At 44.6% G+C, this 144,179-nt stretch overlaps 1 protein-coding gene across 2 annotated transcripts; it reads left to right on the forward strand.

Moving 5' to 3' along the window:
- The first annotated feature begins 4,652 nt into the window (after positions 1–4,652).
- PHF2 (PHD finger protein 2) lies at positions 4,653–86,889 on the forward strand. Of its 2 annotated transcripts, XM_034066096.1 has the most exons (22): positions 4,653–5,164; positions 45,565–45,650; positions 50,575–50,689; positions 53,366–53,526; positions 56,093–56,234; positions 58,840–59,026; positions 59,264–59,426; positions 61,219–61,306; positions 61,938–62,044; positions 63,196–63,287; positions 64,586–64,675; positions 65,900–66,271; positions 67,094–67,213; positions 68,415–68,533; positions 69,185–69,363; positions 69,561–69,634; positions 71,391–71,548; positions 79,600–79,877; positions 81,595–81,690; positions 82,577–82,686; positions 83,881–84,142; positions 86,608–86,889. In XM_034066096.1, exons 1-22 carry the CDS (start codon positions 5,067–5,069, stop codon positions 86,694–86,696), a joined length of 3,186 nt encoding a protein of 1,061 aa, XP_033921987.1. In that variant the 5' UTR covers positions 4,653–5,066; the 3' UTR covers positions 86,697–86,889. The 2 variants fall into 2 exon arrangements, with proteins under 2 accessions (XP_033921987.1, XP_033921988.1); XM_034066097.1 differs by lacking the exon at positions 83,881–84,142.
- The last annotated feature ends 57,290 nt before the right edge of the window (positions 86,890–144,179 follow it).

Below are 144,179 nucleotides of genomic sequence, written 5' to 3' on the forward strand. Positions count from 1 at the left end.
AACCATCACCCAAGGAGCAGTGCAGGACCACAGGGAGCCCAAAACCGCACTGGCTTCTTCTCAGAGGAGCATCTGACTAGAGCTTTTTATGTCCCAGCTGCCCTTTGTTGTGTTCACCAAAATCCCTGTGGCATTAAGAGGGTTCAGCTCAGCAGAAACTGCATTGGAATTTTGGGTGATGCTTTGGAAACCTGGCTGTTTTCATGGAGATGCAGGTGGGACTTGAGGAAAGGTGATGAGGATTAAATTCTTCACAGATCACAGGGACTTGGTGTGATCAAAGCCCGTAAAACAAATGGGAGAGGAAACTGGGCACAGAATGTGGTGTGGATGAGCTGTGTTTTCCAAAGGGCCAACTTTGGCCTGTTCAATCAACTGCTAAGGGAAGTCCCATGGGAAAGGGTACTATGTGGTAAAGGGGCTCATGATAGTTGGTCAGCATTCAAGGACCACTTCTTCCAAGCTCAGGATCAGAGCGTCCCAATGAGTAGGAAATCAAGTAAGGGATCTAGAAGACCAGCGTGGTTAAACAAGGAGCTGCTGGGCAAACTCATGTGGAAAAAGAGAATCTATGGATTATGGAAAGAGGGCTGGCCACTTGGGAGGAATATAGGACAGTTGTTAGAGGATGCAGGGAGGCAATTAGGACAGCTAAGGCCTCCTTGGAACTTAATCTTGCTAGTCGGATTAAGGACAATAGAAAGGGCTTCTTTAAATACATAGCAAATAAAACTAACACAAGAGGCAATATAGGCCTACTGTTGAATGAGGTGGGGGCCCTAGAAACAGAGGATATAAAGAAGGCAGAAGTGCTGAATGCCTTATTTGCCTGTCTTTACTCCTGCAGACTCTCCCCCCAGGGGTCCCAGATTCCTATAGCCCCAGAAGGAGTCAGGACAAAGGAGGAGTTTGCTTTGGTAGATGAGGATTGGGTTAGGGATCAGCTATGCAATCTGGACATCTATAAATCGATGGGTCCGGATGGAATGCACCTACGGATGTTGAGGGAGCTGGTGGAGGTCATTGCTAGGCCACTCTCCATCATCTTTGGTAAATTGTGGGAAACGGGAGAGGTGCCTGAGGATTGGAAGATGGCAAATGTCACACCAGTCTATAAGAAGGGCAAGAAGGAGGACCCGGGTAATTATAGACCAGTCAGCCTTACCTCCGTCTCTGGAAAGGTGATGGAACAACTTATTCTTGACTCCATCTCTAGGCATATCAAGGATGAGGGGGTCATTAAGAACAGCCAACATGGTTTTATGAGGGGGAAGTCATGTTTGACCAACCTTATAGCCTTCTATGAGGAAGTGACTAGGTGGAGGGATGATGGTAGAGCTGTAGATGTGGTTTTTCTTGATTTCAGGAAGGCATTTGATACTGTCTCCCACAGCATCCTCATAGATAAGCTAAGCAAGTGTGGGCTTGAAGATCAGGTAGTGAGGTGGATCAAGAACTGGTTGAAGGGAAGAAGGCAGAGAGTTGTGGTCAATGGCACAGAATCTAGCTGGAGGTCTGTGACTAGTGGAGTCCCCCAGGGGTCGGTGCTGGCACCTGTGCTGTTTAATATATTCATCAACGACCTGGATGAGGGAACTGAGTGTACCCTCAGCAAGTTCGCTGATGACACTAAATTGGGAGGAGGGACTGACACACCAGAAGGCTGTGTTGCCATTCAGCGAGACCTGGACAGGCTGGAGAGTTGGGCGGGGAGAAACTTGATGAAATTCAACAAGAGCAAGTGTAGAGTCTTGCATCTGGGGAAGAACAACCCCATGTACCAGTACAGGCTGGGGGTTGACCTGCTGGAAAGGAGTGAAGGGGAAAGGGACCTGGGGGTCCTGGTGGATAGGAGGATGACCGTCAGCCAGCAATGTGCCCTTGTGGCCAAGAAGGAAAATGGCATCCTAGGGTGCATTAGAAAGGATGTGGTTAGTAGGGCAAGAGAGGTTCTCCTCCCCCTCTACTCTGCCTTAGTGAGGCTGCATCTGGAATATTGTGTCCAGTTCTGGGCCCCTCAGTTCAAGAAGGACAGGGAATTGCTTGAAAGAGTCCAGCGCAGAGCCACAAAGATGATGAAGGGAGTGGAACACCTCCCTTATGAGGAGAGGCTGAGGGAGCTGGGTCTCTTTAGCTTGGAGGAGACTGAGGGGTGACCTCATCAGTGTTTACAAATATGTAAAGGGTGGGTGTCAGGATGATGGAGCTAGGCTTTTTTCAGTGATATCCAGTGATAGGACAAGGGGCAATGGGTGTAAACTGGAGCATAGGAGGTTCCATGTGAACATCAGGAAGAACTTCTTTACTGTAAGAGTGGCAGAGCACTGGAACAGGTTGCCCAGGGGGGTTGTGGAGTCTCCTACATTGGAGATATTCAAGGCCCGCCTGGACAAGTTCCTGTGTGATGTACTCTAGGTTACCCTGCTCTTGCAGGGGGGTTGGAGTAGATGATCTTTTGAGGTCCCTTCCAACCCTTGGGATTCTGTGATTCTGTGTTAGGCTTGCAAGTGCTTCCATGTTCCTTGAAATACTGGTTTTATGAAGAGAAGGCAGTACCTCAGGTTGTGATTTGGTGCATTTTGGGTGTGCAGAAACACAAAGACGAATTTCCCCATGACTGTCCTGTACCAAAGGGCATCAAACCCACTGAAAGCTCTCTTTAAACCTGTGCTGAGAGGTGCTGGTAGATGGCATTGATGAGCAGTGAGTGGACTCTGTAATGGTGTGTCTAACTTCCATGATGGTTCCTAAGCCTTTCCTCCTCATCCTGTTTTACTCCCTAGACTTGCTCTTCAACTTGGTGGTTGAAGCTCAAAGCAATTAAAACCATACTAGATCAATTTAAACGTACAAGAGGTCTCATTTTGAGAGAGCAGATAGTAACACCGCTCAGCATGATGAAGAAAATAGGCCCCTTTGTGCATCCTGAGCCATTCAAAACAACTGAGTCACAGTGCGGAAAGCAGGGCTGTGATCTTCCTGCTGCACTACCACACCTTGAGCTATGCCAGAAATGTAATCTCCATCTCAGAAACACCCATGGTGAGCCAGAGCATGCCACTTCTGACACTGCTCCAAGCACAGCTCTGTGCTGACACTGGCTGGAAGTCACCTCTGTGGCAGGTCAATTAGGTGGGCAAGGGAAAGAATTTGGGCAGTCCCTCTCCAGTTGTCCAGACAGGTTCTGCCACACTGATGATGGCCTTCTCTCTATAGAAAATTATAGAACTGGTGTTATTTGTCCCCTGGAATTCCCCTTGTCCTCCACATGTGATTTCAGAGGACTTCTGCAGACTGATGAAAGAAGGAAGAGAAATGTCCATCTTTTTTTTTTTTTTTTTTTTTTTTGCTCTAAGATAAATAGGTTTCCAAATGAGATGGATTCAAGATGCTGAATCCATCATGGAATTAAAATCACATCTCAGTTAGGATTCCCTTTGTTTGTACTATGAAGGAAGCTATAGCACTTCTCAAGGAAGTGTGCCAGTGGATACTGAACACCCCTGGGACACCGGCCCCCTTAACACCCCACAGGACTATCACTTTAACCACCTTCAGCGTCTCACTGTTGAGGGGGACCGAGGTTCTGCATCCTCCATCTCAATGCAGAAGAACTTGAGGGTTCCTCTTTTTTCTGCTGCTGCTGCTGTGCCATCTCCATCTGAGAGGAAGCTGGTGTCTGTGGGGTTGGGGGTACCTGGATGTCTCCATGTCCCTTGCAGCACACAGGCAGTATCCTTGTGTTTTGGTCCTTCATAGGCATGAGGGATTTGGTTTTTTTACAAAGATTTATTTGTTTTACTTTGGACAAAGGCCTGTAGGGACAGAACAAGGGGAATGGCTTTAACCTGCCAGGGGAGAGATTAGCTTTTAGGCAGAAGCTCTTCCCTGTGAGGGTGCTGAGGCGCTGGCACAGGGTGCTCAGAGAAGCTGTGGCTGCCCCATCCCTGGCAGTGTTCAAGGCCAGGCTGAGCTGGATGGGTCTTGGAGCAAGCTGCTCCAGTGGAAGGTGTCCCTGACCATGGCAGGGGTTGGAACTGGATGAGCTTTAAGGTCCCTTCCAACCCAGACCATTCTGTGATGCTCTGATTTTCACCCCCTTAGGGCAGCAGCCCTCCTTGAAGCGGTGGAAGGGCTGCCACGGGCTGAGTAACTTTAACAGCAGCAATACAATTCTACCAACTAAAACGAAGGTCATTATTTTTATTTCTTAACTAAAATCAGCACCCGTGCACATTCGCAGGCCGGTGCCCGCCGTTACCACCGGGACCTCAGCCCCAGGCATTATTGCTGCCGGCGGGGCTGCACCATACTTACAGCTACTTTCCAGCGTCCCTGCCCCCGGTGCCTCGTCCTTCGAAGAGGGAGGGCTCCTGCGCTTCGCTTTTGCGGGTACAGGTTTGGTATCACCCCCGATAACGACCCTTGGAGTCCCCCCTCCGCCAGTCCCCATCCAGGGGGCAGAGCCGCGCCTGGTCCGCTCTCTTCATACACCACCGCTCCTCGGGGTAGAAACCCGCCCGGACGCCCCGAGCCCCCCGTGCCCCCGAGCCCCGTCCGCGGCGGAGGAAACGCGGCGGTGTTGGAAGCTGACGTAAGGACATTACGAGGCAAGGGCCACATTTCGGAGTGTTTATGAGGAGCTCGGTACTGTACTGTCACCAGGGGGCACGCCACGGAGCGCATTTCGCCAAACATTTTGAATAATAATCATTTAACAACAACAACAACAAAAAGCCCCGGTCCGGCCGGCGCTCGCGGAGCCGAAGGAGCCATGCAGCCAAACTTTGGGGAGCCCGGCGGCATTGTTGTTTTCCTGACAGCGCCCGCTCGCCCTTGAAGAGCCGTAACTGCATTATCGGATATTTTTTATCTCTTTATTTTGTTTTCTCCCCCTCCTCCCACTCTCCAGCCCCCCCTACCCCCCCTTCTTGTTCTTCCCTCCGCGCCCGGGCTCGGCGCCCTCGCCGGAGCTCGGCGGGAGCAGCAGCCGAGGCGGCCCCGCGCAGCAGCCGCCGCCAGCCCCGCTCCGCCGGGCGCCCCGCCGCGCTCGGGAGGGAGCTAACATGGCGACGGTGCCCGTCTATTGCATCTGTAGGCTGCCCTACGACGTAACCCGCTTCATGATCGAGTGCGACGCCTGCAAGGACTGGTTCCACGGCAGGTAACACAAAGGCATCGGGCCTTTCCCCCCGCGTCCGCCGCGCTCTCCGCCGCCCTTCGCCGCCGTTTCTCGCCGGGCAGCGCGGGGCGCGGAGCCGCCGCCGTGTGCAGTTTTCCAACAGGCCTTTTTGGAGAGCAGGAGCAGGAGGAGGAGCCACTGCCCGGCTCCCATCGCTCTCCCCCGCTGGAGATATTTTTTGTGTGTGTTTTGTCAATTTTGCGGGATTCCCCGCACAAAGCCCCCCCTCCCCCGTCCTCCCCCCCCATGCGCGGGGCTCCGGTGTCACCGGGGCGGGGGGAGGGGGGGGCATTGTGCGGGCTCGGGGAGGGGACGCTCCCACCGCCCCCCCGGGCAGTGGCACCGGGGCGCCAGGCTCTCGCAGCCGGTGTCCCGCAAGGGGCCCGGTGCGGGCCGGGAGGGCGGCGGGCGGGTTGTCAGCGGGCTCCGGCGCTGCGGGCCGGGCCGCGGGGAGGATTCCGGGCATCCCCCCCCCCGGTGCTCCGCGGCTCCCCGGGGTGGCGGGCGCGGGGCGGAGCGGGGGCAGCCGGGGTGTTTCCCCGCTGACAGGGCTTCCATCGCCGCCAGCCCTGCGGCTTAACCCTTGGCGGGGCGGGCCGAGGGCTGAGCGGAGCGCGGCGGGGCCCAGCTCCTGCGGAGGGGCGGCGGGCGAGGGGAAGCCGGGGCCGGGCGGGGCGAGCGCCTGCCCTGAGGCGAGGAGGGCCGGGCCGGGCAGACCCCGCGCGGCCAGAGCCCGCCCCGGAGCCCGGGCAGGGCACCCCCGACCCGCCGGCATCTCCGCCGCTCCCCGGCGGCCCTTCACGGGGGCGGCTGCCCCCGACCACCGCCGCCGGCCCTGCCCGCCGAGGCCGGGGCCTGCCGTAGCGGCGGCGGCCAAGTGGGATCCGGAGCGGGGCGGGCCGGGGCGAGGACTCTCCTTTTCGGCTCGTTTCTCCCCAGACCGCCCTCCGGATCGCCGGCGCGACAGACAATGGGCGTGCGGCCGCGCTGGAGTTGGGGCGGCCGGGCGCAACTTCAGAGCGCGGTTGTTACTATTGTCTTCCTCTGAGAAACGGGGAAGTTGGTGGCCGGCGAGCCAAGAACTTTAAAATACAACCAGCCTCCCGGGCAGCCTCTTGGGCACCGTCCTGCAGCGCGTCCCGGGCCGGAGGGGGTCCCCTTGGCCAGGGGAAGGTGAGGAGGAGGGCGGCCGGGCAGGGCTCCGGGCTGCTGGGGCGGAGAATGGCAGGTTACTGGCTCTGCGGCAGTTCTCCGTGAATGATGGAAAGTGCAAGAAGTGGAAATAAAATCCAGTAAACCACCTGGATGAGCACTTTTTATGACAGGTATTCAGGAAGGTGAAGCCGTAACTCTTTCATTGCAAGCGGCTCTGACAGTTGTTTCAAAATAGTTGATGGAGGTGAAGGCCAGAAGCAGTGTCTGCTGCCACTGCAGCACACAGATGCTGAGTAGGCCCTGGGTCAGCTGCAGATACTCCCCAAAACTACCCTTGCACCCCGAAAACCATTAAAAAACCTTTGCTGTGTCGCTAGGGTTGATTTTCTGCCAGCAAACTGTCTGCAAAATACTGAAATCAATAGTTCTATTGCCAGTGTTGGGTTCTCTATACATGTGGTTCTGGCTGCAAGGCTTAAAGCAATTGTGCTGGCCCATGTGTCAGTTAAGACTTGGGTGCAGATGAGAGGGTGAGGCTGATGTAGAGGCTGGAGAGAAGCTTCAAATGTGGCATGCTTGAAACTTGGAAAACTGAAGAATGTAAAAAAATAAAGATTTTAATGCAAAGTGGTGGCAGAGTGGGTTTGTGAAAGGAGGAACAGCAAAAGGAGTTAAGCTGCCTGTATATTCTGGTGAATTTTGATTAAAACAGATGAAAAGAGATCAGTTATAGCTGATCAAGAAAACGTTTCATGGGTATCTCAGGGGCAATAGCTTATATATGCACAAAGGTGTTTTATTTTGTGGTGTGCAGGGGCAGAACTGAGTTGTAGGTCTGTTGCAGAAGTTTGTCCCCTTTTTGCTTAGCTCACAGAAACATCCAGAGATTGATTCTAAAGAAAACTGAAGAGAAGGACACCTCTGACCGTGTCAGAACCTCAGATAATCATGTGGGAGAAGTTTGTGGAGTGATTGAGGAGAAAACACTGGATGTATGTCCCTAATTGCTTTTCTTGGTGTTCTGTGAACAAAGAAATATTCAACAAACAAATGTCAGGATTTAGTTGTGTAAAATCATCCTGTCCCTCTCTTAGACACTCAAAGTACTTGTAGTGTCAGTGTTTATATGGACACTGCTGCAACTAAACCCATGCAGGTTTGCAAGACTCATACTGTTAAGGAGGCTTGTCCAGTTTTTTAATCATTTAACCCTACTTGTGTTTCTTTTTAACATGACATACAGTGTGTGTTTCAGAATAAAAAGTATGATTTCTGTTCTGGGTGTATTCATGCTCCCTTTCTGACTGGGGTTTCCAGATATTTAAATAAATAGGTTTTATGGTTTTATTCACTTGGCAGCCACAGTGTCCTTGTGTCTGAAGTTGGGTCTCATCGCTGTGGCAACTTCAGCAGTCTGATAGTAAATGTTTATTCTAAAAAGAAATCAAATGTGTGTTAAATTTACTTATTGTGGGTTAGAAGGTGGAAACGGGAAGTTGGAGCCATTGCTTTTGGACTCGTGCTCTCCGGACCACTGCTAATGGTTTGATGACTACTGTTGCCTACAGTTTGGAGCTCACTGCTCTCTGCTGCTTCCCAGTACAGGTGCCAGAGGAATGGATTTGGGGCTCTTCTGGGCTTTTAGATATCACTGATTATTTTTATTACCATTTTCAGAGAATATTTCTCTTGCAAAATAGTGTTAGATCTTTCCATTCTATGATGCTAATCTTTCCATTCATGAGCTAATCCTGAGGAAGGTCTGAGTGGTCCATCCCTTCGTGGCTGGGGAGGTGTCACCGCAGAGTGCTCCCTGCTCTTGCCTGGTAGTTGCCATCATTGTGGTTGTGGGCCTGTATGCAGTGAAGTTGCTGCATTGGACCATTTGACTGGATTGATCCATACTCCTGAGGGATGGAGATAAGGCATCTGCATTGGTTTTGTAGGTCAGTGGACTTTGGTAGCCTTGCACACGTGGTGGTGTTGCTGGTCTATAAGAAGAAAGAGTAAAGAACCTGTCATTGCTGGCTCTGTCCTTTTCTTTCCAAAAGCTATGTGCATCCCTCTCTTACAACTCTATGTTGTAAAAACCCATCATCACAGAGCCTGGGACACTGTTCATGAAGCGTGTTGAGCTATGGAGCCACCAGCATGTTTGCAGAATGCTGGTTGTGACTTCTCCTTAAATTGAGTTTCATCATTTTGTGCTTCCCCATTGCCTGAGCAGCTCGAGACAAGCAGCTGCAAGCTCCGTCTGGAAAGGATGGAGATGATGCCTAAGAGCTCATCTCAGTCTCCCCTGTTCTGGCAGGTTAAAGCCATTCCCCTTGTCCTGTCCCTACAGGCCCTTGTCCCAAGCCCCTCTCCAGGTTTCCTGCAGCCCCTTTAGGCACAGGAGCTGCTCTCAGGTCTCCCCTTCAGGAGCCTTCTCTTGTCCAGGCTGCCCCAGCCCAGCTCTCTCAGCCTGGCTCCAGAGCAGAGCTGCTCCAGCCCTCGCAGCATCTCCATGGCCTCCTCTGGCCTCGCTCCAACAGCTCCATGTCCCTCTTGTGCTGCTGCCCCAGAGCTGGATCAGGGCTGCAGGGGGGGTCTCCACAGACAGAACCTGATGTTCAAGCAAGGCAAGTCCTTTTGTACACCTTTGTTCCACTAGAAATCTGTACCTGGTTACTCATTGCAGCTGTGAGTGAAAGAAAGTAAATTATTTTCTCTGCCATGGATATTCTGTTACCAGTTCTTACCACATGGACCTGTTGATGTAGGCTGGGATCAAACAATCACTTGCTAAATAAAGTAACAAGTATTTTTGTATTTGTTTTTCCACCCTATGCGTATTTAAACTCTGATACTTATTGTCCCAGGTGCAGCTGAAGTAAGTAACTTAGTAAAACTGCAAAAGTTTTACTTATCTGAAAGTATTTCATGCTGTTACCACAGCAGCATAAAATTACAATGTTCAAGGCCAGGTTGGACAGAGCCTTGGGTGCCATGGTTTAGTGTGAGGTGTCCCTGCACATGGTAGGGGGGTTGGAACTGGATGATCTTGAGGTCCTTACCAACCCAATCTATTCTATGATTCTATGATTCTGTTCTATGATGGGAGTTAATCCAGGTGCCTTGGTGCCCAGGATGATCTCTGTCTGGGTTAGGAAAAGCACTTGTCTGTTACACTGTAAAACTGTATGGGGAGATTCTGCCCTCCCACTGGAGCATTCAGCATTGTTCTGTTTAAAACAGGCCTGGTTTTGTATGGCAGCACTGAAGTCCTCTCTTTTCCATAGGCTAATCTTGAGCTGTGGCCGTATTTGTCAAAAAATTTAAGACAAGGATAATCCTAAAAATATGGTGCTGTTTGCCTTAGTGTTATCACAGCAGAGGGGGTTATGCAGGTTAACTGTACCATGCCCAGCGTGATTGTCTTTAGTGTGTGTGAGTTCGGACGGAAACACGGTGTGTAAGTTCTTCCAATAACCCAATATTTCAGATTATTCCATGTTTTCCTGAAGATTTATACTCAGGGATATATTGGAGGATTGCTCAGAGGACCTACCGTGGATGAGCCTTGCTAATACCTCTACTGGAACACTCTCCCTTCTGCTCTGTCCTAGCAGAAAGAGAAACCCGAGTTGGTTAGAACTGATTATGCAGATCCCACGAAGCGTGCCAGTTATCCTCGATAAAGTGTCCACAAGGACACTTCAGTGGGTATTGCTTGCCTTGGAGGGAACACAACCCAGACAAACCAAGACAAAGACATTTGTTTTTTCCTTTTTTTTTTTTAATATGAGTTGTGAGTGTGGAATGTGAAGATTTGAACTTAAGATAAAACTGCTAAAATGCTTCTTGTCTTCAGGTTGAAATCACTGCCATCTTAATCCTCCAGTAGCATATCATTATCTACACTATAAATTGTTCAGAGAACCTAAGAGGCTTTTTTCATTTTGAATCTATTTTATATCTTTTAAAGAGTTCTTTTTTAATGTCTGGGGCTGCAGAGAGGTAAAACCAGGGGGCACACATGTCCCAGAACTGATGCTGGATTTGTGGCCTCATACTGTTGTGTGGTCCCCCAGTGATGATTGACACCAACTTCCCAAGCACCAAGTCTGGTGGATGGTAAAGCAAGTTGGTTTTGCATGTGCCAGCCCTTGTGTTCCTTGTTCTTTGGCATGGCTAAATCAGCTTCTTGTCTTACCATTTTGCATCCATTTGTGCTCTGAGAAGGAGCTTGAGGTTCAGAATAGAAAATATGTCAGATTTTTAGTATGCCATTAAAACTTGAAGTTGACCTCAGAGAGTCTCCTGGGCCACTGCAGTATCAATCACAGCTGCAGGAATACTTTGCAAGTGTTTGTTAAAAGTATAGTCTCAATTTGGGTAGCAGATTTCTAAATACAAAGTTTTATCTGCAGTTGTGTCTGCAGAGAAAATAGGCTAAAGGGTTGAAAGCCTGTACTGGGTGAAGATTAAAAGGGCTGAATCTTAAAAAAAAACCAAAACAGAAGCTTGCATGGAAATTGAAGTTCACCCTTCACTTTTCCATGGTGATATTGTAAAGCTGACATCCCCAGGAAAAGCACTTGGCACAGTGCTCAATCCTGAATGGTAGGGTAGGCTCTGTGTTTAGGTATCCATAAAAAAAGTGTATCAGCTTCCCTATTTCTGAGTTTCCTGTCCACTTCTGAACCACTGCCCAAGTAGTGGACCGGTTTCCAATGGATGCCCATGCAGCACCTAGGTCTGCAAAGCTGGCTTCAAAGTCCAACAGACATCTCTCTTTTGATCAGTTCTCTTCTCTAGTACTGAGCATCACTCTTAGACACCTCTAGGTTAACAGTGTCTGGGTGTCTTCTATTTAAACTTTCTCCTTAGAACACCTCAAGGTTTCAGTTTGAAAAAGGGTTTAACTAAGACTTTGAGTCTAGTTGTGAAAAGAACTGATTACTCCAGTTTATGCAAATAGGAGTTTAAGTAGCATGAATGCTTAGCTGGCCTGAACGTGGAGGTTTTGATGTGTCAGCTCAGAAATCATGGAGTTATTCTCCAAATAAAAATATGCTTTAGAAAATACAACTTTAAGTAATACTAAGTGTGAACAGTAACGTGAGAAGAGCTGGCCTACAAGTATGTTGCTTGGTGCACTGGTACCTGAGAGTATGCATAGAAGACAGAAGGGTGTTGCATATAAAGATTCTTTTAATTTAAAAGGGGTTTGCGCAGATTTTGCCTCTGAAAGGATAAAATATTATGAAGATTAAGCACAATTTTTGTTTAATGAAAAAGGAACATTAGAAAAAGAGTATGAATTAAGGAGTGCCCTTCAGCAGCCTGAACCTTTAGCTCCACTGTATTTGGTGAGCTGTCCTGCAAGCACCCAGGTGCCTGTTCGTTTCAGTAGTAGTGGGACTGCACCATTACCAGGTGCTGGCTCTTAGTCCAATAAATTAAAGCAGTGTCAGAACAGAAAAATCAGTGGGAATTTATTCCCTGGAGCTTTGTCTTTACTGCTGAGTAGCTCTAGAATGAAGGAAATAATAAAGGGGCTTTTGGCAAGGGCCTGCAGGGACAAGACCAGGGGAATGGCTTTAACCTGCCAGAACAGGGGAGACTGAGATGAGCTCTTAGGCAGAAGCTCTTCCCTGTGAGGGTGCTGAGGCGCTGGCACAGGGTGCCCAGAGAAGCTGTGGCTGCCCCATCCCTGGCAGTGTTCAAGGCCAGGTTGGACACAGGTGCTTGGAGCAAGCTGCTCTAGTGGAAGGGGTCCCTATCTGTGGAATTGATGAACTCTAAGTACCTTCCAGCCCAAACCAGGTGTGCTATAGCAACACCAGGGTGCTTTTTGTGAAAATTAAATGGATTTTTCATAGTAAACATTTTATGCATCTTACCTGTGGCTGGGAGCACTGTCATATGGGTATGTATTAGCAAATCTTATACTTGCTGAGTGATATGGATACTAATTCCTTTCTAGACATTTATTTGAAAAAATTAAGCCTGTGCCCAATCTATTTTAGGGCATTATGCACAATCTATTTTAGGATGTTACCTAGCTGTTTCTGAATACTGTCTGAATGCCATCCATGTGGAATTTAATGGCAATAACAAAGTGTTTAGCAAATTTTACAAAATCTGTCATGTGAACTTCCTCCTGAGGGGTTTTTCCCCCAGTCCATATAACGACCGAGTATCTCAACCCCTCCTGAAGAATACTCTCCGAGGGACAGTGGTGTCCCTGTGATCATGTTATCTCGTAGTGCGGTGGGATCAGACTGCAGCTTTGCTTGGGTGCTTGGTACTCTCCAGACATGGGATCCCAGCCCTGGGTGCATCTTGCCTGGTGAGGGGTAGTTTTCCTCTGGTGCCAGATAGTGCAGACCCCTCCTGTTGAGCCTTTGGGTAGAGTTGGTTGACAACGTGTGAAGGACACCCAGCCAGCAGCCCATGAAAAAGTTCCTCTCTTTGCTTCCTCTCAGGCACATCCCCAAGGAATGATGGGTGACACTTCTCTTGATGAGGCCATGACTTAGTAATGTCTTTACAGACCTGAGCAGATGTGAGGACACCAAGTTGTACTGTGGTGTTCATGTGCTTACAGTGGCACAGCTAACTGATGCAGGCCTCTAATGGGATAATCCACAGGTTTTAGTATCTTATCAGTTAGTTTTAGCGAGTGGTTGAGGAAAGCAAAAAATTAAGCAATAGTGTATTTTGACAGGAAAAAAAGGATTGTAAAAACAAGAATATATTTAAATTTTCTATTTGCAGTTGTTAGTGTGATCGTCTAGAACTGTGTGAGGTGAGAGCAGTTGGAGTTACAATACTTTTCTTTGTATTTAATGGCTTATGGATTTCATTGTGTTTTCCTCTTTCAGCAAAAAAAAAAAAAAAAGAGGTATATTTACTCTCAGGGAGAGCATTTTTCCTTGAAGTTTTCATGAGGCCCTTAGTGATGTGGTTTAGTGGTGGCCTTGGCAGTGCTGGGGTAAAGGCTGGTTGTGAATGCTCATCCCTGGCAGTGTTCAAGGCCAGGTTGGATGAAGCCTTGGGTGATATGGTTTAGTGTGAGGTGTCCCTGCCCATGGCAGTGGGGTTGGAACTAGATGATCTTAAGGTCCTTTTCAATCCTAACTATTCTATGATTCTATGATGAGCTTAAAGGTTTTTCCCAACCCGTTGATTCTGTAATTCTATGCTCTGGCTTACTGAAAGGATGTAACCAATGAAAAGAAAAGAAGTGAGGTATTTCTACAAGGAGTCATTAGTTGTGATTTTTTGTTCAACCTCCTTTTTGCTGTTAACACCTCAATGGAAGGAGATGGAAATTTGTGGAAACTGGCAGGAATGTCGTTCCTGTGTTGTATGTGCCACTCTTTTTTTCTGGAAAAGCTGGATTTGATATGGCCAAATTATAATGATAAAAAAAACCCTAATAAATATATACTCATTGTTCTAAAAACAAAGATCCTCCTGTGCTCCCTTAGCACAGTTACACCTTGTCTGCATTGTGTGTGGACAGCAGAGTGGTCTTAGGTGATCAGATGGTATCTTTGGTTTTGGAGGGCTTTGCACATGGAGCACACATGGTTACAGTATGCATTTGCAATTGTTCATGTGTATAAAAATACACTCATTAAGTGTGAGCCATGTGGTTGTGATTTACCCTTCCAGCTCGGGTCTGTGTTACTCCTGTGATGGTGCTGAATGGTGTCCCATTGTGCATGCCTAGTGCTGAGCACCACACAGGCCTCTGCCTTCTACTGCCAGATACAACAAAGGCTGCAAATGGTTTTCATTATGGTTTTAGATGAATGTAGAATAACGTGGGAGCACATGAAACAGCCAGCGATAGTCACTGGGGAATATATAATCCCCACAGACAGAACATGAGCAATATTCAATCTCCATCTCACCAAACCTCTGGATTGAGGCAGGAGGAGGAAGCAAAAGGGTTTAAACTTCTACTGCTGTTTGGCCTGTGTCTAAACAAGTACAGCATCACCTGGATCGCCCTGTATCCATTTCTGTTTTTCTTTCTCTGCATTCATGATCACTAAATACCCTTAAATACAATTGCAGCAGTTGCTATGGAATGTAAAATTAGAGTGTATCTGGTGTACTTTTCTTTTTTCTTTTTTTTTTTTTTTTTTTTTTGCTAAAATGTGCAGTTTATTGATTGGAATTAGTTGAATCAGGACCATTTGAACCTCCAGCTCCTTACAGACTGCTATAGGGAAAGCAAAAATTTCTTATACCAGAAATATTTCTTCTGGAATCAAAGAATGTTGTTGTGGTGAAGAATCCTGCTGGATACCTGAGTGAATCATAGAATCCCAGGCTGGTTTGGGTTGGAAGGGACCTTAAAGCTCATCCAGCTCCAACCCCTGCCACAGGCAGGGACACCTTTCACTAGAGCAGCTTGCTCCAAGCCCCTGTGTCCAACCTGGCCTTGAACACTGCAGAGCTGCTCTAGCCCTCACAAGCATTTTCATGGCCATCAAATATTGCAAAGGTCGCTGATGCAGACTTGGCACCCGGTGTCAGTCAGTGTCTGACAGAAGGGAAGCGAAGGGGATGCCTCTAACAGCAAATTCAGATTTGGAGGCAGCTCGAGTCGTCAGCCAGCTGTCAGGATGTAAGCCCAGCAAACACAGACCACAGCAGTGTTCTGGACCTTTCTGGTCTCCTGGTCTTCTCCTGGCTTTCTCCTCCAGGACAACTTCCACTCCTCTTCCTCTTACAGAGATAAACTATTAATTTTATTCATTGTGTTATGTATTACATTTAAAATATCAATGTACTAATTAATGTGCCTGCATGAGAGAGAGTTAAACCAGACGCAGCCACAGAGCATTTAACTGAATTGACCAAAACTCAGGAGGAAAGGAGCAAAGCCAGTGATGAAACCTTGTCCCATCTCCCTGTCCTCTGCATTTATGTCTATGTCTGACTAGTATGTCTGGTAATGCAAATGTTGAGTATTTAACACAGAGTGTTAAACTGTAACAGTTTTCACAGCAACTTTAAATCCAGACTATCTTTATGCTCCACAATTGTACAAAACACGCTGAAGTCACAGCAGATCAGCTCCAGGCTGCACTGCACCCTGCATTTCAACCAGAGCACCAGGCACACTGCAACAACAGATCAAAGTGCTGAACAACCAAGGAAAGCACAAAGAAACACCTAACTTTCCCTCCTAAACTAAGCTTTTAGTTTATTCCATGGAACAGGAGTTAGTATTACAAAATCCAGTCTGGGCAAGTCACCACAAAGCACTTCATTGGCTGCTGTGACCACAGCACCACCTCGGGCTCACCATAAAAGATACCTGCTCACCCCTGAACATGATGCTGGGTCGCTGGCTCAAAAGAAGTTAAATATGTCATTATTTGGGAACCTAGAGAATTGCTCACATGGGACCTGTTGGAGGAAGTGCAGAGGAGGCCATGGGGATGCTGCGAGGGCTGGAGCAGCTCTGCTCTGGAGCCAGGCTGAGAGAGCTGGGCTGGGGCAGCCTGGACAAGAGAAGGGGAGACCTGAGAGCAGCTCCAGTGCCTAAAGGGGCTGCAGGAAACCTGGAGAGGGGCTTGGGACAAGGGCCTGTAGGGACAGGACAAGGGGAATGGCTTTAACCTGCCAGAACAGGGGAGACTGAGATTACACATTAGAGCAGCTGATTCCTTCCTGGGTCCCATGCCTTGGTTGTGCCACAGTTCTTCAAAGGGACAGAAGTTTCACAGGGAGTGTCACAGGTACTTCAGGAAGGATGGAGTATCTGAGGGGAACCCAGCCTGAGAGGACTGAAAGTATTCTCTCTTTAGGTAAGGTTTTATCTTTGAGGAGGGCAAAGCTGAACTCCAATTCTGCATTGATAGGCCACTAGAAGGGAAACAATATTAACATTTTGTCATGTTTGTAAAAAGGCAGAAAAAGCTGTATGGATAAAAAGGGAAAATGTATTAGAATCACAGAATAGCTTGGGTTGTAAGGGACCTTCAATGCTCATCCAGTCCAACCCTCTGCAATGAGTAGGGACATCTTCAACTAGAGCAGGCTGCCCAGAACCACACCCAGCCTGGTCTTAAATATCTCCAAGAATGGTGCATCCACCACCTCTCTGGGCAACCTGTGCCACTGTGTTACCACCCACACTGTAAACAATTTCTTCCTCATGTCCAGCCTGACTCTTCCCTCTTTTAGTTTAAAACCATTCCCATATAATAACTTAGGTAGCTTTGGAAATAAGTGCCACTGGTAACAGTTTGTGTCTTCCTACTCTTTTTCTGTGAGTTCCAGTAAATGTATCATCTTGCTATGTGCCACACAATCTGTAAATTATAATTTTAAAATTATAGTTTTAAGGAATAATGTTAAACATACATATAATGTTAATTGTGCTTAGGAATATGCGTCAGAAAGAAAGCAATACTTCATCCAAGACTTAGCAAAAGCATAGCAGAGTCTCAGTACCATGTGCTAGGTGGCTGAAAGACCCAGAGGCTCCAGGTGTATGAACAATAAGAGCTACTCACTGTGTCCATGGAGATATTTAAGCCACAGCTCAAAATGTAACATGATTACATTTTTTTACAGTTCTTTGGTAAGTGGAAGTCTGCTCCATAAATTGTGTACAGTGTTTGTGAATTTGCAGACTGAAGCAAATAGCAGTTTACAGCAAATAGCAATTTACAACAGTGCAGCATCACACCTGTACAACGTGGAGTCTCCAGAGCACTTTCTTTACTAATGCCACCGAGTGCTGCTGTGTATTTTAGGTCATCCACAGTTCAAAACAACATGTTATTAAGAAATATTTCAGGATTCCTGTGTCAGTTTGGACCAAATTAGTTACTCAAATGGGATGTTTGTGCTTCCTGACACATTTGGAGTGATTTGAAAGTAGACTAAAAATTACAGGAGACTGCAACATGTGTTTCCAATTGGAAACAAATTAGTGCTTGGTTATTATTTGCTGGTACTGGCATCATATGAAACTTAAGGAAATAAGTTTTAGACAGTCTGCTTTGAATATTATTTCTTATATGTGTTTTCAGATCTACTTTTTGAACATTTGAATGTTTTCTGCTTTTAAATAACAAACCCACATAAAAGATTTGATAAGGAGAAAGAAGAAAAGTGCCATCTTAAGCACTCATCAGATCATAGAATAGTTAGGGTTGGAAAGGACCTTAAGATCATCCAGTTGCAACTCCCCTGCCGTAGGCATGGACACCTCCCACTAAAACATATCACCCAGTGCTCTGTCCAACCTGGCCTTGAACACTGCCAGGGATGGAGCATTCACAGCTTCCCTGGGCAATCCATTCCAGTGCCTCATCACCCTAACAGAAAAGTCTCATCTTAAAACTAGTTTTGCTGCCAGAAGACAACCATTATGGCCCATGTATGTGACCTTATAGCCACTTCTGAAGCTTGTCTTTTGCTTTTCATTCAGACTGCAGAAAGTATTACAAGATTTTATCTCTTCTGGCTGGCCAAGACAGGTTTTGCAGCACTATCAAACAGGTAGTGAACAAAGAGATGAAAAAAACAAAGACACAGCAGTAAACAGGTACATTGGGGAGTGAGGAGTAGGAATGTTTTTTTAAGAGTTGCTAAGACCTACATTGGGATACTGTTTTCATAGAATCCCAGAATCCCAGCCTGGTTTGTGTTGGAAGGGGCCTTAAAGCTCATCCAGTTCCAACCCCTGCCACAGGCAGGGACACCTTCCATTAGAGCAGCTTGCTCCAAGCCTCTGTGTCCAACCTGGCCTTGAACACTGCCAGGGATGGGGCAGCCACAGCTTCTCTGGGCACCCTGTGCCAGCGCCTCAGCACCCTCACAGGGAACAGCTTCTGCCTAAGAGCTCATCTCAGTCTCCCCTGTTCTGGCAGGTTAAAGCCATTCCCCTTGTCCTCTCCCTACAGGCCCTTGTCCCAAGCCCCTCTCCAGGTTTCCTGCAGCCCCTTTAGGCACTGAAGCTGCTCTCAGGTCTCCCCTTCAGGAGCCTTCTCTTGTCCAGGCTGCCCCAGCCCAGCTCTCTCAGCCTGGCTCCAGAGCAGAGCTGCTCCAGCCCTCGCAGCATCTCCATGGCCTCCTCTGGCCTCGCTCCAACAGCTCCATGTCCCTCTTGTGCTGCTGCCCCAGAGCTGGATCAGGGCTGCAGGGGAGGTCTCCCCAGAGCACAGCAGAGGGGCAGGATCCCCTCCCTGAGCTGCTGCTCACGCTCTGGGGGTGCAGCCCAGGATGCAGGTGGCAGTTTTGGGTTTTGTTTGTCTGGGATTTCCTTGGGTGATACTTGGGATTTTTTGTTGTTATTGTTGGTTTGGGTCTTCTTACTGGAGAAACCTCAGCAGTGTCACTGTTGAAGTGCTGACAGCAGCCGGTGCTAGGAGTGGTGGGCTCAGCTGCTAGGCAGGGGTGCTGCTGCCCGGGGCCATATTGGCTGCGTGTTTCCCAAATTAGGACCAGGGAACTTGGTTTCCATTTAAAATTCATGGTTAAATCAAATTCTGAAATTTACTGAATTTAGGAGTTCTTTCCTCCATGTATTTAGGGGAGGTTTGAGTCTGTCAGGTGCCTTGAGAAGCCCTGCTGCTTCCTGCTGTTTCTTTGCTTTAGCTTACATTTTGGTTTAGGCAAGCTTACTGTGTAGACTATCTGTGTGTTACTTGGGAAGTTTGCTTAAACTTCAGCTTTACACAATAGGTGTGACTTTCACAAGTGTTGGGTATCGCTCTGCTTCTGTACGAGCAGCTGCAAGACCAGCAGTTCCTTCTGGCTTCTGGTTAGACCATCACATGCTGAACACTTTTGTAAATCCCACAACATGTCTTTCTGGGTTAAAATGAGCATGGACCTCTCCTCCTACCTTGGGAAATCAGAATCCCCATTCCTGCAGTCCTGGCTGCGCTCAAGCTGTGTTTCTCACATGGGGAAGCTCCAGTTCGCTTCTGTGTCCTAAGAGCAGCACTGTTCACTGAATCTGGCTCTAAGACTTACTCCCTAAATAGAGCTTAAAATAATAGTTTTGTGCAATGTAATGTTAATTTATAGTGAATTAATTTTCTAGGATTCTCTTAGAAGATAGCTGGGACGTTGCCCAGCTGCAGTGCCTGATGGGCTACTGGTGTTTGCAAGGCATCATGTCTTTGGGTGAGATGCTGTTGTGAAATCTGTAATGAACAACTACTTCAGCGAGCAACTGCTGCAAATAGGTGTTGATATGTGTGGGTATGTACTCTGAAATTGCTGATGATCAATGATGAACCCCAAATGATACAGCACACAGAAGGAATCCATGCAGCAGCAGTGCCATGGGATCTGTTCTGCCAAAGTCAAGGGGGAGCAAAAGCCTCATCATCCAACCTCATCGACTGATGTCTTAATCATTAACCTGTTACGTCATACAGGTTCCAAAAGTGAAATCGATGCATTTGCAGACCAGGAGAGAGACCAATAGTACCAGTTAGCTAGTGAAGAGTGTGCATTTAGGTCTGAGTTACCAGGTGGTGCAAATTACTGTGAGTCCATGGACAGAAAAGGACCTAATTTCATACCAGCCCAATGATTAGTCTGAATGTCTGATCCTAGGAAACCTGTGCTTTATGCCTCTGTATAGTATAAATACTACTACCATGTTTCTAAACATGCAGGGTTGCCTTTTTCCCCTCTATCTTGTATGTTATCCATCATTCTGAGACGTATGTGCTATCTGCTCTATTAAAGGAGAAGATGTACCATCTCCGCGATGCCGTCTTCAACCATCTTCTATTGTCATTAGTTTTAATAAAGCAAGTTCTTCATAAATAGAACAGTAAAATTCATTCCCTTTCCTTCTCCCCCTCTCATTATACCATTGATTCATGGTTGAAGCTTCACCTGTGAGCATTACAGTTGGCTCAGGTTGTTTGCCATACAAAATAGAGCATGAAAAGGGAATGCCAGTGTACTATCAGGACTGCTGTGTGTTCATAAATAAATATATAAAGAATATACAAAAGTGATACTGTGAATGAAAATGAGACCCATCCAAATGTTAGAGTGTATTTTAGTGAGTTCTTAGCATAACAATGCCTATGCAAGCTACAAGTGACCTCAGATTTGAAAATAAGTTACATAAATGGACGTCACAATTAAAGCAAAGCAAACTCATGCAGAATTGTATTTATGTCTATCTTAGTACAAGTGGTTGTTGTGCTTTCTGCACTGACTTTGTCTTCCATTTTATACTTTATATAGAATCATAGAATAGTTAGGATTGGAAAGGACCTCAAGATCATCTAGTTCCAACCCCCCTGCCATGGGCAGGGACACCTCACACTAAAACATATCACCCAAGGCTTCATCCAACCTGGTCTTGAACACTGCCAGGGATGGAGCATTCACAACCTCCCTGGGCAACCCATTCCAGTACCTCACCACCCTAACAGTAAAGAATTTCTTCCTTATATCCAATCTAAACCTCTGCTGTTTAAGTTTCAACCCATTACCCCTTGTCCTATCACTACAGTCCCTAATGAAGAGTCCCTCCCCAGCATCCCTGTAGGCCCCCTTCAGATACTGGAAGGCTGCTAAGAGGTCTCCACGCAGCCTTCTCTTCTCCAGGCTGAACAGCCCCAACTTTCTCAGCCTGTCTTCATACAGGAGGTGCTTCAGTCCCCTGATCATCCTCGTGGCCTCCTCTGGACTTGTTCTAACAGTTCCATGTCCTTTTTATGTTGAGGACACCAGAACTGCACACAGTACTCCAAGTGAGGTCTCACAAGAGCAGAGTAGAGGGGCAGGATCACCTCCTTTGACCTGCTGGTCACGCTTCTTTTGATGCAGCCCAGGATACGGTTGGCTTTCTGGGCTGTGAGTGCACACTGAAGCTGGCTCATGTTCATTTTCTCATTGACCAACACCCCCAAGTCCTTCTCCGCAGGACTACCATGAATTTCCTTTTTGCCCAACCTGTAGCTGTGCCTAGGATTGCTCTGACACAGGTGTAGGACCTTGCACTTGTCATGGTTAAACTTCATGAGGTTGGCATCAGCCCACCTCACAAGTGTGTCAAGGTCCCTCTGGATGGCATTCCTTCCCTCTAGCGTATCAACAGAACCACACAGCTTGGTGTCATCAGCAAACGTGCTGAGGGAGCACTCAATCCCACTGTCCATGTCACTGCCAAAGATGTTGAACAAGACCGGTCCCAACACCGATCCCTGAGGGACACCACTCGTTACTGATCTCCAGCCGGACATTGAACCATTGACCACAACTCTTTGAGTGCGGCCATCCAGCCAGTTCTTTATCAGAAATACGAATGTTTTTTTCTGCACAGCTGCATTTCACCCTGTGGTATTATTCGCAGTCCCCTGCAATTTTATTCCCACATCTTCAAGCAATCCTAGATTGCTAGTGACATCATTATATTCATCAAAACTCATCCAGCTCCAACCCCTGCCATGGGCAAGGACACATTCCACTGAGCAGCTTGCTCCAAGCCCCTGTGTCCAACCTGGCCTTGAACACTGCCAGGGATGGGGCAGCCACAGCTTCTCTGGGCACCCTGTGCCAGCGCCTCAGCACCATCCTCTGTTTATTATAGAACATCTATTGAAAATCAAGTGGAATTCTCTGACAGCAGTTGATTACTGCACATCAATAAAACCATTGCCTTCAAACAGCTGATGAAACCTAGTTCATTTGTTAACACTCCAGTGAAGACTTCCACAGAAAAACTGGAGAAGAAACCTTACATAACACCAGACAAAAAAAGACTTTTTCCCCACAACAAACATACAACAAATACAAATCTAACAACATATTAGGTCTGTAATCAGAAATATTTGATCAGTAGTAGGAGAGATGCATATTTGCATCTAAGGAATTATATAAAAGCTGTTTTCATTTATCAACTAAAAGTCTGTGAAAATAGTACTCTAGTCTCAGCAAGGCAGAATTGTTTTCTGAGCCTTTTGAGTGATTTCTTCAGAGGCAGAGGAGCTATGACAGTCATCAGTTGTTTTATTTTAAAGAGTTTATGTAGCTTAAAGCAACTGAAGGACTAAACCAGATCTGATGGACCTCCCATGTAGATGTTTAATTCAGAAGATCATATACCAGTGTAACCTCAGCAGTAAAACTAGTCATATTGCTCTGTCTAAATGAGCCCTCAGACTGGTGTACAGGAAGGCAAATATATCATTTAATTTCACTAAGCTTAAAAACATCTGATAAAACATACTTTCCCTCTTCAGAGGTTCATCATTTGCAAACCCCTCTTTGCCAATGTACATGTGAGTGTGGATGCCTCTATCCAAGTTGAAATCCAAACCCATGTTGTTATCCGCACACAGGAAAATTACCTGAACTCCTTTTCAGCAGCAGGAGAAAGCTCTGTTCCTTCCCTGGTTCTTGGTTCAAGTGGCATGGAGATTTTTTCTGAAACTATCCACAGAAACTGAAAATTACTTCCTAAAAGGAAACAAGAGTGACAATGATGAGCCTGAGGCACAGCTTTAAGCTACTGAAAATGTGGGTGTTGAGAATCACAGACAAGCATGGCAAGTTTTCATACAGCAAGATTTGTTGTGCATATTTTAGCTGTGCCCAAGGAGCAAGTGCATACACACACTTGTAGCCACCTGTGCAGGTCCTTCTCTTTCCTCCCTCCTCCTCCTGCATACCCACAGCTTGCAATCCAGAAAGAGAATCACAGAACCACACACTCTTTGGGGTCAAAGGGCCCTTAAAGCTCATCCAGCTCCAACCCCTGCCACAGGCAGGGACACCTTCCACTAGAGCAGCTGCTCCAAGCCCCTGTGTCCAACCTGGCCTTGAACACTGCCAGCGATGGGGCAGCCACAGCTTCTCTGGGCACCCTGTGCCAGCACCTCAGCACCCTCCCAGGGAAGAGCTTCTGCCTAAGAGCTCAGCTCAGTCTCCCCTGCTCTGGCAGGTTCAAGCCATTCCCCTTGGCCTGTTCCTATAGGCCCTTGTCCCAAGCCCCTCTCCAGGTTTCCTGCAGCCCTTCTAGGCACTGAAGCTGCTCTAATGTCTTCATGTGAGGCGTTGGGTGGTGTTGCAAATCACATCTCACCAAGCCATGGTGCATCCTTTCTGCTGGCCCCTCTGCAGCCAGGAGAAGCATGCTGGAAGGGTGTGTATGCATACAGCAAGGACTGGGGGTGGGAAATTAAACAAGTGGAAAACAAAAAGAGATGGCCCCAGTTCATGCTGGATGGAGACCGGTACAGATGACTTCAGTGCAGCTGGCCCAATCTGTGTCAGCTGAAGGTGTGATCCATGTGTCTTCAAAGGAAACAAGTGTTCACAGAAAGAGAACAAAAGTTTTTCACTGCAAACAATTGGATTTGTTTGTCTAAACTTTCTGTTAAGTTCCCTTGGCCTTCAGGCTGCAAAATTCCTAGGTCTCACGCAGCCACATCAGAGGGCTGGCAGTGCAGATGAGTGCGAGGGGAGGGACTGAGCACTTTAAGCACAAGTCTCTTGCTTTCTGCTGGAAAGAGGGGAATGTAAAATTGCATTTGCACGTGCTGATGATCTTAATAATTCTAACATTCTTGGTTTGCACAAAGTAGTTTTTATAAAGAAATAGCAGTGCTTTATGGTTCACTGTTTTGGGTGGTGTCTTAATGTATATTTTTTAATGTTGCTTTCAGCTCCCTGGAGTTTGCCTTTAAATTCATGTTGGTCTCTTAATCACTTGGCAGAGCTGATCAACTGGAAATCTTCCTGCTGCTTACCAAAGCTAGCAAGTTACTCTGAGATGCATCACAGATACTAACAGAAACCTTCCAGGCACCCTGGCTGCCCACATCCCACTAAGGTCTAATGCCTGTCCTGGCAGCATATCTGCCAAGAGCAGGTGTAAATCCTGAGCCCCTGAGCAGTCAAACATACATCTCCAATGGCAGCATGTCACATATCCCTGTTCACATCCAGCTGAGCCATATTGTGGTTAGGTTTAGTCTCGATATGGTCACACTGCAAGGGAGTGACATTGCTGCAAGTACTGTGAGGGGTTTGGAGAACAAGTGAAGAAATGAAGACTTACTAAGGGACCTGTTGGATTCCAGATGTGAGTCTGTAATAGGTCAGTGTTACAGATATTTGAATAAGTTGTGGATATTGTGTGGCTGGTTTCACTATGGGAACAGGCCATGGTTGCCAAAGTGTTTGCAGTAATGTTACTGTTGGGAGGAGGAACAAAATCACAGGATCATAGTAAGACTGTAGTCAACTTATAAGGTTATTATATAATATTATTATATTTATATTTTTATATAATGGTTTAGTTCCTGCTAAGTATGTGCTTATTTATAGAAGTTGATTCCTAGAATTTTAGAGAACAGGAAATAAGAAATACCATTTACAAGGTGGTACTTAAATTGTTTGCAGTTGGACTCGGTGATCTTAAAGCCTAGAAGATCAACATAGTTGATGTCAGGAGGGTTGAAACTGGATGATCTGAATGTTATTTCCAACCCAAACCATTCAATGAGTCTGTGATTCTGTGTTGCAGTGCTGCTTTACAAGGGAAACTAATTAGTTCATCTGGCTCAGCTGAACCCAGCTCCCACTCTCCAGTTCTTGGTTTTAGTCGAGCTTGTGGTGTCCCTTCTGCCTTGTGTCCTTGAGGGCAACCTGAGGACTCTCCCTGGAAGCTGGGCTGCCCACTTGGCAATGTGTAAGGTGAATCCCTGGCAGAGATGCTCCTCATCTTCAAATCCTTAGGACAGCAAAGAAAGCCTGTGGGTGAAATCAAACATTGTTCCCAGTGCTGTCTGCTGCCATGGTGGGCTAGTGACTTCCGGGTGTTGCTCAGACTGTTCTTCCACTGGTAGCCTGCGGGGTCTTGTGTACATGGTGGCTGGATTACTGTAAGTATCCAAACTCCTGATCCATTGTGAAATGTGTGATACTAAACCCTGAGGCTGTGACATCAGTCTGTGGGGTCTCAAGGCCTGAGCAGTGTGGTATTGCTGGCTTTTGGGTTTCTGAATTTCAGCTTTGGAAAATACATTTGTTGCTGGTATGCACCAGTTCTAGGTAGGCCACTTAACAGTGTGATGCTGGCAGAGATTTTGAGTGTGCAGTAACTTTAGATTGCTGTGATCTAGAAACTTTATTTATTTCTGTTTGATTGATTTCCTGGTTCCCAAGATATGTAATATTTCACTTATACAACAATACCAGTTTGCTTTTGCTGAGGAACAAAAGGCACTGCCTAATAATAGACACTTTCTTAAGCAGTTTTGACCTGTACTCATGCAGAAGGTGTGCTATTAATGAAAACAAATGAAGGCTAAATCACAGTGCTTCTTTATGAAGAACAGTTTATGCTGGTTTTGTTACGTGTCTGTAATAGGAAACTACTTTGACAGTATGGGCAGCATTCTGGAGCTTTTTATGGAGCAGTGGTGAAAAGCAGAGGTGACATGTTGAGTAAGGAAAAAGTGCTGAGACACTATCACAGAATGTTGCTGGTCATACAATACAAGGATTAATTTTTCTCCCCCAAGGCAATTCCCTTTCGTACTCTCTTCTGCGCTGGGTAGAATTAAGCTTGTGGCTTCCAGTGTGAAAATAAATTGTCATGGTTTAAGTATAAGTACATTGCTGTTATTCTGTTACTGCTGTACTTGACTCAGGATCTGTCAGAGAACACACTTCATTAATGATTATTTGCAGCTGATAAGTAATAACTTGTTTGGATCAAACCTAATTTCACATAGAAGTTCTGAAGTGTGTGTGCAGATAGACAGGGGATTTGTAGCTCTCTGGCGAGCTGCCTATGGAGCCTGGTAGTGAGCTGGGAGCTGGATGAAAGGTAAATGACAATTTTAGATGTGAATCCACTTTTTGATTTATTGCAGCTAAACCAACAAAGAGTTTAACTCCAAAGGAGCCCCAGGACCATCACTAAGCTTGCAAGTACTCCCTGTTCATGTAAAACTCCTAGTGGGAATACTTCAGTATTTACCCCATTTGTTTTCTAGATCTCAGCCATCATGAAACAGTGTGTGAGGAGTTCCTCTACTGACAAGAGGCTCTTTTAGGAGTAACCTGTGAGGATGACAGGTTTGAAGGCATCATGGAGAAGAGAAGGCTGTGTGGAGACCTCATAGCAGCCTTCCAGTATCTGAAGGGGACCTATAAGGATGCTGGGGAGGGACTCTTCATTAGGGACTGTAGTGATAGGACAAGGGGTAATGGGTTCAAACTTAAATAGGGGAAGTTTAGATTGGATATAAGGAAGAAATTCTTTACTGTAAGGGTGGTGAGGCACTAGAATGGGTTGCCCAGGGAGGTTGTGAATGCTCCATCCTTGGTGGTGTTCAAGGCCAGGTTGGACAGAGCCTTTGGTGATATGGTTTAGTGTGAGGTGTCCCTGGCCATGGCCAGGGGGTTGGAACTGGATGATCTTAAGGTCCTTTCCAACCCTAAGTATTCTGTGATTCTGTGTCTGTAAGGTGAACATCAGGCTGGTCTGTGCAATGAACTATTAACAGCCACCACAGGGATGTACTTTGCTGAAGACCATGAAGGTACTGCTTTCCCTGGGACAAAGCAGAAGGGAGTGACTGCCATTTGAAATCACTGCCATTGCATGAAATGACCTGTCCTTGAAAGAGGCACAGTCTCTCCTTTTCCATACACAACAGAAATGCTCTTCAGATTCCAGGGCAACACGCTCTACTTCAGCATATTTACTCTTCCAAAAATATTTGCCTGAGTTATTGCCTGTGCTCCTTCCTGCTCTATCATTCCTGGGAGCCGACTTGTTTCTGCTCCAACTCAGCATGCATAGCAGGATGTTGGTTAAAGTCTTGCACTGAAAGCAACAAGGTTTCTGCTGATTGTAGGTCACAAATGAAGAATCTGTACTAAAGTGTGAGAAGAGTTTTATGAAATCCTACAAGTATGTGTAGCATTTACTTTTTCCACTGTTAGGGGTACAAGTATGTTTGTGTGGATTCATGCTCTGTTTCTCTGTATTGCTTAACATAACTTTTAAAAGATGTGAAAAGTTGCATCTGAGAATATTTATAAGGAGCAATCACATTAGGTGTTCAGTCTGTTGCTGATCTTTGGGACTGTTGTGTAAAATTTCAGGTAAGACTGACATATATGTGTTAGTGGAAAATTCCTACTGATCTAAGGGTTTGGGTCTGGCCACTTTTGCTTATTTAAGAGGCAGTTCAGATTTTCCTTGCTGCCTCCCGTCACATTGCTGTTATTGACGGTACTGCATCTGTGTCTTGATCTATGTGGGTCCCTCTGTGGAGGGAAGGCTGTGTTGGTCACAGAGGTGAGTCCACCAAGTCTTTCTTCTAGGCCCTTTTTAAGTACTGAAGGGCCACAATAAGGTTTCCCCTTAAGAAGCCTTCTCTTCTCCAGGCTGAACATGACCAACTCTCTCAGCCATTCCTTACAGGAGAGGTGCTCCATCTGATCGTTTTTGTGGCGCTCCTCTGGGCCCTTTCCAACAGGTCCACGTCTTTCCTGTGCTGAGGACTAATGGTCTATTCAGGTGTATCTCCATTGTATTCTTTAACAGAGGAATGGAGATGCTGTCACTCTGAGCAGGTGGGTGTCAGGCTGGTGTCTGTTCTGCAGTCGTTAGCTAACACCTGGCACATCAGTTGAAGATGAAATGAAAAACCCTGTGCAAAGAACAGAAGGGAGCTGGTGAGAGGAGCAGGAGAAAGAAACGAAGCAACAGAGGACAAACGTGTGCAAAACAGTCCATTCTCCACACCTGCAAGCTGCCAGTTTGCACTTTCAAGTGAAGGGCTCTGTTGCCCTCCTCAACATCCTTTGTGCAGAGCTGGGGCACAGCACAGAGCTTTTAGGGTGTGGGTACCAGGGTGGTCTGCAGGTGGCAGGTTGGGCTTTCTAACCCAGCTCTTGGGTCACGACGAGCACTGCTGGACTCCCTGCCATTCCCTTATGTCCACGTTGTGTGGGAAAAAATGCAAGTTTTCTTACTGTGTGTGGCCAGATGGACTGGTGCCACTTCTGTCAGTTGAGTTACACAAGGAAAAAGTTGAAAAATAAGAGGGTGATTTGGAGAGGAGGGTTATTTTTGTGTTATTTGTTCAATGCACTTTTGACCTTTTGGTTTTAATTCACTCTCGCATTGCAGCTTTTTTCCTTAAGTTTTATTTTGTTCTGCTTCTTACCACTGCTCCTTTCTCTGGTTCCTTCCCTCTTGGCTTATTTCCCATCTGCTTTTGGGAAATCCAGACAGGAGAAGGGGCAGAACAAGAATGAGAACAGCTGTAATCACACAGAGCTGAGCATCTTCTCCATCAAATGAGCTGTGTTTGGCTGAGCCCCGCTGACAGCACTGAATCCTTGACATGGCAGCAGGTTATCTCCACAGATGTCCTACACTGAGTGCAAGTCCTGCATGTGGCAGAGGGCTCAACCCAGGCTGATGCTGCCAGGAGACAAGGCAAGAGGGCAACAGTCAAGCAAAGAAACTCAAGGACATAGGACATGAATTTGGGAAAGAAACTGTAGAACAGTAAGATCTAAAGCTGTATTTGGATGAGTTCCTTCATTAGCATAGTCCTACATGGCAGCCTGGTGGGGCTAAGAACAGAATCAGGCTCTGATTATACAGTTGTGGAAAGATGATGAATTTTGGGTATAGATGGGAATATGTTGCTCTGCAGAAAATTGCATGAGCTGTTCTCCCCCTGTTGCCCCTGGTAAAGGTGACCTCTTCAAGGTGTTGCCTTTGATGTCACCCAGATGACAGACATTGCAGTCAGATAGAACATGTGACTGAATATCGGGATCAATCTCAAAGCCTTTAATTACTATAAATTATATGACAGGGAGGTGAAAGAGAATTTTGATTTGATATAAAATAACAAGAGGAAAAAGAGTCTGATCTGGCACTTTTCACTCACCCCTTATTTAGAAACCTTCTTTTCATCCTGGATTTATTTGTGGTTGACCTATTCTTATGAGAGTGTTTGTCTTTCAGCAGTGGGAATTAGGAGAGCTGGATTTGCTTCTGCCGTCTGCCAGGGATTTTCTGCATGACTCAGTGAGCCCCATGGAGCAACTTCTGCAGACTCAAGTAGTCTGTGACTGTGGATGGTCTGGCCTGAAATGGCAAACACTGACAGCTTGGTGTACTGCTGAGGTATCTCCATGGGACAACACAAAGGATGGTCTAGAAATGAATTGGCCTTTGGCTTGGAGTTGTGACATCTCCGGTGTACCTACATCTGTATTAGCTGATAGCTCCTCAAGGATGGTGTGCCTGGCTGATGTGTCCTCAGTGAGCCTTTGTTCCTACTGAAACAAAATTAGCTACAAGTGCTGTAACCTGGACAACTGCTCATCAAAACTGTGACATTACATTTTGCTTCCCAAAAGCACAATTGTATGAGTTATATGCAGCCCAATATTGCATGTTTCTTTGCCTTCCTTGCTTTTTTTACGCTATCAGTGGCAAAACAAATTGCACAGTAAACTCAATATTAATATAATAGCAAATGAAAGACATTATACCCCAGAGTGAATGAATAATGTCAACTGGAAAGATGCAGTCTCTGATACGTTTTCTTGGTCTGTACATTGCCTCAGTGAGAAGAGGTTGGAAAATATTCATTTTACACTAAACCATAAGCCTCCTTCGAGTTATATCTTGATATGAAAGAGAACATCTTGGCCAGTCTTTGATTTAGATGCACTGCATTTTAAATATGTCCTAATTACATGCTTATCGCTTAACATTAATTTAATGAACATCCTCATTTATATGGACAAGGTTGGCAAATAGGAATTAATGCCATTAAACCTCATGAGTCTCCCGAAGGAAAAAATCAAAAGATCTATAAAGAAAATGTAACCTTATTATTTATAACAAGGCAAAGTCCAAAGTCACCAGCTGTACCTTTTTGTAATGGGCTTGGGGGCCCTTAGCATGCAAAGCATGGAAGGGGCTTGTGCTGTGCTGCAATTGGACATTGACTGCATCACAGTCCATGGCAGTGCTCTCGCTGAAGCACAGCTTACTGTGAGAAACTTTCAGTCTAAGATTCCAGTCTTGCAGGTGGACCCTTGAATTTGCTTTGCTCCCAGTTGTCTGGATCCCTGACAGTATTCAAGGCCAGTTTGGACTGAGCTTGGAGCAACCTGGTTGAATGGCCCATGGCAGGGGGTTGGAACTGCATGAGCTTTAAGGTCCCTCCCAACCAAACCAGTCCATGATTCTATGATCAAGACCAGATTTCTTCTGATCAGCTCTAGAAATGATCACAGTGGTTCATCAAGGCCCAAAAATAAAGACTGAAGGAAGACATAATTGTTTTCTTGGTTGAGCTAAGCCGCGTCCTGTAACAAAATCCAATCCAAAAGAAATCCCTGTAGATGTATAAAGTTCCAATGGGGATAATACAGATGGGCAGTGAAGATGGCATTATAGCATACTTGGTAATTAAGAGTCCTGGAGGCTGAAATTCTATGGATCTGGGAAAGTATTGATGATGCACATCTCTGCTTTTATCATTTAATTTCATGCTGATATCAGAACTGCTTGATTTTAAGAAGAGCTAGCTGTCAGATTTTCTCCTTAGGTGTTGATTTCAATGGTAGGAGGTGAATGATCCACCTTTGTCACCCTGAACAGTGTTTCAGTGAAGTTACAGGAATTCAGATGATGACAATGACAGTCCCTTACAAGCCAAAGAGACCTAAGCATACATTGCTTTAACAAAGAGATAATATAGACCTGTATGGATCTCTGGGAACCTCTTACAGAAGGCTTAGGGTGTGATAGTCATCGAAGCCAACACATTGAATGGGCTTTACTGGGGTGAGGTTGACACCACAGTTGCAGAGCTTTCCATCTAGACCGGTTTGGTACTGCAGACTCATTTTTCTCCTTAAATATGATCTGCAGTATTTAGCCTCTGAACCCTGCTGTACAGTTATTTAAGAGATGAGGGAGCACATCTGAGCTTTAAGCAAAGATCTAAGTGCTCCTGCTTGGAGAGTTATGTCTTGTACAAGTTCTACTTGCTAGAAAAATGCTGTAACTGAAGGCCTAAATTGGGCAAAAGTTTCTTGCAGAACTGTGTTTCAGCTTCAGTTTGAAATCAGTGGTGAGCACGTGCTGAAGGGCTGCTTGACTTGGTGACTGAGCTTATCAATAACTGATACAGGATCCCAGATTGGTTTGGGTTAGAAGGACCCTTAAAGCTCATCCAGTTCCAACCCCTGCCACAGGCAGGGACACCTTCCACTAGAGCAGCTTGCTCCAAGCCCCTGTGTCCAACCTGGCCTTGAGGGTTTCAGGAGTACTCTGTAGTAATTCTCTGATGGACTTCATGGAGCCTGTTCAGGGTCAAGACTATGGTTGTATGAAAATGTTCTTTGTGTCTGTCTGTGTAGGTTTATACATGGATGGACATAGCTGTGTCTGCAGTGGTGGGTACATAGAGAAGTGATTTATTTTTATTATTTTATTTCTGAGAGGAGAGGTGATATATTTGACAAGTTCCACTGTTGGTGTCAGAGGATACAAATCTATAGAGTTTTATTCTGGAAACTGAAGTGCCTTGGAGTGAGTTAAACAAATGAGAGAGGTACTACGTAAACTGAAGGGAAACTTTGCATTGAATAGGAAAGTTCCAGAAGGACAGAACTCTTGCCCTGTGGAGAAAGACTTGGGGGTGTTGGTCAATGAGAAAATGAACATGAGCCGGCTTCGGTGTGTGCTTGCAGCCCAGAAGCCAACTGTATCCTGGGCTGCATCAAAAGGAGCATGACCATCAGGTCAAAGGAGGTGATCCTGCCCCTCTATTCTGCTCTCATGAGACCTCGCTTGGAGCATTGTGTGCAGTTCTGGTGTCCTCAACATAAAAAGGACATGGAAGTGCTGAAACAAGTCCAGAGGAGGCCACGAGGATGATCAGGGACTGGAGCACCTCCCGTATGAAGACAGGCTGAGAAAGTTGGGGCTGTTCAGCCTGGAGAAGGCTGCGTGGAGACCTCATAGCAGCCTTCCAGTATCTGAAGGGGGCCTGCAGGGATGCTGGGGAGGGACTATTCATTAGGGACTGTAGTGATAGGACAAAGGATGATGGGTTAAAACAGGGAAGTTTAGATTGGATATAAGGAAGGTATACTTTACTGTTAGGGTGGTGAGGTACTGGAATGGGTTGCCCAGGGAAGCTGTGAATGCTCCATCCTTGGTGGTGTTCAAGGCCAGGTTGGACAGAGCCCTGGGTGACATAGTTTAGTGTGAGGTGTCCCTGGCCATGGCAGGGGTTTGGAACTGGATGATCTTAAGGTCCGTTCCAACCCTAACTATTCTATAATTCTATCTTAAGGTAATTTCCCACCCAAACTATTCTATGATTCTATGAACTTCCTCTGAAACCCAGGAAAAAGGTATTTGACAGAATAAAACATCCTGTTATGAGAAGATGGGGACTAAATCTGTGCATATTTGCGAAACAGCCTCAGATTTGCTGGCATGCTTCTACCTCTTTAATTTTAATATTTAGTTTTCTTTCTATTAATAAGACATAAGCAGATCCAGATTCAGCTCCCACATGCATAGAAGAAGATAGTCTCTAAGAGCAGAAATTGAATTATATGATTAAAATTCTTGTGTGAACTTACATTTTGCAAGGCACTGTAACTTCAGACCTTTTTGGGAATTGTTTCTGTGGTGCATGATGCTGGTGTCAGCCTCTAAAAGTCAGTGCACAACAGGAAATGCACATCCCAAATTCTTCATGTGAATTGCTGTTTATGTTCCTAGATGAGGAAACATGCAGAAGGGTGTTTCACAGTTTGTTTATGTTGATATTTTCTCTTCTACAGGGGCTTTCTGGCTCTTTGGTATGGTTTTCATTTTGTAAATTTACATGTTTTGCTTGAAGCAAGAGTGGGAGTGAGATTACATCTCTGCTTGTCGCATAACCTATTTATTGTTGCTTCAGAGGACCACAGTGGTGTCTCTCTGCCTCTTAGCTTCTCATGGAGTGCAGAACTAAGGAGCTGCTCAGGTGTTCAGTGGCAGGGCGTGACAGCTAAATCTGTGCCTTCATTCCTTGCCACCCCATCCTAATATCAAAGCCAGGGGCATTGAAGAAGTTACCTGAATCCAAACTGAGCTGGGGCTTCAGTCAGCACAGGCTGCAGAGTGGAATGATTCATTGGCACATACACCTAAGGAAAGGCCGTCACAATTTCCTGTCTTTTTTTAAGGGAATGGTTTAAATTAAAGCAATCATTTTAAGGGAATGGTTTGAAAATTAGTAGCAGTAATCAGACCTGTAGCATGTTGAAATGAGCATGGAGAAACCCATGACAGGCTATTGAGGTCTTGGTGCTACTCGTGATAAAGGTTGTTGTTTCTCTGTCAGGGCACCCACAGTGTTTCTATTGCTGCCAGCAATTTAGTGAACATCTATCTTTAAAAACTGGTATTTTCTTGTTGAAATAATGTGTGTCTTGAGTACAATGGGAAAGCAAGAGGATTTAACCTTTGGAAATACAGAAACTTAACTGTATCCCCAAGAGTCCAAACTTTTCTGAACCTGAACCCTGAGGAGTGGCAGGGTCTTGGATTGGTTTGGTACTCACTTGCAATGGATTTGTAGCCTCTTGTTATTGTCAGGGCTGCAAAAGCTGAGCCCCACTTTTTCAATGGATACTTAGTGGTTCTTTGGGCTCTTTACTTGCCAGAATAACTTCAAAGACTGGTGGATTTTGAACAGTTATGTCAAACATGCTCAGTATTCAAAGTTAAACGTATCTGGTTGGTATGACCAAACTGTGACAGGTGGGAAGTGGGACTGCATTGGTTTATTAATAATTACTTTTAATAATATTATGAATAAGTAAGAAGTTCTTGGGTTGCCATTTTTTTCAGTGGCTGTAGTAATTTATCTTCAGAGAAGGCTGTGGGAGAGTGGACATCCTGGCACACCCCAGTGAACCCTGGAAAAGTAAGAGGAAAGCTGTTTGCTCAAAGTACCCTTCTCTCAGGCCATGTTGTGCCATCTGAGGACTCAGAGATAAAAAAACTTTAAACCCTTTGAAACACATTCTTAAGAGCATAACAATAGTGGTTTTCAGGTTACATATGGAGAAAGCTTCTTGGAGACTACTCTAGGGTAGGAATAGGTGGGGAAAGAGGCATACGGTCAGTTTGGAGGGAGGTTTATTTAAATTAAACAGTACTTGCTTCCAGGAGGTTATTTGGCCACTGCTTTCAGTTTGTTATTGCTCCCTGGAGGGAACAGAACCTAGTTATAGTAAGTCTAGCTGAGCACACAGCAGGGCTTACTGAGGTGCCAGGCGCTTGTGCTCACTTGGGTAGTGCAAGTGGTGCAGCTGCACAAGGGCCACGTGCAGTTTTACCAGAGATAAGCAGGCTGTGGTTTCCCCTCTGTTTCCACCCTCACCTCACAGTCCATCACAACCATCTGCCTGCTCCACCCTCACCAAGAGCCTGAATGTCAGGGCACAGTTTGCTCTGGATGCTGTGCTCCTCCCCCCACTGTGATGGGCCCGTTGGAGGAGGTTCTGTGAGCCTCAGTGGAGCGTTTGCTAATGGAGCTGTATTGTTCTAGCACATGAACAAGCTGTGTAACACCCTGTGAGCCGACCCAAGAGAGTCATTTAATTCCGGCCTCAGCAGATAAGCAATTGAAGCTCTGGTCTTAAAGTCCAGTGTCCACACATGAGGCCAGGAGGACATCCAGGTAACTGCACCTGGTAACTACAGTACAAAGACACTCTGCAGGTCATAAAGTCTGTGTGTGTGTGCATGACTGCACAAGTTTAACTCCTAGGTGAGGAAAAACTTCTAGCGTGCAAATAAAAAAAACCCTTTTCTGGGAATGGTCGCAAACATCAACCTAGAACCTGCTTTTTATGTGATATAAAGTTTTGTGGTTCCCACAGTGTGAGTTGAAATACAGAACCAGTAAAATGGAATTCGCATGCAAGTTGATGTTTGTAAAATGCTCTCTTGGCTCTTCCTGGAGGCTTTCTTGATAACTGGGTGAGAACAGTGATGTTATCTGGATCCTGCAGCAAGGAGGAATTTGGCATGCGAAGGAGAGAGAGCAAAGCCAGGAGGAAGGTGTGGACTGCTCATTGAGTTGTGTTCAAATCCCAGACAGCTGCTGCAATAAAGAAACAGTCTTGGGTGCACCAGGAATGCAACTAATATAGCGAAGTTACTAACTTCAAATCTGGATGGCTTGTTAAGGGAGAAATGGTGTTACCATGTCAAGTTGTAACACCATCAAGTTGTTGACAGCCATCAAGTTGTCAGTTAAATGGGGCAGATTATTGACAATTACTGAGTATTCATTTGGACAGGGAAGTTTTATTCTACAGTGGGGTCATGTAAGCAGCACTGTGAATATCCAGAATGAGCAGTTAAGGGCATATTGACACTGTTGGGATCAGGCACTGTCATCTCAGTGTAGTTGTGTTTGTGTCTTAACTGATGTGCCAGTATGGTTGCTGTCACTGGTGGTTCTTCTAAATGAAAACAACTTTAGAGTTGCTCCTGCTTTCTTACAAGATTGGCTGGCCAAAACCTAGACTGTTTCATATCTTCTTGAGTTTCTGCAGGTGGCAGAAAAAAAGAGTCTTCTAATTCAGTGTGTGCCAGGAACTCCTGGAAATTGCTGGTTTTAACAGGCGCTTGCTCTAAGAAAAATAAGCTTGATGTCAACAGGCTTAAATTTGCGCCATGAAGGACCATGGTCAGGAAAACATACAGGACTTCACAGATCAGCAAAAGCTGGGAAGCCAGTTTGAAGTAATTACATTAGCTAAACATGAGATAGAGATAAAGAGATGTTTTTGTAACAGCTCACAGGGACTCCAGTCCTCTTTCCATATGTAAATATGTGAAGATCGTGGCTCTCTGCATTACTCCATTTGGGAGAACTGTATGTTTTTAAGACATGAAAAATAAATTAGACTTGTGTTTGATATGTTATTGAGCACTTCTGTTACCTGTCATGAAATTAGGTAACGTAGGCTGGTTCTGTGACAGCTCAGCATTCCCCTGTGCTGAAGAAATTCCCAGCTGAGCAATTAGGCCAAATGTTTGGTCCTTTGTGACCCAAGAGCAGCCCAGAAAGACTAGAGCAATATCCAGAATCTGGTTCATAGTTGAAATATAACTGCACAATCGAAGGAAACTAAAATGCAGCCAAACCCGTGCTGCTTTGTAAGGAACAAAAAGGGTCAGGAATGAGGCCAAGAGATGGAGCCTTGTGCTGGTGCTGGGTGGTGGTGCTCCTCCTCTCCCTCTCTCTGGGACCTGTGGTTTAGTAAGCATCAAACGTTCATTCACTTGTAATACATAGTAACTAACATATGGCTCAGAGGCTTCTGAATGTGAATGCCACTAATGAAAATCAGACCTGGGCTTTCAAGTGGCTTCATACCAACAACTTAAAAGAATCTTCCTTTTGAATTAATTTTGAATGTAGGTAGAGGCTGAAAATGGGATTTATGCATCTAAACCACTGGAGTAGTTTTTGCCTATGAACAGCAATGCAACCATGTTAAAATAGTCACTCTCTGCAGAGTGGTCAAACCTTTTGTTTCCTTTGTACTTAGTTGAGATTACAGAAATCACTGGGGACTTCAGCGAGGGGATCAGGTAAAACTCCTTCAAACAACAGGATGTTTCTTTCCACAACAATGAGCCTGCTCACCAAATAGCAACTGAAGACAGATTATCATTAACAGTGTTCAGTGTAATAGAGACAAAACTATTATACTGTAGGCAAATAGATCCTTTAGCCTCAGTTGCTAAATATGATTTGTTTCCAGTGTTATTAGACTTGTTTTATGACTCAGGCTTGAACAATCTGGATATAGTTGATTATGTAAAATCTGTAATTCTCTGAATATAATTTAGGTTCTCAATGTGCATGTTATTTCTACGCTTCTTTTGCTTTAGCTCCCCTTACAGTTTGGGGTGCATCTTCTGAAGAATGTTCAGTCCACATGTTTAGGACTCTGGCTATGATTTCTGCTCCCTGGTGAGCTCGGTGTGCATTGCTGCTTTCAGCATGAGCAGCCGGCCCCCATCCCAAGGAGCTGATCACCTCACATCATTGGGGTTTGAGACTTATCTTGAACCTTTTGCATCTCTCTGATGAACATGTAGGTGAAGCATACACTATATACTGTGGAGAGGGGATCTTCACACTGGAAACGGGTCAGATTATTATCTCTAAGAGATAATCAAGGAGGTGCCAAGCATCTGCACTGACCGATGACATCCATGAAGCCCCTCAGCCTATTGCAATTAAAAATTGTTCTACCGCTGGCTTAGTTGGCTATAACACTTGTTTTTCAGCAAGGTCCTGATTTCACTCACTTTTATACATAGTTTTGTAGAGGTCAGGTAATTCCTGCTTTTTCCCCAAGGGCTAATTCTCTTCTGCATACCACAACTGCAGACAGGTTTGAGAAAGAGTCGAAAATGTGGTTCAGTCAACAAAAGAGCAAAGTTTGACCAAGACAGTAAAACTCGTGCAGCTGGCTGGAGTGCAGGGATGGAGACGCAGAGAGAGCAGTTCCTTGCAGTAATTCAATCCTGTTGGCAGTTCTCAGACTGCAACAGATTTACTGTGTTCTTCTTTCTAAAAGGAAAGGGCACTTACTTCATAAGCAAGCGATTAGCTTTCTGTGAAACTGCAAAGAGCAAAAAGTATGCAACACTGTCATGCCACAAAGAATTCCCCAGTCATAAGTAAGGTAGAAATAGTGATACATCCCACCCTGTGCTTCTGAGAGGCACGTCCCTGTTTCTGGGTGCTGGAAGGGGTGGTGGGACCAGGCTTTTCACATCAGATGAGAAGCATAGTTGAAGAGCAAGGAATGCATCCCTTGCAGCCTGCCATACTTTCAACAATGGTCCTGTTCATGCCCTTGTCCTCATTGCAGCTTGGATACGGATTTTGGGAAAGGCTGGTTGAGGGCTGCTCTGGGATGCTGGCATACCTCCAGCCCCTGAATACCTGGATGATTCTGTGGCTTTATGGACATTGCAAGTAGTCGGAAGTGTGGGTGGTGTCTGAGTAACTTGAATACATGTCCTGTATTAGCACAGTGTTCCTGGTATACTTTCTGCGTACAGTTTTGTGGTCTGGTGGCAATAGTTGTGTGAACATTTCCTCTCTGAGGTGCAGTCTACAGCTGCTTGTCCATAGTTGGCATCCCCTAGATGGTATGAATTCCAAGTCAGTCTCTGCTACCTACAGCACCTCCCCGTTCTCCAGTTTTTTTCTCCAACCTCTTCAGACTGAAGCAATGTGGTCAAAATGGTGTAGAAAATAAGCCTCTTCAGGATTTTTATAAGGGGAGTTTAATTTGTCCTGTTTTAAACCCAGAGTGTTAGCTTTAAACAAGCCCCAGCACTGGGCCTAGCATTGTGGAAACCCAAATGTTATTTTTAGTTTCAGAAAAGTGACTGTGCGGATACTGGAGCTGGGAAGGCCAGGGAAGGCTGAAGTCACAAGGAGAACATTTATTTGTCAATTCATGGGAGCATTTACATGCAGTAGAGTTACACCTCTAAAGCAAAAGCTCTGTGGGTAGGTAGCACAACTCAGCACTTGCGCAGATTGTCATCTCCAAAGCACCAAGCAAATGCCTGTTAACTACTACAGCAGCCTCCGAGGCTAACAGGCAGGAATTGGTGTCACTGCTCTACAGGGCGGGGAGATTGAGTCAAAGAAGTAATGCAGTTTTCTTGGGATGGAATACAGTCATAGCACCATGGTGAACAGTGCAGCTGAAGCTGCTGTGCTCCTAACAGGGACCACACAGACACAGGTTGGTTTGGAAAGCAGGTCTTTCCCTCTAAATGTATGTTTTTAATGCACTGGCAGGTGAGCATGTGCAAGGTGATGTGAAATATTCGCTGTCCACTATAGAATCATAGAGTGGTTTGGGTTGTAAGGGACCTTCAAAGCTCATGCAGTCCAACCCCCTGCAATGAGCAGGGACATCTTCAACTAGATTAGGTTGCCAGAACCACATCCAGCCCAGCCTTGAGTGTCTCCAGGGATGGCACATCCATCTGGGCAACCTGTGCCAGTGTTTTACCACCCTCACGGTAAGCAATTTCTTACTCAAGTCCAGCCTGACTGTCCCCTCTTTTAGTTGAAAACCATCACCCTTTGTCCTGTTGCAACAGGCCCTGCTGAAAAGTCTCTCCCCATCTTTCTTATAGTCCCCCCATTAAAAGGCTACAGTAAGGTCTCCCTGGAGCTTTCTTGTCTCCATCTCAACAACCCCAACTCTCTGTCTTTCCTCATAGCAGAGGAGCCTTCTGATCATTTTTGTGGCCTTCTCTGGACCCTCTCCAACAGGTCCATGTCTTTCCTGTACTGAGGACTCCAGAGCTGAACACAGGACTGCAGGGGGTCTCACCAGAGCAGAGCAGAGGGACAGAATCACCTTCTTTCTTCTTCCCCTTTCTTTGTCTTGTAACATTATTTTGTCCTCAGTGTTGGCCATTGCATTTCTACATGCTGTGATGTGGACACAAGAAATGCTGTCACTTAACACTGCCCCAGCATTAAAAAAGTGAAGTGTGAGTCTCTGCTGCTGGAAGTTCTGATTTTCATGCAGCACCTGTAGTTTTTGTCAGACAGTGGAGGCTTCTGGAACTGGATTAGTGTTTTCCTTACAAATGACACCTTGTTCTTAAGAAGATCTTTATTGTGCAATGCTTGATAAATGACACATCAAGAAAGCACAGCAGTTGTTAAGGGATAAGGATGAGCTGAGGTTAATTATGACCGTTATTACCTGTAAAAACACCATTTCTGCACTGGGATAGCTGCCCCACCCGGGGCTTTGATACTTTATCCTCATGTGCTGGTAAGGAGCAGCTGCTGCTTGAAAGCCAGCAGCCAGCCCTGGGCAGCCCTGGCAGACCTCCAGTGAGCACTCTGGGAGATGGGCCCATCAGCACAACCCTGTGCTCTCCTGCTTTATAAAATCATGAAATCCCAGACCGGTTTGGGTGGTAAAGGGACCTTAAAGCTCAGCCAGTTCCAACTGGATGGAAGGGACACCTTCCACTAGAGCAGGTTGCTCCAAGCCCCATACAGTCTGGCCTTGAACACTGCCAGGGACGGGGCAGGCACAACTTCTCTGGGCACACGGTTAAAAAGCAGCAGCTGGAGATAATGCACAGACAGTCAGAGACACCCACCCCAAATACTTAATTGGAGGACACCACTTTGTACCCACACACACCTCCAGGGAGGAAGCCACCAGCACTCGTGCTGTGCCCTTGGGTGCACACGGGGAACACATTCAGCATCTCATTCACAGCCTGATGGGGTGTAAGTGCTGCATTGTTTGACTTGTGAGTCCTTGCAACAGAGTGGGATCTTGCTGAGCCATCAGCACACTGGCTTGGGGTTTCTGTGGGCTTTCTGAAACGTATCCTTGAACTGCTGGTACAAACAAAACAACCCCTAACCCTAAATCCTCTCCGGCTGTTGGTCACAAGGATGCTCCCAGTTCTGCCTCCTACTTCTGCTCCCTGCTTGTCCCTTCACAAGCTCTGCCTTGCAATTCCTTTGCTGAGCCTCTTACGCCCTTTTTTATCTCATTGGCAGATCTGAATGATCACACAAAAGTGCTTCTGAAACTTTTCCCAGTTCTTCTCTGTCACTGGTAATGCATCCAGGGCTCATATTGAGAGCTGGCTGTGGGGCTGGCTGCAGCTGGGGAGGCTGCTCCAAGGATGCCGCCTGGGATCAGTGCGGCCTGACGCTGAACAGACCTGTTTGATCCTTGTAGGGGGTCAAATGCTTGGCTCTAGTTTTTTTTGTGTTTGTGTTTCTGTCAGGCAAATGGGGCTGAAAAAAGGGGGTCCCAAAGAGGAACCAAAGTGGAGTGTTCTCATGAAAAAAACCCATTGATTCCAAACACAAAGCACCATTTGTGCTCAGACTTGGGGGTAAGGGTAAGGACAGCACTGCTCTGCCACTACAGATGACTTGGGTTTCTTCAGTTGGAGAAATGCTTTGATTCTGTTCTATTATTAATTAACTACTCTAAGAAAAAGCACATTTGTAAATTAGGCAGGAGACACCTTCAGGACTCTGCACAGGCTTCTGCCAAAGTTGGCAGTGTCCTTCTGCTTTTCATGCTCTCAAATTCAGTTTCTCACATGTCTGGAGATCAGCTGGAGGACAGGTCACTGCTGAGGAGCTGATGTCCCCCCTGCTACCAAAATCTTGTTACAGAAAACCAATACAGCTGGCACAAAATCATAGAATCCCAGCCTGGTTTGTATTGGACCTTAAAGCTCATCCAGCCCCAACCCCTGCCACAGTCAGGGACACCTTCCACTGGAGCAGCTGCTCCAAGCCCCTGTGTCCAACCTGGCCTTGAACACTGCCAGGGATGGGGCAGCCACAGCTTCTCTGGGCACCCTGTGCCAGCTCCTCAGCAGCCTCACAGGGAAGAGCTTCTGCCTAAGAGCTCATCTCAGTCTCCCCTGTTCTGGCAGGTTCAAGCCATTCCCCTTGGCCTCTCCCTACAGGCCCTTGTCCCAAGCCCCTCTCCAGGTTTCCTGCAGCCCCTTTAGGCACTGGAGCTGCGCTAAGGTCTCCCCTTCAGGAGCCTTCTCTTCTCCAGGCTGACCCAGGGGGGTTCTGTGCTCAAGCTCACACTGAAGCTGGGTCATGGGGAGCTTCTTGTCAATCAACACCCCCAAGTCCTCCTCAGCTCTGTTCTCAGTCCAGTCTCCCCCAAGTTTGTGCTTGGGATTGCACAAGAACCCCCCTGGGTCAGACCCAGGGGCAGGATCTTGCACCTGGCCTTGTTGAACTCCATGATGTTCATGTGTTGCCACCTCTCTGGCCTGTCCATGTCCTGCTGGTTCCCATCCCTTCCCTCCAAGGTATTGACTACACCACAGCTTGGTGTCATCAACAGACTTGCTGAGGGTGCTCAATCCCACTGGCCATGTCACTGACAAAGATGCTGAACAGCGCCTGTCCCAACACTGACCCCTGAGGAACCTCACTGAAAATCTTGTTCTTCTCCTGGCACAGATGTCCTCAAGGGGTTGTCTCTGTCAGTCTGTCCTTATGGAAATTCCAGTCTGTATGCCTGTATTCGTGTAGAACCCCACAGACAGTTCTGCTGGAGTAAATACCTGGTGATTCAAGCTCTGCTGTGGGCACAGACTGGAGCTGGTTCATATTTTAGTCACAGGTCAGCTGAGGTGTTTCAGTGGGGTCATTGTTTGGACAGTTTGTACTTGAAATTTCATATATTCCTAGCAGCTTCTGCCTACAAGTAGCTGTAAATGGCCAAACCTCATCCAGAAGCCATGTGGCAGTTGGAAACGTTGACTGCATCTCTTAGAGAGCCACTTGAGTCTGAGGTCAGTTATTTTTACTTTTCCATTTTGTTCTGGTGAATGTTTGTTCCTGCTCTCAGACAATAGCTCCCACTGCACCACAGCCTTCGCTCAGGCTTTTCAGCCCTCCTCCCATGGCAACCCATGCAGCACCCAAGGGTCTCATCTCCTCTACTTTAGCTAAATATAGGCTTTTCAAGCCCTTGTATAGAGCCTAATCCATACCTTTACAAAGCTTGACAAGCTGAATCCAGTGGCATAAGCAGCTGACACAGCATTGTGGGCAGAGGAATCCTCTACATTTTCTTACACTCACTCTAATCTGTCAGGGTTTGTTTAAGTTTTCTACTGCTTAATCTGGTATTTTACTGCCTGTATGTGCTTGACTCTGAGGACTGGATCTCTGGGATGATTTTTCCTGTCTGCAAACTTACTCCAGTTTTCCGTGCTATCTGCTCAGGGACACACAATCACTTTGTCTTCTTTCAAGTAAATGTTTCATAAAAGAAACCATCAGCCGAATCTGCAGTTGCTTTTACACAATTCCAGCATAATGTCCTGTTTACCAGCTTGTTCACAGCCTGAGCTCACTGAAAATGAGAATTCCCCTGGCTTTGGTTGCAGAGCTTCTCTCACCCTGTCCTCTTTGGTTTGGAGGGAGCTGGGTCGCATACACACACTGGCAGCTGCAACAGGATGAAAATATCCACAAAGGTTTCTGGCAGGATCTCATTTGACAAAACATTTTCAATGGTTATAACAAAGATTTGTTTCCATATCTGAGCTTTTGGCTTTGTCCAGCTTGCTTGCAGACTCGATATGGTTTTTTTTGATGTTGTTTTCTAAAAGCAAGTCAATCTGCGGTTTGTAGCCATGATGTGTACAGTTACACTTCACTGTGTGCCTTGGATTCAGAAGTGGTTTCAAACCCACCTCTGTAAACAGGGGGTCACGGTTTATTTTAACAGCTACTCCTCCTGTTCCAAACATGCACATTTGTGTGTGTGCTCACGTACAAGCATTGAGATTGCTGGGAGCTCTATGGAGCTGGAAGCAGGCTCATGGCAGCAGTGATTTACAAGGCTTAAAGAAGCATGGAGGAGGTGGCATGCACCTTCCTGCCTGCCAGCAGCCAGGAGGTTAGGGCCTTCCTGCATCTAGACCATCATGTTTAGTAATTGCTGATGTATCTGACCTCCGTGAATTTCTCCAGTTATTTATCTTGTTTGTAATCTTGGACACTTTGGTATTGTCCTAAGGAGCTTGAACACAGTGAGAAGGGTTTGAGAGATTCTGTCAAATGTTTACAGAACTGACTTACCCTGTTGCCTTGCCAGTGGGAGAGGGGAAAAATTCCTCTGCTTTCTATGGGTCAGAACCAGCAGGTAACAACTCTGAATTCATCTTCCCACACCCAATTCCCACCTCATGCTGCCAGAGGGATGCAAGGAGACTGAACTGTATCATATGCATGGAGGTGGCATTGCCATGCCCAGTGCCCAAATCTCTTCTCTGGCAGAAGGGATGGAGTGGTGTTTTCTGCCACCTGAGGAGCACTGAGAGGCATTTCAGGTGATGAAGTAGAGAAACTTCAGGAGAGGTCTTATTGCAGTGAGTTCTACCCTTGTTTGTGCAGCTGGTTAAGGTGAGGCTGGCTTTATTGCCTCTCATGGATCTTCTCGCCTCATTGAGATCTCATGGAGCCATGGCACCAGGGCTGTATCTCATGGCACCCAGCTGAAACTCTTCCTCTGTGCTGCAAATGGGCCTTGCAGCCTGGGTTATGTCAGACCGAGCAAGCAGGAGCAGAATCTTCCCTGTGAGGGTGCTGAGGTGCTGGCACAGGGTGCCCAGAGAAGCTGTGGCTGCCCCATCCCTGGCAGTGTTCAAGGCCAGGTTGGACACAGGGGCTTGGAGCAAGCTGCTCCAGTGGAAGGTGTCCTTGTCTGGGGCAGGGGTTGGAACTGGATGAGCTTTAAGGGCCCTTCCAGCCCAAACCAGCCTGGGATTCTGTGATTCTATGAATCCCATTGGAAGGAGCAGTGCTGTGCTGGAGTTTATTTGGCTGGCTGCTTGGTGCTTTGGCTGCACAGCAACTCCTTATCTTATGTCTTCCATTCCTTTGCAGTTTGATTTTGTTTTCCCCAGTGCTGTGTTCTGGAGGCATTCATCGGCATGCCTGTGGGCTGCTCTGTATTGTTGCATATCCTGTGCCATCCAAAATCATCTTGATGGGTGTTCCAAGCAGCTGCCACGGTACAACCCATCTTCTTAGCAGCCAGAAGTGTTATGAGCTATGTGTCTTCTTCTCCTCCTCATCTTCATACATTATAATGGATATGGAACCCATGGAAGTCTTGCATATGGTATACCTCACCAGGAGGCTCTGATACCTAGCATCTGTCTGTACATGCTTGGGGAAGATGTATTCTTAATCAGGCTTCCGTGGGATGGTGCTTGGAGAACTTTGTGTAGATACAAAATGGTCTTTCTGGGTAAAAAGATTCTTTAGGACTCTCTGCCACATTTTAATAGAGGTCCACAGAGAGCTGGAAGTGGGCTTCCGACTGACAGCTATTTTAGCATCACATCAGGAATGTGGGATGCAAAAATTCCAGTCTGACTATACTAATGTGAAAAGCACCTAAGTTTTTCTTTGAGAAAAGCTGTGAGCAGTCAGCATAGCTGCATATTAGGTGCTTATTGGGGTTTGGGTTTATTCATTGTTAGTTTTGTGCTTGCATGTTTGGACGTGGACTCAAGCTAATGTAATATTTGCCTTTATGTATTCCAGCTGTGTGGGTGTTGAAGAAGAAGAGGCACCAGATATCGACATCTATCATTGTCCAAATTGTGAGAAAACCCATGGGAAGTCTACCTGTAAGTACAGCGGCCCAGCTGGTCCTCAGGCACAGTTCAGGTTCTCTGTGTTTAAACAACAGAGGCTTTTTTTTTCTCCATTCCAAAAAGACACACCTAAATATCATGTGTCACAGATAAAGGAATTCGAACTGCAAGGTGAAAAAAAGATGTTAAGGGGAGAAAATCCTGGGCTGGATTGTGAAGCTTTGGAAGCAGCTTCCTGCCTGGCCTCAGGCAGTGTGTCTGAGCTGATGCAAGGCACCTTCCTGGGCAAGTTTTGGTCCCTAGTCCCAGCAGTGAAAATGCTCATAGAATCCCAGCCTGGTTTGGGTTGAAGGAACCTTAAAGCTCATCCAGCTCCAACCCCTGCCACAGGCAGGGACACCTTCCACTGGAGCAGCTGCTCCAAGCCCCTGTGTCCAACCTGGCCTTGAACACTGCCAGAGATGGGGCAGCCACAGCTTCTCTGGGCACCCTGTGCCAGCGCCTCAGCACCCTCACAGGGAACAGCTTCTGCCTAATGTCTCCTCTGAATCTAATGATGCTTCCTTCCTCACATGAGTGAAGAATTGTGAAGGCACTTAGTACTGTGGACTAGAAAAATTGTACAGGGACATCTCATTGTAATACAGTGAGCTTTGGAAACTACATGGTGTTTTTGTCTTTGGATGAGAATACTAAGAAACTGTGTGTTATGCTTGGCCTGGATATAAAACTGTAGTGATTTCAGTGACAGTCAAAATTGTGGGATGCACTGAGGGTGCCAGTTTTTGCAGTTCTTTCTCAGGAAAAAGTTCTCCCAAGTAAAAGTGACAGTTGAACTCAATGGAAGTTTTGCCTGGGAAAGAACTGCAGGATGTTTGCTTTGGTCAGATTAATTCATAAATTCTTTGTATTATAGGGGGGGGAAGGAAAAAAATCCCTGTAAAAGATGAAATGTTTTATTTGAAAACCATTTCTTGTAAATAAGCACCAATGATGCAGAGGTTCTTGCTGCTTTGCAACCTGACAGCAACACAGAGGGGAGCAGCACTGTACTCATCTCCCAGGATCCAAGTGAATCACATTGCTCCTTTGATAGTGTGAAATACGGGATGGCTGGAAACTGGCTTCTGCTGTGTTAAAATTCAGTCATTTGAAAACCAAGCAAGTATTTGTGCACTGCATTAGAAGTTACAGTATGAAAGATTTCTGGGGGAAAAGGGAAGGAGTCAGAAATGTTCATTTTGGGAGGCAAAAATTGGAATAATTTTTCCACTAAGGCTTTCTCAAAATCAAGTGTGAACTAGGAACCTGAATGACCTGCAGCAGTTCCTGCCTCCCAGATGGTGTGGGATCCAAGCAGGGCAGCCACAGATTGGGCAAGCTGCAAAAAATCCTTGGGAGGTTTAACAAAATCAATATGGCCCTGATTTAAAAGAGAGTTTTTCTAATGTTTTGTTGGAAGATTTCTGTCAAACACTGGAAATTGGTCAAAAAAATAACCACAAATCATCTTCAAATGACCTATTTGGAATTAGAATGGATTGTGTTGATAAGGGGACTGCAGATACTCACAGGCTGTGACTGACCCGGTGCAGAAGCAGTAGTGCAGGATTTCCAGCCCCTGTGTTTTGTTTAAGATTGAGATGTGTCTGATGCTTTGATTTCTTTCACTTTGGTTTGAATTAGGAATGATGCAAAGCACCTACTTTTCAGTGTGAAGGGAAAAAAAAACAGAAGCAGCTAAAGTTTATAATCAGGAATTAAATATCAGTTCTATAAAAACTGTGTTGCCATATCTTAGGATTCAAGAAATGGATGTTTCAGTAATAAGATCATAAGTTTACTGTACCAGTTAAGGTGAGGAGAGTTGGATAAACAACTGTTTTCTGATACTTGAAGAAGGTTTTTCACTATCCAGTTCTCTTTTCCATATTTGTAGAGTTATGGATCCTGTTGACAAATGAAGCTGTTATCCTGCAGCCCCTCCTTGCGGAGTGCAATAGGCCAGGGAAGTTGACTGATTCAATGAAGGCAGGAACAGCTTGGCTTAATGCATTTCATCATCAGGCATTTGTATGCAGGGCATCTTACTGCCCACCACTGGGGCTCCTGTGAGATGATCACTTTCGTTTGCTACTTAACTGGTATTTAAACCAGTTATCTAACACAGTTTTGTAATAAACGAGTTAAGAGTTGTTCTAGAGCCAGTAGTTCACTGGTAGGATTTAATGGTTGCAAGATTAGCAAAAGGAAACACAGACACCAATTGTCTGTTATGCAACTCGCCTGGATTTAAAAATACACATGTATTTCTGAAGCACGCATTCAGCAATATATGTTTTCCAGATGTCAAATTTAAAAATCATTTTCCTCCTCTTACATTTTTCCACTTCACCAATGTGGCTCAGTGGCTACTATTGCAGAAGATTACTTCCTGTCATATGACATTTGAAGCCATTTTGGTTTAATGAAATTTGTAGGCACTCCTCTTTGGGAAAAAAATTAGACACATTCATGCGAAATTTTCTGACATCATTGAAATAAAATGTGTTTTGTTGAGGCAGACTTGGCTCATTTCTGTAACACGATCTGAAGTGGTTTTAGTTGGATTGGTGTCTCGTTTGCAGCAGTGAAAATCAGGAGGCATTCTGTGGAATCAGTGAAGTTTTGCATAGATGCAAACAGACCAAAGTCAGGCTGTAACCATTTATAAGTATTTACAACCTTTAATATATACTAATAGAGAACTAAGAGGGTGCTTCTAGGTATCCCTTCTTTGTAAATATATTTGGAATAATGATTCCAAAAAGTAAGTCTACTTTTGAAGCGTAGAATTAGTCATTTTGAGATACAGTTTTCATAAACATATACTCCCTCTTCTCTCTCAAGGGTTTTTTGGAGAAAACCCATTTTTTGGACAGGTTATACTTTCCAAAGGTCAAATTTGGATCAGAAAGTTCTTCAGAGAAAGGAATCTGTAATCAGTTAAGAAAAAGTGGCCTTTGTGGCCAAAGCTCATATTGGTTGCATGTGTTAGTGGGCCTTCAGTGAGTACTGTGGTATTCATGGTAAAGATGAAACATAAAGAGATTGGCTGAAAATAGGCCAAATATTGACTGTTCGATGTAGCATGATGGACTACAGCTTGCTGCCATTCAGGAGATAGCACCTCCTGGGGAGCCTTTGGGTGGCAGAGGAATTGTTGTTGCTGCTGAATCAGAGATGAATGCGAAAGGTGCATGTGAGAAGCAGATGTGAGATGGATGGGAGAGGTGGAAGCCTGCCGGTGCTCTGTGCTAAGAAATAGCTCTCTGGTGCTTTCTGAAGAGTTGCAGTGAATTTCTCAATTCAGCACCAAATTGCCACTTTGTTTTCTCGACACTTGGTGCTACCTAAAGTGCAATAAAAGAACACACTAATATGATAAGCTCTTTAATTTTCAGTGTGGCAAGTGACACCTGTTTCACTGCGACTTGTGCTAAGAGTCCCAGTGTTGGCTTGGATCTGCTGTGGGGGAGAGGAGGCAGCCGTTGGAAAGGGAAGGAGAGGAGGAAGGTTTGGCATTCATGTAGGGCTTGTTTCCTTTGTTACCAGGAGCATTGAATTAATACACTAAGCCTGAGAGTCATTAAGATAAAGAACTAGCAGCTTCAATGAATATATCCAGCTAGGCTGGAGAGCTGCATGGAACTAATAAAACCAACATGCTTTGTGCAAAACCTGGGATGGATTCATGGGGAGATAACTTGAGTTATTCCAGGGTTGTGGTTGGGAAAACAAAGTTAGCTTTTCCCAAACCTCATTTCTTATAGCTGTGGCTTCCAGATTCCTTTCTTAATGAAAAAGTATGTGGATCCATCTGAGCGTGACTGTACAAAGAGTGAGGAGTGTGCTGTCCATGTGTGGTTACTGAGGAGTCCAGTTTCTTTCCTGGCTGTTTTGAACAGTGAGAAAAGCATAAGGAATCTTAATTTTGAGGGTAAAATACTGAATTATGTGATGTAAAACAAGGATGAAAAACAAAAGCAAGATATGACATATGAAAATTCTACTAACAGAATTTTGAAATTATACAAATACACACTTTGGACAAAACCCAATTTACTACCAAAATGAGCGTGTCTGGACAGACTGGAAGGAGGAATAGCTGAGGGAGAAAGTGCTGACTAAAAGGAAAAGCTGGACCAGTTTTTCTTGCTCTGTGTTATCTGGTTGTCAGAGGCAAAGCAGAACTACACTGACATTTGACTTACTTATTTGTGCTTATCCCAGCTGACCCTTTTTCCATGAGAACTTGCCTGTATGTCTGTCACCGCCTGGCAATGCAGTCGAGAGGCCTTCTGCTGTCATCACCTCAAGGCCTAAGTCTGGCTTGCTTTTCAAAACCTAGGAATAAGAGGAGCTCTAAAAATTGCATTTGTGGTGCCCTTGCATCTTTTTTTTCCCTTTCATTTCTTTTTCCTTTATGTGCATGCTGTGTGCAGGGCGCTAGGCAAAGCCCACCAGAATTGATGTAAAATCTGCCAGTGCTGCACAGGCCTTTAGACTAAGGTAATTCACGACAGGTATGTTCATAAAGATCTATACTGCATATTGAGAAGGCAGAAAAGTGGCTTTCTAAGAGTTTCATGATAAGGATTAAGTGTGTAGTCTGGCAAGTACAGAATGTCCAGAGCCTGTGTTTGCACAAAGCCTGTGGTAGCTGTGCAGCTCAGTAATTACCCGTCTGGTTGCCCTTATGTTACAAAACGAACACTGTTCAGTCTGTAATAGATCTCCAGGCTACAGTATAATTGTCTAATGGCGAAGTGAGAGCAATATTAAAATTTGCACTGCAGCATAGTGGGGGCTCCCTCTTCTCTGCTTGCATAAGAAATGAAGACTTGCCCTTTCTTCAAATGTCTTAATAATTATCTTCTCCTGACCATACAACACTGTACAATTCATTCTTTTTCAGTGAAAAAGAAAAGAAATTGGCACAAACATGATACTGGACAGACGACAGAGGTTAAACCTGTGCAGAATGGGAGCCAAGTCTTCATAAAAGAGCTTCGAAGTCGTACTTTTCCAAGGTAGGTTGTTCAGCCCGTTTCCTTTGAAGCTGCTGCTGCTCCTTGCTGAAAGCATTGCACAGTACAGAACAAAGAAGTTTAAATGAACACTGTTTTATTACAGATGTTCCAGGCTCTTCCCTTTTTTATATCTGTGCAGCCATATTCAAATCTACTCTTGGTTGAGCCCCGTTCCTGTGGATTTCCATAGAAGCTAGTACTTGTGAAGACAAGGACAAGAACATGTTTGGCCCCAACAACATTCGCTTGCATAAGAAATTAGCCTATTTATTGCATAGAATTATCCAGTTCTCAAAAATACTAATGTTTGTGCTGTAGTGTGTCTCCATCTTGAAAAGAAGAACAATGACATCCTCAGTTGCTGCAGTGACAAAGGCTCTCTTATTTGGGGTAATGAATAGTGCTAATTGTTAGGTGACATGTTCCACACTTTATTAGGCTGCTTCACAGCCATTTGTAAGAGTGATGATTTTCTTCTGGTTCTTTAATGTAGGCCTTAGCCAAATAAATCTTGAATTATTAATGACTAATTATTTAGAAGAATCCTTAGAGACTGGTAAAGTGTGCTTGGTAAACACAAAACTTCTTTCTTTTTCCTTTTTTTCTTTCCCTTTTTTCTTTCTTTTCATTTTCTTTTCCCCTTTCCTCTTTCCTTCTCACTTTCCTTTTCCTTTTCATTTGCATTTCCATTTTCATTTTTTCTATCCTTTCCACCCCTTTCCTTTTCTTTGACCTGGGGTGGCCTTTGAGATTGCCCTGACCTCTGCAGTATCTTTTGAGTCACTCCCAGACTGTAAAGCACCAATGTGGACCCCATTTCTGTTTCTTTCTCACATAAACATGCACATAAGAAAACTCTGCTGCCAAATTCAAGTTTCTGAGACAGAAGGCTCCATAGCCAAAACAAGCACCTTCAAGATTCAGCCTCTGACATCTTTAGTTGTGCCATAAGTAAGACAAAGTCTTATTGAGAAATTTTCTCTTCTGAAGGAATGAAATCTTCAGATGTTCACAGAGCAAACCCCATCACTCATCATTCAGAACGTGATGAGCAGAAAAAGGGGGTCTCAGTTTGGAGACAGAAACATCATTGCTGATTCCCAGCACATGACAGTAAATTACAACCCACAGTTAGTCCCTGGGTGAGGCTTGGATCAGAAGGAAAGCGGAGAGAGCAAAAAGACAGAAAATACTATTCATGTCATTCCACTCCTGAGTGTTTAATACCAAGATAGCATTGGAGTAGTAACAGTAGTAGTAATAATTGAATAGATGGTTCATATGCTGCAGTGTCAGCACCAAACTCTCAATTTTAACACAATTATTACTAGATCTGTGGTACTGATCTCTCTTTACCACTGTGTGTTAGATCCTGTGGCACATCAGACTTAAACAAGCACAAAATATATATATGGACACTGTAAAGTAAGTGCAGAGGTTTAGTGGTTAATCATTTTACGCTTCTGGCTCCTTAAAACCTCCAGCCTATGCACGTTGCTGGCGTGTGGTACCAGTGCTCACACAAATGAGGTACACTCCTTTTAATGCATTATTAATGAGTTTTGCCTCCTCATCAGCCATTGCTGATTCACTGTAGCTGGGATGAACCAGAAATAAGCTGGTTTTCTACAGCTTGTCCCTATTTGCATCTGGCCACCTTGTCCTCCAGGGGCAAATCCCACTGGGACAGCTTGAGCAGGCCCTGTGTGAGGCGTTTCCACTGTGTGATGGGGTTGAAGGGGGAGCCCCCATAGCTAAAGTGCATCAAGGGCTTCACTACAGGTTGGGCCTCACAGAATGGTGATGCTGGAGAGGCCTGAGCTTGCTGGCCGCTACAGTGGCTCTCACAGCCTCATCCACTTTCCCACTGGATTTTGGTGCTATATGAAGATGTGGGCTGTAGTTCAGAGCTGTTGCAGGAGATGGCAGTCATGTATTAGCCTTACCTGCTCAGGAGGAAGTGCTTTTTGGGGTGGACACTCACAGTTTTGCTGTTCCCACCACACCTAGCCGTAGCCATGGTCTGCCATGTGGTTTTTGGAGCCCAGCTGTCAAACAGCACATGGGCTGGGTGCCTTTGGGACTGCTGGTTCTTCATAGACAGTCATTTTCCACTCTGAATTCAAACAGTTTTACTCTTGAAAAGATCTAGAAATCAGACTTGAATTTCCCTTGCGAGCTGCTGGTGCAAATAGCTGGTGTTCTGATGGAGTGGCACATTCCTTCATATCTTTGAAGCCCTCCCAGCTACTTGAAAATGATCTGCAGAGTATTTCCTGAACAATTGATTTGACTACTTAAAATTATTTGCAAAGTATTTCTTGGGCAATTTATTTGAGATTCTGTAATGTTTTTGATTTTGCCTTCTTTAGAGCAGAGCATTTAACACAAATTTAAGATTCATCACAGGTAACTCGACAGTTGATAGTTGAGGAAAATGGTCTTTCACTGTAAGCTGTTATTTTAGGAGTTTCCAGTGGTTGGTGCATGAGGCTTGAGCAAATCAGTTCACGATGATTTTAGTGTGCCCTGTGTCCTTCACAGTGAATGGCTTTTGGGCTTTTGTCTGATGCATCTTATTTGCACCTGATTGCTTACTTGTCACCCTTTTTTTCAGTGCGGAAATGCAGAATATGCCAAACCCTTCATCCCTGGAATCTGTCTTTACTTTTTCAGTGCTGAAGATATAGTGGTGAAAGTGCCAGGCAGTCAGCTAACAACAGAGTATTTGGAAGAAAATGGTTTTGCAGAGCCCATCCTCGTCCCAAAGAAGGATGGCCTGGGTTTGTCTGTACCTGCTCCCACCTTCTACGTCAGCGATGTTGAAAACTATGTTGGTGGGTATCTGGTGGCATTGTGCTGTTTGGATCTCAGCTGCTTTTATAAATACATATATTTGTATAAAAAATTGTAAAATATACTTCAAAATATTGTCTATATCTTGATATGTACTGATGTCAACATTTGTTATGTGGTGGCAGCTTGTAAATTATCAATAGATTGCGTGAGTTGTCCCTGCCCATGTCAGGAGGGATAGAACTAGATAATCTTAAGGTCCTTTCCAACCCTAACTATTCTATGATTCTAAGATTCATTCTTGTTTCTTATATCAACTTGACAGTGAGCCCAAGCCAGACTGCATTGTACATAGCACTGCAGTAATAGTAGTAACAGTCATAGTAGTATCAAGAAATAGTTTCTTCAGGCCAGGTATTAATTGAGTACTGCCACCTCGCTTTGTGTGGAGGAATTAGTAGACTGAGGCTCCCACTCTGCAAAGGCAGGGCAATTTTTAACACTGGTGTCAGAGCTATTTTCATTGCTGATGGTCACTTGGATTCGTTTTGGCATTCTCCTGTCTCCACCTTGAGCAGGGTATTGTACTGCATCTTCTCACAAGTCATCACGTCATCCCACCTTGGAAGACATCCCTTGGCTAAGAGCTACGGAAGTGCTCTTCACTTCTCTTTGTCTCCACATCCTGCTTCCTTTAGCATGTGTGATCTCGTCTCTTGTCCTTTCTCCTCTGTGTCACTTCCTGTCTGATTCCATCTCCTTCCAGTCTTCTGGCAAGGCATCACCCATATGGAGCCGTGACTCCAGCTTCAGTGTATCTGTTTGTATTTCACAGCCCCAGCCCTTTATCTCTGCTACCCACCCCATCCTCCTGCCACTGACCTGTTCCCCAAGTTGGAGGGTGCTCACTAGGCAGGCACTGCTGCTCTTGATTGTATCTATAGTCATGTTCAGTGAGATAACTACGAATACAGGAGAATTCAAATACCCTGATTTTATTGTTATCTCTATCCCATTGCTTCTACAAGAAACATATTTTCCTTGCCCATCTGATACACTTAACAGTCTTTCTTTTAAGACCTAGGTGCTCCTTATGCATCTGCTGGCTTTCTTTTAGCCTCTAGCTGAAATAATCCACCCTACCAATAGAACTGTTAGTTCAAAGCTGAAGGGAAAGACACAGCTTGTTTAATCTGAAGTTGGCACCAGGTTTAAAAGTGAATGGCACAAATATACACTGGTCCAACCTCCATGGGGTTAGTTTGCTTGAATGGGATTTCCCAGGCAGGGATTTATCTCACTGATTTGTAGTTTATTGCATTGGACCTAGAATGTCTTTTAGAAACAACCTAAAGTAAGTAGAGGAGGACAAAACACCACAAAGGAGGCTGCCAAGTGCATCATTACTGTTCTTGTGTTCCATGAAAAACAAATGGAATTCTTTCCCTTTCCTAATGTGAAAAAAGCTATTAATGAAACACTGGGAGAGGAAAAATACAGCCAATTAAAACTGAAGGGAAGAAAGACTGGAGAGATGCTTTTCATGCAAAAAGGATAGGAGAGTGTGCTTAGAAACGGGCTCTCTTTATAAAGCTCTGACTTTCTCCATGTGTTCTCTGGTTTGCCCAATGTACAACTCCATTAATTGACTACGACTGTTAGCATTAACACTGGGGATTTGTATCCAACAAGGTCTGTCAGAGGAAATGTATAGGTACTAGGAGATTCTCTGTACTCTAATACAAGAGGATGGATTTTTGATAGGTGTAATCTGGGGTAAAATAATAAAGTCAATTTTTTTGTGACACGTCTGAAATACCAGGATAAAAAAATGGGATTTTTTGTGCAAAACTCATTCTCAATTATAGTTTTAAAAGCAAAAATTTAAAATACAGCATTAGAGAACTTGCAATTTTGGAAAATCACCTTGACAAGATGTCCTGTGCAGTGTTACACACTATTTACAACCACAAAACTTTCACAGCATGGTGGGTAGGGCTTACTCTGTGGATATACCAGGTATTTGCATATAATATTCACTGAGCAAATAAAATCCATAATGGAATTAATAGATTCAAAATAACATTAATCTTTTAAAGATAAAACTGCAGAAATAATTATGTCAGGGCATGAATACAGAAACACCATTTTATGCGTACATGGTTTATGTTTATACTCGTCTTTTAGAGAGACATCCTAGAATCCCAGCCCGGTTTGGGTTGAAGGGACCCTTAAAGCTCAGCCAGTTCCAACCCTGCCATGGGCAGGGACACCTTCCACTAGAGCAGCTGCTCCAAGCCCCTGTGTCCAACCTGGCCTTGAACACAGCCAGGGATGGGGCAGCCACAGCTTCTCTGGGCACCCTGTGCCAGCTCCTCAGCACCCTCACAGGGAAGAGCTTCTGCCTAAGAGCTCATCTCAGTTTCCCCTCTGTCAGCTTGTGTATATATGTAATGTATGTATACATGCATACAGGTGAGACACAAAGAAGATCAGAAAATCAAAAGATTGAGATGTTTCTTGAGATGTTAACTCACCCCCAAGCACACAAAATGGGGCAAGTCAGTCTACCATTCAATCTCTCTTTTTTACTGAATTCATTTGTAGGACCAGAGAGGAGTGTTGATGTCACTGATGTCACCAAGCAGAAGGACTGCAAGATGAAGCTCAAGGAATTTGTGGATTACTACTACAGCACAAACAGGAAAAGGGTCCTTAATGTGACCAACCTGGAGTTCTCAGACACCAGGTAAGAGCCCAGCCTGCTGCACTATGTGGTGTCTGGGCATGTGATTGGGTTCAGCTGGGAGAGGCTGAGCAACCTCTGGGGTCTCTGGTGGTTTTTAATTTAGGAAGTGCTGTTTAACCTTGGAACAGCAGCTTCTTGTCACTCTGGCTCTCCATTGCATGATCCATCTGCAGCCAGTTCAGGCAAGGCACAGCAGAACAGAACATTCTGTTACTTTTCAGTTTTATTTTAACTCCAGTACTATAGGTATAGTTATTTCAGTGCAACTGTACACTAGAACATAACCTGATGCTCCAGGAGTGAATCCTCTGCCTTGCCCTGGTAGTGAATGACAACAGTCTGTTTCTCATATAATATTAGGGACTTATATGCAACTTGATAGTTTCTGGTAAGACCAAAGAAAGGTGGTCAGAGATGAACACAGAAGTATGATCACAGAATCTCAGACAGGTTTGTGTTGGAAGGGGCCTTAAATCTCATCCAGCTCCAACCACTGCCACACCTTCCACTAGAGCAGGTTGCTCCAAGGCCCTGCATCCAACCTGACCTTGAACACTGCCAGGGATGGGGCAGTCACAGCTTCTCTGGGCAACCAACAAATTCTTTCGGCAACCAATTTCCTCAGAGCCTTCTTTTTTAAAATGCACTGGACAGCAGTGAGCATCCTACTTGTACAGCACTGGATTGAGTACATCAGAGGTTGTTTACTGAAATCTGCCCTTTAAAGTAGCAGAGTGAGTAAGTAGGTGAGGTGTGGTTTTAGGTATAGTGTAACATGTCACTGAAATTGTTATAGTTCACTAATCCTATACCGTGTGTTACAGTTTTAGTTTTAGTGCTTTTGCGAGCTAACCTGCAACCTGTATGGCTGGTTACAACTGCAGTGATGCTGAGATCTCAATGGGCACGTAGGGGGTGACGGTACAGATCAGCTCTGAACTTGAGGTCAAGGTGCTTTACTGGTGCAGTGGGCCAGAGGTAGTGGTGCTGGAATGTCACCAGTCCTCAATGACAGGAAGCCCGTTATTCTCCTCGTGCTTTATATTATAATTAGCTGATGTAAATGCCTAAGAGTTCAAGTTACTGCTTTGTGCTTTGCAGAGCTATATTCATCACCTGAGCTGTGTTTTTATTCCAGAAGTAGGGAGATGCATCTGTGACATGCTGAAGTTTGTGCAACTGTGCAGTTAATATTTACAGTGCTTGCAGTCCTTCTGGGGAGCTGGTGCTTTTGGAAAGGAAAAGATTCCTTTATGTAAAATGCTACACAGAAGATGATAAGAATCAATATAAAAATAAAGAGTGGTTGTTGTGGGGAGAATTCCATTTTAGTGAGAAGACTTCAAGTGGTCTTAAAAAGAAAGTTGATGAATCATTACCAGCTCATGTTTTGAAAGCCGTTACCTTTAGCCCTGTAGTTAGTGTTTTAGGAGCTCACACCCATTTCTGCAGAAAGCATCTCCAGTAATTACAGGCTTCAAGGATTACCAAGATCTTCAGTTGAGATTTTTTTAGCCATTATCCCAGAATAACGGGAGGTCTTTTGTTCTGCAGGACTGGTGGAGCTGTCACTCAGCTCCTGCTGATTTAGACATTAATGAGCAAATATTTTATTTCTTAACATAGGCACTGACACTTTAATTGAATGCACTGCTCCATCTTTCCCTGCCATTTGAAATGGAGCTATTGTTATCAGTGGTTGACAGTGAGCATAACTGACACATGGGAGCATTTAATTTTAGTTTGAAGTGCAGATACTCTTTCTGACGTGGTATTTTAGAGTGTCCAACAGTGAACCTCCAACCCTTGCAAATATTAGTCCAAAATTTTGGGCTATTTAAACATAAAATGTAGCACATTCTGGGATTAAACACTTTCAATACCTGTTTATTATGCCACTACAGTGTCTTAACAGTGATGTATAGTATATATTATATATTAAATATAAACATAAATTATGTTTCCATTTTAAATTATATACATAATAATTTAATACAATATTAATATATGCTCAATGTAAATAAGTATGTTCATGTGTATAAATTAGATAAGAAGATATTATATATGCTATATTTTAAATATATTCACATTATCAACCCAGATTAGACTTCTTCCTTCTTCTGAGTTTTTAATGTAATTTAATCAGTCTAACAAAAAAGATCACTGTGATTTCCAGCATCAGATTGAGACTTATTTAGTCCTTAAGTACCAATGTTATTGTTATTAATATGAAGCTTAACTTGCAAACTTTCTAAGATTTATGTAGGGGTACACACATTTCATTGCCTCATCTGAAGGAGGTGGAGAAGTGACCATGATCACAGATACGTCGGTAACTGAGCCTACACAGCAAGAGGCAGGGCCTAGGAAAACACAGGTAGCATAGACTTGATTAGAAATGCTGCTACCAAAGAAAGTCAAAGGATCGTTGCTAAGTTATCAGATTTTAAAAGCCTGTCTGTAGAAAAAGATTTGAGACCTTTTTTAAAGGCAGAGCAGTCCCACTGACACACAAGGATTGCTGTGCCAGCGTCAGAGTCACACTCTGCTTTTTGTTCTATCAGGGTCCTTGTACTCACGTTTGTTTTCAATTCTCTCTGTAAAGGATGTCCAGTTTTGTAGAGCCTCCAGATATAGTTAAGAAGTTGTCCTGGGTGGAAAACTATTGGCCTGATGATGCTCTTCTGGCTAAACCAAAAGTCACCAAGTACTGCCTGATCTGTGTGAAGGACAGCTACACAGATTTCCATATAGACTCGGGAGGAGCTTCTGCCTGGTACCATGTCCTGAAGGTGAGGGCCATGTTTTTTCAGTGTATCTAGCAACAATCTAAACTTCATATGCAAAGACCATCCTAAAATTCTCACCAGACTTCAGGTCTGAGGCTTTTTAATCATCATTCCTGTTGTATCCATAACTAATATGCAGAGAGGTATATGTATTTAGATTAATACTAGTGTGTGTGTGTGTATCTCTGCCATCATTGCTTAGTTTGGATGCTTGTTGCTAATTTTTGTTTTCTAATTCAGGGGGAAAAGATATTTTATCTCATCAAACCAGCCTCTGCAAATATTTCTCTTTATGAACGCTGGCAATCGGCAGCGAACCACAGTGAGATGTTTTTTGCAGACCAAGTAGACAAATGCTACAAATGCACAGTTAAACAAGGACAGACACTCTTCATTCCATCAGGTGAGCAAGCTGTGGCAGGTGAGGTTTCTGCTCATTTTAAAGCTGCTGAAATAGCTTGTCCAAAGTGCTAGAGGGATGTGATTTGATAATTTTCTCTGACAAAGCATGAATTCAGATTGTCAGTAGAATTTCATGTGCTTGTAAAAAAAAACAGCCAAAACAACAAAACCCCAGAACTTTTACTGCTTTCTATGAATATTTTAGCAGCCTTTAAAAAAATACAGCTAGTAAGTAGTGTTCTACTCTTGGTGTAGCTGGCCTGCAGTAACTCATGAGTTCTCCCTCTGTATCCAGCTATGACATTGGTTCTTTTTGCCATCTAACAGAGGATTCATGTAGAATTACTTTCTGACCACAATTTCCCACAAAATCCTTTTCATGGTCACTGGTTTCTCATGGCACAAAGGAACTGTAGGTGCCTGCAGAAATGTGAGTGTGCATGTATGGTTTCACCTGAGAGTGAAAACCTGGGCCTCACAGATTTTTATGAATTACTTGGTAGACTCAAGCTTTCATTGCAGGTTAGGGGTGGTGGATTTTGTTCTTCTTTGTTCCTGGAAGGATCTTTTTAAGCATACGGAGTTGATCAGAAGATAGTGTAGAATTTATACTCCTGACCCCGTTCCTCACCTTCCTATCAACATGGACCATGAACAACATCGCTCTTTCCAGCAGTCCATTACCTGTTGAAACTATGATCTGTTTGGGACAGGGATTTTCTTTAAATGATGCACTGCCCACTCAATCCGTAACCTGAGAGAGGCTTCCAGGCAACATGAGTAAGTAAGAGCACTAGTACTTGTGATTTGGAGGCAGCATCAAGTAGTGCCATATGTCTATGTGTGAGTATATTCTTTTTACACACTGGAATTCAACTTTGACTGCAAAAACTGGAAAGCAGGTATTTTTCTCATGACCATATGTGGAACAGATGGTGGAATAAACACCAAGGAATTTATAAGGATTCACGGAATCATAGAATCACAGAATCCCAGCCTGGTTTATGTTGGAAGGGCCATTATAGCTCATCCAGCTCCAACCCCTGCCCCAGAAAAGGATACCTTTCACTGGAGCAGCTTGCTCCAAGCCCCTGTGTCCAACCTGGCCTTGAACACTGCCAGGGATGGGGCAGCCACAGCTTCTCTGGGCACCTGTGCCAGAGCCTCAGCACCCTCATAGGGAAGAGCTTCTGCCTAAGAGCTCATCTCAGTCTCCCCTGTTCTGGCAGGTTAAAGCCATTCCCCTTGGCCTGTCTCATCAGGCCCTTGTAAAAAGTCCTTTTACTAATTCTCTGATTTGATTCACTGTATTTGATTCACTCTATGCATAATACATAAAAGATCCATTAATTTGAGTGTATTTTTGTATGAAAACAAATGTTTGGAAAAACACCCTGTTCCTGACACTACAATAAATTTAGTGTCAGAAACTGCCACAGATTTTTATGGTGATGTGAAAGCAGCTACCATTATGTAGCTGCTGCTGCTTTTCACAGTGACAAGAAAGTAATGTCAGTGTGAACAGAATATCCCCTCTCGCCATCTGACAGTGGAAGGCAGTGCTGGGATTGGAACTGGGAGCAGTGGTACATAGCAACTCCCTGTGCTGGGCCTTTGCCATGCAAAACAAACAAGGGGCAACTTTGTGTGGTTCTCTGTATGTGATTGGTGCTGATGTGGATTGAAGAGCTGTATTGGTACCTAGGAAGTAATTTGGGTTATAAACATCATGTTGCGAATAAAGTCTTTGTTACTGTCATTCCAGTTTTTACCCTCAGGACTCTTTCTCTTAGGTTGGATTTATGCAACTCTAACACCTGTAGACTGCCTGGCCTTTGCGGGACATTTTCTACATAGTCTAAGTTTTGAAATGCAGATGAGGTAATCTGTCTTGACTATCTAAAGTTAGGGGGAGGTTCATTTTGTAATAGATTGGCCATTGTCTCTCTTGTTAATTAACCTACACACTACTGTTACTACTGTGTAGTTATTACTACACATGCATTAATGCTGATGGAGGTCTTTTGGGCAGTTCTGGAAAGTGTATCCACGTTTGTCCCCTTTGACTGTGTTCTGTGCTGAGCTATTCCAAGCTGTCTTTACACCCATTGGGTATCTCATGGAAGGATACTTGAGGTGCTTGGTTCAATGTGGCCATATCCTGAAGGAAGAACTGTTAAAAACTGTCAGTTTTACCCTAGAACATGCCATTTGCCCTCTGGATAAGCCCTCACCTGCTCAGCTGGGCTCTTTCCCCACTGTAAGACAGTAAGTAGCCACTTGACTGATTCTGGACAAATAATGCAATTAAACTATCTAACATCTGTATCGCACAGTTTCTTTCCAGTGTTACTTTTACATATTGCTTTGGTCTGAAGCCAGAATACCTGGTAGCAGCACAAAGAAATGAAGCATGGCAAAACAAACCTCAGGCATTTATGCGCAGTGCTTGTCACTTTGGGACATGCCTGTGCCCTGCTATGCTCTGAGTTTGTGTGGCTTTGTGTTACAGAGCATATGAAGTAGAAAGACGGTTGAAAATTGTCAGTCTGACCCAGTTTCCAAACTTTGAAACTGCATGTTGGTACATGGGGAAGCATCTGCTGGAGACATTCAAAGGTAAAACTGCATTTCTTTGCCTGCCTTAATTACTTAGCTTTGGGGCCCAGAAAGTAGTTACTTTTAATTTCTGCTGATGTGCCACAAAGAAGATGGTGGCCAAAACCAGTCTTGAAAAACACTTTTAACATACCAGCAGAACATGCTGATCTGGTCCAGCTCTTCCCTTAACCTACTACCATCTCACTCTAGGAAGGACCTTAACTGTCCCTCTTACCTGTGCCTAAGGGAAGGTTTCATCTTCTTTATAAACAGTGGAAATAGTGTGTCACTTTTTCAGATGCTAGTTTCCTGTCCAGTCTGGGTTCATTCCTTGTTTTAACCTCATGAACTACAGGCTTTTTCAGGTCAAGGCATAGAGTAGCAGTTCCTTCTTCCATCATCCTGCTGATCCCCATTGAAGTACATGGGCACGTCACAGAAACATAGGGCCAGGGGAACACCAGCCATGTGGCCAGTGGGAACACTGAGAATTAAAGCAAAGTTTCCTATGAAATTCAAAATCTTCCAAATCAGATTCCTTCAAAGTTGATCTGAACATCCACGTGTGCATGTTCTTCATAGATTTGCTCTTTGCCTCTGTTTCACTTACTAAAAACATGTCTTGAGGCACCCACCTGATCCTTCTATAATGAGAAAAATGTGTGTAATTAATAAGCAAGGTGAAGGGTCCCTCTGAGTGCTGCCTGTAAGGGGCCCCTTTATGACCTACTCAGCAGAAACTGGAGTGAGGGGAGATGTTCAGGCAAGCTTGTACTCATGCCCTAGTGAAATGCTTTGTCCACTATACCCTTTGTTTCCACATATTGGTATTTGCTTTTCTGGTCAGAATAAAAGAACTGCTGATGGTACCTTTTTATTCCCACAGCCTAGGAAGTGTGAACATGGAAGCTAGCTTGAGTATGGCACCAAGAAAGGAACTGGAAGGATTGCCAATATAGACAATAACTCACAGTGTAGGAAGTCTGGGTTGGATTTATGACACAGTAAATATACTCCTTATTACCATCAAGTCATAGTAGGGATTCAGTCGTGGTGACCAACTTTCAAAGAGTTAGATTTTGCAGTTAAACTTTTTCAAATGAAAGACTTTATGTAAAACACCTTTATCTCTCAGTGCTTGAATGGCATTGTTTTCTCCCTCTGCTTAGGTTTGCATAAAGCTGGGCAACAGCCTCCTGCTCATTTACTCCAAGGAGCAAAAATTCTCAACGGTGCTTTCAGGTCATGGACTAAAAAACAGGTAAGAGAAGAAGACTGTTTCAATATTGTCTGTTTGCCAGCCACTAACAGAGAGCAATTGCCTGACAAATAGTATCTCCATAGTAAATCAGCTAATTCTGAAATCCCAAAGGGAAGGGACTGGGAGAACGTGGACGAAGAGTAATAGCTGGGATTTCATAGTGACACATGAAGAGACAGCAATGAAAAGGGTACCACAAGAGGTGATTTTAAAAAGTCATCTCTGCACACAGCTCAAGGGATACTGAATTGATGTTCCCCTGACTCTGAGCCTCTTCATGTGCCAAGTCAATTAAGCAGAGGCTGTGTATATGAGCAGGGCCTAGAGAAACACCTGCATTTTTGCATGCACAAGGTGCCCAGTTCTTGCAAATCAACATGTTAATTGAGCCAGGAAATACATCTGGGTTGGAGATAAGGCTTAAATGCATTTGCAGGCTAAATTTCCTGCTACAGCCATTGCAGAAGTGTTATTCTTGCATGTGTTGCTCCTCGAGCTTGGGGGTATTAGCTGCAGGAGACAGGCCATTCAATCGTAAAACGTGACCAAGGGACCTAGCAGCTTCAGGGTTTTTGCACATTTCAAGAAGGGATGAGCAGCTGCACACACATTTAGGTCATTCAGTGGCTGTCGCACATTTAAATGTAGCTTGGGACTTGACTGCTTCTTACTACAAAAAGACAGTGCTCAAGCCTGAATTCAGGATTGCTCCCTGGTTCCAGTAGAAGGATTAACCAGTGTGCAAGCTCTCTTCTCCCTATCACCCTGTTTATTTTTCCACTTGCCATGCAGATGAGAAGTACTGAGTCCAATGAAGTTGGACTGTGTTGATGTATAGGTAAAGTTTAACTTTGAATATTATAACATGACATATGAATGCAAATGTTAGTCCTGCCAGGGATCTCTCAGAGTGCCCTGCTGAGGAATTACATGCCTGTTGTACTCAGTGAAGACACCAGCCTGAGACAGTCTCTCCTTGTAGATGCAGAAAAGGAATTTCTCACAGAATCTGATATTAAGGGGTGAACAAAGTGATGTTACAGTTGTGAAAATGCAGTAATATCTGAAAAAAACTTTTGACTTTGTTGTTCTCTCAGGACAACTACACTAACATTCAGAAGGGGGAAAAAAGGTATATTTTCCCCTTATCTAACTATTCTGATTCTATGATTCTATTGAGACACTCAGTATTGACTTCAGTACATAGGAAAAATATGTACATGTCACTTAAAGAGCTTTTTATATATTTTTGCAAAAAACATGCATAGAAACAGCAATCTGGCTTTGTTGTGTTTTAGGCTTTAGCAGAGCATGAAGATGAGCTACCAGAAAACTTCAAACCAGCACAACTTATCAAGGACCTTGCCAAAGAAATAAGATTAAGTGAGGTTTGTGCTGTTTTCATTATATTAACTATATTGGTCTCTCAATAATCCAGGCTATGAAATGGATGAATTGAAATAAATGAATCTTCTTCCCCACTCTCTTCATTAAAGGAATTCATATGAGGTTTCATGCTGGTGATACATGGCTCAGGACTCATGTCTCAGGCTGACTTGCCACATGCTCTGGGCTCCTGTTTGCTTTCTCCTCAGCGTTACGCAGTGTCTGCCTGTCATACTTCTCCTCCACCTTCTCCTAGCTGGACTGGCCACACTCCCCCCTCCATACTTTTTTATTCTTTCACTTAGCTATTCCCTACCCAAAAATACGACAGAACACTGTTCCTATCCCCATGATCATGCTCCCTATGTAGGATTCCCCTTTCCTTATGTTCATGGTCTTGTCTATGACATTGTCTAAACTTGGAACTATTCTTCTGTACATTGTCCCAATAAGAAGCCTTGATCTTGGCTGGCTTCTAGGCAGAATTACTATGGGAAATGTGATAATTATAACAACAACCTCTCCCCAAAAAACAACCCTCAAAAAAGGAGTTTGCGTGGAAGTGGGTCTGCTCTGTGTGACAGTGCAGGGTGGCCATAGGTAGTTCAGTTGTTTTAAGAGGACATTGTGTTATACTCCCCCTCCCCCTTTCTAACTGTATCCAAAGACCTCCAAATTGAAATCTGTCTTGTCCTTTTATACACTTTGATGTGGTATGGAAGTTTTCTGATTGTCAGAATGGCAAGTTAAGCAGAAAATCATTTCTTTTTAATTAGCCAGACAGCATTAACTTTAATTAGGCAGCTATTTTACTGCTGCTTTTTCCTGAGGGCATGGAATATGATTCTGCTACATTTATCACATCTGAATTAAATGCTCAAACTGGTTAGCATTTTAAACAAAAGACCATTCATTTTGTATGTGCAGTCCATCTAACAGTCCTACCTGGGCATAAAACCTCGTGAGAGTGACATTCCTTACAAAGCTGCTGGAGTTTCTCCAAGCCAAACGTGCTTGAGCAACATGGGGTGGGAATTAGTGGTGAGCAGTGCATTGTTGTGTGACGTGGTCTTTGTTCCCTGGCCAGCCTGATCCAGGAATGCAGTTATCCCTTTATGTAAGGGGGGATCTTTGCAGTTTGTTTCCCCAAAGAAGACAGGGTCAAGTGAATACCTAACATGAGGCAGATGGGTCTGAATGCCTTTTGATTTTGTGCTGAACTCCAGAATGCTTCAAAAGCCAGCAAAGCAGACATGAGTGCCAACACCAACGCCGAGGAGATGTGTCCTGTGGAGAAAGAGGAGGCACCATCACCCATCCAAGCAACGTCTCCACCCCAGCCTCTGGAAAAGCTCCCGAAAAAAAAGACTCCCAAAACTGTGAAAACTCCCAAGCAACTGAAGCCATCCAAACCCCCCAAACTCCCCAAACCACCCAAGCCTCCCAAGCCTCCCAAAACACCAAAAGTTAAGGGAGAAGGGAAAAAGAAAGGAAAGAAGGCAAAAGAGAGTCCCCCACCAGTCATCCCCAATCTGGACTTGCTGGAGGCACACACAAAGGAGGCTTTGACAAAGATCGAGACGCCAAAGAAGGGGAAGGTGGGTCCCATTTTAACTTCTCCCTTTTCTCCTGCCATAATAAAGATAAATTCTAGGGGTTTGAACTGGATGAGTTTTAAAGTCCCTTCCAACCCAAACCAGTCTGTGATTCTATGATACTCATTTGAAATGGAACCTCCAAGAAACCTAAGATTCATACTGAGTCTGGCAAACTTCTGCCAGTTGACAGCCCAAACTGAGGAGAGGTGAAAATGAAAAGATATTTTAAATAGCTTTTTTTTTTTCCCTTGAACCATTAAATTCTTATTTCAGGTGTTATTCACACACATGCAGTTTCATAACCAGTTATCAAAGATGGAGGAACTAATTCCTAAAGCGTCTTACTCACATAAGATTTTAGTCTAGAATGAATGGCTGAAGATAAAACAATAGTTTGCTTCCATTTTTGCCCATGTAAGACAAGTTTCATTTTGATGTCCTTTCATTCAGCCTGAATTTTGCTGCTGACTTCAGCAGGGCCCAGGATTTCTCTGAGGCACAGGCAGTGTGATGTGTTGTAAACTGCTTGTTAAAAAGCATCTGTAAGTCTTGTCTAAAACACTTCTGAATTTCCTAGGAGCTTGTATGCAGTTTGTGAAACCTGCCCATGGAGCACTAGGCAGGGAGATCACAGTACTCCTGTACATTGTCAAGGAGAAATGCAGCTGGTCTTCTACATTCAGCCGTTTTTGATTGAATCTCATATTTGGGTTCAGAAAGAATGAATCAGGAGTTTTCATGTTCTAACCCAACTAAAAGGTGTGTTTCTGTACCATGCTGGCACTCCATCCTCATTGAGATACATGCTGGTTTTTTCCCCAGGCTGCAAAGAATGTTCTAAGTGCTCCCAATAAGGAAACTGCTACTAAGCAGAATGAGGTGGAGAAATTTGAAGTTCGAGAGCAAAATAAAAGCAAAACAGAAGCCAAATGGAAGTACAAGGTAATGTCTCCTGTTAAATCCTTCTGCCACAGAAGTCAAGTGATAGGTGAAGTGTGGAGAAATACTCATAGAAATACTCATACTAAGCAAGAGAGTATGAGGCACCAATTTTCAGTTCCCAAAGAAAATGGGAAGTAATCATTGCTGGGGGGGAGGGGCAGCTTCTCCAAAGCGTGTGCTGAATTGTCCATCTTCATCCTTGGGTAAGCCCATGGGAACACTGTAAATAGTGAGATTTATCAGTGCTGCTCTCTTGTGATTCTTACTTTAACACAGTGGTACTACTTTCAGCCTGGAGTAGTTCCAGAGAAGTCAATAACTAATGATGGCATAAAAGTAGAGTTAATGAAATCTGAGGGCTAATGTAGGGCGAGTAAAATTCATTCATAGAATAATGCATTTTTCCCTAGGTACTACTTAAAACAAGGTGACATGAGGCTTTCTTACAGAAATAGCTGCTTTGTGAACTTCTAATGACAGAGGTGCAAACAAGTCCCCCCAAACAAACAAAAAATGCATGCTTTTTGACCTGGGGAAACTAATAAGAATCATGAATCATTAACATTAGAGACATCTAAAATTTTTGTGTAAAACTAGTCACAGTTAATGTGATCAGATCAATGTGTACCAATTAACTCCACGGCCAGTACAGCTTAGGAAAGTACTAGGCAATAGTTAAAAAAATAATCAAAGGCTTCCACTGCACTGAATGACTTTGATATTAAATTATTGGATGCATAATTCAGGCTCTTCTGAAGGTGTGAAAGAAGCAGGTGGAGCCTAGGAAAAAAACAGTTGTATTTGAGAGGTTGTAGGCACTGTGCTGGATTCTGTCCTTACCCACACAGGCACGATGCTGCTGAGCAGCGTGCTTGGTGACTGCTCTGATCCACAAAATGTGTTTAGTGTTTGACCTCAGCCTGTACCAGTTCAAGAGAGCAATATGTATACTTGCCATCATGTTTCTGGCATGCACTGCTTAAAGTGGTGCTGAAGTGCTTCCTGACTGGGGACAAGTTCCTCGCTAAAACCCATGTTAGTCTATGGAGGACTGTAATCCTCTATCTCTCACCATATTTCAGGGAACATATTATTCTCCTCATATAAGTCAGTGGATTCTGATTTTAGCTAGGGATCTGAAATAACACAACAAGGCATTTAACTGATTTTACTGTTTTGTCTTGGGTCTTTCTCCTTTTAGAACAGTAAACCCGATTCACTTCTAAAGATGGAAGAGGAACACAAATCAGAAAAGACACCTTTATCAGGAAATAAAGACAACAAATTTACATTTTCTTTCTCTAACAAGAAATTGCTTGGGTAAGTAAAAATCTGACAATACACATCAACTAAAAAAGCAGATTTAAAAGTCATTATTTAAGTTTATAATGTTTTTTTATACAAGAAGATGAAAATCTGCCTTTGTGGTCAGTGTAGAAAATGCACTTGCACAAAAAGTTCTTTTCTCTAGAACTTTTACCTAGAACCCAGCTTAATTTGCCATTAACAGCAAAAACCTGTCTTTGAGGCTGGTAGTTTGCTTGTGAATAGTGTATATCATTCAGCATTGAGGTTTGGCACTTCAGGTGCTTACTAGTTAAGTTATATTTAGTGGGTTTGGGGCAGATCCTTCATGGTACAATTTTAAGTAACTGTTAAATGAACTCTGCATTCCAAAATTCCATGCTGCACGTGCATTATGCAAATCACGCAATTCTTTGAGACAGCTTTAAACAATGTAGTGCTTATTTGAGGCTAGCCAAGGCCACTCTAGTGGGCATTATAGCTTGAGATACAAATTTTAGGTTCAGAAACGTGTTTGTAAACTGACTCGAGTTGCTGTGGCACTTTGGGATGTACCCAAGTGTCCTGAGATTTCTGCATAAAGATACTCTCTGTCTTCTCGAATATACTCACAAGATTTTTTCCAGGCAGAGCGTTGTTACTGATTTGTAATTACTTTCCTTTCAGTTCAAAGGGAGTCAAACCCCAGCTGAACACCAGTGTGTTTGGGTCACTGCAGAATTTTAAAGAAGACAAAGCAAAACCTGTACGCGATGAATATGAATATGTGTCAGATGATGGTGAACTAAAAATTGACGAGTTTCCAATCAGGAGGAAGAAAAATACTACAAAAAGAGAACTGCCCTGTAAGAGTGTTTCCTATTTTGTCCATATGTGTACAACAAAATCTTAGATATTGATTGTCCAAAACTAGGCTTTAAAATCTGTATGATTTATAATAAAACAAGCTGTGTCTTAACTGTCAGTCCAGTATAAGTGGATTGGGAGTGCTGGGTTTTGAAGTGAAAAGAACCATGACTTTCTCTTTTTGTTTTCAATTCAGTTCTGTCAGATAAAAAAGACACTCTGCAGCATACTCCTGTTAAGAAGCCAAAGGTGGAGTCGGTATCATACAAGGTATGGTTGTTATTGTACCTATCTCAAGAAGCACTCATTATATGTCTCTAACAGTACATGTGGCAGGGTTGTGATGGCAGGAGCAAAGCCTTCTTATGGCTGCTGTGACATCTTTTCCTTCACTCCACAGTCACAGCCTGCCCAGAATAGGTAGCAGCCAGGCATTGCCAGGAGTAAGAGCCATGTGGTGCTGTGGCTTGAGCTGCCTGGTACATGGTCAGGCCTGGTGGGAGGCTTGTGGGGATCATGACAGTTGTACAACACTACAACAACAGGAGCAAGGAGGAACTCCCTTCTTCCTGAAGGAAGAAGGTAAGTTCCTTCTTACTTTCCTGTAAGAAGGAATGGGAAGGGTCAGAAGGAGTTTTCTGTCATACCTGGCTTGATGTTGCGTTGCTGAGTGATAGACACATGGGGCTGTTCCAGGCTGCACTCTCAACCTGTGTCTATTCTCCTGTTTCCATTCACTTTAAACACTAGTTGTTAAATTTCCATGTTCATGTTTGACAGATGAAACTGCAAGTACTCATACAATGGAACTCATGTCACCTCTTGTTTCACATTACTAGAAGCCCTTAATACCTATTATGTGGCAATTACAGGCTTTGTTGACTATCACTTAGCAGAGTCTCCCTCTGCCCATTATGGGTTTACATCTAGAATGCCGTCGACACAGTGTGATACTTTACATGTCCCTTTACATGCAGTGTCAATGTGCCTGTTTATAGCTTGCCTTCAGGAAGTTGAACAGCACACATGGAAGTTTGCTCTGTATTAGCATGGAAGCTTAATATTGGAAATTAAATGACATTAAAATTTAATGTTTTGCCCAACTGTGATTAATAAAAATAAAAAAACATATAATATCTGAATAAATCAGGAAAAGCAAAATACGTTAACACAGCACTGTAACTGACTCAAATGTTTGTCCCTAAGAACTAAGAAATCCTTTTCATCCTAGTTTGGCTCAGAGATACTGAAGAACAAGTACACACCTCCTTGCCTGAGTTAGTAGTTGTTTCCTGGAGACCAGTATACAGAGAACAGGGAAAAACCTGCTGGTATCTCACTGTGCAGAAGCTAAAGGAGGGGGGCCAGTCCCTGGAGAGGACAGTGCAGGCTATGCATAAGGGATGGTTCTTTAGAGGTCTGAAAAGAGGTCTGGAATGGGGAAAAAAGATGTTCTGTTATACTCTAAGACTAGAGATACCAGCCCCAGAAAGACAGCAGATGCAGGCAGCTTCCTTCAGAGGCTTCAGATCTCACTGTTTCTATGTGGCTATCCCATTCCTCTGGCAGTTCTCCCTGTTCTCTTGCAGTAGGGATGCCAGAAGTGGGTCTGTCCCTGTGTCTGAATTGGCTCTCTTAACAGTTTTGCAGAATACAGACCTGTGCCCTGATGCATATCTGGGCTGACAGATATATGGCCACACATTCATTTCTCTTGCTACATGGGTCATGGTCTCAAGAACAGGAGCAGGGGCTGAGAATGGAAATGCCACCTTATGGTGGTTTGATGCCATGTGCAGGATCAGATCTCAGAGATGGTTCTTCAGGGTTGGAAGAGGATAGAAATTCTGCCATACCTATGGCCTGCAAGGCAGCTGACATTTATTGTGCACCTGATTTTGTTTGTCTTTTGGTCTTTTGTTGTATTTAATGAAAGCACATGGCAAAGGCCAGGCCTGTGTCTCTGGACAAGCAGGAGGCTGGGGACTAACTTCCACTTTTTTGAGCCTATTCCTTGTTTTTGCAGAATGATGACTCGTCAGATGAAGATTTGCTTCACATTGACACAGAGGCAAAGCCAGGGCGCAATTCCAAAGTAAAGAAAGAGAGTGGAAGTTCAGCAGGAATTCTTGATCTTCTGCAGGCAAGCAAGGAAGTTGGGGGTTTGGAGTATAACACCAACAGGTATGCACCAAGGGATGGTGTTCCCTCTTACCCGTAAACAGAAAAGGCTTTTTTGTGGCTATGTGAGAATGAATTTTGCACCTCAGCAACTGCTTTCTTTTTTTTTTTTAATCCAGTAAGCAAATTCTTCCTTTATCCTATGATCTGGAGGGAGACGTGGGAAAGTGAATGGGAAAGATTCTAGTGATATAATGTAGAGGCATTTCCTGTCTGCAAATGTTGAACATCCATTTTAGCAATAATACCATAATAGATGAATCATTCAAAAGGAAGAATTCAGTGGATGCGGCTTGAGGGCACGAGTAATGGTTTTTAATGTAGTAATAATTAAGTAATGTAGTAATGTTGTAATAATAAAGTCATCTGGGTGACCGGCACTCCTTCCATAAGGCATTATAAGGTGCTGTGCAGTTGCCCCAATGTCAAATGTTTGCAGGAAGAAAACGGAACTGTCCACCCTCCTTCACACCCTGGTCGTCATTCTTCTCCCCTCCAAAACACATGGCTTGGAAAACACCAAACTCTATCATGGATACTTCTATGCTTAAAATGGAAGTGCTTGTCTGGCCTTGGTTGAGTTTTATATGGGACCTTTGTCAGTAGACACTGATACTGGCACTGGATGGTTTGGAATATGGTTAATAAGCGACAGCAGTAGAGCTTTTAGTAATCCAAACAGTAAGGAGTGAAAAGCAATACAGAATTGGAAAATACGGTTCCTAGACTCAAATCCTGCAGTGCAGGGTCATCTGGAATATGGGTTTTGTTTGGGCCCATCTCCAAACAAATGGATGGGTTCACTGCCTCCAGTCTTTTAAGATCTTAAACTACTGGTAGAGAACTAGGTAGCAGAAGCATTCATGTTGTTTTCAAAAAAAGCTAGTGGAACTCTTCACATATGGAAATGTCTTAATTAACTCAAACAAATCCCCAAGAAGGGCTTTTGGGAACTGAGTCTATGGCTTCGGTGCACATAATGGCACCACAGACGTGAACTGCTACATCTTATGCCCTGTCCTCCCTAGTAGTCTGCTGATGAAGTAGATCTTTGCTACTGCAGTCTTAACTGGATGATTTTTCCCCCATCTGTAGAAGACCAAAGGTATTCATCTAAGCACTTTCCACTGCTCCATAGGAACCACAGCCTTGGTACTTTTGGAAGCTCTGGGTAAATTGCTGGCACAAGTTTCTAGCCTCTAACTATGCCTGTTGTACAAACAAACGAGTTATCTCCTGGAAGGTGAGAATGACAGGTCAGATGGAGATGTGGCATGTGAAATGTATGGCAAGGCTGTTCTTTTCTGGCCTTTTAATAAGCCAGTTCCATCTCAACTCTGTTTCATTTGAAAATCATCTTTATCAGGCAGGCTAGGCATATCATAGAATCACAGAATGGTTGGGGTTGGAAAGGTCCTTAATATCATCTCTTTCCAGCCCCCTGCCATAGGCAGGGACACCACAAACTAAACCATGTCACCCAAGACTCCATCCAACCTGGCCTTGAACACCCCTGAAGCTTTCCCTGTTTAAGTCTGAACCCATCATCCTTTATCCTGTCATTTCAGTCCCTAATGAAGAGTCCCTCCCCAGCATCTCTGTAGCACCTTCAGATACTGGAAGGCTGCTATGAGGTCTCCACGCAGCCTTCTCTTCTCCAGGCTGAACAGCCCCAACTTTCTCAGCCTGTCTTTATACGGGATGTGCTCCAGTCCCTGATCATCCTCGTGGCCTCCTCTGGACTTGTTCTAACAGTTCCATGTCCTTTTTATGTTGAGGACACCAGAACTGCACACAATGCTCCAAGTGAGGTCTCACAAGAGCAGAGTAGAGGGGCAGGATCACCTCCTTTGACCTGCTGGTCACGCTTCTTTTGATGCAGCTCAGGACACAGCTGGCTTTCTGGGCTGCAAGCAGTGTTGGTTCTCCAGGATGGCTGCTTGAGGCAGAATTTATCCTACTCATGATTCATATAGTAAAGGTTACCCATGGCAGGGGGTTGGAACTAGATGAGCTGTAAGGTCCCTTCCAACCCAAACCATTGTGATTCTATGGTGCATGAGAGCAAGAATCACAGAATCCCAAGGGTTGTAAGAGACCTCGAAAGATCATCTAGTCCAACCCCCCCGCAAGAGCAGGGTAACCTAGAGTACATCACCCAGGAACTTGCCCAGGCGGGCCTTGAATATCTCCAATGTAAGAGATTCCACAACCCCCCTGGGCAACCTGTTCCAGTGCTCTGTCACTCTTACAGTAAAGAAGTTCTTCCTGATGTTCACATGGAACCTCCTATGCTCCAGTTTACACCCATTGCCCCATGTTCTATCACTGGATATCACTGAAAAAAGCCTAACTCCATCATCCTGACACCCACCCTTTACATATTTGTAAACACTGATGAGGTCACCCCTCAGTCTCCTCCAAGCTAAAGAGACCCAGCTCCCTCAGCCTCTCCTCATAAGGGAGGTGTTCCACTCCCTTCATCATCTTTGTGGCTCTGCGCTGGACTCTTTCAAGCAATTCCCTGTCCTTCTTGAACTGAGGGGCCCAGAACTGGACACAATATTCCATATGTGGCCTCACCAAGGCAGAGTAGAGGGGGAGGAGAACCTCTCTTGCCCTACTAACCACATCCTTTCTAATGCACCCTAGGATGCCATTTGCACCGTTTTATATGTGCGAAACAGCAAAACCAGTTTGCTTTGAGCAGTAAAACCAGATCCCACATTCTGTGGTATCAGTATCTATTTCCTTCCTGCTTTGTCTAGGTCTGCTTTGGTTATAAAAGCCACAGAACCTGTGAAGGAATTTGAAACAGCTGTAGGAGTGGTCTGAGAGTTGAGAACAGACTGGACAAAGAGACGGGTGCTGTCCTCACCCATGCTATGCCTTTGCTGGCTATTGGAGGGTGTGACCCAGGAAAAGCTGAGTTTGCAAAGATGAAAGGATCTGTTAAAATGCAATGAAAATGTTCCCTCAGATAGGAAGATATTATTATCTAAACCCGGGAAAGATGGGAAGCTAAAAGCCGTAACAGAATTCTGAAGATGTGCCTTGTGGTCAATGGGGAACATATGGAATAAGTTACCAGAGGAAACCATAGGAGCAAATTTTATCAGTGAGTTTATATATATATATATATTTATATATATGTTTTTTGATGTTCAGAGAGAAGATGGAATTTTTTAAGATCGCAGTGTGGTGACAGTGCTGTAGAGAAATCAAAGGTGGGGGTGTTTCTGAACCAGAGACATCTTTTGGTTCAATCTTCTCAGTTTATTAGGCAGTTGTCTCTTTCACAGCTTAGAGATTAAAGCATGTTATATAGACTGGCTTCATGCAGAGCACAACAGTTGTGGAGTGACAGGCAGCCCTGTGACAGCAATCTTGCCATTGTGCAGCAGCATTGGGAGGTTGTTAGTCTCTGCAGCACAGTGACTGGGATTCTCATCTCTCTGTTGAACAGAGATGAGCATGCTGAGTCTCCTCTAAGAGATCTCTTTTCAGTCCTAATGGGGGTGAAAAAGCCAATGATTTTCAAATCAAGTAACATAGTCACTATATATTACAGAATCCCAGTTTGGTTTGGAAGGGACCTTAAAGCTCATCCAGTTCCAGCCCCTGCCACAGGCAGGGGCACCTTCCACTGGAGCAGCTTGCTCCAAGCCCCTGTGTCCAACCTGGCCTTGAACACTGCCAGGGATGGGGCAGCCACAGCTTCTCTGGGCACCCTGTGCCAGCGCCTCAGCACCCTCATAGGGAAGAGCTTCTGCCTTAGATCTAACCTGAACTCTTTCTGTTTCAGTTTGAACTCATCACCCCTTGCCCTATCACTACAGTCCCTGATGAAGGGTACCTTTCCAGAACCCTTGTAGACTGCCACAAGGTACTGGAAGGCTGCTCTGAGGTCTTCATGCAGCCTTCCTTCTCTTCCATTCTTGGGAAGTGTCTTTTGCTGTCTACAATGGCTTAAAAATGCCACTCAGTAATGGAGGAGGACTCAAGGCCTTTCAGTTTCCTCCCTCCAGCCTGGGCTCTGGAGCCAGTGTACTTGTAGACTTTGTGGTTTCTGAAATCAAAGTCACTAACACAGTCACGTAACTAAACTCCACATGAATTACTACACTCTGTGTGGTAGTTCAGTGGGAATGTGTCATATCAATTTTGGCTCTTGTATAAACAATTAGGCTTTGGCAGTGTGTGTTGTAGCTTGATTGAAGAAAGCTCCCAATAAATGAAATGAGTATGTTTCATTTCATAATTATACTGGGCTGTTTAAATGGCCATAATGTGCTTTTTAAAAGAAATAAATTGAAGAAATATGATATACAAATCTACCGTGTCACAACGTAATGCCAGGTAGTCATGTCTGACTCTCAGCAATAATTTCCATCTTTCCCTACTTGTAAAGTAGTAAAAGGTAGGCAAATGTACGTACTTGTATATATATATCAACCTTGAAAAGAGGAGACTCAGGACAGCTTAGAGCAGCCTTCCAATACCTAAGGGGGCCTACAGGAAACCTGGAGAGGGGCTTTGGACAAGGGCCTGTAGGGACAGGCCAAGGGGAATGGCTTTAACCTGCCAGAACAGGGGAGACTGAGATGAGCTCTTAGGCACAAGTTCTTCCCTGTGAGGGTGCTGAGGCGCTGGCACAGGGTGCCCAGAGAAGCTGTGGCTGCCCCATCCCTGGCAGTGTTCAAGGCCAGGTTGGACACAGGGGCTTGGAGCAAGCTGCTCCAGTGGAAGGTGTCCTTGTCTGGGGCAGGGGTTGGAACTGGATGAGCTTTAAGGTCCCTTCCAACCCAAACCAGTCTGAGATTCTGTGATTTTTCTTACCTGTGGACCATGTAGCAGTTGCACCGGGGTTTGCCATGCAGCGCTGGGTATTGCAGGGGAAGCTGGCTGCTTCCAGCGTGAGCTTCCTTCAGTTCCTGCACTGTACGCAGCTAAAACCACCAGGCTTGCTAGGCAGGGAAGAGTTATTGCAGTAAACTAATCTCTCAATCATATGTCCTTGTCTTTACAAGAGTAAAAGGAAAGAGTAAAATCTCTAACAAGGAGGCCATGCAAACTCCCAGACTTACAGCTCGCCCAGTTCCAATCCCCTGCCACTGACAGGGGCACCTTCCACTAGAGCAGGTTGCTCACAAGTCACAGAGCCACAGACCGTTGAGAAATGCTCTAGCTGCTTTGCTCCTGCTCCCTCATTGATTTCAAGTGTTTGCTAAGTCAGAGTTGTAACTCACAGATAGTTCACTCCCATAAATACTTTGGTTTTGAAGTCACTGCTGAAGCAGCAGGAAGGGGATAGATACGTCCTTCCAGAGCTTACAAATTGTTTCCTGGGTCTTTCTGAATTCTTTCAGGCTTTGAAAGCTGCAATGCTTCTAATGGAAGTACGCACAAGCACATGCTCTAATGAGAAACACTTTGCCCCACGCACAGCTCTGTCTCTTTGAGACATTTCTCCCACACATTCAGGCTGTGGTCTGACTCTCAGAACCACTGGTTTTGATCATATTCCACAATTTACTTGTTGAAGTTTGTGTTGCTTAAGGCAGTTCCTCTCTGATTTGCCAATTTAGTGGTCACTACTTGATGGTCTATTTGCAGTGTTTTGAGAGGTCAGTGTTTGCAAAAGCAGTTGGGGGAAAAACCGGAAAGAAAATATGTTAATTTCTTATAGATGGTGCAAAATATGCCTTTGACAAGGAGAAGGCTAAAGCATCTGGCATGATAATGAAGGGATTAAAATGTCTCTTTCCTAACTAAGTATTCTTTTATTCACTGAGTTTCTAGCTGCTAACCTGAGTCTTAACTCATTTCCAGGATTATTTATTAATGCAATTAGTGTCCAGAAACTCCCATTATGTCTTGTACATTACTCTATCCTGAGTCCTGTAATGATTTAAAGTGGATTACATTAAAGTAAAATAAGATAAACCAATGTGGTACTGCTAATTTCCTTGGGAAATGCTGTATCTTGGTGGCTTCTGCTACACAACTGTAAAAATATCATTCCCACAGCAAAGCGGGTGGGGGGGGGGTTGCATTTTACGTTTCACTTTTTGCTCAAACTCCAAAGTTCTGGCAGTGCTTGATGATGTGTTCTGCCTGTCACAGAATTAATGTCTGACTTCCTCTGAGGAGATTATCATTCTTCTATGTTCTCTGTGGTGGGGAGCTTGCTTTCCACATCACTAAGCATAGATGCCAGTCAGAATTTACATGTTGTTGACCTCAGACTGCTCTATAGGAATGTGCTTCCTCCCGTAGTAGATGTGCTGTGCCTGTTGATGACTGGCATTAAAATACCAAAAAGCAAGTTCCATGAAAGCAAGGTTTTCACCCACCCTGCAGCCCCCCCATCCAGTCCATGTCTCTCCAGCATTTCCCATAATCAATCCATCCCACACCCACATCAGAAAACTATGCCAATGCATTGTAGAAATTTCTTCAATTGTTTGTGACCCACAATAGAATCATAGAATAGTTAGGGTTGGAAAGGACCTTAAGATCATCCAGTTCCAACCCCCTGCCATGGGCAGGGACACCTCACAGTAGATCATGTCGCCTGAGGCTCTGTCCAACATGGCCTACGATATACTCTTCTAGCAGATCCTGGAGTGGTGACATCCCCCAATGTGAACTGTTGCCTGTGGTCATGAGCTTCCTTACAGTTGTTCTGATTCTTCCTCTGCTCTCTTGGCAGCATGTCACAGAAGCACACCCCCCTCCAGTGCTGACCCATAAGCTCTTAGAGCTCGTAGTAGAGACACTGTGTCGTTGCCAGAGTCTCTCCAGTGGTGCCCAGCAACAGGACTGTTGCAGATTATCTTAAGTTTTACTGTCTCTTTCTATATTTTGTGTTTGATTATGAAGCAGTTAACTATTGGAACATCTTGATTTAAGAAGTTAGCCTCTATGTTAGCATGGGTTGCTGTGTTAGCTTAGAAATTAGATGCTGTGCTGCTTCAAGTCCCTGTTCTCTGTGACATGCTAGCCTTAGTCCTTACTCTCTAGAGCATAACCAAAGCACCTAGGGTTCATTGTATATAGGATGAGTTATGTGACAACCTGGCAAGGCAGAAATCTCGCCGGCCAACTTGGCAACAAAACTTACTTTTAAGGTGACCTAAAGTAAACTGCCTTCATTATAATACTAAAAAGCACACCCACAGGTCTAGAAGACCCTTGCCCAAGTGAAGACCCTTCCTCTGCGCAAGCATAGTAACAGAAGAGAAAAACACTGCAGATATTATAATTGTATGTAAATCACTAACCAATCATTGTAACTGGGAGTGTACTACCTTGTTATTTTTGTGCATAAATGTAAGGATGAAATCAGCACTGGGTGTGCTTCGTTTGTGGAAATTCCACCTAACACCCAGCGCTGCAATAAAGAAGTGCCTGCTGCTTAATGCTACATTGGTGGAAAGGAGTTTTATTATCCCAACTTTCAGTGACAGAATGAGGAGCATTAGCCGTAAACTAAAACACAAGTTTTATCTCAACATGAAGAAATTCCTTCTGTTGAGGGTGGCAGAGCACTGAACAGGCTGCCCAGGGGGGTTGTGGAGTCTCCCTCACTGGAGACATTCTAAACCCTGGACATGTTCCTGTGTAACCTTCTCCTAGTGGCCCTGCCTTGAAGAGGATTGGACTAAATGACGTAAAGAGGTCCCTTCCAACCATAAGGATTCCATGATTCTTTGTGATCCTATGAATGCTGGTTTGGACTACAAAAGCAACCTGACCCCTGTTCTCACCCCTGCTGATGCTGTCACCCACCAGCATCAACAGCCCCCAGGGAGCTCCCCATTGCATGCCAGCTTCCTAATTTCTGGGGCAGCACCCTAAAATCTAGTGGGCTGACTGGGATACTGCTGGTGGCATAAGAATCACCTGTGGTATGTCCAGCTGCTCAAAAGGCAGTAATTAGGAAACCTCTCCTAGCAGCACTGTGCAGGAAAAGGAGTAAGCTGTTTAAGAGGGGTTCCTGTGTTTCTGGAATCACTGATGGCTCTTGTGTTTCTCACTGTTGCCCACAGTCAGCCACCTGCTTCACCCAGCACACAGGAAGCGATCCAGGGCATGCTATCCATGGCAAACCTCCAGTCCTCAGAATCCTGCCTCCAGCCATCGTGGGGAACCAACCAGGCGAAGAATAACTCCATCTCCACACAGAACTCTAAAAAAACGGGTGGTGGGAGCAACAAAACCACAGGCAAACGGTTACTGAAGAAAAGCACAAAGAACAACATTGACATAGAAGATTATGATGAGGACCAGGACCACTTAGATGCCTGTTTTAAAGATTCAGACTATGGTGAGTACAGATGAGCTCTAAGTGGGTGCCTGGGGCTGCATGTACATACCTGTGCATGTTTACACATACACCCATGTTTCTCATGATGCGCTTGCTCACATTCTGTCCCATTGGAATCCACTGGGTGTTTTGGAAAGGAGGAGTGCAAATAACAAGAGACCTGCATGGCAAAATTAAGTAAACACTGTAAAGATTGGTAGGCTGACCCTGGAGCCAGTGGTGACCTGGCCATCCAGGCAGACTGTTTCTGAGGCATGTCACAATCAGGTGGTCTTAAGAAACATGGAAGCCCACTGAAACCACAGCAGTCAGCCAAGAAACAGGAAACTGTCCCAGAAATGTGTGTCAGGTACTAGTACTTATGACAGAAATGTCTTTGTCTACACAATGGCAATAAAACATCTAGCTGAGTGAGAAGTTGAATTTGTACTTTTAAAAGGGATCCAGTGGTGTTTTGAGTGCTGGCAGAGAATGCCAGAATCTGAAGCAGAAATAGGCACAAAGCCAGTTTGCACTAGTTACATCAGTTCTGCCATAATAATCTGGAGGGGTGTTTTTTGAATATAAAGAAGTGAGGAAATGAAGAAAAGGAATAATGTGAAGACTGGTAGGGGCTGGAAAATCTGAAGTCTGAAAGAGGGCAAGAAGTTGGTAGACGTTTATACTGGATAACAGGACAGTCTGTGTGTGTGAGTCTTCCTGACAAGCAAGGCCATCAGAAATCATCTGTTATGATTGGAAAAGTGGAGTGTGTCTTTTCACATTACTAACAGAGGCATCAAGGTGAGATGGAGATGCTGTGACATGTTGCAGAAGGCTACCCAGCCATTTAGAGTGCACTTGCATGCAATTGTGGTGCTGGAAGGTGCTTTGGGAAAGGGCAGCTCCGTGAAGCTGTTGGGCAGGGCTGTGGTTTAGAGACAGATGTCACAAGTGAACAAAGCTCTGCTCTGCTGAGGGGTGGATTTGCTTTTTGTGTGCCTGTGCTGCCAGTGAATGGAGAGCCTTTGAGGGGAGCAGGCTTGGTTTCCAAAGGCTTTGTGCCACCTCTGATCAGCAGGCCTCTGATGTCAATGGCCAAATGCCACAGTAATGCCAAAATCACGAGATGACAAATGGCAGCTAGCAAGAAAATCAAATGTGTGTGGAAAAAAAAGAAAAGCAGAAACTTCATAGTCCAGATTGGGACAATGTTTAGAGAGATCAGTTGGAGTTTATTTCACAGGCCTGCAAAGGGTCCTTTGGCAGAATGATTCACATTTACCTTTTGGATACTTCCACTGTGTCTTATTTGCCTTTGCCGCATGGTGCAGGAGTCACAGGAGCCAGGAAGCTGTGTACTGAAAAGTGGTTGGCTGACATGCCTTCAGTACCAGTCTGGCTTGAGATAAGGAAACCTGTTCATGTCTCTTCTAGCTGTGCTGCTGCTCCACAGACAAGAGAAAGAGCTGATTTTTCTTGTTTGAGAAGTTTCACTGTGTATCCTAAAAGTATCTGGTCACAGTTTAATGACAGCAGCTCCCAGGTGTAGTGTGTGCATTAGAGTAGAAAGTTCCCTGAGTGGTGCAGCTGTGTCACCACTCAGTGGTATTTCTGGGGGCCTTGCTATTGTAGCTGTGCTGCCTGTAGTTACTGCACCCACACAGAGCAAGTGGGCCTCGATGCAAGGTAGAGCTGTTTCCTGCACTGAAACTATTGCCTTTGTTTCCCACTGTAGTTTACCCTTCTCTTGAATCAGATGAAGATAATCCAGTTTTCAAATCCCGATCAAAGAAAAGGAAAAGTTCAGATGATGCCCCTTACAGTCCAACTGGTAAGTCTGTCCTGCCCTGACTCAGGCTAAGTTGTGCAGGTCCCTAATAAATCAGCCATTTTTCAAGGAGTGTAGAAATTGTAAGACCACAACTAGCAATTTCTTTATTATATGAAGGATTAATCCCTCCCAGCGCAGTGGGGGGTGACAGCCTGCACTGGGACTCATGCTGAGCAGTGTTAGTCTTCTTCTGTCAATCAGGTGGCAGGAAAAGTTCCTTGGTGGGTTGTTTTATTTTTCTTCACACTCTTGGTGATAGAGCAGTTGGCGGCCACCTTGGCAGTGGTGTATCCATGAAACCCCAGACAGCTGAATAGCCAGGGCTTTTAGGGGTTGGCTGTGTAAAGAAAAATAAGAGAGAGTGTGGGAATAGTCTTCCATGTTCAGACAAAGCTGGTGGTCTGGAGGGGTGGTTTTGTTGCAGCACACCAGAGTCAGTGAAAGGCCAGGGGGTCCTTAGACCCCTTTGATGTGCCCACTAACAAGGAGGTCTCTGCAGCTTGCTGTGTGTGTGACAAGCGGCCCATGTCTCATCAGCTTGTGGCAAGCGTGTTCACCCGCAGCTCGTGGGGCAGTGAACACTTTCCATTTGGAAACGATGCTGGAGTCACTCATATCTGTAGCGTAGGCAGAAACCTCCATGGCTTTGGCTTCAGGTACCTGCAGCTGCTAGTGAAGTTGCTCAGCTGTGTTTCATCCTTATTGGCAGCTTCTCCCCAAGCCACTGTGACTGGAGGCTGTTGGCACCTCCTGGCTTTGCACATGTCCTGGGGAAGGAAGGGCAGAGGCTGTGGGATCCCTGGCCCTCCCTGCACAGGAGGTGGGTGGTAACACTGCTCTCACAGGCACCTTCTGCACATCTTACCTGCATCTGCTTTCCTTGTAGCACGAGTTGGCCCCTCGGTGCCTCGACAAGACAGACCGGTGCGAGAGGGCACAAGAGTTGCCTCCATTGAAACTGGACTCGCTGCTGCTGCAGCCAAGTTGTCACAGCAGGTGAGGCTGCTTCAGAAGTCATAGCTGTCAGGAAACAAAAGCCCTCTCCCCAGCAGCAGCCATGCCGCAGTAGCAGTACAGTGTCAGCCTTCCCCAGTGTTTACTCATGCCAGTGACACAAGGCTCAGCAGTCTCAGGGATGTGATGAAAGTCCAACAGTGTCACAACATGGCAATGTTGCAGCTCAGAGTAGGTGATGTGTTAGAACTGTAGAGAAGGATGAGTGAGCATAGCTACCAGGCTAAGACAGAAGGAGGCTGCCTGAAAGAAGTGTGCATGAACAGCACATTGATGTGTATCTGGTGTGACTGGTGTGATTGCCTTGTCTGTGAAAATTGGCTGCTGAGAAGCATAAGGATTAACTTCCAAAGACTTGGTGAACTGTGGGTAACTGTGGGTCAGTTTTGCAAAGACTGAGGCACTCTGAGTGTTGCTGAGTGTCCGGTCTCTGAAGAGTTCAGATGCCAAGTGCCCAATGCACACAGGCCCCACAAACAAGGCAGGAAGGTAACCAGCTCTGCTGGAGCAAGGTTGGTGAGACACTTTGGCAAGCTGCTAGAGATGCAGGTTTTGGTGGCATTGGGCTTCTGTGGTGTGTACTGTTGAGTAGAGAAACTCTTAAGAATGGCAGCAGGGTTTCATAAAGGAGTGGACTGAAAGTAGGCAAGGGAAACAACATGGTGGCAGAGCACTGTTCTTGTGGTATGTATGTATAAGTGTAGTTACAGGTGGAAATAACATGTATGTCCTAGCAGGAAGCAGAGTCTGGGAATAAGTGGGATGTTTAATGTCCTCCGTGCTGTTATGAAAGTGTATGAAGATACCTGAAGATAGGAGGTGACAGTTTTTGTGGAACATCGAAAGATTTGTCCATGAAAAACCCTGCTGCCCTCCCAGGGCAGGGTCGTTTTGGTCCTGGCTGGCTCCCGCTCGCTGCAGTGTGTGCAGAGTTGACAAACAAGGAAGCTCTGCACAAAGCACACACGTAGGTCAAGAAAGACAATAAAGGCAAATGTTTGCCTGCAGCAGAGAGACCTGTGAGCGAGATGGTGTTGGAACAGCCCCTGAGCAGTTTGTACATGGCAAGCTTCATGGGTTTTCGTTGTATCAGGACCCTAAGCAACGCCGCTGGCCCTTGCCGTAGCTAAAGGTCTTCTGGGGATTAATCTGAGCTTCATGTTTGTCATTTTAAAGGAGGAACAAAAAGGCAAGAAGAAAAAAAATACCAAAAAGAAGCTGTCAACCAACAACGTGAACAAACCGGCTCAGGAAGGCAGCTCGCCAGAGCTGAAGCTGGAGTCACATGCCAGCAGCCTCACAGATCACGAGTACACCGCAGGGGCCAGCACCTTTGGGGTCGCCCAGCCTAACAGGGGATCGCAGCCGATGGCACCCGGTGTTTTCCTCACACAGAGGAGACCCTCATCATCCTCGCAGAACAATGCCTCCACCAAAGGTACCAGGAAACGCCTGGAGTTATGATGTAGGAATGGGGAAGGGTGAATTGGTCATGTAATCCGTGCCTTTTGCAGGGACCTCCCATGTTGTGTCTGCCATGGGTATGTACAAGTGCTTCAGTAGGTCAGATCTGGTCAGAGATAGGGCCCTTGGCTTTGGCTGTCCTGGCATCGTGGGCCCAAGTACGTGTTTGCTTCTGGGCTGTTTGTTGCAGGGTGCGAAGCATCCCGTGCTAGGAAGTACTCCTGAGCATGCCCCGAGGCTCCTGAGGACACCTGCAGTGGTCACATCGCAGTCCAGCCTGTCTGGCGAAGCTTGTCCAGGGGAAGATACACCCATGAAGGCTGTTCTGCCAGGACTAGGTCAGGCTCTGCTGTGGCTGGGTGGTGGTTGTACCACAGTACCTGTGAGGACATCCTCCCAGCACATGTAGAGCAGTGCACGTCTGCAAACTTGTCTTAAGAGTTGCCACAAGGGAGCAGAGGAATATCAAACCCTGGGAGTAACACAGCTGCACAACCAAAGCCAAGAGAGAGGAAGAGGTCACTGCTTGTCTGCTGTAGGGAAACTGTTATAAAGCTGAGGCTGTGCTGGAGTCTGGGCTACAACCTCCTATTCTCTGCTTGAACTTTGCTCAGCGAGTGTGACAGAGACAGGTGGGGGACAGGCACTGTGTAGTGTGAAGATTAAGGGTGTGATCCTACTGGGAGAGTCCCTGATGTGAGTCAGGCAATGTAGCAGATGTTCCCTGTGTCCCCCTCTGTTTGAGTGGGGCAAATTAGGAGTACAGTGTCCTGACAAGCAGTAGAACACCAGAGCAGCTGGAACAGGCCATACAGGATGTACATTGCACATGGTAGGTGATAGGGTCCTGGCAGGAGCTGGTAACGCTTGTGGCTGTCTTCAGAACCAGAGTGGAATGAACGTATCTACCTGGAATTGTCTTTGTGGTGAAATGGTGGCATTAGTCTAACAGGTCCAAGCCAGTGGAAAATGTGATGGGAAAAGGAGGGCTGAATGAAGCCAAACCCCAGTCTGGTTGGTGAGTCAGGGCATCATGAAGGGAGCCTGATCACAACTTGCCCATGGCATAGCTCAGTCTTCAAAGGAGGGAAAGAGCCATGTGCCAAGAAAGCAAGTGGCTGACATTGCAGGGAGCAGAGCACTTTCAGAGCCTCCTGGGCAGAGTTGTGGGACAGCTAGGGGCACCAAGGAGACTTCAGGGACTCCCTGCATGGAGCACAGGAGAGTCCCCAGTCTAGGATCACCCCAGATTTGGCATCACTAGGAGTGAAGGAACTATGGAAGGAGATGGTGGGATGAAGCAGGAATTAGGCAGCTGTAAGGCCTCCTCAGGGAAGGTCTGTCAGTTTTAACGAGTGAGGCAAAAGGATGAGAAAAGAGGAAATTTCCCATGGAAGGTGTTACCCCCACGGTCATGGTCTTCAAGGCTGGGGCACTTAATGCAGATGGGAAAAGCAGAGAGAAGCTGAGTGCCTGCAGGTGTTGCACACAGGTGCACCAATGGCAGCATGATGAGAAGAGAACAGGCTGTATGGGTTTGTGCATGCCCAGCAGCCCTGGGTGCATTGGTGACCAGGGAAGTTTCTGGCCCTAAGGTGGCAGCTGGTGAGCAGAGAGGAGCTGCAGCAGCTGCCCCGGACGAGCAGACGGGGAGCACAGACCTCACTGAAGCACACAGCTTGTGAGCAAGGGTCTGGGCTCGTGGTGGTGGTGTCCTCTTATGGCATGGGGACAGGAACACTGTCTGCTTTGGGTGTATTGTAGTGCCTTGGTGCTAGCCTGAGTCTGTAGGAAGTAAGTGTGTGTGTGCCCGTGCCTGTGTGTGTGTCTTTTCAGTGTCCTTCTGGCAGGGATGGACATAGGTGGTCTCGGTAGTTCTGGAGGAAGAGAGGGCAAGAAGAAATGTGGAGCTGCAATGGTATGTGGGTTGGTCTCGGTGCAGTGGCCAAGGGACCAGACATCCTCAGGGCAGTGTTTGGAGCAGGACTCATGGTGGCCCACGAGCTCAGCATTCCTGGACCCTGGACGACAGATTTCCCTTAGAGGTGCTCAGAGATCCCTGGGGGGTACTGTAATGGCCTGCTAGGGGTGAGGAGCTGAGGGTGCCCCTGTGTTGTGTATGCAGCCCTGCAGACTGGGACGGTGCTGGCATGGCTGGGCTCCAACCATCAACCTGTGGGCAAACAGGTCACCCGTGAGCAGGGAGCTGGGCCGGGTGTCGGGCCGGGACAGGGCTCAGGGCTGCAGCTGGAAGGGATGAGCTGAGCCCCAACCCCGCGCAGGGGAACTCCAGCTCCAGGGCCGTGCGCCGCCGCGGTGCGCGGGCCGGTGGCAGAGGGACGGTGGCACCGCGGCGGCGCCGGGCAGGGCTGGCTGCGGAGCGGCTCTGGTCAGCCGTGTGGGACGGGCCCTCACGCTGCTGCCCCGCTCTCCTTCCAGGGAAGCGCACGAAGAAGGGGATGGCCACGGCCAAGCAGCGGCTCGGCAAGATCCTGAAGATCCACCGGAACGGGAAACTGCTGCTCTAGCGGCGGGCCCGCGGGCAGCCGTCGCCGGGATCCCGGCCACCATCACCACCACCCCGTTAACTTTCAGCGGTCGGACTGTACAGAATCCTGCTATAAATATTTTTTAATATAGGTGTCCTTTCTCAGAGCGCTGAGACTGACTAGCCGCAAAGTTAATACTAACCTGCCGCGGAGAGCGGGCGGGCCCGGCCCCGCGCCGGCCTCGGGCCCGGCCCCGGCTCCGGCCCGGCCCTCAGGCGGAGCCGCGGGGAGGCGCGAAGGCGCCGGGCCAGGGCGCTCCCCGTTCCGCCCGGCGGGCGGGAGCAACGGGCCGGGCTGTGGGGCCGTGGGGCGGGCGGGGGCCGGCGCTGGGCCGAGGCCTCGGGCTGAGGCGTTGTGCTATGGCGGCCGTTGTGCTGAGGCGTTGTGCTATAGCGGTCATTGTGCTGAGGCGTTGGGCGCGTTTCTCAGGCACCCCCCCCCCCCCCCGTCGCCCTGTGTAGCTGCGCTTCCCGAGGCTCCCTTTTCCTAGAATGTAGCTTGTATATAGCTTTTGGAATAACCACCGCCGGTTTTTTACAAGGGGAAAGTCCCTCCGGGGCGCCGCCCGCCGGTACCAGCTCTTTGCGTAACTTCTTGTACGAGGAGGGAGACGAAGTTATTTTACTAGCACCTTGTGGAGTGTTTCCGTGTTTTGTGACGATGTAATTTATTAATGTTTGTAGCTTTTTATATTTGTACATTTCTTATGGGCTTTGTTTATATACACACATTACCGGGGCGCGGCGCCCGCGGAACCAGCGCCCCCCGCGGGAGGCGAGGCGAGGCCCGCGCCGGCATGGGTGTCGCGCCGGCTTTTTTTATTATGATTATTATTATTGGTATTATTATTTTTTCGCGACATGTACATTTCTAACAAAGTTTATCGTGGCTATCTATCTATGACGGTGTTTTATTTACCGATTCATATCAAATGCTCTTGTATCGAGTTCACAAAATCTTCAAGTAAGCCTAGAGCAAAGTTTAAAAAAAAAAAAGAAAAAAAAGGGGGGGAAAAAGCAAAGTAAACTATTTCAGGTTTTATACACAACCGCCTGGGCCTGGCCTTTTTGTGGGGTGGGCAAGGGGCAGTGCACGCCTGGGAAAGAGGCAGCTGGGTCCCTGTGGCGGGCAGCGTGGGCAAGCAGCCCCCATGGCAGCCTGCACTGCTTGGCCGCTCCCTCTGCAGGAGCAGGCGGGGGGTTCTGCTGCCCCTTTGCAAGCACATCTCGGGGTGCCGAGCCCTATCGGCACCCAAAACACGTACCAAGACCTCTGCTTGCTGCAGCACCATAGGAAACCCTGGCTGATTTGGCATGGCCTCCAGTGTAGGACCCCATGGGCCACCCTGATGTGTCTGTCCACCACTGAGCACTGCTCTTACCATCCACCTCCCTTTCACAAGCATACACGTGCATTTCCCTCTTCCTTTCTCCACCTCAGAGGTCAGCAGGTACTTCCCTTTCCCCTTTTTTTCACCCACTAACACATCAGATACCTTACCTTTCATTCATATCTACTTTGAACCATTTCTCCAGACTGACTCTCCTGTTCCTGGGGCTGTTCTCCAAATGCTTCTTGTAAATCACAAGAGAGACTGAAGACGATACTCACAGATGGGTGCATCTGCTGCCTCTCCTTCAGGTGTCTTTCCTAGTACAAGGCCATTCACATCTCCCACACCGAGGCTGCTACCTGGCTTTTGGCCACATCATACTGGAAGGGGTATGGACCAGTTATGCCTGCACAGAGTCACCCATTACTCCTGCTGACAGCCCCAGCAGGCTCAAGATTAGCCTGGTAGATGCCTCTGCCTAGAGGTGTGCGTGATGTGGCCTCAAACCTCAGTCATGTTGGTGACAATGACACAATGGGTTAATACAGAACTTTTCACTGACCACATCTCTTCAAACAGGTTGCCTTTGGATGAAGCTTCACCGTAAGGAATTCTTTAAAGACCGAAGGTCAGGTGTGTTGTCAGAGGATTGCTGCCTTTATGGGTGCCTCTGCATCAGAAATATCCACTCTGGTTCCTAGATCTCTCATGCACTGCAGGCAAACACAAAGGCTACGTGTGTGCAGGAGGGGTGGTTGCCTTTTATTATGTGCTGTATGAGGCATTGCAGAACTCATCCCAGTTAAATGTTGTCAGCTTTCAAAGCAGGCACCCTGTGGTGATACGTGGTCAGGGGATTAAGAGTGTTCCTCAGGGGAATGGTCTGGCAACCCATTTAAATTGAGGAGTCTGAAGGAATGCTGAGAGGTTACTTTAAGCCAAGGGTAAGCTTTTGGCTAAGGACAGCATGACAAGTGTATACAGGAGCCCAGGAAATGTTTCTGTGAGGAACAGGGTACCAGGCCCCAGGTGGACATATCAGCACAGTACAGTTTGATCCTCTCTGCAGTCCAGCACAGAACTTGGTCAGATGTTGGTCAATCATTCATTACAAAGTCTCAGGCCAAAATGGTAAAGCTTGGATAGAGTGAGCTGCAGTCACATTTAGTTCCCACCAATGAGTTCTCTGCTAGAGCAAGGAAACCACTGCAGGCAGGGAGTCCTGCCTGCATCCCACCTTTGCCTTCCCATTCCTGCCCTTGTGTTCCCACCAAGCATCTTACACTGGCTCACTGACCTTGTAAGAAGTTCACCCAGATCCAAAAAATAAGGTGTTTCATTTTCCTGTTGGAAAGTTGAGTTTTGGCTGCAAGCTCTGTGGAGAGTGGTCAGTGATCTGTTATGGGTTCTTTCATGTACAAAGCCTGAAAGAATGTGTAGGTGACCTGTAATGTGTGTCACGGGGAGGTTTTGTGTCTGTGTTCTCTTGAAGTCACACTTCAAAGTAGTTTGAGCATGATGGTCCCTCATGGATTGAGGGATTGAGCATTGATAGAGAAACTGCTGTGCCTGCAGCCCCTGGGGGTTTGGATTTTCTCACATTCCCATCCAGCATCCCTCAGTGCTCAGACTTCAGGAGATGGACAGACACCACTAAGCATATGACACCTGTGGACACATGCCGACCTTGTTGCTATTCACAAACACCAGACAAGACAGTTATGCTACTGCACCACTTGCTTTGGTACCCTGCATCAGCACATCATCCCACATACACCATTGCTGTGACTGACCGGACATCTCTGGACGCTGGTGAGTTTTTGGGGTTGGTCTTGAAATGTCCTCACAGAGACATTTTGGACCCAAGGGGGGGGTGGCTGATGGTAATAGCAAACGTTCACCAGCTGGGGGAGTTCCCAGTTCAGAAACAGCCATAAAGTAGGACCTGTTGTAATAAAACGCCTAGCACCTCCCAAGGCTGGGTGACACCTACAACCTTTGTTAACCGGGCTTATTGCAGCGCAGCTCAGGATGCCCTGTGGCTCATTTCGGTGTACCAGCAGTCCGCGGAGGCCACTGCAGAAAACACCCTCACAAAAAAGCAGTGACAGAGTGTAGCTGCTGCAGTCCAGAGGAGACCATGCTCTTGGCAAACCAGCACGCAGCTGCAGCTCTCATCCTGTGACCCGAGGTACCTGTTTAAGCAGCAGGGAGAACAGCAGAAGTGGCATGGAGGGGCAGGAGGAGTGGCTGGCATGGGGCAATGCAGAGCAGGACCTGCCTGCCTACATACGTGGGTTCAGCCAGGAGGATCCTGGCTTTTGCACAGTTCCTTTTTTGACACCTTTAGAAAATAGGGGCAGGACAGCCCAGATACTCTGCTGAGCCTTGTTCACACACAGAGGCTTTTCCAGCAACACAGGCTCAGGGCTGTCCATAGGCAATACAGCCCCTGTGCATTGCTGCTGCTGAGTGCTGGTCAGCCTGTCCTTTCTGCTGGCCTGGGGTGCCTGAGACACCTCCAAACAGCAGCAAGATGGGCAGCTTTAAGTGGAGGACAGCATGGTTTTCAGTGCATGCAGTGTGGCCATCAGAAGTTTGAACAGTGTCATTACACTTTCTGAAGCATTTCTTACCTTTCCTTACTCGTAGCCAATAGCAGGGTTTGATGCAGATGTTGTTTCTTGGGTATTTCCATGATTATGTTGCAGAAGGGACTGCCTTGTTGGCCTCCTGGCTTGCTAGGGGCTTACTGCCATTTTTCCTGGTTTATCTTGGCTTTTTCGAACTTACTCCTAGGAATAACACATAGGGGCTTGTTACAAGTCATTCATCAGTCTGTGATTCTGTCCAGTCTCTTGCCTATTTCCTGAATTGTTACTGCTTCCTTTGCCTCTATGATTTTTGCCCTTCCTCTGTGCTCCCAGATAGTCTGTATCTTTCAGTCATATTCTTATGGTCTGCCTGATGGGATGTGGAGCATAATCCTGGCATTCACTAGCATGGCTGGTAGAAGTATAAGAGTGTCTTTGTCTCTGTAGACAGGCTGATGACCCTGTCCAGGCAACTCCTCCAGCCCCTCTTGGGCAAACTCTGGATGGCTCTGCAGGACAAGTCCTTATCCTACACAATGTCATATAAAAACTAGAGAACAGAGCGGGAAATGGGGTTCAGCCCAACTTACTCTCTGGCTGGCTTGATGTGTCCCATCAACACAGCAGCCTTATGCTGACAACAAAGACAAAGAATGGTTGGCACAGATGTGATCTCTCTCCAGCTCCTCAGGAGACGTCTGCAGCAGGGCTCAGAGCAAACATGACTGAACACAGCCTGTACAATGCAGTCAGCATGAGATACCTTTAGCAGCCCCTGGGCTCTACTAGCCCCCTCTGCCTGGCTACTCTGCTTGGCCCCAAACCTTTGCTGTGCAGAGATCCTGCTGCCTCCCTTCTGCCTGCCCAGCTCCACAGGCAGCACAGGTACACTTCACATTTCCCACAGGTGTTTGAAAAGGCCACAGAGTGTTCCACATTTACTGCTGTTAAGTTGACTGAGGACATCTAACACCTATCAGTGTTACCTGTATATCCTATCAGGGTATATCAGTATGATCAGAGCATCCTGCATTGGGCACTTCCACTGACTCAGGTGAGATAATTGACAATTCCTTTTTTTGCCAATGTGGAGCTCCCTGCAGGAGGGGCAGTGAGTACACCTTACAATTTACTTTTACAGTGACTGGCAACAGGAAATTCATTAATCTACTGCTCAGTATACAAAGGATCCCACTGCCAGTGAGGTGTTTTCTGTAAACATCTATGCAAAAGGCTGTTGGCTGCTCCTGGTAAATGATTACTAACAACATTTATAGAATCATAGAATAGTTAGGGTTGGACAGGACCTTAAGATCATCCAGTTCCAACCCTCATGCCATGAGCAGGGACACCTCACACTAAACCATGTCACCCAAATCATGCCCAGCCTGGCCTTGAACACCACCAGGGATGGAGAATTCACAGCTTCCTTGGTCAATGCATTCCAGTACCTCACCACCCTCACAGTAAAGAACTTCCTCCTTATATCCAATCTAAACGTCTCCTGTTTAAGTTTGAACCCGTTACCCCTTGTGCTATCACTACAGTCTCTAATGAAGAGTCCCTTCCCAGCATCCTTATAGGACCCCTTCAGATACTGGAATGCTGCTATGAGGTCTAAAGGGTTTCTGCTCTCTTTAAACTGACAATAATAATTCAAAGCTGGACATTTGTCACAGTCTTACATTAATTTCACAGACCCTGCGTTCATCTTTCATCTCTAGTGGGAGCAGGCACTGCAGAGAGCAGGTTTGTTACTTACAGCAGTGGCCAGCTGCCATCCTGCACTGCAGACGCTGTTCTTTCCATTAACATCTGACATGGATTTGTAGTACGCACCCTGCAGAACTCACAGCATTTGTGTAAACAGTTCTGAAGTTGTTCTCTGTATATCATGAGAGCAAGTCTGCTTCTCCTCTTCTCCTAAAAGTGTAATAATTATAATTAATAGATTTCCTTCTGTTTCCAGTCTGCTGGGAAGACGCGCTTTGAACCCCATTTTCAGCTCACTCTTCTGTCAAACTTCACATACCTCTTTCCCCCAGCTAAATGTATTTAATAAACATTTAGCTCCATGGCACACTTCTTGGAGAAAGGCACATAACAGCCTGTAGCTGCCAGGCAGGGCTTGGCTCACTCCTTGCCTCACCCTGTGGCACATGGGCAGGCATTTGCCGACCAGGAGTCTTCCTCTCACCTTCAACTCTATCAAATTAATAATTAGCAGTCACTTAAGTGACAAGGAGACACATCTTAAAAGGCTTTGTGTTTACACTACTCCTTCCTTAGCTGTTTGAAAAGCTTTCTTTGGCAGCCCAAGGAAAACATGATGCACCCTTTCTTCCTGAGGTCACCAGGGCATCTTCAGTTCAGCTCCTCACACCAGGCTGAACACAAGCCTCACACCTGTACCATAATGTTGTTCATCACTTAATTTGGCCATTAGCTGGGAGAGGGTAGTGGGCACCACGGGCCAGACCCCTCCTGTGACCACAGCTCTTCTGCAGATATTGCTTCTAGTCGCACAAAACCTGCCATCACTTCGTAAAGACTGTTGTGCCACAGAGGTCTGTGAGCACCACATGGGTGTGCAGAGCCTGTTCATGGGTCGGTCAGGAAGGTTGTACAAAGTCTGGGTGTTGGTTTCTTCAACACAGCTGGAGGACTTTAGCATGAGGCCATTGGTGTAGACTCTCACGCACATCTTCATTCTTGGTCCACTGTGCACTACAGAGAACACCTATCTCAGAGAGAATTTGTGTTGTGAAACAAATGGTCCTTTCCCAGAGCTGGACCCCTCTTTAGTGTGGTGCTACTCACAGACCTACTGAGAAGTTCCAGACCCCAAAAATCCCTTTTCTCCCTCTCTTCTTTACCCTTTCTTTTTCTTTTGTCACACTGTGATGTACCTCCAGCCCCAGACAGATCAATACTCCCCTCACTTGCTAGTGGGTTGAACAAACAAGATGCTGCTGTGTAGGAACATCTGCAAGAGCTTCTCAAAGGAAAAGGTGCAGCACTACACTGCATGGGACAGTGAAGCACTTCATGCAAGTGAGGTACATCACTGTGATAGACTGGGTAAATAACATAAGAATGGATTCTTGCTCAGCAGTCGGTAAAGGGTCCAAGCGTTGCCATGTGAATGCATAATAGTAATTTAACTGGTTTCCCCATTATGTGCCAGTGGCTGTAACACACTGGGATAATGTCATACAGTGACACATGAGCTCCTTAACACAGCAGTGAAAGAGCTGGTATATCAATGTCATGGGAGCTGTTACTTGGATTAAGTGCCTCTTTCTTGCTGTGCTCAGCCAGGGAGGGCTTTCTTCAAACTGCACCTGATAAGCTTATAGGTAAACCACTCAACACTTTGTGGCATCATTTTTCTTACTGTACCTCTAGTTTACAAGTCTGAGATCTGTAATTACTTTGCTCTCTCAGGCAAACTGTATCCTGAGGAATTACAGCTGGATTAAGAGACTGCTGCCTAACAATAACCTGTGGTGGAGACAACTAGACAATGCTGGATGAAGCTGCTCAGCTTTGACACACTGCTGTAACCATCTTTTGTGGAGTTCAGAGAACTCACTTCTGCGTGACTTGCCAGTAAGTCACCTTTCTATTTCACATTCCCTTGGATAGAGAACCTGAAAGATGAAGCCATGGCAAGGGGAAATGGGTTCAAACTTAAACAGGGGAGATTTAGGCTGGATATAAGGAAGAATTTCTTCCCTGTGAGGGTGCTGAGGCACTGGCACAGGATGCCCAGGAAAGCTGTGGCTGCTCCATCCCTGGCAGTGTTCAAGGCCAGGTTGGACACAGGGGCTTGGAGCAAGCTGCTCTAGTGGAAGGTGTCCCTGCCCATAGCAGGGGGTTGGAACTGGATGATCCTGGTCCTTTCCAACATAAACCATTCTATGACTCTATGATGACTGACACAGTTTCATTCTGTAGCTGCTTAGGTGATTATAATCTTACTGATAACGACTGATGTGATCCTGTTGTTGCAGTGCCCAATGCACCATGGCTGTCCCTACACCCATGTGCCACACAGATCTTCGCTATGCTTTATCTAGACTCCTTGCACTTGCTGCCAGCAAAACTTTCCTCCACTGGCCATTTTTTTTTTTGCTTTCTTTGCTGTTCTCAGCAGTTCCAGCCACATAGCCACTTTATTTTATTGCTGTCATAAAACATATTTGGTGGGTTGGTTTGGAAAACAAACACCTCCGCAGAATATGGAATATCAGATGCCCCAGTCCAGAGTAGGTAGAAAGGGAAGAAGGGGTGAATGTTTTCTAGCAGCATTTATGTATAAATTTATTGGAGCAGCCCATAAAATAGGACATAGAACAAGTTATACAATAAAAAAGTGCACTAATACTGTACAGTTTACATGTCCCTTGCCCAAGGTTAAAGATTGTAACAGCTCCTTTCAACATACTTTCTGAATTCAAGCTCACCAGCCTGGTTACTTTGCCTCAAAATGTGCAAACCTTTAACTTCTCTCAAGGGATAACTTGAAACTCACTCTGAGAATGAGGTTATTAATTAAAGAATCTCAGCGTATGCCCTGTCACTGTGTGGCCTCTAGGAAGCCAGACACACTCCAACCCCTAAGTGCTCCCTTTGTGTGAGGCTTTTGTTCCCCACATTCCACCCGTTCTGCCCTGTCACAGCTGATAACAGCTCCCCAGCCCTCTGAAAGAAAACTGTCATAGCTAAGTGTACCTTGGCTGCTTACAGCTATTAAGGAGCTTGTTATCTTGAGCAGGTTTTACACAAATTGTTCCCTGTCCGGCATTTGGCATAAGCAGCGATGACAACTTTTCAACAGATGCTAGTAAGAAGAAAATAAAGATTTTGTGGCTCCAGCCCATCTGCAGGGATTAAACCTTCATCACATTATGTGACTTTTCTGCTCCTGAGACAAAGGAAACTTTTCGTTTTCTCTAGCTACACACCTCAGTTTCTCCAAGACACTGTTTCACTGCCAGACACTTTCGTTGCAGCTTGTCTGTCAGAGAGCCATTTGGAAACCACTGTAAATTGACTTTCTGCCCCTCTTAACATGCAGCAGATTTAATCCATGAGGCTCATTAATGCTTTTCTAAATCTCCAGCTGCAAGCATAGAGTCATAGAATCAACCAGATTGGAAAAGATTTTTAAGATCAAGTCCCACTGTTCCCCAGCCCTGCCAAGGCCGCCACTGACCCATGGCACCGAGGGCCTTGACTCCACAGTGTGTGAACACTTGCAGGGACGGTGACTGCAGCCCTGCCCTGGGCAGCCTGTTCCAATGCCTGAGCACCCTGTGGGGCAGGAATTGTTCCTCAGCTGCATCTAAACCTGCCCTGGTGCAGCTTGAAGCCATTTCTCTTGTCCCATCCCTCATTCCTTGGGAGCAGACACCAGCAGAGACCACCAATCTGTCAAGCAGTTGTAGAGAGCAATAAGGTCCCCCCTGAGCCTTCTCTTCTCCAGACTGAACCGCCCCAGGTCCCTCAGCCATTCCTCGTAATCTTCGACCTCCTCCAGGGTTGTTTCAGGAAGATTTTAGTTGCTGCTCAGGCCATCAGCTTCCAGAACTGTCCAAAGCCTGCACTAGCTGCAGATGTCCAAGAAGAAAGTGAATCTGTTTTGTAATGTAGGACCTGAAGAGTCCCAGCTTTTCATAAGCTTCTTCTGAGCTATTTGTAATGTGGAAAAAAGAAGTGTAAATCACTCAGAATGTTGTGATTCTACATTTTCTGCATAATCATAGAATCATAGAATAGTTTGTGTTGGAAAGGACCTTAAGATCATCTAGTTCCAACCCCCTGCCTTGGGAGGGACACCTCCCACTAAACCATGTCACAGAGATGATTTGAGGAACAGAAACACTGACTATAACAAAAAAGAGGAAAATATTAATACTAGAGTTTGTCCAATGCTTAAAACTGAATAGGAGATGAAATACATCCAAACAAAGCAATTAACTTCAATTAAGACACTCTGCTCTTTGTTGTCAGCATGTTTTAGCTGGATACAGTAGCACATGGAGAGGAAGGAACATCAGATGGGACCTGTGTTTACACGGTGGTTTATCTCAGGAGTATGACTCAGTCCTCATGTCCAATGACTTCCTCCCTCCTATTGCAGATGTATTTCCACTGAGCTCCAGGTTATCACTTTGCACATTTATTCCTTCCAGAGCCCTGCTATGTTTCAGGTAGACTAACAATGTGGTTAGCTGGATTCCTACAGAAATCAACTGTTGGATAACAGAGACTGACAGGCAGCAGGATCCTGTGTTGTTACTGGCCAGAGCAGATCTCCTGATGGTGCTGCACTGGATGAACACTCACCCTTCATAGCAGTAGCAGCACTCACAGCATGATGAATTCTCCTTCTGACCAGTTACTGTGCACTTTCCAAATGTAATTCCAGTGAGTAAAAGCCATGAAAGTGTCCTCTTGGTGCAGCCTGAGCATCCTTCACACTCTAGAGCTGTTCTGTCTCTCCATTTAGTGTTCTGGTAGAAGAGACCCTTGTCATCTCTCTTTAGATGAAAAAGAGAGAAGGCACAATTACTGAGCCTGCAGATTGTCAGGCCCCCAAACTGACCTTTCATAACACAAAATATGAGCCCAGGTGATAAAATACATCTCCTGGAGATGTTGTTGTATTGAACATCTCTGATGATTGCTTTGTGTCAGTGGAGGTGTGGGCTGCCCTCTCACCAACTGCCTAAACCCACAGAAATGGCAGGAGGAGCTCCACTGTCAGTCACCCTTTACAGTCAAGTCACAGTGGTCTTCAAACTCTCAGTGTTATAAACTATTGACACTACATTGCCAGGCTCACCGTGCTGAGGATTTCCATCAACATCAATGAGATTTGGATCAAGGAAGCTGCCAGCCATCATCTTCATGTTCTCCAGAAGTCAGCTCAGCTCATCATGCATCTCCCCACAGAACAGGGATAATCTCAGGAGTTACCAAGCCGATCTCACAGTGCTAATGCCACCTATAGCAACTCACACTGGCTTAGGTCGTCCTTGTGACAGAAAAGGTCTTAATGGTCACAGGTCTTCACACAATATCCAGACCTCACTGGCGACCCACATGCATTGTAAGAGTCTGATGCCATCACCCTGGGTGGCTAATCTTTTACCATGTATAAAGAGAGGGGAGAGATACAATGCAAGCACATAGAAATCTCACACTGAGTGATCTCACATGTAATGGAATCATGTGATCATAGAATAGTTTGGGTTGGAAGGGACCTTCAAAGCTCAACTAGTCCAACCCCCTGCAGTGAGCCGGGACATCTCCAACTAGATCAGGTTGCCCAGAAGCACATCCAGCCTGGCTTTGAGTGTCTCCATGGATGAAGACATTCCAGGTGTCCATCCACCACCTCTATAGGCAGACTGTGCCAATGTTTTACCACCATCAGTGTAAAGAATTTCTGCTGCCTGTTTCGATACATCATTTACAAAAAATCCACAGAAGTCATTCCTACCCTATTATGAAGAGCCCAACATGTTGAGAATGTTAAATCAGACCTTTCAGAGGGAGGGACATAACCACCTCAGTGACTGTCACAGGACCATTGCTTCATGTGCAGAAGGGAGCTTGCAAGAAAGAAAAAGGAAGGGGGTGGGGGAGAGAAGGGGGAAGCAAAGATCTCCTGGGAGAAGCAAACAAAAGGATTTTCACAGAACAGGACCACAAAGTGAGGCTGGGCTGGTTCTGGGGTAAGAATGGGTATGTGAGGAAGGTGTAGGTTTTCAGGTCATCAAAGATAAATGATCCTGTTACATACAGTGAAATTACTGGGAATGGAGAGTGTTGGCACACTGGAAGGTTTGACAAGAGTTGGATGCTTCTGTCAGTACTTTTGGCAGGTCAAAGCTATTGAGTTATGGAGGAGACCAGTGAGACAGGAGGAAGCATGATACTTATCCAAATAATCAGTCAATATCTTAAAATAGGGCTCATTCCTCAGAGCACGTTCCTTGTTATGCAGAATATCAAGTCCCCTGTAATAAAAGCAAATGAGCAAGTAAAACAAAAGTCCTCATTATTTAGTGCCCAGAGTTAAAAAGACCAGACTCTTTTGTTTCTACAGATTTTGCTGTCAAAAGGAACTCACTGTGCTACTGCAGTACAGCACTCACTGCAAAACCTTCCACTAGTCTCTCAGCAGTACATTACGAAACATTAAGAACTAAATGACTGTTGACAAAGGCCACAGTTATTCTCCCTGTCCCCTCTGTTTTGGCAAGGTTAGATAACCTGTAACTCACAAAACTAGACAGCAAACCAACTGTACCCTTCCTAGGCCTGTCTGACCTCCCTCTTCTTTCATTTTTATTCAAGAGCAACACCAGCTCAATCACTACCCAACAAAAGCCTCATGAAATATTTTTCTGAGTTTTAACAATCATCTTGGTTTGCTAAATGAGGAGCAGGGGAGAAATAAATCTGCATAACTTGTGGGTTTTGGATTCATGCTTGCCCTGTATGAGACAAAAAGGCTCATGAACTGTTAGTGTGCCTCTTTCTGTGCCTGCAGACGGATATCCTTGTGCTTTGGAGGACTATGAGCCTAAGAGCTTCCTGGCAAGGGCAGAGTGTGACACTGCAATCACTACCATTAGAGCCACTGCTGGAGGTGGACCACCACTGCCATTTTCCTGCTGCTGCGCCTCCCATGCAAGGGTACATATGTTGGTTGTACCTCCATAGCTTGTGCTCCTTTGCAGAAGCATTTTCCTACAATAGAAGAGTGAAGGGACTGCTGGGGATTGAGTATAACTACACATCAAGGACGAAGAAGCCCAGAGGCTTGTTGATCGCTAGGTAACCCTGCAAAGTGGAAGCCACATGTTCCTACATTGCCAGGAAATGGTGTGCACCACCAGCACAAGGGAAGGGTCATGCAACACAGAGCCCTTTCAGATGGCTGAGCTGCCCTGAGCGTGTGAGGAGGAACATGATTAACACAATACTGAATGGGCAGGTGAGGGGCTGTGTAAGGAGTAGAACACCAGGACTTCACTCTACAAGATGGGCACAGTGCTCTCCAGGAGATTCCTACCAGCCACCATCTCCATTCACCACCATGCTGCAGGCCAGCCCATTGCAGTGCATAGTTTATATACTGCAGATAAATCAAACCTGCCCAACCACAGCCTCACCAACCTCTGCCATGGTTATGTCCTGCAGTATCACCAGGACAAATTGATCTGGCGTTTGTTCTCGTAAAAGCATTTTATTTGCCAGCTCTGTGCTTCATAACATGTTGTCCTACACAGCCCCAGTCTCCTTTTAAAACAGAATAACTGAGTTTGAAAGAAAACGTTGACTTCGAAGATTAAGAGGTGGGATCAGAAGTAAGCCACCTGTCAGACAGGATAAGACCCCAGGATCTTTTCCTCTGGATTTAACCAGTCATTTAAAATGCAATAGTCATGTTTCAGTGTTCTCTCTATGGTCTAATTTTTAGAGTATTTGTACGAAATAAAAGAGTGAGTCATACTGAAAGCTGTATTTTCAACTATTGTCTCCTTAATTGCCTAGTCAGTAATGACAAGGAACCAGACCCTATTAGAATTATTTCTTGTCAGCAGCAATTATTTTTCATGCAGACGTCAAGGGAGCTTTCTTCCTGAAAACTGCCTCCACTCTGACCCTAAATGGTCAGTAACTTCTTGCCCAGAGGAGGTCCTTCCCACACATTAGTCCTGGGAAGTCCCACTGATCCTATGCACAATATAGATTTGCACAGACATTAATAAATTGACCATTCTGTGCCTACAGTCCTCAAATCCATGTGTCTTTCCGTATTTACACACTGTGCTGCGTGAGAGAAAGTGTGACCTAGGTCCCTTTCCTAGGGCAGGTGCTGGCTTAGGCGCCAGGTCCAAGCAAGTTGAGCAGCAGCTCCAGCAGCACCTCCCACTGGAGTTGCAGCCCATGTCCCTGACACAGCCCTGAGAGCGGGCAGAGACACATTGTTGTCTGTGCTGTGATTCCAATGGAGAGAAGCATCACTGCTGCTGCTGGTTAAATGTTTGCTGTTTCATAGAGCATCCCATTCACAAGCAGCTACTTCTGTGTGCCAAAGGCAGGACACAGCATTTAAGAGGAAAAATGTGCTTAGGTTTGCTATGAGCCAACGTGCTTGTGACTGATGGACCCATGTGTGATTTGACTGCAGCCCATCTGCACAGCTCCACAGTGGGATTCCTGAGCTCAGGTATGCCTAGAGAATCACAAGGTACATTTCACTACTTCTTAAACATTATTTTCCATGAGTGGCTAGGATGAGAAACCTAGAATAGTAGTGGGATCTTATCACAGAATCCCAGACTGGTTTGGGTTGGAAGGGACCTTAAAGCTAATCCAGCTCCAACTCCCTGCCTTGGGCCGGGACACCTTCCACTAGAGCAGGTTGTTCCAAGCCCCTGTGTCCAACCTGGCCTTGAACACTGCCAGGGATGGGGCAGCCACAGCTTCTCTGGGCACCTTGTGCCAGCGCCTCAGCACCTTCACAGGGAAGAAATTCTTCCTTATATCCAACTTAAATCTCCCCTGTTTAAGTTTGAACTGATCACCCCTTGTCCTGTCGCTGCAGTCTATGATGAAGAGTCCCTCTCAGGCATCCTTGTAGGCCTCCTTCAGATATTGGAAGGCTGCTATCTGGAAACACAGTGCTTTGCCCTTAGGTATATTCCTTTTCTATATGTATTGTATATGTGAATACATGTAGGTATCTATATACGTGAAAACCAGACTAATCTTAGACATAATAATAGCTAAACCCTATACTTCAAGTTGGTATTCATTGTTATTGCTATTAAATGGCTGCTATTCATAACATAATCCTACAGTGCTTTGGATCTTAATCTCCTTTTGTGGTATAAAATGGTCCAAACAGCTGGTAAATGGAACAAAAGTGTAATCCATCAGTATCAATTTGAATAAACATAAACATCCCATTTCCTTGCAGACAAACATAGCAGGGGCTGAGCAGCTTTCTTTGACTGTCAGAATGATGCTCCCAGGGTTCTAAGAGCATGAAAAATTAACCTAAGCCTGGCATGTGGCACCTCATTTTGGGGCTCCAGGGGGATGTGAAAGACTGGGACACACTGTGACTGTGCTTTTGTGGGGATGGAGGTTGGGAAAGAAGAACCTCTAGGGCTGTGGGTGCTGCTGTGGGCAATTATTCACAGCCCTCATGCTGGGTCCGTGGGTGGGCGCTCATGCCTGCTCGAAATAGTGCCCTGCAGCTATCCAGGTATGAGAGGAGTGTCTCTGCTGTGACCAGAGTTGCATTAAAATCCTAGCAGAAAAGGGAATTCCGTGTGTAATTCTGAGGTGTAGCAGCAGAAGAGTGGCTGGGGCATGCCCAGCATGGTCCTTGAGCCAAAACTGAAGGGCCCCAGTTGAGCACCTGAACATCAGAGCCTTTGCACTGTGCAGCAGACGATAGCACCACCAGCTTGGGTAGGCAGATAACACAGGGTACTGTCTGTCCCCGGACAAGTTGTCCTATTTCTAAAGCACACTTATGGGTAACAAAAAGTTAAAAACAAAAAGAAACTGTTGGCATGAGGTTCCTCTAGAGACCACACGAGCAAGCACTTTCTAAGCCCCTTCGTCCTCAGCAACAGCCCTCATCAGCTCCTGCCAGCATGGCAAGGACCATGACTGGAGAAAGGAGGTCATCAGAAAAGTCTGGTTTTAAGAAGCAGCAATGCTTTCTCTGATTGAGTTTGAAAGTTGTAAACCTGAAAATAATCAGAAAAATGTTTCTCCCTTTGAGATGCAGGGCTGTTTTGAACACAAACACATTTCTGTTCAGCTCAGGTTCAAAGTAAAGCAGGCACTCGGCATTCAAACACCACTTGGCCACAGGTTGGGGTGGAATGGATGAGGTCAAGCTGTCAGCCCTATGGCAGTACATCTTCTGCAGGGTGTCTCTCTACATGGGGTGGATGAAAGTGAGTCTAGAGACACCTAAGAAAAGGAGAAGCAAACACATCGTAGGTAATTTGTATTGAGCTGGAGACAGACTCCTCAACTTGCGGATCTGTTGGAAGGAAGAAGGGAGAGAAGAACAGAAAAATAATAGATCTGGAAAAGAACATGTTGTCTTCACCCACAGATAACTGCTACTTCCATTGGCACCCGGAGTCACTGCTTAGGTACGGAGAGACACCACCACTGGGTACTTTCTCAGGAGCTCAGGGTTGCTAAAGTGACTCCAGAAGCAAGTGAACCTGCTCCATGCTAGAAAACCCTGGATCTCCGGGACTACCCAGGTGATTTCATTTGCCATGAGATAGTAGATGGCACTGTGTTTCCTCTGCCTTCTCTGGAAAGTGCACTCCAGGTCTGGCAGCTGTGCCTCAGACAAGTAGAAGTAGCAGCATTCGTCAACACTGGGGCAGCCAACTGCACCATCCAGGAGAAATCACCCCATACACAGCAAAGGCAATAGTATGGCTTTGAGTCTGGGACTAAATGGGAGTTCCTCTTTATCTAAACAGCCAGGCCTCTAAATATTCCTTGCAAAAGACAATGATCAACAACATGGCTTTGTTAATAACTAAAAGGTTTTAGCATATTGTAAGTGCGTGCAAAAGGTCCATGTGCTTGGAGCTACTATCGGCCCAGCCTCAGAGTCCCAGGTGAATGTGATCTGCTGTATGAAAGTAATTGGAAAAATGTGGCTAAAAATGTGTGTGTACACATGCACATGAGAAAAGCAGCTTTTATTAAACACAGAGACATGAGCCAGATTTAAATCATACAAGTTACCCCTGATTCCTACAGCCAGCACAGGGGGTGTGGAATGGTGCCTTTCCCGATGTGATAATGTGCAGCAATGGGACCTCCAAGCAAAGAGATGAAGTCAAAGAAGAGGTGAGCTGGAAATCCAGAGATTTACAGCTGGGCATTGTGGATCCTCACTGCTGCAGTGGAAATCAGTGCTAGGTCACCAAGAGACCTTTAAGAGTGAGACCTCCTCATGTGCCCAAGGCAGCCATCAGTACAGGACCTGATGAAGACACAAAGTGATTTGTATCCTCATGGGGAAGAGACAAACTGATGTTTTGGTAATAAATGTGCCCCCACAAAGGTCAGCACATCTTGGGGGCTCTGTTTTCTGCCTGGTGCTCAGTGCTGGAGCTTTGTCTGGAATCAGGCTGGTTTTAGAAAAGCACTGGGAAGGAACAGAAATCCTTGTGGAGTTCAGAGGTGCCCACCCTGAATGGCACTTCCATTACCAAAGGTGGTCAGATCCTCTGGGCCTGGCAACAGCCCAGGAGCCGTAAGGAGAACAGGAGCTCAGGCTCAGGCTGTCCTGCTGGTGCTTGCCGACAGGAGCTTTCAGCACCAGTTTTGCCAAAGAAAGAAGCTCATCAACCCAGGGGCCACATCCAGGTCCCCAGCAGGGACAGACCCATGATGCAGAGATTCCCCTCCATGTGTGAGGCCATGTGAGGGGTGAGCAGCGCATCAGCCCAGGCTGAGGGGACCAAGCAGCACGGAAAGAGCCTCACTGCAGCACAGGCACGGGCATGGGCCATGGCAGGTGCAGGGGGCCCTTCCTGAGCCAGCAGCAGTGCAGAGACACTCAAAGGTGCACAGACAGACCCATGTCCAAAGCCTGCCTTATGCACACACTGCTACAAACCTGGCCATTGACTTCACATTAAACTGCATCTGACCCCATCTACGCGGGGCTGATTCTGAAGCAGAGGTGCCATCCCAGCGCACAATGCAACAGGTCCTGTTCACAGTGCAAGAGAACTAGCCAATCAGCCTGTTCACACATGGTGTGAGGTGGCCTGCTGCTGTAACGGGAGTGCAAAGACCATGGGTTTAGTTTGTAATGTGTTTAGCTTGTTTGTTTTGAGGTGATATTGCAAGACCTTTCTGTTAGGGAAGAAGAGGATTGTTTTTAAGGTGACTCTAACATGAAGTGTTAGACGCATCCTTTGAATGGAGCCTGTCACTGGCCAAGGTTCAAGTGTGATGCTTGAAATAGAACTTGTAGTGAAGGGCAGTGAAGATGACAAAGGAGACTTTAACTGAGATGTGTTAATGACTGACACTGCTCTCCACCCAACATGGGCTCAATGTCCCCAGCTCTGCTCACATACAGCAGAAACAGCCCCATGCTCACTGTTCCTGCCTTGGACTGTGGAGCCAAACTGGAAAGCAGCAGAACTGGGGGCATGCAGCAATGCTGGGGCACTGCTGATTCCCTTCCGCTCCCTTCATTTATTTCCTTTCACCTTTCCTTTCTCCTTTCCTTTCCTTTCCCTTCCCTTCCTTTCCTTTCTTTCCCTTTCCCTCCCTTCCCTTTTCCTCCCCTTCCCCTTCCCCCTTCCCTTTCTCCATCTCCTTTCCCCTTCCACTTCCCCTTACCCCTTCCCTTACCTCTTCTCCTTTCCCCTTTCACTTCCCCTTCTCTTTCCCTTCCCCTTCTTTCTGTCTCCTCCCCTCTCCTCTCCCACCATTTTCTCACCATCTGGCTGTTGGGCAGTGGTCTCTGTGGATGGTCCTGTTGAGGTCAGTGGGATCTCCTCAGTATAAGCAGGTCACAGGAAGAGTTTCCAGCGATGGGTTCTGAGCCCAGGAGGAGCTCTCCTGCATGGGACCATCTACAAGAGGCACCAGCTCAGCCAAGGCCAAGAGGCTCAGCTGTGACAGCACAGAAAGAGAATTGAATCAGAGACAACCACTTCCAAAGCAGTGCCAAGGACACAGGATAGGACTGTCATGGGGCTCCATGGGACCACAACCACATCAGGGAAAGGGTCAGACCAGAGGGGCAACTGCAGAAGAGAAAGAGTGAAACATGTGATGAGTGGAGGGGGGAAACTGCAGTTCATATAATGGCCCTACAATGTATAATGTTTAGAAACATGAAACCAATGAAGCTAGTAGGGTTTTCTAATTGGGAGTGTAGAGTTTTATTATTTAAAAGGTTTTATAAAGGAGGTTTAAATAGACCATGGAATTGCTGTAGCAGGTTTTTGCTTTCTCTGTTTGAAATTACTCAGCCATTTGGTTTCTATTTTTGCAAAAAGTACAAGCTTTTTGAACAATCATTTGATATGCTTGTTGATGCATCACAAGAAGGAGATATGCTTTGAATTCTCCTTAAAAACCCCATGTAAACACAAGGCTTATGTATAATTGCAACAAAATACCCTCTCCTTGTTGAGTGCTTTCACATGCAATTTCCTCTCTGACTACTGCATGTAAACACCCTTATTGTATTTGGGAAACTCCCAAATCTCAGACACAATCAGGATCAATAGCTCAGCAAAGGCAAATTATAGTGTAAAATGTCTGTGTTTTGCAATAAGATGCCTGGATGGTAACAGAGGGAGAAAGAAAGGGACATATTACTATGGAAGAGTGGTTGGATAGCCCTGTTTTCCACTCTTTGAGTCACAGGTTCGCACTGCACACCAGCAGCATCCTCTGCACCCAGGGACCACTGGTACACAGGGTGTAGGGCACACTTCCATGGAAGAAAATCATTAATTGCCACTGAAATAAGTGGATTCTCTTGGTTTCCCACTGATACACAGCACAGTCCTGTGTGGAGGGTCCATCACTGTGCACTTCCCTTTGGCTTCCCCCACAGAGCCAGGCAAAATGTTGTATGTGTTTTCCATTTCTTTATCTTCAGTGCCCCCATGGACATGAAGACACCCCAAGGTCTCTTTTAGTTTATCAATCACATAAGCCATTACCGCCTTCCTACCCACAGCTAGGCCTTCAGTATATGTTGTTGAAAGTCTGAATCTTCTTAATTTGTAAATGAATAGCCATGACATTCTCTTAGGAAAGTTCTAAGGTACTATTTGTACCCCTAAGACCATTTATGACTGTAATGGTTATATGGTTATAGCCATCTTTATGGCTAAAATTTTCCTCTGCTGAAATGAATATTACAATTTAAACTAGACAGAGTTCCAGCTGTACCTGAAGGCAACACAAGGTTGGCTTTCTTCTTCTTCAAAGCTCTTCAGCTTTCCTTATGCTGATTTACAGAGCTCTGAGCTGATCACAACAGGGGATTAGTGCAGCTTGGACTCTGCCAGTGTTGCAATAGGGCAGAGCTTAATTCACTTTACCCATGCACAGGCAATCACATCACTGGAGTGCACAGTATTGTGGTCAAGCAGAAGAGCTGTGTAACATGAGGACCTGAAGGAATGGCATGGCTGAAAGCTGCAATGGTTTTCCCTTCAACTTTCTGTATATTTTTTTATTTTCAGATTTGTTTCTGCTCTGCCCTGATTTATCAAAGCACTAAAACACATGCTTGACTTTAAATGCCTCGCTGCAGCTAAAGCTAATTGCATACTTAGTCTTTGATGGCTCAAGGTCATAAAGAAATCACTAGCTTTTCCAAACAAAACCCTCAATATGTTAATTGCTAGCAAACCCAATCCCACAGCCTCGTCAGTCATGGGGGTAGGTTTGTGTTCCTGACATAAGTTAACATGTTTCTGCCTGGGATTTCCTAGCACAAATGCAGCCACCACACAACTCCCCAGGGCACAGGAAGTCTGGAAATATCAGAGGATATGGCTTGGTCCAACATTGGTATGCCACACATTTACCTGGGAATGTCTGACCAAGAGTATAGAGCAGGACAAGCGTGCAGGGAACAGGCACAGGATGAGCCCTCTGTTTTCTACCGATTTATATCTGATGTGCAACAAGGAATTGGGCAACAAATTCAACCATTCTGACCCTGCTGCTCGTGGCTGAGTCAGAGACACCAAACTTGCCAGGGGTACCTGAACATATCTGCCACAGCTCCAGCATCTCTTCAGCAAACATTTCCCATCTGGAAGTGGGAACGTTGGACATAGAATAATCTTCTCCTGACCATACAGCTCATGCAGTTCATGTTTTGCCTAAAGACACAGGGGTGCAGAGGCCAGGGAGGGAGTGTAAAACACAAACATGAGACATGTACGGCGAGACAATGATGGCTCGGAGGCAGGGGGACACCAGTGCGTTGCCCTGATGGGGACATTGTGCCAGTCCTGGTCACACTGCAGCCCAATGCACTGGCACTGTCTGCATCTGCATGTTGGCTTCTCCGCTGGATTTTCACTGGTCCTTTTGAAGTGAGAGAGACAGAATCACATATTTCTCTGAAAGGTAAATCATGATCTCTGACAGCAGGAGTCAAGACTAAGGAAGGATATTCAATGTCTCATACTTAAACGTATATGTACAGGCGTTCACATGCACACTGCATATATATACGCATATATAAATATATATACATATGTACATATATACATATAGACATAAATACAAAAATATGTCAGTAATATATAAATATATGAAATGCTCATATATAAAGATGTGAAAGCAGCGCTGTGTGAGTAGAGTTCCCATAGACAGTCACTCTGACAGCCTGGGGATATTCCCTCCCTCTACACTGGCTGCTTTCCCTCCAATATTCTTAATAGAACAATAATATTTTAACAGTTGCAGCTTTAAAAAGCTTGATTATTGACCAATCCTTTCTCCCAGGCAATTGTATATTTAGCAGAAGGGAAAAATTAAACTTCCCAGGCATGAGGTTATTTAGGGCATAAAATTCAAGGAAATAGGTATTTAGGTCATTGTGGGCATGGTTTTTATTTTCCCTAATTTTCAGATTACTTTCGATTAGGTCTGTTCAGAGTGGAAACTCCTTGATGTGAAATAGATACTATCTAAATCATTTGAGCTCATTCATTGCCATGTGCCACCTTTTAGAGCAATTAAAGCTGACCTTGGGGTTACCCAGCTGAACACTCACCGACCCAGGGCACTTCCTCTGAATATGAATAAGCTTGTAGTACAAATACAGTCAGGCGGCAGCATCGCTCCTGGCACAGATAATGCCTTTGTTAAATGGAGCTGGGGTCTACGGGCTGTGAGACTATGGACCCCATTGATTCAGAACATTCTCTGCTGGGATCAGTTCTGAGTTTTTTTTCTATCCCTGACATCTGGAGTCTATCCCTTCGCCAACCTCTCAACCCTCCACTCAGACAGAAAAAGTGAGGGAAGCAGACAGGCACACTCACAGGCGGACAGAATGAGCTCCAGAAAACCTTTGGAAAATTTAAATAATAACAAAACCAGTAATAATAATAAATACTACTAATAATGCCTCCATTTTTAAGTCTTCTGGACATTAATTTTTTTGTGAAGAACTTGCCAGGCTGCCCTTCAAAAACACATCCCTGACTCTCCCCACACTGGATTCTTCTCACTTTCAGACTTTAGGTAGTTCTTCCCTCAGCACCTGTGTGCCAGATTCGTAGCCCTTTAATCACAACCTATTTATAGGGCAAGGAACTTCCAGTATGTGAGGGACTGATTTCCCTGGCAGTATCTGAGAGGCCAACCTACCCATCAGACCTACTTCAATGCCTTCTTCCTTTGGTGGAAAAAAATGTGGAAGCTGCCTCTAAACAGAAAAGGAGATGCTGGCAAACAGTTAAGTGGGGTCTTGTTTAGAGAACGTAACTTTTTATATGCTGCCAAGCTATGCTAAACAATAACTGTCAGGATTTGTTAAAAGAGCAGAAAAGCAATAGTGCTTGGTACAAAACTCATTTTGCTAGCATTTGTTCACAAACTGCACCTCCTTTTTAGTGCCCACGAGCTCACAACAGTCAAAGACCTCTCCAAATGCTGTTTCTTTCAGCTTTCATAATATGATAAGTAAGGGAAAAAAGGTCACCTGGCTTCCTTCACCTAGCAAGGTGACTCTTCATTAGCCTGTCAACCTGAAATCTAACCTCCAGTGTGACCCATGGAGAAATGTGTGAGACCCACCTGCAAAGTGAAAGTTCTTTTGGAGACATAATCATAGAATCACAGAATTATTAGAACTGGAAGGGACCATAAGGCCAGGTTCCCGATGGCTGATTTGTTAGGGTTCACTTTTAGGAGACTTTGTCAACTCGTGTTTCATTGCCACCATGTGCAAAGGTGAGAAACCACAGGGGTCTTCTTGGGTCCTGATGACTTTGGAGATCATAATTTCTCACCCCCTCTCCATTTTCTCTATTTTTACTACAAGTAACATGTTGAATAATGTAGAATTGGAAAGGTTTCTCTTTTACTTTTAGCTGAGCTGAATACTTTATGGCCTGACCTCCATGCAGTTTGTGTATCTGTATACTGACAGTATTCCAGTGGTGCTGGGATGAATCCGTGCAGAACAGAGGGAACAGCTGGCAGGAGAAAGACATAATTCTGTCAAAAGAGAGAAGCTTTTTTTGTATTACTATTTGAGCATGGATAAAGCATTGCTGCTTTTTAACTTCCCCCCAGCCATGTACTTGGGCAACAGCAGTCCTGTGGGTGCAGCCAAAGACAGCCCTCAGAGGCTCCTCACACCTCAGTAATAAAATGGGCACATGGAGATGCCATCCAGGTTCTTGTTTTCAGCGTGGCAATCTGAGGACCAGATTGTGCTGTAGTTTTCCAAGCTGACAGTACTGTGTGGGCATATAGATGTTACTCAGACTCCTCTTAATAAACACTCAATTCCAAGCAAGTCTTTCTGTTTATTTGCAGGCAGGAGTTAAAACTACTGAAGGAACTAAATGAAAAATGTCCTTGTTCCTCACTGACTAAATCCAAGAGGACAAGATACGGAAATACCTTGTCACAGCACAGCATGCAGAAGGGGGGGGGGGGGGAGGTGGAGGTGGGAAGAGGGAATGGGGGGGCAACACTTTCCCACTGTATTCTATAGAAGTCTAAAGAAACAGCAAATATTCACTGCTCTGGCAGGTCTTTGGATTCAAACAGACGCCATTTGCAGGTGTTATTATATAAAAAGATGATGGAGGATATTTTAAATACAATTGTATCTAAAAACTCCATCTGAAGTAAGGATGCAGTTGAATGAAATGTGAATGTGAGAAGAGTTCTTCATGCTGACTGTTAGCTTCATAACTGCTAATATGTTAAAACAATACTTGTTCACTTTCAGCTTTAAAAGGCTTGAAGACATTATAGAAAACTCCTCAAGATTCTGAAGGCTTCCTCACACCTTGTGCTTGTTCAAAATTGGCAATTACTCTTCTATGATATATTGATCTGGCTGCAGCAAAGGGAAACCAAAGTCTGGGGAGTCCATGTAGACAGATAAACTGGTATTTCACTGAAATCCCCTGCTAAGCAATGCTTTCCAAATGTCTTTATCCACTGGTCTTACAGTATCCACAAGAGAAATAACTGTGATTGCTACAAGATTGTGCGCAGAACGGGCCCTGACCTGTCTGATTAGGGCCATTATGTTTTCTAAACTGCAAAATTAAACATGTTAATGAACTGTTGAATGGTTTATCACAAATCAGACACACTGGGAGGTTTCCTTTTCTGGAGTCACGCATCCATGTGTCTGCCATATATACCTATATAAATAAAAGAAGTATTTTTGTAGAGTTGAAGTAGCCGATTTTGTATTAAACTTGACTTCATGAGCTTAAATTGTCTATAAATAAATGAGCATTATGTAATATGATATAAAAATAATCATGCTATTAAGCCTGTTAAATTACTCTGCTGTAGTCTTCCACTTGCTCTGACTCCTACCCAGACACTGTGTAGATCCAGAGTTACCTTTCAAAATTCAGCCTACATTAAAATCATCTGCTTGATGGAGGAATGGCATTTCCAACAAGGAGATGAAGTGGAAGATGCTTTGAGAGTTAGAACTATGGAAATTGTTGGCCTTTTTCTCTTCTCAAGTAAGGGGAAAATCATCATTGGGCCTGTAAAGACAAAATTATCACAATTCCAGATGGAAATTTTATAATCTAATCCAACTGAAATGGTTTTTTTTTTTGCTGAGTATAGCAGCTGCTAATCCTGAGGATGAGTGTGGTAATTTGGGGACTCTGATGGAGCTGATACAAACTCACTGTGGCTTAACCAGAAATTGGAAGTTTCCCCATTACACAGTGGCAAATGTACTTTAGTCTCAGGTTTTTATGGAGGTCTTGCATTTCTCCTGTGACTTTGATACCATCAACATTTAGCAATCCTATGTGGCTTTGGACAATGGCGTATGTGGTAGAGGGCCTGCCTCCACATTTATATGACTTTAAAAATAACTGACCCTACATCTGCAATGGTCTTTGGTCCATAATCTCAGTGCCTCGCTGAGTTTGTCATGTTTATTTATGGAATGGGATCAAAGTCAGTGACTGAGTCTGAAACCACAGCCAAGCCTCTCCAGCAGACATGTGCGTGTGTTGTTTTCCTCCAAGTTTCTGTTCAGGCACGTTCTCTCCATGCTACATCCATGACGTGTCTTTTAAACACTACCACCCCCCACCCCCAATTTTTCCTCCCCTCCAGCTGGAATGCAGCAGAGGCAGATACCCAGCACTTTGATGGTAATTGTGCCAACTGAGATTTTCTGTGCTTGTTCTTTGGTATTACAGGAGCAGACTGTTCCTTCCCAGCACCTAACAAATCAGAGCTTGGAGGAAACCAAGTTGCTGTGGTGGCTGAACAGTTTCAGGGTGAAAGCTTTGCTTCCTTTTCAACTTCATGTACAAATACAGAATCCAACCGGCCACTATTACACACAAATGCAGCACCTGAGTTCATGAAAACAGCACTCTGCTCCTCTTGAGAGTTTCTCTCATCATCCATTGGCATCCCCTAGGGAGCAACTAATTTTCTGTGTAAGCATTTTATTTGAAACCCGTAATATTACTGTGTAATGAGTATAATGACATGTCACCCATGCTAGGCTATTCCTTTGGGAAATAGAAGCTGGAAATTCACACTCCTGTCACCCTTCACAGCCAGCCAGCAGAGCCAGCACTGCATCATTAGCGGTAGAGCTGAAGGATACAAACGAAATCGCATTTGCTCAGTTACAATAGTGCAGTTTTACTCCATCAGCTCTTTCTATGTCCACCAAAATAAAATACATTTGTAAAACAACGAGTAAGTGCCACCTCCTCTGACCATGAGGCAGATAAATGAAGCTCTTATCAGAAAGGAGCCACAAAAGGAACCTGTCTGCACCCAGAATGTGTCTCAGTGGGTCCCATGTTCTTGCACAGAAGAGAACAGATGAGCTGTCAATGGTTAATGTGTATTTGCTTGTGAAGGCAGAATAAACGTAATCTAATTCCCATTAACTAGATACTTCACCCCAAAAATCATCAGCACAATTTGAGAGTGCTGGGAAAATGGCCAACACAGTCATTCACGGGTATTTCAGGGGCACTGAAATATCTCCCTGCTGGCAGTGGTTTGGTATTATTTTTTTAACCAAACTACATTTTAGCAAACTACAAAATGTCCAATTGCTAAAATTTTATTTTAAATAATTTTATTTAAAATAAAAAAAATTTATTTAAAAAATTTTAAAATCCGAAAAAAATTTAAAATCCGAAATTTTATTTTACTCAGCCAGGAGGAAATTGAGAGCAGCAAGAGCCTCATATTTGTTGTGTCCCTAGTAGGAACTGATGCAACAAAAAGAGATACCATCAGCACCACAAAGAAGCAGCTCGCACCCAGCACAGAGATTTATACTTTGTCTTTAATTCTGGTTAGGTAGGATGAGTATAGTTCAGTGTCCTTTCACGTTAAAGGTGTCCCTGGTGCAGGACATTGCACAGCTGTCCCACAGGAACTGGGTATTGTCAGATGGGAAACCAGTATTGCCATGGTGGGTGATGGCTTCATATGCTAAGGCTGGTTTTGCCTCCTCAGCAGTTCTGACTCCACAAGAGTGGAGTCTCTTCACTGTCCTGGGCAGAGAAAGAGGACATGCAGAGGATGATATAAATAGAAAACCCAGTTTAAAGCCAACTGATTTCTTGCACAAGTTTAAGTGTCTCACTAGCAGCATTTCTATTATATAATTAGAAAGAATAAGTGCTGCAAAGTGAGGGCTGCCAGTGAATGGGCGGGGGTTTGGCAGCAGGAGGGGTAACATTGCCAGCTCCACTCTGGCCATTAGCAAGAGCAATTTGCCCACAGACAATCTGGAAAGAGTTTTCTCAGGTTACAGTAAAGTTAATGGGGTTGGAAATTCCTCCTCTTTCAGATTAGCTCAGCCTTCTTTATGCAACCTTTGGTATCTGGTGAAATGCAAGGAAGGTTCTGATAGCAGCAGAAACAGCAGGGTAGCATACAGTGTGGGGCCCTAATCCAGGAGCTCCTGAGTGCTCCCAGTTTTTCTGGATGCAAAAGCACAAGAACTCGCAGTTAACTGAGAGGAAAATTAAAACCCTAGTGGGGTGATCCTGATCTAAACGGTGACTTAAGGGGGTGGGGAGAACTGCCATAAACAATTAACATTTAACAAGAAAAGTCATCATCACTTTGATACCAGAGTTTGCTGACAGCCAGAGCATTGCAGATGATCAGCACAGAGAAAAGCTGCTGAGAGGAGAGACAAATAACACAGACACGCCAATAGAAAACATGCATTCTATGTTAATTAAAATTAACTGTTGGCCTGAGCCGAAGTCCATTATGTGACACAGATTAATCAAAGCATCAGAAAACAGCTCAGTTGTTCTGCACATTAGAAATCTCTTCTGTAGATCATTGATCACATTACAGATTCTTCATATAGCTCTTCCAAACCTGCCTTTCCGCCTCCTCAGATTTAAGAGATTTTATTACAGTGTCAAAGTAACTGATTATCAAAGAGTTGAACATCATCCATTTACAAAGGAAGGGAATCAAGCAAAAGCTTGTTTATTCTTCATCCATCTTTTTATATCTAAGATTTGATAAAAGAAATTAACCTGGGAGAACTCTGTGCAGTCAACAGGCTTTCCGCCTAGAGCACAGCAGGATTTACTCACACATGGCCTTAAGCTAGCAAAGAAATGAACACTGGCAGGAATTACCTCTAGCTGCAGAGTTGATGCCTTTTAGTTAAAGCAATGGAGAAGCTCTTGCATTGTGCAGACTTGATCCAAAAGCTACTCAAGTCATCGCTGCTAACTCAGGTGGGTTTGAGATCTGGCTGTAAAAAGGACCATGTATTTTTCTATTAAAGTAGCCAAGGCAGGGCAGCAGGGGTTGCTTCCAGACTCATTTACTTAGAAGCCAAGTGATGGTTTCAGCAGGGATGAGCCAGCAGACATGTGCTACCCACCTCAGGCAGCCTTTGGTCATCCTCAGCTGATGAATGAAAGAAGCTGGGGGGGAGGGAATTTCCTCCTTCATTTATCCCCACCTCCTGTTTTTTTAAGTGCCATTACATTGCTGAAAAAAATACTTATAGTTAATCAGCACTGCTTAATCCTATTCACTTCCATCTGTGCCTCTTTGTAGCCTGACACCTATCCTGTCCCGAGGCCATGGAAAGCAGAGGGTATTTAGTGCAGGGGGGAGCTCTGCTGTTGGAGGCCTCTGGGGAGCAGCTGTCCTCAATCATCCTGTGTACGGCCCTTTCATTCCTAGATTACATCTTGTACCAACAGTTTGTGTGTGGGAAAAATCAAAGTTGTCAGAGGCTCCTCCCAGGACGTGCACTGCGTAAGGTGCCCAATCACCAGCCCGCGGGTGCATGACCTTTGGCCTTGTGGGGAGTAATGAATTGGGAGCCAGTTTTCAAGGACTCACCATAATTGTCGAGCCCCCACCAGAGCTCAGCATTAGAGTAATCACTGACAGGCTGAAGCAATGAAAGAAATCTGTTGTTAACTGCCTGAACCGGCTTGTCCCAAGCTCCCCGATTTCCTCGTGCAGGCACATTGCACAGTGGTAATTCTTTCCTTAAAGGAGAAAAAACCCCACCTCAACAGGCTAAAAGATGCCTGCTTGGAGCCTTCCCTTCCACTGTGCGGGGTTCAAGAACAGCTGACAGAAAATCCAAGAGTGTAGTTTCAGAAACCATAACCAGTAATGAACGTTGAATGCCTGAATAAATCCTGATGGACTAGAAAGATTTGATAACAAGAAGAATTTCTTTAATATTAGCTCTTCACCCAAGCACAGGGTGACAAATCTATTGAATGCCCACTTTGTTACCAGTAGTTGCACATCTACTACCTGTGGTATTTTAGTTGTCTTTTTAGCATTTAAATGAAGTGTTCAGTTGGGTGAAGACCAAACTCTGGGGTTTCTGCACACAGATACACTGAGCCTGCTCCAGTATGGCACTGCCTAGCTTTGGGCTTCTGGTTATTTTCAGCTTCAAACGCAATCCTTTGCACCACAGTATCCTCATACAACCATAAAGTGTTGGTTTATGGATGTGGCAGTAAAGGACAGAACAGGTAACCACCCAACTAAGCTCATCGAAGGAGCTCATGGCTGATCTAGAGGTTTGATCTCGTTGCTGGCCACCTATGGGTGCTCCTTAGATGGTGCCAGCTTCCGTGGAGCATACCAACTAGCAGATGTTTGCACAGCTTTATGGGAGTGCTGGTTGCACATCCCACGGGAATGCCTGTTGTGCCCAAAGGTGACCATCTTCCCTGCAGGTCCCTGTCCCCACATGGCTCCAGCCCTGCTCAGTGTGTGGCTTCAAGCACAGCCCATCCCTCTGCTCTAGTATTAATCCCAGCCAAGCTCCAGTCTCAGCAATATGTGTCTGGCTCCTACAGCACAACCTTCAGTGCCAGGACAGAGGCTTTAGTAACTCAGGAAATACACAGAAGTGGTTAAGAGTTCAGAGCAGACAGCATGTGAGTATCACACTGAACTGCTAGTAAGGCTTTGAAAAAATGCTATATCCACCTTCATATCAAATGCTCTTTTTTCACTGCAGAAACACCATTGTTGAGGAGATCAGTGATACTAAAAGATGAACTTGTCAAAACTGGGTAATAGTTTATGAATGATTTAAGCACTTGCCGGTTGTTAAACAAAGGCTTCTCTTCCAGCTTGGCTGGGGAAATGCTACTTGGTGCCTAGGCCACGTTAAAAAACTGTGTTATTTTATGAACAATGCGGGATGATGCTATCGTTCTTCCTTCCACACATCAACAGCTTCCTGCTGCTGACCTGTTAGCAGGTATTTTGCAGGATTAAATAACCTGATGTTATCAGGCTGCAGGGCGGAGTTCGGCATGTCTGGACAGATCTGACTGACTGACACAGTGTTCCCTCTTCAGTACCCAGAGAAATAATCCCCATTTTTCATGCCACACGCCAGGAGGCATTGTCAGGTTTGCATAAACAGATATTTTGACAAGGAAATGGAAGCTTCCACTCCGTTATTTTGTCTCATACTTCTCATGTTATGTCTATTGTATTGCAGATTGGTTAAAACAGGAGTGCAGCCGATGCAACAGCATGCAAAATACATAGACAAAAATTAATTGCCTGCTTCATTTTCCTATTAGACAGTACTTGTGGGTTGAAGAAATCTACTCCAACTCTGGAAAATACCCTCATGTTTTAATGCAAATCCTTAAAAACTGATTTTTTAACACCAAACATTCTGATTCCAGCCACAAGCCTTGATGCTGACCCTGCAGTCATTGCCCACTGACCCTCAGTTGAGAGAAACACCTCAGCTTGGTGGTATCATGAACATTTTGGTTAAGGGCTATAAGAATTATTAAGTCCACTGTGCTGAAGGGCTGTGCCACGTGATCCTCATGTTATCAAGGCAAAACATGGCCATGTGCTGGCAGGGTGCTTCTGGTCCTTCTTTTCATCACCTGCCCTCACTGCTCTGGATTTGTCCTGCTTGCTTGCAGGGATACAGACCCTGTATCCATGCCTGACATGGCAGATCTATATGATTTGTCTGTAATAATTTTGCTTGCCTTAATGTACTAAGGGCCATTCCAGACCCTTGAGTACCCTCTGGCAGAAGGAAAGCAAGTCCATCAGTCCTTCTCCACGCATAAGGAGAAGCAAAGAGCAGAATGGGTCCTTGGACTGAAACATCTCTAGTTGTATCCTATCTCATTTTACAGATTTCCAGTATTATCCTCATTTATAAATATGTATAATGTCACATGTAATCTCTGAAGCTGCCTGGTGAGATCTCACCACGGAGACCATGCTGCAGTGCAGAGGTCTACGCGATCTCTGATATTTCTGCCCCACTTTGCCTGTCCTCCACATCTTACAGGGGTGCAAAACACAGAGCATGTTTCTTAAGCAGCTCTCAATCACAATTATATCAGCATCACAGTCCTAGTCTGGGCTGGCTCCTTTAAAACAATCTTGTGACATACCTTGAAGAATGAGGATGTTTGAAGGATGAAATCTTGGTGCTCTGCACCTGAGTGGTGAAACTCATATTGCTTCAGTAGAGGTTCTTCTGGTTTGGGGCACAAGGGGAAACAATGTGTACAGTGTGAGGCCCCTCTTTTGGAAGGGAAAGTGTTGATTTAAGGGTCTCAGACCAGCTCAGCAGTGGTGGTGTATCTACAAGCAAGTTAATAGCTGGTGTAGGTATCTATCTCCAGCATGAGTTATGGAGTTGTTAATCCTCCACAGGTTTTAATAATCATTCAGTATTTAGTGTATACGTTATATTATAAATGTTTTATTAAATCTAAATTAAATGCAGATTTGGAACATAAATATGCTATTGAAATTTATGAGGGATCTTAGCAGAGAATAATTTTTAGACACTGCTGTTAAAGCTACAGAATATCAGTTTCCAAATTAGTATGAAATACTGTGTGTTAGTTGTCTGTTACTAGAGAATGTGCCTGTGGAGGTATGTCCTGAAACTCCCATGTGATCCCAAAACTTAATTCTTCAGCAGGAATTTTTAGGTCCGTGAGAAGCAAATGAACTATTTCCATGTCTGTGCAGTGCTGTGCCACCAAGAATCACTGCCTGTGGGTCCTACCTTCTCCATGTTAACCATCCTGAGGATGTGCAGAAATGCTGTGCTCATCCCAAGGCTGCAAATGTTAGGGTTAATGATACTTGTTTGGACCATCAATGTTCATATCCAACATCTAAGGATTTCCAGAATGTTATGGGTTGCAGTACTGGATTTGATACCAGGATTCATAGAATCACAGATTGGTTTGGGTTGGAAAGGACTTTAAAGCTCATCTAGGTCCAACCCATTGCCACAGGCAGGGACACCTTGCACTAGAGTAGGTTGCTCTGGGCCCTGTCCAACCTGGCCTTCCAACCTCCAGGAATGGGGCATTCTCAAGAAAGGATGATTAGCATTAAATATGTGGTTCTTTTCTCTTAGCACTTGTTTATTGAATTGTTTTAACCCTAAGGCACTTCTGACAAAGCTCAAGACCATTTCAGACACAGCTTGAGACAGAGGTCACTTTCCGTTGGCTAAGTCAGTGATGAGCTGGATTCCCCAAACCCCTGTCTGGTGCAGCTCAGCCTGGTCCTGCCCTGCACAGCTCCTGGGCACCACAGGGCCAACACCCCCTGCAAAAAAATGGCTGGAATTGTTAACTTAAAACTGAAGAGAGCTGAGAAACTCACACCAACATGAAAAGGAAGAACACAGCAGAAGTACGGACACACTCAGCATTGCTGCTGACTCCAGCTGCTGCTGAGAAACACCAGTCAGAGAACCTTAGGTTCCTTGTGAGAAGCTGAGAACCTGTCAGTAACATTGTCACAGCAAAGTCCTGCAGAAAACCAGGGCTTGGTTTCTTCTTCCCTGAGAGTGATCACTAGAGCTCCTGCACCCCTCACTATGAAGCCTGGAGATGTGCTGTTGATAAACTCAAGGAAGCCATTCCCAATAAGTGTCAAGCACATCACACACCATGAGGCATCATTAGAGGACAATATTCTATGTGTTGACATGCCCTTGGTAGAATTTACATCAACAATATTGTGCATTAATTTGAAATACTTCCTAGGTTTTTAAAAGAAGAAAAGCAAAGCTACAACAATTCCAGCCAACTTAGAAAGCTGTTAATGGCTGCAAAACCTGGACATCATTCATGCTGCAGCTACTTTTTGGTTCAGATGGTTGGGCCTCTGTGGTATGCAAGGATCTCATTTTCTGAAGAAGAACAGCAGGTCATCAGTGTTGCAAGGTTTAAAACCTTCAGGCAAAGCAAAGCTGTGAGCTGAGAAATGAGCATCATCAGTACCATAGGCAAGAAACAGCATCTATCTAAACCTCCTCAGCAGCTGGGAGGTTAGAGCAAACTTCAGGGAAGACAAAATAGTGGAGAAGCAGCTATTCAATCCAATGATTGGGCTTTATTTTACAGTCATGCCAGATTTACTTCACGGTCTGCACCAGAAATTAACACATAACTGTCATGTCAACATATGTGTATGTATTTCCTAAAGGACCATTTCTGTTTCTAGAAATTCCAGATGCAATTGTAAACCTTACCTTAATAAGGCACTGTGGAAATCTGCTCCCATTCAGGCAGGGAAAGAAGGGGAGAAAATGGCAGGGCCAGGGCAAGCTCCTGAGTGCTGGTATGAGCACTCTAGGTAGTGTCTAGAGGCATAAAAGAGACACTTTCAGTTGACTATGTTCTTCCCATGGAGCAAATCAGTGTTGATGACTTCCTATCACTTGTAAGACTGACACATCTACGATTTCTGTTTCCAGCCCTGCACTTGATTAAAGGACACTCTGCATCTAGAGTGATGTTATTATACAGAATGCCTGTGTTATCAAATAATAAACTATCTGTCACAATATTGGCTCAAGGCTCAGGAATTTTCTAGCCTAGGAAGATTAAGATGATTACAGTTCAAATAAGTACAATTTTTGACTAATTGTTTGCAGATATGGCATAGAAGTAATATGGCTTGTTTGGGGCAAGTAGTAGGATTTTCCTATAAAGAATTCTACCTGAAACATAGCTAAAAAATTAATGGTCAGAGCCCAGATTTAAGCCCCCTGCTTAAATCTATACATTTGCATCCACATGAAGGGAAGCTGCACTTACAAAGATGAAGAGCTGTCCCTTTAAAACTGAAATAAAACAGCAGTTACTGCATTTGATTTGATCACCTGGACCTAGATTTTCTTACAAGCACGTGGGTAGCTCCTCAGATCTAGCCTACAGAGAACAGACTAGACCTGTACACAAGTCTTTCCCTGCACCATACCCATAGATACACACACACAAAAATTCACTCTACAGAACTCCTAAAGGCTCTCAGTGCTTTTTCTGTCTATTAATATATGGCCTTTTCTATACAGGAAGGTCACAAAGACCACCATGTCTCCACCACTCCATATGCTCCTGTGCTGATCACCATGGGTGACCAGCACAAAGACCCTCTCCTCTGTGGGCACTCAAGCTGCTCTGCAGCATGTTGAGCATGCAGGCAGAAAGATCTTGGTTCTCCATTCCAGCTGAGTCAGAGGCTCAATATGTGACCTTCTGTCACTTGGTCTTCTTATGTCAAAACCAAGTTTAAAACTAGGAATGTACTGAGAACCAGATGCTCCGTCTGAGCCAAACCTTTCTGGGTAAATATATTGCAAAGAGCACAAATCATAGTATTCCAAACTTTGGGAATCTGTATATATTTAAATATATACAAAATTCTGCTGTTTCTTGACAATAGCTTCATACTGTAGAAGAACAAAAATCCACTGATTTTTTTTTCCACTGACTGAAATTGATAATGCATTAGAACAAACACCAGTGCATTGTTTCCCATGTAAGGAACTGCCTGGATATAAATAAACCCTTACTTGTATTCTGTAATTTAAATCACAGAATTACTCGTATTCTTTCTTTAATTTAAATCACAGAATCGTTTTTCTCCAGAGTAATAACTGTATCTTTCAGAAAAATAAGAAATAAAATTTGTTCTCAAGAAGAAATCCGAGGAATTAGACTTAAACTCTCATGCACCAGTGCTTTTGCTGCCAGTGTGTTGAAACCACATAACTGAAATGCAACTAAAAACTCTTCCTCTGAACATCCCCAAAATTTTAGAAGAATTACTTGGATGACTGAAATTCAAGCTAAGGCCTATTTGTACTTTTGCTGTTCTACCTAAAGGCACTGTTTCCACAATGCGGCCAAATCACACATTGCCTCCTACTAAGCTCAGGTTTTCCTTTTGCAGAATGCAAGCAGAATGCAGTACATGGAATCTGGATGCAAAAATTTGCCCAAAATAACAACTTAGCTAAAATTCCAAAGAGGTGAACATGGATAATTTTCATACAGAACCTATCTATTGGCAATGGGGCACAATACAGCAGCACTGAGAATGTGTTTCGCTTTGCCTCTTGGGTTACAGCCAGTAATCAAAGTAGCTCATGACTATTCAAGTTCACTAGAAAACAGACAGCTGAATTATTGCACATTTGCACGTCTCTGATGATACCTCTACATAACACCAGAAAAAAAAACCCAAAAAAAAGGCAAAGTTTTAAAACAGCATTTTAGAAATCTGAAATAGAAAGAAAAAGTTCAATTTAATAACCAAGTTAATAAGCTGTATTGTTCCAAAAAATATATGTTGCTTTGAATTCAAATACAGTAACAAGATCCTTTTCCCTATAATTTCACAGTGAAGAAAGTTAGTTGCAAGGTAGGTTACTAGCCACTTCATTTTTATATAAGCCTAGAGCATTTTAGCCTATAAAATATATATGCAACATACACAGCACTTGGAGTGAACAAGAAAAGAAAACAGATGATAAAGTATTTTCCTTTGCTTATGCTATCAGTTTGTGAAAACAACTGTCTCATGAACAACCCATTTTTAACAAGCAGAATTTTATTAGTGTGCACTACAGGAAATTGTGGTTATTTCTCACAGAACTTTGCTCCATGTCAAGCTCTGACTTCCTTTTATGTAAATGAGAACCTATAAGCTGATGCAGTTACCCTCCACACATACATTAGTTTAAATGCCGGGGTGCTACAAAAGTAATTTATCTTTCATACTTTCTGTTAGGCTGCAAGTCAGCTCTGAGGTTTAAATGTTGTTTAAATGTTCTTGGCTAATTGATCACTTTAGAGATGCTTTAAACACAGGTAAAACACCGACAAAGGCTTTTAAAGTAAGCTTTCTTAATGGATGAATTGCAACTATCCATCATTCTGCTTGCTACTTCCCTACCACCACCCCGTTAAACCTAATAAGTTCTATTAAAGCTGTTAACATGTGTCATCTGTTAATGGAAAGTGTATAATGAACAAGGCATGAGGGGGATCTGGGAGCTCATAGAAGTAAAGTTTGGAACAGAAAGACAAATTCTGACCATTCACAAAGTTAATGTAACAACAGGTCAGTGTTCCAGGCCTTTCTTGGAGACGATTGCCATTTAAAGCCTTGCCTGTGCAGAGGCACTAAGGTTAGATTCACTGGCGTGTGTTGTATTTCAAATGCTTCATCAGATGAAACGTAGAAGTTGAAGGGGGAAAAAAAATGCATTTTTTTTTGCTTGAGAAAACAGTGTGACACATGACAAGCCTGGATCTCTTTTGGAGAGGCTGTGCTCTGTATTACTTGAGATTAAGTTTGATCATTCCTGAAGGAACACAGAAATCCCCAAACCTGAATGGCAAGAGCTGTAATGGTTGCTCCTAATGTCTGCTGTTAGCTGATTACTGACATCTTGAAAGCATTGCTCAAGCAGGCCCTCTTGCAAGCTTCTGTCATATGGATGCTCTTGCAGATGGAGAGCATGCATTGCAGAGCGTGGGTGACAGAGAGCTTCAAGGACCAGCCTGTAATCAAAAGCTTTGAACTGCTCCTAGCTTGTGAGACTGCTTTACTTGTTACAAGTGGGACTATCAGATCATATTATAATGACCAAAACCAGCCCATGTAGTAACAGCTGGAGTGTAATCCAAAAATTAGCTCATTAATTCACAGGAAAGTATTTTCTACTCATCTTTCATTACAAAAAATGTGTCTGCTTGTTAGTGGAACCTAGAGCTTTAACGAGAATCTTTAAAACATTAGCAATGCACATGTGCTTTTCTATGCCTTAGTGGGAGATTTATGAAGTTTATTCTCTAATCTCTGTTTACAAGCAGAAATATGACGAACATAAATCATTTGAAATAAGATTTCAAGTTACAAATCCACTTTGCTATTTTCTGAACGTTATTATGCTATTTCAAAGCTTCAATTAATTCTTTTCCTTGTTGGCCTGTTTGTTTTCAAAAACAGCTTCACTTCACTTGACCTTTGTATTTCTTGGAAAAATGTTCAAAGTTGGAAATAACTGTAGATGTTGTCTGTTAGTGCTTATTTGCCATACACGGCATGCTAAACTTGAGCTGAAGCTTAGGAGCCCCAGAGAGATACAAGATGTGAGGGGCAAATCAGCAAGCTACCAGTAGGAATTAGCATCACAATGATACTGTGATCATTACTAAGGACAGTCAGGCTACTCCTCAAGTGGTGACTCTTACAAAAACCTCAAATAAAAACAAAAAAGAGAAGAAAAAAAGCCATGGTATGTTGCTAGCTCTTGCAGAAAACTTGTTGTTAAAACATGTTTCCCATCATAGGACCAAACAGTGCAATGACACTGCAAATTAAATGTTTATACAGTACATGCAAAAGCACAGTGCATAGCAATTGTCTTGCAAAACATTAGTTCATGCACAATGAATATATTTTCATAAGATGCTAAGTTGTATTTTCTTATTTATAATGAAGAAATCAATGAACATGAAAAACTAGAGATCTAAAGGATAAAGTGGTTTTGCAAGAAGTGGTTTTGCACTTCAACAGGGACAAGACAGTTCTACATGCCTGTTCTGACACTGCAATGAAATGAGCAGTCACCCGTGTGTGAAAAATCACCTTGACATATCCCTTGGTTTACAGTCCGTTTCTCTTCTGTTTCCTCATCACCCTTTTGCACAGCTCAGGAGCCCTAATCACATAGAATCGTAGAATCAACCAGGTTGGAAAAGACCTTTAAGCTCATTAAGTCCAACTGTTCCCCAGCACTGCCAAGGCCACTAACTAACTTACTCATGTCACTGAGGGCCTCGTCTGCACGGTGTGTGAACACTTCCAGGGACAGTGACTCCAGCACTGCCCTAGGCAGCCTGTTCCAATGCCTGAGCACCCTCTGGGGAAGGAATTGTTCCTAATCTCCAGCCTAAACTTCCTCTGGTGCTGCTTGAGGCTGTTTCCTCTTGTCCTATCCCCTGTTACTTGAGAGAAGAGACCAGCCACCTATATGTATATTTAAGAATACTATAAAGTTTGCTTATTGCCAATTTGCTGCAAAGCTTAAACTACAGTGCCATGCACCAGGACTGCAGTGATGAGAGGAGCATCCACACTGCTACCCACTCCTGGTACCAACGCTGATGTTAATATACAGCAAATACATTTAAGCTAGTGGACACACAGGAAATACAGCTACTGCTACACCCACAAATACCTATTCTGACTATTCTCCCCTATGTTCATGTAATTACACCCAAGTTCAGATTTCCAGCTGAAGTTGGTGGGATGTGCTGGTTTGTCCATACTTGACCAGCTTCCCTTTGAAGCCATGTCTGGGTAGATCATTCTGGTCTGCAGCTCTAAAATGTTAGCCATTAAACTAGCCTCAGCATTCTTTTAGCATGAAAAACCTTCAGTTGGACAAATAACCTTTAGTAAACTCAAATCTGTATTCCTGCTTGCTCAGAACCACATCCTCGTTAGGTGGGAGAGACTTAATGCAATAGCCCAGTGAAGACCCAAATGTCCATTCCCACAGGGTGAAGATGCTGCACACTGGTTAAGTGGGTCACAGAGATGAAGGCACATTACAATACAGCTTCAGAGTACAACACCACACCCCCTCCCCCGCAGACCTCAAATGACCATAGATTTTCAACTAGACTATTAAAAAATATGTGTGCTTCTGATCTTATAGGGACAGTATCAGACTGCAAAAAGGGACATGAATCCTTTTCCAGGGTGTGAGCATTTCTTCAGTATTTCTTTAGTTCCATACATTCAGTCTCCAGGGTCCACCATGACACCACCACATACTGCACATCTGTACCTCAGAGTGTAGGCCAAGGATATTCTGTTTAGTTTACATTTTCCTGAGGAACAGCTGATTGTCTGCCTTGAAATGGGAAAGGAGAGGTATTATAAACTGATGACCAATGAATTTCTGTGGTGGGATAACTGTGGAAGTTCTCTCCTTTTCTTGATGTATGTCATGAGAATCACAGGAGAGGTGCAGAAGACCTTGCTGTAGCAAGGGGGTTGGTGTTGTAGGAGAATGCCAGCACTGCTGCACAGTGCTGCTTCCAGCCTTAATATTACATGCATAGCTGGTGTTCAAGTTTTACAGTGACCCATGGAAAAGCATTTATTGCAAAGTGCTAAATTCCAATGGGATTTTGCTCCTACAACAGACCCTCTGAGTCTGGATGGGCTCAGCTTGAACAGCAGGTCGAGGGAGGGGATCCTGCCCCTCTGCTGTGATCTGGGGAGACCTCCCCTGCAGCCCTGATCCAGCTCTGGGGCAGCAGCACAAGAGGGACGTGGAGCTGTTGGAGCGAGGCCAGAGGAGGCCATGGAGATGCTGTGAGGGCTGGAGCAGCTCTGCTCTGGAGCCAGGCTGAGAGAGCTGGGCTGGGGCATCCTGGACAAGAGAAGGCTCCTGAAGGGGAGACCTGAGAGCAGCTCCAGTGCCTAAAGGGGCTGCAGGAAACCTGGAGAGGGGCTTTGGACAAGGGCCTGTAGGGACAGGACAAGGGGAATGGCTTTAACCTGCCAGAACAGGGGAGACTGAGATGAGCTCTTAGGCAGAAGCTCTTCCCTGGGAGGGTGCTGAGGCGCTGGCACAGGGTGCCCAGAGAAGCTGTGGCTGCCCCATCCCTGGCAGTGCTCAAGGCCAGGTTGGACACAGGGACTTGGAGCAGCTGCTCTAGTGGAAGGTGTCCCTGCCTGTGGCAGGGGTTGGAGCTGGAGGAGCTTTAAGGTCCCTTCCAACACAAACTATTCTAGGATTCTATGATTAAAAGCATATAACATTTTGTCTGCTCTTAACCCATCTGCCCACCCTCTCCCTCTCTCCCCCACAAAAGATGCACTTTCCAAAGCACTGTATTTTAACTGCATTTATGCAAAACTATTACCTGAAGAATTTTACTGTAACCCATTGATGAAGAGGACAGTAGTAGAAGTTCAGCATGCTGGAGCTGCAGTAGTGCTATGCTGAACACTACAATTAATTTAAAAAAGCTTACTTTTTGCAATCAGCATGTTTAGTAAGCACTAAGCATTAGTGCTTAGGAAACATGTTGACAACTTTTTAGAGCTCAATGCTTCATGGTACTGGGCACACTGGCTGTGACCAAGGCAAGCACTTCAATGCATGCCTACCTAGAGAGCAATCCTACGCCTTCAAGCCCTCATTCCCTCGGTTACTGCTGTAGTAAGCACTACTTGGGCATGGGTACAGAATTGGGTACAAGACCCTAACCCAGAAACTATTGTCATCACTGTTAATTAATTACAATTATTATCATTGTGTTGTTGTCATGGAACAGGAAAAAAGTGTGCTGCTCACTAACAACAACCCAGCCCCTGTCTCAAGAAGATCAGGACTCTCAAATCTCATAATTTGAGCAATTTTAGCACATTCTGCAAGATTCAGTTTTATCTTTTTAGGAAGTTTTGTCTGTTTTCAGTGGGAAATAATGGGTCTTAAAATGGCTGTGCTGGTTATGAGACCTCTACTGCCAGCTAAGGATCTGAAACTGCACTTTCTGAAAATGTACTGACCCATGTGTATTGGAGGAACAGGGCAACAGCAGTCCTTTAGATGCATTAGCTAAACCATAATACCTCCACCGTTTATAGTCCAGATGCACAAGAAAAGAGCAGAGACTGTGTTAGAGGAAGGAAAAAAGTTCAACTCTGGCAACAAGAAAATAACTCTAAGAATAAAACGTAATAGGGAAAGCTGACAATATTTACATTTCACAGATTGTACCTTTTGCTTTTCAAAGGGCCGAGTCCAATGTAATTAAAACTTTGGTGGCCTTTTCAGATTTTAAACTGCAACTAAAGGATAACAAAACCCGGGGAGTGAGGCCCTTCTGCAGCACATGTGGAGCGGCAAGCCGCGCTGTCAGGGTTTGACAGGTGTGTGCCTGTGTGCTGGTAGGGCCGCTGCTGAGCCAGGTCCTCCTGAAACCCGAGAGTGTTTGTAAACAGTCTGTGCTTTCTCAAAAGTGCCCTCGAGATTTGTTACAGGAAGTCAAATTGCTCAAATCTCTCTCATTTGGCACGATAGCTGAAAGCATGCTTGAGTGATCATAATTGCACTGGGACTGACTTCATTTACCAATCTTGAGGCATACCTTTCCAATAACAACTGCAGGCGATATAAATTCAATCTCTTGTTTGTTTCTGAAAGTGATTAGCCTCAAAAATTTGGAATTTAAACACTCGTAATTGCAAAGTGTTATTTGGATTCCATTTTGATTTATTAAATGAAAAAGTCACCTTTTTTTTTCTCTCCCCAGTAATGATTTGAGTTGCTTTGGAAAGGGAAAGGGACGGCAAATAGAAAGGAGAAAAGATCATTCTCCTCAGTGGAGGCACTGCTGTTACAAGAGCAATTTGTCTTTCTACAACATTCAATATTGTAACAGGATCATAAAAGACTCTGATGCTTATTTCAAGTGTGGCCTTTTTGCTGTGAAGTATCTATGGTTCGCTTGGATTAATATTATTTTTCATCACATCTATGCAGAAATACATGCAAAGCTAAGCCAAATAAACTGCGGTAAAACTGAAAGGACAGAAAGAGAGCTGAAAGAGTCCCATTTTCATTCTGAGTATTACAACAATTGTTATTAAATATAATGGAAAGGGCCGAAATACATTTATTTCATACATCCATTACAACTTTTTTAAACCTATTTATGTAATACACATTTGCATCCTTTTTACATTTGCATTCTCCAGAAAGCATTGGGGTAAAGCCCATGATGGGCAAGAATTGTCCTGACAGTGAATCGTGGGAAAAGATTTGCAGAAAGATAATACTGAATTCATAACTATAAGCAAACACTCACAAAGCCTTTTCAGCAGGATGCTAACTCAAACAAGTGGGGGAAAAAAAGGACATAACTTGTGTATAAACCACAAATGTCTGGTTTCCAATTAAAGAAAACACTGTGAACTCTATAAAAGTCTGACAAATTCAAAGCTGAAGGAACTTGAGTTGTATTCTCAAGGTTGGAAAGAGCAATTTCAAAAAGCCAGAGAAAACCACAAAATTCATTAGAAAAAACCTGTTTGCTAGAACATCTTGCTTAGCCCTCATCATGAACAGATTCATGGACAGCTTCCTTGTTCTAATTAAAAAGTAGAATGAGAGAGGAAGCAAAGTGGTAAAAACCTCCACAAGGGTTAACCCTGTGGCCCCAAACTTACACTGTCAAGGAAGAACTAGGCTCTCCTCAGAAAAAAATCCTAAAAGCTGAACAAGTCTCTTTCACATCAGCTTCTTCATAGCTTCTGCATAAGCATCTTCTTCCATCTTCTTTGTTCCTATCCTGAATTGTCATCAAATTGTAAGCAAATTCTGTGCCTATACATGGGCAAAACATAGTGCTCAACATCAGAAATGCTACATCTCAACCAACAGTCCTGATACACACTTGAAGGCATATTTATCATAGAATCAGAGTGGTCTGAATTGGTAGAGCCCTTAAAGCTCACCCAGTTCCAAATCCCTGCCACAGGCAGGGACACCTTCCACTGGAGCAGCTTGCTCCAAGCCCCTGTGTCCAACCTGGCCTTGAACACTGCCAGGGATGGGGCAGCCACAGTTTCTCTGGGCACCCTGTGCCAGTGCCTCAGCACCCTCACAGGGAAGAGCTTCTGCCTAAGAGCTCATCTCAGTCTCCCCTGTTTTGGCATTTTAAAGCCATTCCCCTTGTCCTGTCCCTACAGGCCCTTGTCCCAAGCCCCTCTCCAGGTTTTCTGCAGCCCCTTTAGGCACTGGAAACTTCTCTAAGGTCTCCCCTTCAGCCCTCTTCTCTAGGCTGAACCAGCCCAGCTCACTCAGCCTGTCTTCAGTCTTAGCACTCAGATAAGCCAGAACACCAGCACCACACCAGCAACAGCATGGCAGCAGAGCTGCTGTGTTCCATCTCAGGGTGTCCACTGCCATGAACCCATCTCACATGGCAGCCACTGACCTTCCTGGGTGCTGCCATCATAGCCCCACAACATACTTTAAACCTTGCAAAGAAAGGCAGCAGTACTGAGAGCATGAAAGGAAAGGCAGCTATGTATACTAAAACTCAAGTTAAATCTCCCAGATGTTTCTGAATCCCTGCGTGGCCTTGTGGCAGGTCGTGGGATCCCGTGTAACTAAGAGGAGCCTGTGCCAGAAACCCATGGGGAATGCAGGCTTTGTCGTTCCAGCAGGTGTACCCAGGTGGCAACAGGTCACCTAAGTGGATCTGGAACACAGAAGGAATTTCTCAGACCCCTCATGCTTTGCCTAAAGTTTACTTTGTTTTTAAAGTAACAAACTTACTAAATTGTCCCCAAAATAAAGCCAAACCTCAGGGCGAATCTAATTTATCGGGAGTCTGTGCACAGTCTGTTTCAAACTAGATGGGACCTACTTAAGCAAATAATTTAGTGCTATAATTTAGCACATTTCCCCTTCAGCAATATTACTGCTTACCCAAAACATCTCAATTTATTTTTAAACCAAACATATTATTTAATTGATGGGAATGTAGAGAACAGAAAGGAGCAGCACAACTTGAACATTCATCATTGTTGTTTGTGCTCCTTGAAGGACATTGTTGAATTATTGCTATAAACATTCCACATTTGGCTAAATGTTGTTGATATAAACAAGGATTTTTCCTCATTAAGGTAATTTGGTGCAGTCTGAGATACTGATTTATCAAGAGAATTAATTAAGGGCAGCTATGATTTGTAGCTCTTTGCTTGTGGATGTTTCAGTGTAAACATCTCCATTAAAATTAAATTACTGCTAATCTGATCCTACTAACAATAGTTTTTAAATACACTTCACAGATGCAGACATGATGCCCTCATTCAAGTTTGGAGCTATGCAGCAGAGTCCCACACTCGGAGTTGCCATGGTGCAGAGGTGGAAGAGCAGTGCTGCAGATGCATTGTGAGATACCTTCCCACTGAAAGTTTGCTGGCTTTGGGGGAGGGAAGGTGAAAATACTGCTTTCTCCTCGAGTTTACCCATGAGGTACAGATTAGAATGGACTTTCTTGGGCTGTGAGTAGGCAACTAAAATTGTTGCCTACCCCTCCTTCTCTCTGATCTGGACTTCAGGTAGTCCAGAGATCAAACCAATCAGTCAGACCAATGCCCCCTGAATCAAGCAAGATTTCTCTGTAACATCTTGGTTCAGGAGTTTTATATAACATTTCTTTTTTTTTTTTTCTTTCCAAAAGTCCACAGAAACAGGAGAAAAGAAGACAAAGTAATGAATGATATTCTGCCCGTTGGTCAGAACCTTGTGGGTTTTGCAGCTGAAGTCCCTTCAGGACACACATAAAAGGTCATCCTCTTACAGGTTCCTCAGTCTTTCTTTTACATAAACCCACCAGGAAAAGGTTCACAAGTACTAACCAAAGCTGTGGAAGTGCTACTTGTCCCCTTACAACCAGTCCTCAGAGCCCATCCAGAGAGCAAAAATAAGCCCAGGTTTCCCAGGCTGCCCTTACATGAGCTTGGATGGTGCATGAAATGGGCAGCAACATCACTTGTACTCATCTGCCTGAAAATGAGGTCTGTGCTCAGGGAGATGTTGATGAAGACATTGTTACCATTTTGCTTCCCACGCTTGCTCATGAAAACTATCAAATAAATGTGATGTTTACCCCTGCTCCAAATGTACCAGTGCTTGCTCCCTAGTGGTTGAACGTCGAGGTGGCACAAACCTTGCTTGGATTTAGGACACACTAGTTCCCATATTAGTTCCAATTCCAAGATAATCAAGTGATCACATCCCACCAGTTTTCTACCTGTCAGCAATACAGAGTATACTTTGATAAAGAAAGCAAAGACTTCTAATCCTGACACAGAAAGAAATCAGTCATGAAAAGAAATAGGGAAGAAGAGCAAGCTAGTATAGGTCATGGAAGTATACATCATGGCTTCACTAGGAGCCTCTCAAAGATTGAAGTACTTGCTGTTCAAAAGACAGATAAAATTATATACAGTTAAAGATAAAATTATCTACAGTTAAAGGAAACAGGCATTTTATGATTTAGAAGAAGCCACCTTCCCACTCCCAGTATTGGTGACCAATCCTGTAAGATGCTGAACATCTTCCAGCTGTTGTTAATTGAGTCTGCTAATTACAGTGTTTAGCAAGCTTACAACATCACAGAACCAGATAGACTATGTATTTACAGAGGGCCTTTGGGAAGTCTAGATTAGTCTCAGGACAACTTGAAATGAAAGGTAAGAAAGCTTAAGAGGACTCTTCCTCTCCTGCAGCAGACGAATGAATTAGCAGTAAAGTCTCCAGCTCTGGTCAAAGAGAAGGGATAATGCGGTGATGAAGCAGGTCTTAAATAATTTTGATGACCTTAAGTGTCACTCTAAAGAAGGTCTAGTGATGCAGAGAGAAAACAAAGTATCAGTCAAGATAAGAAGGCAAATTGGATTGGTTGGTTGGATACATAGCTTTCTTCAGTACAAATTCTTCATCACTTTTAAAGAGTCTTTTCTATATTGTTCATTTAAGTGTCAGCTTTTCTTTAATCAAGTTTTTTATCCAATTTTACTATTGCATTTCTCTCACATTGTAGTCTCATAAAAACATTTTATTTTCTACAGGCAAAAGGAAGTCACAAGGGCATAGAGGGTTATGTGCTGCTTGGCCAGGAAACTACAGCTGGTGGCCCTACCAAGTGAAGCAAAGTCTTCTCTGCGGTCTCTACTGTAGGACAAAGCTTGACATTAGTGAACTCCAGCATCATAATTCAATCCAGTTACAACAGTAACACTTGAGTCAACATTATGGTGGTGCTCAAAGTTCCCAGTTGTGGTATGGTGGGCATTAAACCCACTGATATTCTATGTAATTGGTGTGTGATTTGTCTCTGAGACACTTACGGGCTTGCCAGGCAGGCAGCTGAATCTCTGTGGGCAGGAGGAGAGCAGAGACGCTCCTTTAAAGTCAGCACAGTGCAATTTAGGAACAGGAGATTCATCTGGAATGCTGCAGGGGTTGAAACAGTCCTATGCCAGAGCTGAATCCAGTCTCCAGAATTCCTTTTTGGGTCAGTCTCCACTTCTGATCATTGAAATAAGGGCAACAAAGACAATGCATCATACTCTTCTATTTTAGGTTTGAATTTCACATCTTCCAACATAAATCACGGAGATACAAGACTCAGGGAAACACAGGGAAAGAAAAACTCCTGTTTGCACATACCTTTTCAGAAGTGAGTACTCCTCAGGATACATGCATACTGTTTCTATTGCATAGAAAACACCCATACCATTTCACTTGGAACTCATTAACTAGGAATCAACATCTTTTGACTTCACGGAAATATTTACTTCAGGGAAGGATATCTAGGTATACATAATCTGAAAGGGGAGAGAGAGAATAAAGGATTTATCTCCTAGAACTTGAGAAGATACAGAAGTCATGCTGTTCCTCCTGTTCTCCAAATGGTTGCCTGTCAACAGCTGCATTAAGTGGGCTGCACCCATTACAGGGATGGAAGCTGTCATTAAAACGAATTTGAGGCTTATTTGGCCACAGTTGCATTTTGTATTCTGCTGGCAATTTACTGTCTGTCTGGCAAGCTAATGAAAAGTAGGCTGTGAGAAGAGGGCACTAGTGCATAAGAACACAAAGTATGTAGATTATTTTTTCCTTTAATAATGGAATACCATGGGGTTTTACAGTCATTTAAAGAGATTCTTTTCCTTTTTATATATATAACCCACTACAAAAGAGCAGCTGTCATCCTAAATCTTAACTAAAGATTATTTGGAAAGCACAATTAATGGCTGTGAGATAATGCCACATCCGCCAAGTTAGATAACTAGTAACTGATGAACTACTGACTGCAAAAAAATGTGCCTCTACTTTAAACTTCAGAACAAACACAAATCCTAATTCACTTAAAACACCAATACATAGGCATAATAAAGCTCAGATATGAACTGACTTGATCCTTTACACACTGGTTCTGAAGGAAAAAAAAGGACAAGTAAATCAGATTTTTTCCCATCTCCCACCTCTTAGTACTGTAGCTGGGAGCAGTGTGAAGAATCACCCACATTCCATGATTCACTGGCAAAACACTGACAAGGGACCTTCTTAGCACTCATTAACACAAGAAAGCCTTGCTGCTTTTAGCAAGACTGCCAGCCAGGGAGATATGTGATACTGATGGCACATGTTGCTCACACAGGAACATGCAAAAAAGGGGAACGGTTGCCTGGGGGCCAGGTGTCCTCCTCCTCTCCACTGCTTCTGCACTACCTTGCCGTCTGCTACCTGCCTCCTGTGAGGAGCTGAAACCAAGGAAACTGTCCAAACATTTCCCTTGTTTACCAGGAACAACGTAGAGAGCAGGAAATTCTCTGCTGTCCTGTGCTGGCTTGAATCTGGCCTCTAGATACCCAAGTACACAGAAGGAACACACAAAAGGTGCCTACTTAGAAGAAATTAAGTCCTACTTGAAACTTATTTTTTAAAGCTTGAATAATGAGTATTTTAGAATGTAGCAGAGAAAAGAGGGTTTATACATGAGGGCATTTATTTTTTGCAGGTATATCCAGTTTTCTGAGTCAAGAAACAGTAGCACACATTTATTTTACCAGCAAGAAAGAGGCAGTGGGGAGCAAAAGGAAGAAGTAGCTATTAGGTAAATACGTATCCTTGTTCATTTTGATCCCAGAATGCTGAGCCTCACTGACTACGTCAGAGTAAAATATCACAGCACCGAGAACTAGCAAGGAGCAGCCTGTGTGCTGTCTGCAGACTCAGGGGGCAAGTATTCGCCTTTACAGCTCATTGGCAATTTGCTCTAGGACTGTGATCCACAAAGGCAATCCATTTCCCTCCTGTGAAGGTGCAAAGCCGTTCATCATGTTTGTGAGTGCATGAAAAGCACCCACATACCTTTCTTAATAAAACGAGCTGTGGGTTGACAATGCAAATTCCCTGTATAGGAAATGGGGTGGTTCAGCTCAGCCATTCTGACCTCCTCTTCAGAGATTTGAAGACAAAGCTATTACAAGACTTGAGTGGAAGCATCTCTTTTGCTATAACAAAAATGAGCCAACACTGCCCTCCTCATTTTTCTTACTAAATGGGTCCACATTTTGGCAGTTTCATTGCTTGTTCAGTAACTTGTGGCTGAGCTCACCGACATCACTGTATGGAAACAGCACCCAAGAGGACAGGATTTTTCTCCATCATAGTCCTATAGCCCTTCCTCATCTGTTACCCCTAACTCACTGCACAATGCAGTGACAGTGCTCTGCCATTGCCACCTCATCTTTCACAGAGCTCGGGACAGTTCAGCACTACAACATGGATGCTGTAGAATGTAGCAGAAAAACGCTGAAGCCTCGCACCAGTGTTCTGCAGCCTTCAGACCTGCTGTAGTTCCTGAATTCAGCATATATGAAATTACTTCTGCACTTTTGGCTGCAAAATTAATGCAAACTACTAGGCCTAACAAATTACCCTGGTCTAGAGAAAAAAAACATGACATGTGAAAACAATAATTTAACAGAATTCTAAGGAAATTGGTAAATGTAATGACTATTTTTTACCATGCTTATCACCCCTACACATAATAACAGGCTATATAAGCAAGGCTGTAAACCTTGAGCACCTCTGGGCTCCGTCCATGCAATTCATCCTTCAGAAGCAAGAACTCTAGTAAAGGGATGAGGTGGATAATTCCACACAATTCAGTAAATGACAAAATCATCCTATATTTGAATGTTTGCAGTTGTAAAGCAACACCCTTGAGTCTCCTTCTTCCTGAACTGACCCATCAATCCTACAATGAAACTAGCCACTTTGCCTTTGAGTCTCTTAATCCAGAAGTAGAATCATAGAATCATAGAATAGTTAGGGTTGGAAAGGACCTTAAGATCATCCAGTTCCAACCCCCCTGCCACGGGCAGGGACACCTCACACTAAACCATGCCAACCAAATCATGTCCAACCTGGCCTTGAACACTGCCAGGGATGGAGAATTCACAACTTCCCTGGGCAACCCATTCCAGTACCTCACCACCCTCACAGTAAAGAATATATTCCTTATATCCAATCTAAACCTCTGCTGTTTAAGTTTTAACCCATTACCCCTTGTCCTGTCACTACAGTCCCTAATGAAAAGTCCCTCCCCAGCATTCCTATAGCTCCAATTCAGATACTGGAAGGCTGCTATGAGGTCTCCACACAGCCTTCTCTTCTCCAGGCTGAACAGACCCAACTTTCTCAGCCTGTCTTCATATGGGAGGTGCTCCAGTCCCCTGATCATCCTCGTGGCCTCCTCTGGACTTGTTCTAACAGTTCCATGTCCTTTTTATGTTGAGGACACCAGAACTGCACACAATACTCCAAGTGAGGTCTCACAAGAGCAGAGTAGAGGGGCAGGATCACCTCCTTTGACCTGCTGGTCACGCTTCTTTTGATGCAGCCCAGGATACGGTTGGCTTTCTGGGCTGTGAGTGCACACTGAAGCTGGCTCATGTTCATTTTCTCATCAACCAGCACCCCCAAGTCCTTCTCCACAGGGCTGCTCTGAATCTCTTTTCTGCCCAACCTGTAGCTGTGCCTGGGATTGCTCCAACCCAGGTGTAGGACCTTGCACTTGGCATGGTTAAACTTCATGAGGTTGGCATCAGCCCATCTCACAAGTGTGTCAAGGTCCCTCTGGATGGCATTCCTTCCCTCCAGTGTAACAACCGAACCACACAGCTTGGTGTCATCAGCAAACTTGCTGAGGGCACACTCAATCCCACTGTCCATGTCACTGACAAAGATGTTGAACAAGACTGGTCCCAACACCGGTCCCTGAGGGACACCACTTGTTACTGGTCTCCAGCTGGACATTGAACCGTTGACCACAACTCTTTGCATGCACCCATCCAGCCAGTTCTTTATCCACTGAGTGCTCCACCTATCAAACTGATGTCTCTCCAATTTAGAGACAAGGATGTCGTGTGGGACAGTGTCGAACGCTTTGCACAAGTCCAGGTAGATGACGTCAACTGCTCTACCCCTGTCCATCAGTTCTGTAGGCCCATCATAGAAGGATACATCCTTTTTGGCCTAGCCATTTGGGCTCAACGCTTCCAACTGAAAATATGAGCATGAGCTATGGTATTTGGACCTGGAGCCATTTCCCCCAAATCTAAGACTCAGTAGAGAGAAAAAGGAGGTGTTGGATTTGCAGGCCACCTCTCAATGCAGATGAGTTTATTGAAAACCCAGTGAAAAGCTACTGTTGTGCAGTAGGTGATTTTCAAGTGTTAATAAAGCAGTCAGCTTTGCCAAGCAACACCCCAGCTCCCAAGATTGTAATAAATACTTGAGCATCCTGCCAAATTGCAATGCTAACAAGAAAGCATTTTCTGCTATCAGAGCATAAAAAGCACTGCTAACTACTGTAACTTCACTTGAATTCAAGGCACACCAAAATCATTATCCTGTGGAAGGCAGGGCTCATTTAAGCAGGCAGCAGCTAAACCTGGCTGGGGAGAGCTGGAGGCCTGACATTAATAAGGTGCTCCATGCCTGAAAGGCCATAAAGGGAAAACCTTAACTGGGTGTTATAACAAGGGGATATGAAGTGTCACAAACTGTGTAAATGTCAGGAGCTCTCTACAAGGCCTTTGTGTTAAAAATCGTCCCCATCTTAGCTCCTCTGGGTAAAATATTTTCCTTCTGCTGGAGCTCCTTTTAAAATATTTTGACAATGAGAGTGAAAATTATAATTTCAACAACATGTATGCTGGCAGCTTTGTGGGAATGGCAGCACAGGGTCACAGCACTGAGGAGGAACAGGGAGTGCATAGCCCGATAACAAAAAGCAAACATGTATTACTATTAAAAGCTGTTTACAGAGTGCTACAAGTGTTTCAAATACAACATAAACCCTGCTTCCTACCATCAGCATTTACAGCCTCATGTTTAGGCATGTTCTTAACTTTATACACTTGGTAAATCCATCGGACTAGACCCATGGATTAATGCCTCTAGGGCTGGGGTGCTGTAAACCCAATCCAGCACTTCTTGAACCCATCACCCAAATGGAGCTAATCACTGTACTAAACAGTTAGGCAGGTATGAATGGAGAGAGCCCTGCAATGGACTGCACAAGATTGTGTTATATTAGATAACAGAAAAAACTTTTCTGGTCAGAAAAGAGCAAAAGGGCAGTCTTTTTTTTTTTTTCTTTTTTTTGATTGAGAGATAAGATGTTAAAGATTATGTGATAAGGTCATAGGCATTTAGGAGTTGGCTCTACCATTTCCTATGCATGGTCAAAGAACAATAAGATCACAATTACTCTGCCTGGGCTAACTATTTTATAGCAATTCGAATAGGCTCTTTCAGTTCCTAGTCCCTGGTACAAGCAGAAATGGCAGTTTAAGATTAGAAGGAGACCTCCCAACCCATTCCTCTTCCTGCAGGGGCAGCCTCACCGGGGGCAGCCATCTTGCACTCTCTGCAGTGCAGTGCAGGCTGCCTCAGAACAGTCCTGCTTCTGAGCCAGCCTTATCTCAGCTGGGGACAGCAATATGAATTGCTTCACATCATGGTTTTTTGTTAATGAGAGGAGTGCTGAAGTGCTGAGAGCACCTTCCCCCAGCCCTGACGCTGTCATTGCTGCCTGTGATGAATTAGAGCTGTGTTTGAACAGAAAGACCAGCAAATTAACAGTTAATTAGGAGTTGATAAATAGCAGAGTCATGCAGCCCCTCTGGTTCAGCCTGTTTGCAGCTGCTGCCCTTCTCCTATATCTTGAAACAGCAAGTGTTTATGTGCTTGTAACAAGTGCCTGAGTGGCCGCCATGCCTGGGGTTTGTCAGGGGCCTGCTCCGCTCTGCCACAGCCCCTCCCGCAGCCTTACAGGGCTCTGCTTGACACAGCAACTCTATCAGTATTTATCCTTGAGATAAAGAGATGTGACAGCCCTTTCAGGGATAAATTAGACTGTGTGGTGGGAAGGAGTGGAGCGTTTCTTAGCCATTGCCCATGGAGGCACCCCAGGCCTGGAGTTTGCTCTCACAGGGGATGATTTCTTCTCTGACCCCATCAGACAAGCCCCTACCTCTGAGAGGGATGTTTTACCAAGGCAATGGGAATCCCATTCATCCCTCCTCTGTATCAGGACTTTTCCCGGTTTCTGCAGAATTCACTGGAAGAAGTTTCCCATTTTGGTGGGAGCAGCTTCACTCTATCCACCTCAGGTGGAACACAAGCACTTTAGTGAGGTCCATGTGCACTTCAGCTGGAGTCCAATAGCATCTTTCATGTCTTGACAGTCCCGATGCATGCAGGGGAGCAGAGAAGGTTACTACTAAAATCAAATTAAAAGATAAAATAGCTGAAATTGGTTAAACCTCCATAGGAATGGAGATGCTGGGCATTTGCAGGACCACCTCAGGCCCATAACATCCATTAATGACGGCTGTGTGCACAGTGTTGTGTTTTGTTAGTGTGTGCATGCACACTCATTCACTCATACGTTTCTTTTGCTTTAGAACAACTTTAAGAGATAAGGTTGGGAAAAATCTTTGAATTTGAAAAAAATCTTTGAAATCCTTGAAACATACACCGTTTCGACAGCCACGGTACAGGGACATGACCAATATGTATTTTCAACATTTTAAGGGGTTTAGGGTTTTTTCCTTATGAATGGAAGCTAAAGTGTATGTACCTATGTCTGAGCAAAAAAACAGCATTGCCTAGATTCGGCTGAAAACATGATCCATATCCTTCTAAGAAATGTCCATCCAGTTTAAAGCAAATTTATAACTCCAGCACATTGCAAGGAAGAAGGAAGGACAAGTGCTCCTGGGGGGAGAAGAGATGCTTCAGGAGGGAAGGAAAGAGTGCATCAGACAGATAAATTGGCAGGGGCTAATGAGGATAAGCCACTCAAGTGGCTCTGCTCTAGCCAAGTGAAAACACTTCACCTCCCTTTTTTCATTGTATCTCATTTTTACCTACCTGGTGGTTTTCTAGCTCTGCAGGACATTGGGCCTTCAGCAGTTCACATGTGCTGTGTGGCCCCTTCCAGGAATTACAAGATATGGCCAAAAGAGAGGAGAATAAACACAAAATATTACTCTTAATTTGAAGAGGCTGTATATTCATAAAGCAGGATCTAAAAGAACCCCTATAAATCAACAAAATCCCTTAAGTCCCTTAAGGGTAATTAAACATACACTCAGATTAAATTAAATTCACTGTAGTTTTTACACATTTCTTTAAGTGACTTGAATAGGTTTGTTTTCCCTTGGAAAAAAAAAAAAGAAAAAGAAAAACACAACACAAAACAAAACTGTGTCACATTCATGTAAGAGCATTGCTTCTCTCAAGAAAGGCACAATCAACTCCAGAAACCAACATTTAAATAGCATTACAGCTGGGCTTAAACCAACAAGCAGAAAAGGTTGCAGTGGGGGAGTAATACCACCTTCCTCCCTGCTCCTGTTATATAAAAAGAAGGGCATCACTGTTAAACAGAAACAATTTACCAGCTGTACTTGGGAGTCTCTGTGGCTTTGCATTTCTAACACATGGGCTCTGAGTACCACTCAGTTGTTGATTGTATTATACTTCCACACCTGGAGATGTGAAACAAGAAGAAAACTCATTTTAGAAGATACTAAGCAGTTACCAGTCTCTGAAGTAAATTCTCATCTGCAGGTGATAGTGAATCCTTCTTCTGTGAATGGAGTTCCTAATATCAACAGCCAGAGAAAAAAGGGGTTGATCTGGCCATATATAACTATTTCATCATATTTCCATATCCTTGAGCACACAAGTGACCTTAAGCAACAGCTTTAAACTTATATTTACCTGTCCTAAAAAATCCAGGACATTTCCTTGACTGATCTCTGGGATTTTTCTCAAATTAGATTCTTCCAAGAGGGTGTGATCTTCTAAAGTTTGAGCTCACAGTAGCAAACTTAAACTATGGTTATCTTATTAATTGTATTTTCTCATAGGATTAACACAGTTCTGCAGCACAGACCCCAAGTGTGTGTGGGAATAACTGATGGTTATATTTAACCATGTAATTTGGATTCCCTCCTTAAGTAAAGGAAACAATAATGGTGGCCTTAATTACAGAAATTACCAGTTACTTTGAGTTTGACATGTGCTTAATGACTAGGTGGATGGAAACACTAAACCTAATGCCACTTGGCAGACAATTGGAATTGATAATCACCCCTATAAAAGCTATTGATGGTAATCTGTTATGATCAGATTTGGCTAATTCCAAGAAGAAGTGGTGTATTACTTAGCTCTAAGAGACAGCCTCTAGTAGGTAGACAGCAACGAGAGTATTCATATACCATTTAAAACAGAAATGCATAGAGGGTACTTACTTTCAAGTAATAATATATTGCCCACAACTGTCTGCCTTATATTATTGATTTATATTACTGTTTGTAACACGTGTCATGTACTATTTGTGCTACATACACCCAAATAACACTCTTCCCAAGGCTGTGATGAAGTTGATGTGCTTTTCAGTTTAAAAACTGGACCCTTCCCCCCTCCCCCCCCCCCCCCCAGCCCGGCATGAGAAGACACACAGTAAAGCCAAGTTGTTATGTTTGGTGAAGTTGCCTTTAGTGGAAGAAAAACCTTAGGAGGGATATTTGTAGGCCTGATATTGAACAGATTAGTACCAGAAGAGGGATGAAAGAAGAAATCACCTTTTTAAGTAACACCAGATTTAGTTCAAGAAGACAGCACCACCAAAATACTTTCTATTAAAGCACACGGCTGAAGCCAACATTGGGAAAGACAAGCAGAAAACACACTGAGCAGAATAAAGAAGAATAGATTATTATTATTATTTGTTGTTCTTCTAACTTGCTACAAACCTTCTGGCCACAGTTTCTGCATTGGTATAGGTTTAGAACTAAAAAGACTGATTAATAAGATAGAGTCAGAATCATATTTCTGTTTAGCTCAATATACTTCACTCAGTATAACTAACTTCCTGCAACATAAAATGAAAAGTGAAAGTTAAAAGAATGGCCAGAAGGGGGGCAGAGGAATATACCTATTTGACTATTTTCAGTCACAAATTTAGGATAGAAATGAATGGTAAAATGTAAATAGGAAGACAAAAGACATTAAAATTAAAAAGGTTCGATAAATTTCAGTAAAATCAAATTTGTTAGTTTGGACTTATGAACAGGCTGAATATCTACCTAGTCATGAAAAGAGGATATTTAAAGTGATTTTTAAAGCCACTAAGTAAAGGCATAAATTGTATAAATCAATTTAATAGAGAAATAATTTTTAGAAAAAGTAAAATGCTATGATAAAGAAGATGTTTTCTATAAGAAAACCTTCACATTTGGAGGCTGCTAGAACAAGCAGCCCTACTCCTTCAATCTCTGCCACAAACATTCGGAATTGTGAACAAACATGCAAGTTTTCATCCCAAAGGAGTTATGTGTTTGAAGAAAGATGAAACATGAGAAAATGGAAGATAATAATGAAAATCCAAATATAACCTTGCCTGAGCTTAAACCATTTGGCAAACTACAATTATGCAGAGAGATTCTTGGGATAACAAGTAAGCTAGGAATAGAATCTGAACACCAGGTTCTCAGTTTTAAATTAGTAAAGGTTTTATAGTTAAAAATACTTTCCACACAGGAAAAAATCAAGTCCTGACTTACTTTATAATTCAGTAATTATATCTCAGATGATTTTTATTTCTTGCATTACGGATGCATAACCAGCATGTCTCCTGGATAAGCAATGATATTTATGTGAGCAACCCAAGAGTCTTACTCATTAGAAATGCACTGAAATACAAAGATGTCACCAGCAAGATTCACAACTAATGATTTAGTACGTATTTTAAAATATATTTAAGGTTTTGGTGTTTTTCTGTTATATATATTCAATATCAACAGGCTGTAATCACTATTTCTTGCAAACTGCTTGAAATATTTACTTTTCTCATTCAATAACCAAGGTTTGACAAGATTAGTCTTATGTATGCTCCAGAAAATTAAGTCTGACATCCTGTCCCCTCTGCACAGAGCCCCCTCCAGTTACCCTCACAAAAAACAATGCTTAGAGCCCTTTGAAGGCACACCTGAATCATCAGCAAGATGGGAAAGATTCAACAGTTCCCTTGTAGCTTCTGGCCTGTGTGAAGCAGCTCTGCCATCCCCTGATGCAGCAAATGATCCTACCTGGCAGCACAGTGGTCTACAGGACTGGAGTTCAGCTGAGGAGCCACCAGGTACGTACTCTAGCAATGACTCTGCAGCAAAGAATTTGTCAGGGTTATGCCTCAGCAAGCTCAGCTATGTAAAAGAGATTTAGGCTATTCTTTGCTTCAAGATATTATAGAATCCTAGAATAGTTTGGGTTGGAAAGGACCTGAAGATCATCCAGTTCCAACCCCCTGCCACAGGCAGGGATGCCTCGCATCCAGCCTGCCCTTAAACACCACCAGGGATGAAGCATTTACAACTTCAGCTGGTTTGCCTCTATTCATTAGCTCTGTAGCCCTCTCATAAAAAAAGGCCACCAAATTGGCCAGGCAGGATTTCCCCTTAGCAAAGCCATGCTGGAGGTCACCAACCACATCATTGTCTTCCATGTGCTTTAGCATGGTTTCCAAGATGATTCGCTCCATTACCCTGCAGGCACAGAAATGAGACTGACTGATATTACCTAGTCACACTTTGCAGATGCACAGTAATCCTAAAATAAACAACCTTCCTCTATTCCAAGGCACAGTCAAACATAAGCTAAATAGCTTCAGTGCCACCTTAGCATGAAAGGTGTTTATCATTTGCCACAGCAGAAGGGAAATAACTCCCACCTGACAGAGGGTAGGTTCTTCATCTGACTCTCAACTCTATACAGGTGTTTGCAAAATAAAGCACATTACCAGGAAGTCAGCACTTAACACAGGGTTACTTGCTTTGCACTAAAATGGATTAAATCTAAATGTGGAGAAGCAGTAATAGACATGCAACAACTGCTCCCACAGATGTACCATCTCCATGGGTGATAGCTCTCCAGCCCAAATGCTAAGATGCAGTGTACAACTAAATAACAAGATGTACAGTAGGCCTGATACTAAACTTTAGACTGGGGACTAAATAGCGATGCTAATTCATCTAGGAAGAACTTCACATACAAATATGTTCAAGTGTAAATACTCTCAAGGTTTTTATTGATGCCTTGAAGAATGAGTAGTACTTTAGAAATGTATTTCTGACTATGCCATAAGTAAGATACGCAGAGTGGGAGTTTGCTGTAAATGAAGAGGAGTTGAGAATTTGTTGTGAAAGGTGGGATAAAGC

This window comes from Melopsittacus undulatus, chromosome 9 (assembly GCF_012275295.1).
Source record: "Melopsittacus undulatus isolate bMelUnd1 chromosome 9, bMelUnd1.mat.Z, whole genome shotgun sequence".
NCBI lineage: Eukaryota > Metazoa > Chordata > Aves > Psittaciformes > Psittaculidae > Melopsittacus > Melopsittacus undulatus.

Excerpts from the sequence above, each read along its gene's own strand:
- PHF2 (XM_034066096.1), top strand. The coding sequence starts at position 5,067 with ATGGCGACGGTGCCCGTCTATTGCATCTGTAGGCTGCCCTACGACGTA. Across the intron at positions 5,165-45,564 it reads AAGGACTGGTTCCACGGCAG|CTGTGTGGGTGTTGAAGAAG; the intron begins GTAACACAAAGG and ends TATGTATTCCAG. Across the intron at positions 64,676-65,899 it reads AAGAAATAAGATTAAGTGAG|AATGCTTCAAAAGCCAGCAA; the intron begins GTTTGTGCTGTT and ends GCTGAACTCCAG.